Source organism: Thamnophis sirtalis, unplaced genomic scaffold (assembly GCF_051295495.1).
Source record: "Thamnophis sirtalis isolate CommonGarterSnake01/CBP01778 unplaced genomic scaffold, rThaSir2_p1.2 scaffold_4, whole genome shotgun sequence".
NCBI lineage: Eukaryota > Metazoa > Chordata > Lepidosauria > Squamata > Natricidae > Thamnophis > Thamnophis sirtalis.
Window position 1 is genome coordinate 90,804,853 of NW_028261384.1, and position 117,635 is coordinate 90,922,487.

General features: G+C 38.6%; 3 protein-coding genes and 1 long non-coding RNA gene across 9 annotated transcripts; 2 read left to right on the top strand and 2 right to left on the bottom strand.

Moving 5' to 3' along the window:
* The first annotated feature begins 2,723 nt into the window (after positions 1-2,723).
* Positions 2,724-5,688, top strand: FZD2 (frizzled class receptor 2). The gene has a single exon (XM_014076422.2). It carries the CDS (start codon positions 3,030-3,032, stop codon positions 4,695-4,697), a length of 1,668 nt encoding a protein of 555 aa, XP_013931897.1. The 5' UTR covers positions 2,724-3,029; the 3' UTR covers positions 4,698-5,688.
* A 45,063-nt stretch (positions 5,689-50,751) lies between these two features.
* Positions 50,752-78,145, bottom strand: LOC148045972 (uncharacterized). Its single transcript, XR_015696416.1, has 3 exons — positions 78,070-78,145; positions 74,858-75,002; positions 50,752-51,449 (listed from the first exon to the last, which is right to left on the bottom strand). It is a non-coding gene; the product is annotated as an uncharacterized LOC148045972 (long non-coding RNA).
* MEIOC (meiosis specific with coiled-coil domain) lies at positions 77,930-101,049 on the top strand. 6 transcript variants are annotated; one of them, XM_087713376.1, is made up of 8 exons: positions 77,930-78,071; positions 79,365-79,493; positions 83,323-83,483; positions 86,451-86,555; positions 87,037-88,879; positions 93,698-93,832; positions 95,479-95,659; positions 99,378-101,049. In XM_087713376.1, the coding sequence occupies exons 2-8, from the start codon at positions 79,452-79,454 to the stop codon at positions 99,605-99,607; spliced, it is 2,697 nt and encodes an 898-aa protein (XP_087569502.1). In that variant the 5' UTR covers positions 77,930-78,071; positions 79,365-79,451; the 3' UTR covers positions 99,608-101,049. The 6 variants fall into 6 exon arrangements, with proteins under 6 accessions (XP_087569502.1, XP_013931891.1, XP_087569503.1 ...); XM_014076416.2 differs by lacking the exon at positions 77,930-78,071 and adding an exon at positions 78,102-78,191; XM_087713377.1 differs by lacking the exon at positions 77,930-78,071 and adding an exon at positions 78,336-78,596.
* A 2,835-nt stretch (positions 101,050-103,884) lies between these two features.
* CCDC43 (coiled-coil domain containing 43) lies at positions 103,885-108,611 on the bottom strand. The gene is made up of 5 exons (XM_014076410.2): positions 108,422-108,611; positions 106,944-107,031; positions 106,407-106,542; positions 105,389-105,447; positions 103,885-104,853 (listed from the first exon to the last, which is right to left on the bottom strand). Exons 1-5 carry the CDS (start codon positions 108,584-108,586, stop codon positions 104,666-104,668), a joined length of 636 nt encoding a protein of 211 aa, XP_013931885.1. The 5' UTR covers positions 108,587-108,611; the 3' UTR covers positions 103,885-104,665.
* Positions 108,612-117,635: the final 9,024 nt, after the last annotated feature.

Consider the following 117,635-nt stretch of genomic DNA (forward strand, 5'->3'; position numbering starts at 1 on the left):
AATTTTCCCAACATTCTTCCAAAAGATACATTGGGGTTGCATGGAAAACTTTCCAGGACATACAGCTAATGATGATGGGTGCTGAAAATCATAGCTCTACATTTGGAACATTATCCATTCCGATTGAAATAAATTGGTATTGAAGAAAAATAGTCATTTCTCCTATCAAAGTATTGCAACAAGAGAATAATCTATGCTATACTGTTTTGCTTTGATCAGATAGGCCATGTCATTTATAGTCACTGCTACTTATATTCATAGATTGTGTCACTTTTCTATGCCCTTCTGGATGAGAGACTCAACTCATTTACTTCAATATATTCTGGACATAGTTCCAACACAGTTCCACTGTCCTTGAGTCCTATTTTTTTAATGACTAGGAATGGCAACAAGGATAAGGAAGTCTTGTATTTTGTAGAACATATGTTGCATATACTGCTATTTCTGTTCCAGAGAACAGCCTGGGTTTGGGCAGGCACTCATTGATCTTCTACCCTTAGTATTAACCCTGATTGTCCCCTTGATCAGTGATCACAATAGATTTAAGGTATCCTTAATTACATGAAAATAACATTCAAGTATGTGAAAAAATATTAAGCTTCACCACCAAATATTTGACTTGTAGTCCAGTGAGTAGTCCTTGATGCTCTCTGAGCTTGGTTGTTTTCTTGCAGACTTTTCATTACCCAAACTGGATAACATCATTGGTGCTAGCACCATCTGCAAGAAAGCAATCACACTCAGATAACACCCTTCATCTCAACCCTGACTTCAAAATATTCTTCTTTATTGGTATATAGTCCAGTGACCAGTAATGCGTGGGATCAGAACAGTTAACCATTTCCTCCAATCTCTGTAGTCTTCTTAAACAGCCAGAGCCAACAGCACAATTATGTTTAAATAAAGGACAATAATGCTGAGCAATCAGCCAATCACTTTGCTTATCAAATCAGAAGAGATGTAATAGAGAAAGAACATTTCATGTGGCAAAGTATAGTTTCAACTTATGGTTAGATGGCTAATCCTAGCATAGCAAAGATGCAAGTTGCTGTGCCTAACATTGCTCCTAAATACTTTCCAATTTAGCTTTCACTTTTCCTCTCTTACTCCTCTTTGCACTTCCAGTCCAAGACCTACTTACTATTCCCACCCCATTCATAGACATGGGCCCTACTACAGTTTGGCAATTAGCATCAATGATACTGGTCTGGTTAAGAGTATATTTTCTTTTTTCTTTTTTGAGTTTGAAATAATTTTTGAGATTCTACCAAGCTAGGCTGAACTTGTATTTGGCATCAGGGGCATTTGGTATTTGGAAGCTCTCTACAGTGTTGGAGCATTTGACTGACAGGTTTGTATTAAATCAAAATACTTGATTGTAGTCAGACTAATTATAATCTGTATTAACAGCAGTATTGCATTCAAATTACAGGAGGTAACTTCAATTGTAGTCTGCTTTGGTTAGACCACACCTGAAGTACTATGTCCAGTTCTGGCCATTGCATTTTAAAAGGGACACAATGAATCAGGAATCATTTTAGGGGAGAGCTGTCAAAAAAGAAAGGGAGTTGGAATGGAAAGCCATGCTCTATGAAAAGTGAAGAAAGGAATTGGACATATGTAGTTTGCAGACTAGAAGACCAAAAATAAATAGGCTAACCATGTGTCAATATCTAGAAGGCTGTTAATGGGGTGGACATGTTTTTCTTTGAAACCCAAAACAGGACAAATACAATAAAAGTTAAAAGAAAGAAGATTCAAGATGAATGCTAGGAAATTTACCTAATGGTAAGGAATGTTAACCCATGAAACAATAAGCCTAAACAGGGATGGAACAAATGTTTTCCACAGAAGCTGGATGATTACCTACATCCCCTCCCTCCTTTCTCATCACAGAGGCTAATATTATTTAATCTGAAGGAACTAATTTGGAAAACCTCAGGTTGTTATATAAGGAAATAATACAGACAGAAAGGCCTCTAAGCCTGCCACACATGTAGTTTTGTTTATTGAAGAGCAATGATAACAGAACATTCCCTCCTCTATCTCACTCATTACACTAGCCAGAAAAGATATGGGGGAGAAATAATCTTTCTACCTAGATAGTAACAACTGTTGTGAGTTGTAAACAGAGGCCTTCCCTAAACAAAATACCAGGGAGTTTAAAAAACAAAAGAAGCATAGGCAATGGGGGTGGGGAGGGGGACCTGTGAAGCACATTAGCGTGTGTTCCAAGCTCTGTGTGTGTGTGTGTGTGTGTGTGTGTGTGTGTGTGTGTGTGTGTGTGTGTGTGTGTGTTTTGGTTGGAAATTGTTTTCAGAAGGAAGGGATAGCTGACTTTATACGCTATTTATTAAAATTTGGGAAGAGGGAGGGAGTTGAGTTTGCCGCACAACGAAGGTAATGTGCCTGCTAATAATTTAATTATGACTGGAGGTGAGTAATGATAATCCAAGGTAAATTATTTCTCCTTTAAAACTGCCACAGGACACCATAGCAGGGAGAAATCTGGTTTTCGGTTCGTGATCTCGTTATTCCTCCCCCACCCCACCCCGAGGTGGCTGACCAATCCCAGGAAGGAAGGAGGGGACGAGGGTTGGTCCCTGGATTTGAATCTGATTGGGCGACAATAAATTTTGGGAAGGGGTTTAGGCATCTCTTTGATGGAGATGCAAGCGGCCGGGCGGGAGGAGGGGAGGAGGGAAGGGGCCGGCCTGGAATTGATTAAGTTGGGAGGAGAAAGAGGAGAAGGCTGGGCGAAGCTCAACTCAGCCCGGGGGCCCTCCTTTGAAACAGACTAATTGGGGAGGGAAGACACAAAGGGAAGCGAAAGGCGCTTGGAGAGACGCGCGGCGAGGAAGAGTTCCCGCTGGGTGAGTGGAGTTTTGCCTCCCTCAGCTCTCCGAGGCTGATCCCAAAAAGTTTTGCCAGAACTAGGGTCCCCGAAGCAAGTGACAGATACCAGCTCGTCCTGGGGAGGAGACAAAAGCGCTCGGGTATCCGTAAGAGCTGACGGGGAGCAAACCACCATGCGCTTTGCCGACGCGTCTTTGGCCCGTTGCCTGCTGCTGCCGTTGCTCTTGGGATCCTGCTGGGCCCAATTCCACGGAGAGAAGGGCATTTCTGTCCCCGACCATGGCTTCTGCCAGCCTATTTCCATTCCGTTGTGCACTGACATTGCATACAACCAGACGATCATGCCCAATTTGCTGGGACATACCAGCCAAGAGGACGCTGGCTTGGAGGTCCATCAGTTCTACCCTCTGGTGAAGGTCCAGTGCTCCCCGGAGCTCAAATTCTTCCTCTGCTCTATGTATGCCCCTGTGTGCACTGTCTTGGAGCAAGCCATTCCACCTTGCCGATCCATTTGTGAGAGGGCACGCCAAGGCTGCGAGGCCCTCATGAACAAATTTGGCTTCCAGTGGCCAGAACGACTGCGCTGTGAGAACTTCCCCCGCCATGGGGCAGAGCAGATCTGTGTAGGACAGAACCATTCAGAGGAAGGTGGCTCTCCAGCATTGATTACAAGTGCCACTCCAATTGCTGGACAAGGTACTGCTGGGCCACCACGTTATGCCACTCTGGACCACCCTTTCCACTGCCCACGAGTCCTTAAAGTGCCCAGCTACCTCAACTACAAGTTTCTTGGGGAGAAAGACTGTGCGGCACCATGTGAACCCACCAAGAATGATGGGCACATGTTCTTCAATCAAGAGGAGATTCACTTTGCACGTATCTGGATTCTCATCTGGTCTGTTCTGTGCTGTGCCTCTACTTTCTTTACTGTCACTACCTATCTGGTGGACATGCAGCGCTTTCGCTATCCAGAACGACCCATCATCTTTCTCTCTGGCTGTTACACCATGGTCTCTGTAGCCTATATTGCAGGATTTGTATTGGAGGAACGGGTGGTGTGCAATGAACGTTTCCAAGATGATGGTTATCGGACAGTGGTGCAGGGTACCAAAAAGGAAGGCTGCACCATACTTTTCATGATGCTGTACTTCTTCAGCATGGCCAGCTCCATCTGGTGGGTCATCTTGTCCCTCACTTGGTTTCTTGCAGCTGGCATGAAGTGGGGTCATGAAGCCATTGAAGCCAACTCGCAATACTTTCACTTGGCAGCCTGGGCTGTGCCTGCTGTCAAAACGATCACCATCCTGGCCATGGGGCAGATTGATGGTGATCTCCTCAGTGGTGTCTGTTTTGTGGGGCTTAACAACATAGACCCACTTCGGGGCTTTGTTTTAGCTCCCCTCTTTGTCTACCTCTTCATAGGCACCTCATTTCTTTTGGCAGGCTTTGTGTCTCTTTTCCGTATCCGTACCATCATGAAACATGGGGGCACCAAAACAGAGAAGCTGGAGCGTCTCATGGTGCGCATTGGGGTTTTCAGTGTCCTCTATACGGTGCCAGCCACCATTGTTATTGCTTGTTACTTTTATGAACAAGCCTTCCGTGAGCACTGGGAGCGGAGCTGGATTAGCCAAAACTGTAAGAGTTTGGCCATTCCATGTCCACTTCAATACACCCCACGCATGACCCCTGACTTCACTGTCTACATGATCAAGTATCTCATGACGCTGATTGTGGGCATCACTTCAGGTTTCTGGATCTGGTCTGGGAAAACCCTTCATTCCTGGAGGAAGTTTTATACCAGGCTAACTAACAGCAAACATGGGGAGACTACAGTTTGAGAAGAGAAATGGAGGAAGAAGATTGCCAGCTCCAGAATTTCAAGAAAACACCAGATCTGCCTGCATCTCCCTCCTTGAGCTGATTCTGTTTGTATGTATGGGGAGATGTTCTTTGGAAAACCTCCCTGCAATTTGGGAAATGGGGCTTCTTTACTACATAAAGCTGAAAACTCCTCTGACAATCGGAGAGGCAAAAAAGAAAAACAAAGGAGAAAACCCCCCCAAGTATTTAAAACTCTCTCATTTTAATTAAAACAAGTTCTAAACTTCTTTGCTTTAGGTTTTTAATTAACTATTAAAGGGTGTCTTTTTGTAATTAAAATTGTAAATAGCATTTGTAAATTTAATTATATATTTCTATTTAAAAACAAGTAAGAGAACAGCAGCAAGGACGTTATTTTTCAGAAAAAGTATGGAGGGGTCAAAGAAAGAAAAACTATTTTTTTTCATCCTCTTTTCTTTGAATTCTATTTTTTACCCTTTTTCCTTTTCTTTCTCTCTGGAGCCAGGAGTGTGTGCTGTTTGGGTTGGCCCTTAATAGGCTATTTTTGCCTAAGTTTTTCACCAGAGCCAGGTTTTGTATCACTCCCAGCACCCAACCCACCTTAAACATCTTCCATCAACTAACTCCCTTTTGCAAGCTACAGTTTTTGATAGATTTCCAGGAACACTTCTTTCCATCTCTTTTTTTCTTTTCCAGGTTGAAAGTTTGGCAAGTAATCTTCTGTCTGTGAAAAATATATTTGGGGTGGGTTGGGGGAAGATGGCTGAGCCTTCTCGCCTTTGCTGAAATTTGGGCCTTGGCTGTGCAGATTTTCTTATGTTTATTTCTGTTAGAGAATTATGACCTCCAAGAAAGTTTTTCTTGCCTTAAGCAGCAGAATTCTCTTTGTTACATTTGTATGTTTCTATTTTTTCCTAGATGTTTTGTACAAAAGGTAGCTTTTTAAAAATGACATTTCCTTTATTAAACAAACTTGTTCTTTGCAAATTCAGTTTGAGTATTTTTCAAAAGCAGCAGCGGCCGTCTCCAAAGCAATTTATTTGTGAGCTATCCACTTAGCTTTTAGAAAGTAACTAAAAACTACAATTGATATTTCACAGCGCAATATCCATTTGCTTGAAGAGAAGGATCTTAAAAAAACTTTTTTTAAAAAAGGGACATGCTTGGTGGCATTTTAGAAAGTTTAAGGGGAATTTATTTATTTCAATTGAAAAGTACTGTTTTTGAGAAGCGTAAGAAGCTTATTTTACCAGTTTTTCCCAGTATAGGAGAAAAAATTCTACATTTCTGTCTTCTACTATTTTCTTCTTTTGAAGATGTATACTTTTCCCAACTTCTATTACAGTTCTTAAGAACTTTCATATATGTTTGGGTAACTTCTATAAATGCCTCTTACAGGAAAATAACAATTTATTATTCAATAAAACAACTGTAGCAAAAAAGCAATATATTCAATGAAAAAGCATTAAATCTAAACTATTTTTTTTCTAAATCAACTGTCTCTGATTTGGAATTGATTTCTGACAACACTAAGGAACAATCTCAGTCTAAGGTTTCCATGAAAATCACTGCAGATAGATTAACTTCTTATCATGTTTTATGAAAAAAGCATTAGAAAAAACTTGGTGAAATTCTTTATTGAGTTCTTGCATATGATGACTGCACACGTATGCATTTTGCATCAGTTATGCAAACTGTGAAAAGATATGGCTGCTGTAATTCTCTTTTTACTCCCAATATATTGAGAATTTTGGCAAGCCTGTATCATTTCATTGAAATCTTAACAATTGGATCCTGAGCATTTTTTATCAGAATTAAGAATTGCTCTCAAAATTATTATAGTAGAAGAAATGTTTTCTAAAATTTAGTGTTTCCATTTGAAAAAAATGATTGATCAGTATTCTAAATAATATATTTCTAACAGTTCACTTCTTTAATTTTTCAGAATATTTGAATTGGGGTGGAATTGGAATCCGCTGGAACTATTTATAAAGAAACACAAAATGATATTTTTGAGTTAAAGTTTCTAAAAGGCTTCACTGAAGCGGCTCTAGTGCTACCTAGAAGTTAGCTAGTAAATTCCATCCATTTCTCTAGCATGATAACCACTCTTTGCAATGAGTCTAAAGATGAAATAGGATGCTAAAGAATATATGGAAGAAGTTAAAAAAAAAGGAAACCTATTGTTGCACAAATCTTTTTGAAAAGCTCCCATTAAATTTCAAAAATTTCCCCCTGTGGCAGACTCTGATGGCCTCTCCTGCCTCCTGCCCTTGGCAAATTGTCATTCTTAAGACTGCTTTTGTGTTGCTAATGGTGTTGGTTGCTTTCTTGTGTCATTTGGTGTGAAGTTTTAAAACTTTGAAAAGAAATAAATAATTTCCTCCTCCTTTTCCATCAAAAAGGAAACAATTTGGATGGGTGAGGAAACAATAATGCAAAATGGGATTTTTAATACTAGGGGTAAGCGGAGGGAGGAAGTAAGAAAGGAAGTAAGTAAGTAACCTTGCATTTTAAAAAGTGATGGAAATGGAAACCTCTATTTTTCTTCTTAACACTGCTTGCAAGTTGCGTGCACGCACACACACACAGCACACACACAGCACACACACACACACAGTCTTTCTCTTCATCAGAGAAAAGAGTGTGGTTTAAAGCCCCAAATCAAAGGGTGACTAAAGTGAACCAGATGGACCCTGGAATGCAATAAACATGTGTCCACCTAGGACAAAATAAATAAATAAAGCACATTCTATCTGGTTTTATTTCTATAAAAAAAAAACCCAGTTATTGTGTAACACAACACTGCATATGGTTTGTACTTGAGTGTTGCCTACTATGCAATGAAGCATGTCAATATCTCTGTTATTTCCAGTTACAGTGTTTTGCCTTCTACCATAATACTGGGTTTTCCCAAAAACATCTGGTGACAAGAGGTTGTAAATTAGAGGTGTTTTCCGCAGATTCCAGTAGAGCTCCTGAATTCAAGAACAACATTTTGTCCAAAGCTTTCAACTACAAATGTGTCTCCCCCCCCCACTTTTTCTTTTCTTTTGTGGGTATGAGACTGGGGCATTTTTCTCCCCCCATTAACTTATCAAGATCCAGATTTTGGGTTTTCTAGCTCATATTAAAATCCATATTAAAACTCAATTTAGATGGCATCAGTGGCTGTGCAAAAGGATAAAGCTCTAAGTTCTGTTATCATGCTTTTTTCCATTTTTTAAAATAGCCGATTATATCTACATGGTTCTCTCTTTCCCCCCACCCCACCCCCCACAGCATTTCCTATAAACCTGTCTTATGAACCCTGTAAATACATCAACAGATGGATCTCATTAGTCCCCTTTTTGGCAAAGGTCTTTCAGCTGCTTGCCCCACACAAGCAGGGACTACACCCAAACTTTTAGTAAACCCCCTCCCCCTTTCTGTGTCCTCTGGACAGAACATTGCAACGTGGACCTAGGAGAGTTGAGCTCCCTCTGCCAAGGAATGTTGGGGCCATGGGTTTATCTCCCCCCCCTTTTGTTCTTAATTTAATCCTTCTGGTTTTAGAAGCCTATGGAAAAGAAAGACCATCTCATGTCAGAATGGCTTATGTCTTTTCCACATATGTGTGCATTTTAACAAATATCTAAAATTCATTTATTTCTCTCTCCCGCCCCTCCCTTCCAGCTCCTTCATGTTTACCCTCTTTCCAGGTCAGTTTGACTTTTTCAACCCTATCCTCTTTTGGCTCCCTTGCCCCCTTTTTGTTTGCAATGCTAATTAAGAAGGGGGGGAGGGAAATAAACTTTTGTTACCTTTTCAGAAGCTAGCATGTTTTTTTTAAAAAAAATCAATTTAACTTTAAAAAAATGAATCGATCTTTGACTCCTATCCTTCCCTCCTCCCCAAAGCATGTTGCATTTTTACATTCCCACTTAAAGTTGACATACAGGCTTTGAAATGGAGATTTCTTCCCCCAGTGAAGCAGAGGCCTGCTTAACACATTAAGAATCCCAGCTGCTAGGGAATGAGAGCAAAGAGGTTTGATCTGTGCAGGGTGGATTCCTCTCCTCTTCCCACCCCCATTGAAAAGACAAGAGTGTGGGGGTTGTTCCCTGCAATAAACTGTTACAGACCTAGAGCTATTTAGAGGGGGGGGGGATAGAATATGAAATTCCTTTGCGGCAGACGGGAAGGCTGTCCAGTCGTGCAGACAAAAAAGCCTTCTTTAAATGACTCACAGTTGCAAAGAGTCAACCAGTTCTGTTAAATGAAATAGCATAAAGGAGGGGTTGGTGAACAACTGGATTCCTAACCAGGCTTCAGTTCCAATTCCTTTCAAGACAGGCTTCTTATGAGTAGAGCAGCTGCCATGCCTGACTCTTACCTCCCCAATAAAGCCTCAATTCTGCAATCCTCTGGCTTCATGAGACTTCAATATGTGTTTAAGGGGCATTGCAATATTATTTGTGTAAAGTCAGACAGGGACCCAAGAGTAGCCAGTAAGGATTTTAATTTTCAAAGTCTGGGTAAGCAGAAAATTCATCTCATCAAGCCAGCTTGGTTAACTCCTATTCAACAAAGCTGATCAGAATTTTCTGAATGAATGCAAAAATCCAGTTTTCCCTGGAATATAGGAATGCATAATGCAGGATAAAGGCAGGCATAATGTCAACTCAAGATTGTTCACCCAACTGCTGTGCTTGGCCTTGATGGAAATGACAGGTGCACATACCAGCATTTGAGCTCTGCCTGAATGTCGTTCAGTCCTCTCCTATGCTTTAGGTGGATCTTCCACCTTGTTAAGAACTTTTTAAAAGCTTTACATGAATATTGCAAGTGCTAAATAAATGTATTTTAAAATGCAAAATAAAGGATTATCATGTCTTGATAAGTGAGGCAGAATTGCGGCAATGCCGGGAAATTCCCAGCCATGTACTTGCAGCTGCCTTCTGATTAAAACTAGCAAAACTATTTTTTCTTCTCAGGGTATAGCCCTGATGATGAATTAATGGATATGACCAAATGCTTCCAGAGTAGCCTCATTACTGTACAAACATTACATCTTTCATCACTGACAGAGAAAAGTAACCTTTCATTCACTATTGAGTAGTGTTGTAACATATATGGGGTTAGGAAGAATGTCGCAAGGCATTATTACTATAGGACAGTGGTGTCAAACATGCGGGCCAGATGTGTCACGTGCTGGCTCTGCCCCGCTCAGTTTAGTGAAGGGGGGGAAAGTCCTGATACGTCATGTGACTCTGCCATGACGATGTGAGTTTAAACCCCTGTTGTAGGAGAATATGTACCTCCTCCTAATTATAGATGGCCTCTTCATGGCCCATGCTCTCCATCTGCATTAGACTGCAGGTCCCATGACCCCTAATTGGTACAACATTTAGATCCTAAAAAGCTCTTCTAAAAAAAACCCTCCCAAAACAAGAACACCCCTACCTTTGGTGTATCTGATTGGCTATAAAGCATCCATTTAGGGATCCATAATGTGGCACTAAATGGACCCTTGGTTTGGTTTAGTAGGACTGCTTAGATTCTTACATATTGCTAAACTTTCAAATGTTGGGCCTGTTTTTCACCCTCCCCAGGCTCCAGAGGCTTTCCTGAAGCCTGGGAAGGGTGAAAAACAGCCCAACGGGCAAACAGGAAGTTCATTCCTAAACTTATGGTTGGGCCATTGGGCTGTTTTTCACCCTCCCTGGGCTTCAGGAAAGCCTCTGGAGCCTAGAGATGGCGAAAACAGGCTCAATGGGTCAACTAGAAGTTCGTTTCCGAATGAACTGTGCACACGCACAGTTTTGGCACACCTTTAAAAAAAGGTTAGCCATCATTGGTGGGTGTGTGTGTGTGTGTGTGTGTGTGTGTATCCCCTAATGTACCAGTTATTAAATTATTTGAATCCCACGACTGCATGAAGACCAAGCAGGCTTTCTGCTGAAAAAACAATGTGAGGACTGTCTTAAATATTATTGAATACGTACAATATCATAATGAGAAACAGGCTGCTTTAATATTTTTAGATGCAGAGAAGGTCTTTGACAACCTAAATTGGGTTTTTATGTTTAAAGTATTGGAGGAAATGGACTTTGGAGAGAATTTTATCTAAGGAATTCAAACATACACGTCACAGAATGCAAAAATTGTCATAAATGGTGATCTAACTAACTCATGTGAAATTCAAAAGGGTACAAGACAAGGATGCCCCTCGTTCCCTCTATTGTTTATTTTGGTATTGGAAGCTCTCCCCTCCCAAGTTTTTACAAATATATCAAATCAATGTATAAATAGTGTGGCTCCTGGGTGTCATACATTCTAATACAAATAAAACTAATAAAGTTAATCATAATTATTACATTCAATCAACTTATATATTTCTAATGATGCATATTTATATTAGGTAGCAATCTGTCATTATTCAATTATTCCATTTTTTTTTCTTGTTATTCCTTTTATTTTATTATATAAATGATTTTATTATATAAAAGTGTATACACTAATATTCCCTTTCTCTTATGTCTATCACTTATTTTAGCTTTTAGTCATGTCACCCTTTATTAAAAGACTTTTCCTTTTTATCCTAGCTAACTTCTAATCATGTCACTCACCTAAAAAAAAGAAAAGAAAAAACAGAGAGAGAGAAATACAAAAGCAAATCACAACAACTAAAAAGAGAAATCATCTATCCATCATTTCTTGCTTGCTGCAATACTTTAATTGCTATGCTTTTTTTGACTTGCCTTCCAGATTTTTCTCTTGAATCTTTGTCTGCATCTGCTTCTTGGCTGTTCAATCTACCTCTGCCCTCTTCCACTGCCTAGTTTTCAAGATTTCTGCCCAGACTCCAATCTCACTTTCAAACATATCTTCCAACTCTCTTAATATATTATCCCCTGGTTTACTTAATCAATCATTGTTATTTTTATTGTTTGCTCCTTGTCTTCTTCTTCCATTTCTTCTGTTGACTCCTCCCTTTCCTGGGCGTCTTGATCTTTACTCATCATCCCTCATATGGTATTTTCCATTTTTTCCACAATCTCTTTAAATCCTTTATCCATGATGTCTTTTGTATTTGGAAAGAGTAATGCCATCTCCTTTGAAATTCCATTCATTTTTTCCTTATTAAATATTTTATTTTGTTTTAAAAAATTCAACTTTTGTCCAGGAGTCCAAGAACTATTTATTCAGTCCTTAAGTTATCTTTCAAGGACTGCACTAATCTCAGTTCTTTACGTCCCATAGGTAAACAATCAGTTCCATTTAGATAGTCCCAGAGGTTATCAAAAGCCTCTTTGTCTCCCTTTACAGGTTCAATCTTCTAGCATAACATTAGGTATCTCTTTAATTAAATAGCTTCCTCATTTTCATATTTGGGTCACCAGTAGTCATAGAGTAGCTAAAAATAATCCAATGGATGTTTTCATATATCCTTCATATAGGTATTCCCAGACTTATAATTTTTCCTTTCGTCAGCGGGTGGCACTCTCCACTTAAATTTCAGTATTGCTAGTCAAGCGATTTCAGAGCCGAGGTGGCGCAGTGGTTAAATGCAGCACTGCAGGCTACTTCAGCTGACTGCAGTTCGGCTGTTCAAATCTCACCGGCTCAGGGTTGACTCAGCCTTCCATCCTTCTGAGGTGGGTAAAATGAGGACCCGGATTGTTGTTTGGGGCGATGTGCTGACTCTGTAAACCGCTTAGAGAGGGCTTAAAGCCCTATGAAGTGGTATATAAGTCTAACTGCTATTGCTATTGCTAGTTGTAAAACATTTATAAAAACAGAATAAGTTTTGTAAGTAAATAATTCCAGCATTTTGAAATACCTTCCCAGTCCCACATCTTCCCAATTTAGGAGTCCAATTTTCAAAATCTATTATTTTTCTCTCCTGCACCTTTCATTTTTGGTCTACTATTTCCTCAGAATGCTTAGACACTGCTTTAACACATAGTTGTGAACGAATAGTTCTAAATTGTTCCTTGGGGTTAGATTTAAAGCAAAAGAAAAATCCTCTTCCCCGGTTCCAATAAAGTTTACCTACTTCACTCCAGCACCAGTCTTAGTTGTTCTTCAGTTGTCCCAGCTTTGTGGCAGCCATCTTTAGGCTGCCTCTTCTTCTTGCCATGGCTGAGTGGGAAAAAGAACCCTAGGTCAGACAGGAGAGCTGGATTCTCCATGACTTTACAGGGTGCCCCTCTTTGCTTCACTGCCCCTACAGGGTGGCTTTTGCTCCTCTCAGAACTCACACACAGGGAGAAGTCAGCACAGGGAACAGAGCCCCGTTTCCTGTGTTTGATATTGCTGTGACATCAACTGGAAGTCAGAATTGGAAGTTCTGAATAGAGGTATCAGACAAGATTATAAAATGAGGGGCATAACCATTAAGAAATAAGTTTATAAATTGAGGGCATTTGACGATTATCGGGTTATATTTTTACAAGATCCAAAAAACAATATAGAATATTTGATGAGGAAATTGAATAAATTTGGGGTCCTGGCAAGCTTCAGAATAAATATAACAGAAAACAACAATACTGATCAAGATTATGTCTTCTCAGGATAGTGATATATTAAACAAAAAGTTCAAGGGTTGAGAAAAAGGTGAAATACTTAGGGGTTATTTTGACAAATATAAAATTGTTTCAAAACTATTATTTCTTTGGAGGGATATTAATTATATCTTTCTTTGGAGGGATATTAATTATATCTCTCTTTAGAGGGATATTACAAAGATGGGATAAACTGCACTTATCATTATTGGGTAGAATCTCTGTAATCAAGATGAATATTTTATCAAAGATGCTTTTTTAAATTTCAGATGTTACCAATACTTGCAACTGACAATCCATTTAAACAATGTCAAAAGGATATTTCTAAGTTTATATGGCAAGGGAAAAAAGAATTAAATAAAAGCTACTGCAGGATGCTAAGGAAAGAGGAGGTTTGGGTCTACCAGACTTGAAACTGTATTCTGATGCATGCTATCTGCCCTGGTTAAAAGAATGGGTGAACTTCCAGAACAAGAGGCTACTTGAACTAGAGGGCCATAAGTTAAGGTTTGGATGGCACAGCTATCTACAGTATGATAACATTAAAGTTAATGTTGATTTTAATATTCACTTTGTTAGATGTGCCACATGAAGAGTTTGGAATAAATATAAAACAAGGCTCTCTACGAAGCTGCCTCTTTGGATGTCACCCCAGGAAGCTTTTTTAAAGAAAAGAAATGGTGGCAAATCCAGACTGGTTTATCTTTCAACTCTGGTGACCCAAAACTAAAGCCGAGGGAAGAACTTGAATCAGAAGGTTATGTTTTCCATTGGTTTACTTGTCAACAACTGAAAAAAAGATTTAAATTGGATAAAAAGAGTTATGGGCTTGACTTTGTTAAAAAGGAAATGGAAATCTTACTATGTGGAAATGATGAATATATTATTGCTAAGATTTATAAACTGTTATTGAATTTGAAAAATGAACATGTGAAACATTGCATGATTCAGTGGGCAAGGATTTTTAGATATGTGATGCTTGAAGAATTGGGAAATATGTGGACAGAGAGTTTAAAATTTACATTAAATGGTAATATAAAAGAAAATTTCTATGACATGATGTATCCTTGATATTAACACTAGGTAAGTTATCTAAGATGTGTAAAGGTATGTGAAATGAATGTTGGAAGTGTAAAAGTAAAGAAAATACTTTTTACCATTTATGGTGGACATGTGATAAAGCAAAACAATTTTTGAATATGATTCATATTTTAATATAGAAAAATTTGAAGATGGAGATAAAGATGAAACCAGAACTTTTCCTTTGGGATCTAATGGAAAAAGACCTGCAGAAAAAAATTGGAACTTTATTACTATATATGTTGACAGCAGCAAGACCATTGTATGCATAAAAATGAAAGGACAGTTTGATTCCTAACATGGACAAATGGGTGCAGAAGTTGATGGAGTTGGCTGAAATGGCAAAATTGACTCTTTGGATTAAAGAAAAGAACATAAGTACTTTTGTTTCCACGTGGAAACCGCTTCTGAACTTTGTGCTTGAAGTGGAAAAGAATAAAACTTTGATTTTGGGTATTACTGATTAGACTGATAGATCTTTATAGAAATAACTTGTTCATATTATTATGAAAAAATAAAAAGTTGTGATTTGATGTTAATGCCTTGTTTTACTGCAACAGAGAGAATCAGAAGTCAGTGTTTCTTTTTCTTTTTTTCTCTTATTCTCCCTCACTTTCCTTCCCCCTCTCCCTCTCCACTGTTTTTCTATTTACTTTCGTATTTTGTATCTTATTTTATCTTATAACCCAATGAAAATGTTAAATTCAATTTTAAAGGCATGCATCATTATGCAGCCACCTCATTCTACTGTTGATCTCACTCCATTCCTAAGAGGTCAGTAGAGGTGTGCATAAGCTCACCAGCGTGCCTAACATTCCTGTCTTACTGTCCCCATTTATTTGTACCCATTTCCTGTGATCTTATTCATGTTTATTCTTATTCCTATTGTACATGAGTGGCAATTTGTAAGGTATTTTATTGTTTTTCTTCCTTAAATATTTAAGTTTGTTTTCAATTGAATTAAACAGCTTATATATTATATTAAAAGTGGAAGAAATTCTGAAGTAATTTTTCATGGTCTGATTTTTTTTACATCTCAAAAAATCTGGCATTTCAACAGGGATGTGTAGATTTTTTAAATATTCAATGTAGAATGCACCCATATATTTTCAATCCAGTTATGGTAGATCTATCTCAAAAGTCTTCTCATTTTGAGCCCTAAAAAGCCCACGGATGGTAAATCTCAACTAAATAATATAATTAGGTTGGAGCAAGAGGCCCAACAATGTCCAGGAACTGAGGATTTGATGAACATACATGCATACTGCCTTTGATTGCAAATTCCAAACAATCCTTTTTGCTGCCATCTAGTCTCATTAGGAGTTTGGCATCCTAGACATGGATGGAATGGCTAGCCTAGGTCCAGTTAGACCAGTTCCCAGCTCTATAAGTAGCCCTCAACTTACAATCATTCAATGACCATTGAAATTACAACAGCACTGAAAAATGTGACTTAAAATGAGTCATCTCTCTTACCGCCATCATAGCATCCTCGGGTCATTTGATCAAAATTTGGGCATTTTGGCATCTGGCATATTTAGAACAGTTTGAAGAGTTCTGGGATCATATGATCTCCATTTGTGATCTCTTCAGCTAACTTCTGGCAAGCCAAGTCAATGTTGAATGTTTATTCAATTTGTATGCCGCCCTATTCCCGAGAGACTCAGGGCAGCTAAAAAGCAGAGGGGAAGGGGAATACAAACAGGAAAACAAAAGGACAAGCAAGTTAAAATGGGGGAAAGTAGATTCACTTAAAAACCATGTCATTTACTTATCAGCTGCAGTGATTCATATAATAACCATGGCAAATAATGTTATAAAATCAGGTGCGACTTACTTTTCAACCAACTTGCTTGGTAATATTTCAACTGAAGTAATAAGTCAAGGGCTACATATATTATGTTTTTCCTAGTTTATTTACATATCCTGCCTGTATTATTTTTACAAATGACTTAAGGTGGCGAACATATCAAATACACCTTCCTTGTCTTATTTTTCCCACAACAACCCTATAAGGTGAATTGGGCTGAGAGAGAAAGTAGCGGGCCCAAACATACTCAGCTAAGGAAGGATTAGAACTCTAGCTTTCTTACCTGGAGCCTTAACCATTAGACCAAATTGGCAAATGTATATAGTCTATATACTTGACCTATACTCCAAGATGCCAAGAGTAACAATATCCTACTTATTTGTTTTGACAATGAACCAGGGGAAGGGGAGTGGGGGAGACCCCTTGAGAGCAGGATTTTGATGGCTGGAGTCGAAGGAAGAAGTATTCTATTTTATTTAAAAAACTGCCTTCCTGCTATTTGCCAGACAGAGGAATTAGGTAAAGTGTCTCTGCTTTGATGTGGATTAATTACCTCGGCTATGTTTTTCCAGATGGCTCAGTTTGGCTCAGTTAGGGAAAAGTCAATCAAAGTGCTAGAATCTAAGTGTTCCTCCCACCCCCATTATATTCTTTACTTCTATCACTCTAAATCCAGTTGTTTCTTAACACTAATAAAGCAGCTGAAATTGTCCATTTCTGTTCCTATTTGGGCCCTTAGGCACTGTTTACTTAACAATATTTGTATACTATTCCCAAAATAAACTTCACTATGTGACAATGAAAAATACTAAAACAACAAACTTAAACCTTTTGAAAACATAATAAATAGGGCCATACAAAATAAAACCTATTTCAGCCATAATATTTAAACGTCGATTTTTTAAATGGTCATACTGCAGAAATTAATTTAAAGTCCTGTGTGAACAAAAAGGTTTTTAATGTCCCAAAGCCACAAAAATGTCCTTCCTAGGAAAGACAATTACAAGTGATTACTTATTTTATAACTTAATGGTTACTTATCTTACTGAGTGGATGGACCACCTTACTTTCAGGAGGTTATTTATCTTACTCCAAGCAAAGTACAGTATGTAAAAATCTGGTTAGGTCTCTATGGGTGAGAAAATGGTTCTTTCCTAACCATATAAGGTTTTAAAGATTAACCCACATTTTAAAGTAGGTCTGCAAACTGGTCATCTCCTGAATCAATATTGTTGAAATAGAAGCAACTTCTTCTCCTGGTTAAAGATGCTGATCTTGTCAGCTGGAAAGCTAACAGCCCGGGGGAGGGGGGGGGTTCGAGATCCAAGCCCTGTGCAATGGGATAAGCTTTTTTTCTTGCCCCACCTAGCTTTTTGAAAGCATGCAAATGTGAGTAGATAAATTCCATGCACTTTAGTGTGTAGCTATGTCACATGATCACAGAAATGTCTTCAGACAACACTGGCTCCCTTGGCTAAGAAACAGAGATGAGCACCTCCCTCTAGAGTCGGAAATGACCGGACAGGGGAAATATTTACGTTTATCTTACTTCTCGGTAACAGGAGAAGGGGAATGTGTTATGCAGGTACTGTGGGAAATACCTAAAGCAGATAAAAAGTACTTCAAATAGCAACAAAATTGATTCATTAGAGTACAGTGATCTGCAATAACTCCATTCAGCCCCCATCTGTTTTCTCTATAGCTGAGGAGCCCCAAGGAATTCTACCCATGTTTTTTCCACTCCACAGCTGGATGGTAGGGAACAAGTTACTGTTTCAGCAAACTTAATCAAGATCATTTGGATGAAGATGTTAAAACCTCCTTCTGTCCTAGGAAACCTGAGCAAAATAGTTGCAACAGCAGTAAGAAACAATGATGTTTCTCTTGTCATGATCCTTGAGAGAGATTAAAACCAAGAATTCTTTATTCAGAAATCTAGGAATAGCTGTGCACTGCTGATGCACTGAACATGAGCTAGCCTGCCAGTTAAGAACCCATCTTATATAGTTAGATGTGGTGTGTTATGAAAATCTTGTAAACTAGTAAAACAGAATAAATCATGGTTCAGTTTTCCATGGGTATGGGCAGGCAACATTCCAAATGCCTATAAGATAGATCTATCTACTCACAAATTTCAAAGAATTTTTCCTGGGCAAATGTAAGGTTGCCTGTCCATTTTTTCTTTATATTAACTCCATTTGAAAGAGGCTAAACATCACTCAGTAGTGACCCATCCTATCTGGATTACATCTTTTTGCTTGCTTTTTCCAATCCATTCCCATGTTATAGTATTGGTTGGAAGGAGGAGGAGGAGGAGGAGGTACCTCAAACCAAATCTCTAGTTGAATCTCCCAACAGTTTTTAAAATTTATATGAAATAGAAGAAGATACAGAATATTAATACCCGATTCCTATGAGCTTAAATAACCTCTTGAGGTCTCCCAGCATCCTTTTCTAAAACTGGAATTTAAGCAGCTGAGAAGCTATTGTCAAGATTCTTATACTCAACTTAGATAGCTTATCCAGAAAGAAACCATGGTAGATGGTACAAAAAAACCAGAGAGAAGACTATGATAATTAACATTATTTTGTCTTTGGAAAAGGTCATTGCAAAGGGAAATGTGCACTTCTACTGTGTTGAATTACAGCTCCCATAATCCCCAATTAACATGCCAGTCTGGAAAACACCCTAAATCTTGGTTAAAATAAGTAGGCAAGAAGTAAAATCCATCTGGCTTTAACCTATTTTGTTAATTTATGCTAATTGCAACCTTTGAGGGATAATTGTGGAAGAAGGGTATAATGGAGATATTCAGCTGATTGCTCCTCAACCCCCCCCCCCCTTTCTTGAATATGAACTCCACTATTTCATCCATTCTTTGTTGTGGACAAGAGTGGATTATTGGTTTCTCTTGAAGAAAAGAACTCTTTGCATTTAAACAGACAGATTGATAGCATAATTCTTGGGTATATCACTATAATTCAAAGTCAGGGAAGGACTGGCTGCTAAGGCTTTATTTCTTCCCACCCCAGCTGCTCAATCTGCACAGAACAATTCTGGAGAGGGGGAAGCATCTAGGTGCATCACCAATAAAGGGACACTGTTCAGTACAATTTTTAAATGGGAGGAATATGTATAGCCCAAGTGTAAATCACATGTGGTACAGTACAGAAACCTCTAGAGGAATGGATACTACTTGCCAACATTATTATTATTTTTTGTATACTTTCCTGCACCTTTCTATTACACTGAAAACTTGGCAATTTTCTTTAAAAAATATAGTTTTCATTAAACATTTTTACCTTTAAAAACAAAAAGAAAAACACAACAACAAGAAAGAAAAAACAAGACAAACATAACAGTATAAGTAGCTTTACAGCCTTCTGTATCGGCATTCATGTTTAGCCCTTGTAGTTCTTCATTCTCCATTGCTTTCCTATCAATTTTAACTTCTCTAATAATGTAATAACAATAGTACTAACACTTGTAATAATATTAATTGTTCATATCACCATTATATTTACACTGTAGTCAATACTTTTAAGTTTGATAGTAATTAGTAACTTTGGTTAATTTTTATTCAATATTAGTTTATAACAAACAACAAAGACTTCTATTTCCTGTTTTGGCTTCTGTTTTCTAGCCACTTATAAATTCTATTTCATATTTTATAGAAATCTGATTCTTCTCTTTCTCTTAATTCCATGGTCATTTTGTCCATCTCTGCACATTCAAGTACAGTACCTTTCTAATTATTGTTTCATCTGTGGGTGATTGCGAAAGCAATCCCAGCTGCAGTGAGTATGTGTAGTATTATGTATTGAAATTGTTTGTCCGCTTTTGGATCTAATACTCCAATGTAGTATTAGATTAAGCCACTTACTTGCGAAGCAAAATACCACTGAAAAAAATTCTCCTTTTGCGATGAGCTATTTTATGTCATCTGGCTTTAGAGGGCCACACATTGAATACCAATTAGCCAGGTCAATTTTAGCTTTATGTGTTGAGTAAACACAGCCTATGTGGACATTTATGATTTAATGTGTCATACAATGCCAGAAAAATAAAAGTCTTAATGAGGTAAAATGCATGACTAATAACATATAGACCTATTGTACAAATAAGTATTTTGTAGTCTTAATATATTGAACTACCTTGCCGGTGTTTTTGTATGGATCACAGCAAAAAAATTCTATAAATGACTTTGTAGATTTATAAATAATTGCATTTTTCTTCATTTGAAATGTGTATTAATGTTTATGGTATAACAATAGATTTTATAACTTTAGTAGTAGATTTTTTTAGAAGAAAGTAGCTCAATACTTTTTGGGAAAATGAGCTCTGCCATGATTCATACCTAGTGGTAATACATGCCATGTATTGCCACTAGGCAGGCTATGATATAAATTATGAAAGCAATTAGGTTTAGAAAAGATTAAAAGGAATCAAAATCATGAAAAATCTATGGAACAATCCGAAACTTGGTCAATGAATTTTGCTCTGCACAAACCTTAAAATATTTTAAGCAATATTTTTTTTAAAAAAAAATAGGAATGTTATTTAGAAAATCTTAATGAATATGAGAATGACCATAAACCAGACAGCATAGAAGACAGAGAAAGGAAATTAACTTAAAACCAATACTAAGAATGGACAAACTCAGCAAACCAGATGTGAGAATGTGTCACATTTTACATCTGTTCTGTACACTTGTTCTGTACATTTGAGCGTAAGGGAGATGTAGACAAAAACCAGCAAGCATATTGAGAATTAACTGTTCAGATCTGATCAGCTTGCATTTAAGTGTCATCATTTATTCTACAGTTTTGTTCATGATGCTATCTCTCACTGTTATATCCTGCTTTCTTCCTTTATGAATCTCAGGAATGCTTTCATGGATTCTAGGAAGTGCCACCTGCATATATGATTCGAGATTATCAGGTTAAAAAACCCATGTAATGTAGATTCATTTTACTGCATTGCAAAAAACACATATGCTCACAAAAAAGGCAATAGTTAAACTAAAAGTAGATAGAATGCAAAAGAGAAATTCCAGAGCCACCCATTTTTATGAAAATCTTGTCATTGTTGATTGTCACTTCTGGATGTCAGTTCTGGAAAGTAGTTCTGTCCTAAGTGTTACTAGTGTTTGTTCCAAATTGTGGACCCTTCCAGCCAATTTACACATTTTCAAGCCTATATTATTCAGATATTTTGCTTTTTTGGCTGCATCTTTAAAATAGGGCAGGTTAAGGAAGTAGCAGGATGGTGTTTTGTTTTGTTCTTTACTCTATAGAGTGGAAATACATTTTGATGGCCAGCATAAATACTTAGAGTAACCTTAGAGGAAAAGGTCATGACTGGTAACAAAAAGGCAAGAGGACAGTTCTACCCTTTATCCAGCTCTTGTGGACAAAAAGAGACACAGAAACAAGCCCACCAATCCATTATCTGGAAGTAATCTGGCTACATGTTGCTATGTCAACAAATGATCAAACCTTTCTTAGACTGTGTAATAAAGAATGAAACAGACTGGGCCCTGCAATCTGCTTTCCTACAAAGTCTGAAGTAACTTTTCCAGCTTTGGAGGATGAGAGATTTAATTAACAGACCAACTAACAGACCAACTGGCTCCAGTTAAAGAGATACTTGGTTCACCGAGGAACTCCGGGAGATGAAGCGCCAAAAGAGACGCCTAGAGCGCCGCTGGAGGGCTAGTAACTCTGAATCTGACCGAGCACTGATGAGAGCCTATATCAGGACCTATCTCGTGGCAATACGGGCGGCGAAATGTGCGCATTTTTTCGCTCTTATTGCATCTGCTGAATCGCGCCCAGCTGCCTTGTTTAGAATAGCCCGCTCCCTCTTGAAAGGAAGGGATGCGGACGACCCTTTACAGGGTAGAGCTGAGGAATTTGTTCAGTTTCTAACGGATAAAGTCGCTCAGATTTCGACGGATCTGGACTCCAATTGCACGGTACCAGCCGAGGTACCGGGGGAAGGTCTTGAGCGGATCTTATGGAGCGAATTTCAACTTGTCGCTCCTGAGGAAGTGGACAAGGCCATGGGAGCGGTGAGTGCCTCCACCTGTATACTGGCCCTCAATTATGGGGTGCCGCAGGGTTCGGTCCTGTCCCCCCTCCTATTTAACATCTACATGAAGCCGCTGGGTGAGATCATTCGCCAGCACGGGACTAAATACCACCAATATGCGGACGATACCCAATTGTATCTGTCCGCCCCGTGCCAACTCAGCGAAGCGGTAGAAGTGATGTGCCAGTGCCTGGAGGCTGTCAGGGTCTGGATGGGAACGAACAAGCTTGCACTCAATCCCGACAAGACTGAGTGGCTATTGATGCTCCCTCCCAAGGATGGTCCAGCTATTCCATCTCTCAGCCTGGGGGTTGAAATTATACACCCCCTCAGAGAGGGTTCGCAATTTGGGAGTCCTCCTGGATCCGCAGCTGATGCTAGAACATCACTTGTCGGCTGTGACCAGGGGGGCCTTTGCCCAGGTTCCCCTGGTGCACCAATTGCGACCCTATCTGGACCGGGAGGCCCTTCGGATGGTCACTCACGCCCTCGTCACCTCAAGATTGGATTACTGTAACATGCTCTACATGGGGCTGCCCCTGAAGAGTGTTTGAAGACTTCAGTTAGTCCAGAATGCAGCCGCGCGAGCGATAGTGGTTGTACGTAGGTACACCCACGTTACACCTATCCTCCGCGAGCTGTACTGGCTTCCCATTGGTCTCCGGACTCGCTTCAAGGTGCTAGTCGTTACTTTTAAAGCCCTACATGGTATCGTACCTGGCTATCTGAGAGACCGCCTCCTGCCAGTTACCTCCCAGAGACCTATAAGATCGCACAGACTAGGCCTCCTCCGGATTCCAACTGCCGGTCAATGTCGGCTGGCAACTTCCTGGGGGAGGGCCTTCTCTGTAGCTGCTCTGGCCCTATGGAACGATTTCCCGTTGAGATCCTTACTACCCTTCCAGCCTTCCGCAAAACGACTAAGACCTGGCTGTTCCGGTAGGCCTGGGGCTGTTGATTTATCCAGCCCCATCCTAAGTTATGAATGTTGTGGAATTTTTAATGTTGTTTTTTTATTTTTTGTATGTCCCCCCTTCCTTTTTTTACCTGTAAGCCGCCCTGAGTCTCTTGGGAGTGGGCGGCATATAAACCAATTAAATAAACAAAATAAATAAATAAATAAATAAATACTGTAACAGCCTTGACTCAAAGAACTCGTTCCTCCAGTTCTAGTTGACCTGCAAATTGCTTATGTTTTTGCTTACACTGTGATCAAGTGTCTAAATGTTGATCTGATGCATAGGATGAGGTTTTAGATTTTGACAAAAACAGCAGACCCAGGGCATTATTTCAGGTTGATTCTGGGCTCCATCACAATGTCCCAAAAGTAGTATATAAATTCTAGGCAAGGAAATCATAAATTTAGATAAGACCTTCAGCTAGATTACTTTAGCCTCTGTTGTAGAAGACAGAGATAATATTTGGAGATGAGAAAACCAATGAGACAAAATATTTATACAAATAACCTGGTCTTCAAACAAGAGCAACTTGTAAATATTTACCTCGCAACTTTTCAATACTCCAAGTCCAGGCACCAACAGCACTTTCCATCCTGGGAATTGAGAGTCCATATTGCAGTACAATATATCAATCATTGTAAATGTGTCATATGCCTACAGTATTCCCCATCCCCAACCCTACTTGTAGAAACAGGCTGCTTTATTAAAACAATTCTTTTTAGACACCCTAGTTGATATAAACTGATCAACTCTCTCCATGCTGAGTGATTGGAATAGATGGAATCCAGGTTTTGTTTTCCCCCAAAATGCCTTTCTATGTAAGTCCACTTATACAAAGGTATAATTGGTGAAAACTAAACTATGCCTTAGCAAAGGATTTTAGGAAGGTGAGTTTAGATAATTAGATAATGTCTTATTGTGAACTTCTTTCAGGGTATCGTATGTGGAGCATTACCCTTAATTGGGCAAAGGAACAATCAATATTTTCAAAGAGCCTGGCTTTCACTTATCCCCTATAGTCTACGAAATGGGAATGTGCAGGAAAAAAGAGAATGGAAGAAAAGAAGAAGGATTGTTAGGAAGGCCTGCTTATAAAGTATCCAAGGCCCAGATGACCTCTCTCCAATCAGCCCCACTGTAAGACTAACAGGTCGCATAGCTATTTCTTGGTTTTCAGGATTAAGTTCTATATTTCTAGGCTTTTAGGAAGATGAAAAGAACCTGCCTTTCCCTTTTCCTAGAGATGGACTATTATGTGAAAACGTTAGAGTAAAAGGGTAAGAACCTAGCTGGACGTATTGGAGGGGATCAGAAGATTCAGCCTGACTGGAGACAGCATGTTTCAACCTTTGACTAAGGAACCCTTGGAAGGAGGACTCTGACAAGGGCTTAGATTATTTCCTCCTATCAAATACATCTTCTCAAAAACACTGGCCAAGCAAGCCTTGCCTTAGTTTGAAAAGTAATTTGCCAAAAAGTAACTCAGATATTCCAATTAACTTGGAAAAAAGAAAAAAAAAACAGACTGAAAGAGAAAAAAAAGATGCTTCAGTGTGCTTCACTCACTTTGGACACATTATTTTAATTGATCTAATGAACTATTACTATCCATAGGAAAAAATGTTCATTACTATGCTAAAGGATGGGATCTTCTCCTCATTCAGTTCATGCAGGGTCTAAACATTTGCACAGTATATGTAGCTATGTGGTCAGAACACCACCGTCTATGGAGCTTCTCAATCATCTAGGTCATGATTCAGTTTCCCCCAGGTTTTCTAACTTATTCAGTAAAAACTGAAGAAGCTTACTGGATGAGAAGCAAAACATTTTAAAGGGAAAAAAAACTCAAGAAATTCCAGTTGCCTTTTAGAAAAACAGTTTTGGAACATCATCAACAGGAATTCATTGCATATAGTCTCCCTCATCTTTTGCAAACTCAGCTAAATCAATTATGCAAATGAAGTAGAACATGTCATGTGCCACTCTATTTTTGGTCCTGTCATTACCCAAGACATAAGAGGATTAGTTTATTTACAACTCCATAGTTGCGTCTCTCCTTGTAGAATTGGTTCTGTTGTTGATACTATTATAGCTGGTCTTTTACTTTATCATGGTACTGGTGGGTTTGCAAATAGAACTTAGCAAAATGGCATCCCTTCTTCCCAGGTGTCTGGTCAATGATAGAGAACAGTACCAAAGACCATGTTTTCCTAGGACATATTCAGCAGTTCCTCTACTCTCTCCCACTCTGACTCTGGAGCATCTGAAGGCACAGATATCTTAGAATACATATGAAATGGTTATTTCTGCCATGTTGAAAGAATCAATCCCTTGGCAGAGAAAAGGGAAGAATGAATGCTCTGAGTCAGTTACTAACAAGATCAAACTGTAAGGCAAGGGGTATGTAAAGAGCCAATTTAAGAAATGGACACATCACTCTAAGTCATGGTTGTTCAATATTTTGGCTTACCTGAGCCACATTGAGTGAAGAAGAATTGTCTTGGACAGCATATAAATATACATAATGTAGTTCAAGTGTATTTTCTCTCCCTCCCCCACTCCCTCCCTCCCCCCCTCTCTCTGTCTCTGTTTCTCTCTCTCTTTTTTAATATTATTATTATATCTTATGGAGCTGCATTCCAAGTGCCTATGGACCCTGGGTTGGACATGCCTGGTCTAAGTTATAATGTGGTTTGATATATAGTTGGGCTTGTTATAGGGAATGAATTCAATCATTATGGCTTGTAAATCATTGTTACTAGCTAAGTATATTACGTGAATAGTCTTTTGATAAATTGTCATCAGAATATCAGCCGTATCTTATTGATGGATAAGCAAACTGTGACCTATTGTGATGGGTGAAATCAGTGAAACTCTGTGGTGTTCATTGTGATTAACTCAGGCTCTACTTCTCTTGCCTGAAGAGGATGACATTTATCTTGAGATTTCCCTCAGGCAAAATCTGAGTATTTGTCCATTAACAAGTTCCAGCTCTTAATGTAACCAACATGGTCCTTACATAGATTATTGGGTCTTTAGGCCAGCAGCTGGGGAGTGAACAGATGTCCATAATAATTCTAAGTGTAAGCGCTGGCTTTTGAGTATAGTGGGCAGGTGTAAATGAATGGAACACTCTTTCCCTTCTCCTTTAAAATGATTGTTGCTGGCAAAAATAGCAAAACGTCAGCAGCCTCTGGTTGCTTCTAATGTTTGCTATGGGGCTTCAAGTTACCCTTTCTGATGCGTCTACATTAGCCCTGATCAAAAGTGTTTTACAAGTAGTCTCATTCCTTTGGTCACAGAGTGTTAGGCTCCTCCATTGTTGGTTTTCCTAGTTCCCCCATTCCCTAGCTACTCAACAACGGCTCAATGATTCTAAGCTCTAAGGATAGTTAGCAAGCACCTTACGGGTGGTGTGCTGTTTAGTGTACAACAAAAGAATAAATGAGCAGTCAGTATGCAGGTTTAGAAATATACAGAGGATCCTAGTTCTTGCTGTCTGCAACCAGGTGGTTTATGCACTGGAGGGCACTGTGGCTTCATTGTGCTTAGCCAGTTGTGTTTGCATGGGCAAATCTAGGGTGATTTTATGTGGACGTCTTCTCGCTGCCATAGGTGGATTAGGTCTTTCTTTGTTTGGCTGAGGCAAGGTGACTGTTGCCATGTTATACTATGATTGGAAGAATTAACAAAGTTGTTTGGGATGCTGGGCATGTGTCTATAATGGGTCCAAGTTATGGTTTTAAGGATGACTCCTCCCCCTCAACTTTTAATTCTGGAATGTAAGTAGGGGCAGAGTATATGTGACCTAAGAAGCTTGCTGGTGGTGCAAGGCCTTAGGATGAATTGGCTCAAGTAGTACTGAAAGCACATATATTGAATATGGGTAAATGTTCTCTTTTTTAAAAAAATCCTGTTTCTCACATCCAAATCAGGAATCTTTAATTCTTCCAGTTCCGATCAGTGGATTAGCTGCTGGTCTAGGTGGCCCAGGAATTTGATCCGAGAGATCACTCTTGCCCATTAAAAAATTCAGGAAAACCTGAAAATGCACATCTTATTTTCTGCCTTTAAATTGGCCTAGCGAGAAGAAAGACTTAAAGATCAGTTTTGGAATTTTAATATAGGCTATTGAGGTGGGGAAGGGAGTTATAAGGTAACATCCCACTCCTTTCTTTGGGTTCTTATCTTAGCCCCAAACATTATTTACTTCCACCTAGCAAGCATCAGCCTCTCCACCAATTACTTTCCCCACTTTCTGTTGTACCTCTCAGTGCCAAGCCTACTATGACAAGAACAACAGAGGAAAAGAGAAAGAGGGAGGGGGGGGAGCATAGAGAACAAAGCCCATGTGGATGGAGGGGATTTATTTCCTCTCTTCAAACAACTCCAGATGCTGAGACATGCACTGAGCCAACAGCTGAGGCCTCAAGATGGACAGAAGGGGGTGTTTGCATGTGATTGGCGGGGGGACTATATACAGGAAAATAGCACAAAATAAATGATGGGAAATAGGACTGAGAAAAGTTTAAACAGGCAAGAAAGCAGAAAGAAAAAAAAAGGGAGCAAGAAAATCAGAGAAGAATGTTCAAGAATAAAAGTTAAGAACCAACAAAAAAGTGTAAAGGGGTGGGTGGGGAATGACCTAAGCAGCATTAAGGGAGGGGTGATGGGGAAGGAAGCAGGGAAGGGAATTATGTTCTATGTATAGAAAGGAGTGATTGATGAGTGCCCAGAATTGGAATATGTCTCTACATTCCACAACATTTTCCCTAAGGCTAGGAGAAGTCCTAGGAAAGAAGGAAGAGGCTGTGGTGTAGCTCTCTGGGAAAAAAAAAATTAAATCATGAAAGACTCGGCATGTTGTACTAAGGTGACACTAACTCATGCAGACCCAACTGCAGCATCATGCAAAATGCGGTGGAGATCTCTGGAAGTACCAGGCAAATGTTGAAACCAAGCAGCATAGGAAGATTATATATGCATGCCCCTGTAAATTAAACAGTATTGTTCATATCTTATCCTGGTGCCTGGAGGTTGTGAGAATCTAGATGGGGAAGTGCAAGCTTCAACTGAACATTATCAACAATGAGTGGAACTGGGTTTGTGACCCTGTTAGTTCTGGGACTATGCCATCTTTGGCACTGATGAGGTTGCACTTCCCCAAACAGACCTGGTGTGCAACTTAGCAGTCTTCCTAGGCCCATGATGGTGAACCTATGGCACGTGTGCCACAGGCGGCATGTGGAGGGCATGCGAAGTGTTGCCCTAGGTCAGTTCCAGCATGCATGTGTGTGCTGGCCAACTGATTTTTGGCTTTGCAGAGGGTGGGGGAGGGTGTTTTTTGCCCTCTTTAGGCTTCAGGAAAGCCTCGGAAGCCTGAGAATGGCAAAAAATGGGCCCAATGGGTCGACCCAAAGTTGGTTTCTGAATTTCTGGTAGGCCTGTTGGGCCGTTTTTTGCCCTCCCCAGACTTCAGGAGGCTTTCCTGAAGCCTGTGGAGGGAGAAAAAAGGCCCAATGGGCCTATTGGTAGTTAGTTTCCAAATTTCCGGTAGGCCTGTTGGGCCTATTTTTCACCATCCACAGGCTCCAGAGGCTTTCCTGAAGCCTGGGGAGGGCAAAAAACAGCCCAACGGGCCTACCGGAAATCCGGATGCTTCAGTGATACTTGCATGCACGCACAGGGGGAGCGCAGGGCGGTTGAGTGTGCATGCATGGCGGGGAGGGCATTGCATAAGGGGTGTGGGCATGCACACACATGCTATTGCACATGTGCACACCCTTTTGGCACTTGAGCAGAAAAATGTTCACCATCACTGTTCTAGATTTACAACTCCTGCTTAAAGAGCAGATAGCAATCATGGTTAGGAGGCCTTTGCATAGCTTCATGTTATGCATCAGTTGCAACTGTTCCTGCAACTGGAGGTTCTGCTCATAGTCATTCATCGCCAGCTTGGCTACTATAACGCAATATTCTTCAAGCTGTCCTTGAAGAATATCTAGACGTTTCAGCTGGTACAAATGCAATGGTGCAAGTGGTTATATGTATCCCTACAACAACAAACATTACACCTTTGCTGCACATTGACTGCCAGTTTCCTACTGGGTTTACTTGAGGATGCTGGTTTTGACCTCTAAAACTTTTCAGGTCATGAGCCTGGATTGTTTGAAAGACTTCCTCTTCTCAATTACATCTGCCTCTCCCATCAGGTCTGACAGAAGAGGTATGTTGTAGGTCACATCTGCCAAACAATTGCAGCTGACAGAACTCAGGAGACAGGCCTTTTCTGCTATGGGCACCTGAACTGTGGATCATCACTCCCCCAAAGGTGAGGTTGTCCCCATCCCTATCAACCTTTCAAAAGTGTCTCAAAATTCTGCTTGTATCAATAGGCCTGGAAGATAGAAGGGAACAGTGATCTGATGAGGTAGTCTGGTGGCATTACTTGGTACAGTGCAATAGAATCAAGTCCATAAATCTGATTTCCCATGCCATCAAGCATGGTCTTCGTTCCACAATGGCACCTGTATTTCCAAATTCTATTCTTTGAAGCTCCAACAATATCTCATAATTTCGAAACGGAAAACAACATTAAAAACATAGTGTAACTCCTAAAATAGGTTTAAAATAGAAAAAAATAGCCCTATTCACTTTGCCTCATTGAGTACAGGAATGGACCTCAATTTTCCCCCAAAATGTTTAAGTGTAGCTTCTATCATCAAAATGTTACCCAGACAATTTTCTGATATTCTCAGCTTGCTGTATGTGGCATTCTGTATGGAGTTTTAGTGGAATCAGACTGATGGACCAGCATTGGGTTACCATACAAATCATTTGCTCCCTAGCTGAATTACTCACATTAAATGGACTGAGGGAGCCAATAGCTAACAACTCAAGCAGTGAGCACTTGACTCAGGCACTGAATTTATTCCCAGATCTTCAACATTTTCGCACCTCTCCATGATTGTCTTTAGTCATCACTGTCACTTTCACTCACTTCTTGTTCCCTTTATCAGACTATCCCCTTGGGGTTGCTATTCACTCATTGTTCATTAATATCAAATTTGCATATCTAATTTATTTAGAACTGACAATTTGGAAAGATTAATTATAATTTAAATAGATATAAATCTCACTACAGTGAGGAACATGAGAATGTTGTGACTTGTCTACATGTTGATAATAAATATCTTCAATGCTGCTGTATTTCACATCATAAAATGCTTACTCTTTAAACTAGTCTTAGATTGGACAGTCATTCAGACAGGTCAAATGGCCATCTCACATCCATTTCAGAGCACCTCACTTTTTCTCTTGTGCACAGCAACTTTGAACAAAATCCCAAGCTATGAATTCACTAAAGAATTTTTCTTTAAATAATGTTCTGGCAGATATGTAAGTTTCCACTAACTTTTACTTTTTAAAATCCTAATATCAGGAGGCAGGAAGAGGAGATCAGAATTCTTAAGAAGTTACATCAACTAAGAAAAAAAATGCTTAGGCTACTTCGTGACATCTTCCAGAGGCATTAGGGTAAGCTACAAACTAAACCTGATGAATGATGGATGATTGAGTTATAATACAGCATACCTAGAGGTATGATAGCTTAAAGAAAACCGTGGTAAAGAGTTGTGAATGTGATCATTATTGTATTCTTCTACACTGTAGTTACCATAGCTATGACTTGGTGCAATCTCATCACTGAAGTTTAATGATCAGTTTCTCATTGGTGTATGTCTTATGAATGAGTGAGAGTGTTTCACATAATGCATCTTAGTAACAATGACATCATCCCCAGAGGCCCAACTGTTCTCACTTTACTGACTTTATACAAACTTTTTAAAAACAAACTTAAAAGCTTGATTGCTCTCCTAGATTTTGGGGTTGAAGGTGATAAAGTCTCCTTGGGTTTTGGCATTTTTTCTGTTTTTTTTTCTTCGTTTTTTTTTCTTTTCATTTTTTCTGGGTTATATTCCTTTTCACTGTTATATGTCTTGAGTCATTGTGGAGTTAGTTGGCCCCAAAACTAAATAAAAACGAATAAACAATGTTAAAGTTGACAATCTTTACTTCTGCTAACTTAAAACATTGAGAATAGGCAAAGAATATTATGAGCATCTCCTGGTTTCAGTGTTTTTCAACTCCAGCAACTTTATTTTCCTTTATTTTTAATTTATTAGAGTTGTTTGCTTTAGTGTGCTTGGACTTCCGTGTCTCAGTGTTCTCCAGTCAGCATGGTGAAATCAGGACATCCTTAACGTTTCTGAAGTTGAGAAACACTGATCCTAAAGGACCAACGTCAATTATTTCATCAGCAGCCTCCCTCCTGACTTATGACAATTCCCAGAATAGCAAAAGTCCCCTTGCCCCTGCTTCAGGCAGAAATAGGGAGAAATATTTTCCCCATGTTTTTAGTGTATGCTATAATCCGTCTGTCAATTAAAATGCATTGGCATGAGAGAAAAACTGTCTAGCATACACATTATTTACTGCTCTGATCATGGTATAATACTGCAGTTTTGCAGTCATGTGCTTTTCCCAATATTTGCTACCATAGTTATAGCTTTCAGGATTCAGTCTATATGAGCACACCGACACAACATTAAAACAAGAAGCCCAAATGCTTTTTCAGCTGTTTCCAAGTCTTCCTGCCACAATATTCTTCTCACACCATAACTAAGGACACTTAGTTCTGTATTTGTCTGATTTCAAATTAGTGCCATTTTCCATCTTTCCCCTTAGCATCATCACATATGTACTTCAGCAACAACTTCAGGAATGATCAGGCATAGACTTGCATCTGCCCACTCCTAATGGCTTCTTTTCAGCTGCATTCAGCAGGGATTCGTCTCCCTTTCCAGGGATTTCCCTTCATGTTTTTTTTGGTTTGGACAGCAAGAGTGATCAGACATTAAACATTTATCCAAATGATGCCTCACCAGCACTTTGCAAAGTCACCAGTAGGGCATTACATGGTCTCCTTAACTCTACACGTCTAGCATTCTCACACAAGATTGATAAACACTTTCAGAGAGAGAGAAAATGTTCTGAGAGAGTTCGTGTGATGGAACTGAAGTGGGAAATCCACTTGCCATAATCTGTCAACGGCCCTCATGAGTTGCTTTTAGTTGGAGTGAGAGAGACAACTAAAACATGAAAGCATGTGAGTAGGCAAGTGAGATGGTGAGAGAACATGGGAATCAAGAGCATGCACAAGTGAGCAACAAAGAGTACACGAGACAGAGAAAAAAGTGAGAGAGATGAGCAAGCGAGAGTAAATACAGCAAGCATTAGAATAAGTATGAGGAACAATCAAGACAAACAAGGCGAACAAATAAATACAGTGAAGGATAAAGCTAGAGAGGATGCAGGAGATAGTGTGACCAAGTAAGGGAAAGATGCAGAGGTCAGTGTGAGCAAGTAAGATCCATGGATCATTTGTGGAGAGTTCTGCCAACTTATCCAGAGGATCTGAGTTTGACAGAAAGTTACCACCATGGCCTGTTGAGGAATTCTGGCAGTTTAAGTCTGCAAATCTTAAAGTTGCCATGTTTGGAGACCCTTGGGTCTAGTCAACTGTTAAAGATCACCTTCTTTCCAAGTCCCATCTCACATTAAAATGATTGGTAATTGTCAGAAGGAAATTGACCAAGTGATGCACCTTAACTTGCTTTCATTAAACTGTCAAGACAATGACAGTTGCTGGCCTTTTCATCTAGCTGACAAAATTTGGACTGGCAAAATTAGGCTGGCAGCTTTTAGCACCTCACAGGCTTGGGAAAAGTGCATTAACCCGTTAATTTGGCTTCAGTGAGTGGAGGCAGTGATGACTCACTGGTGCTGGGAAGCTGGTGGAGGCAAATTCTTGATGCATGTTGTTGATATCAACAGCAGAAACCAGGCTAGGTCATTTTTAAAATGGGATTTATGAAACTGACTGAAAAGACTATGATTCATTTCTCAGAGGAGGTGGCCTGTGAAATCTCCTTGAGAGCTTTGGGAAGTGCAATGAGGCCCAACAGGAAAAAAAGGCTTACCCCCAATCCCCCACCAGGATCCAGGCTGCAAACAGCAATGCTTCTTATCATTTGAGCTGCACAACAACCAAGCAAGAAGAAAATCAGTTTGGCTATCCAAGTAGGACCAGATGATAGGTGCATGACATTGATGTGGGAATAGTATCAGAGCCTTGTGCAGAAATGTGCAAGGAATGCTAAATGACCCTAGCACAGATTTGTTAACAGTAGAGGTTGAGTGGAGTCTGTGTAGCCAGCCCTGTCCTATCCCATTAGATTAAGTGTTCTTAGCTAGTAAACGTGAGCCCATTTATTAGGCAGAAAAAGCATTTACCTTGTGAATAATGTTAATTAGCTCATGTTCAGATGTAACTGGGTGGTTGTTGTTGTTTGCAACTACAATCTTCAGATGACTGGTCGGCTTGCCACTTTTCTCACATAGGAGGAAGAGGATGTTATAAGTAGATGGTCATCTCCACCTGGCTTCTATTTGGATCAGCTATAGATGAAGTGGTTGCTAACTATGAAAGCTGGTGCCTAAAGCAGTTGCATTGTTTCATGATGCAAAAAGGATTTATTAAACCAGTGTTTTTCAACCACTGTGCCGCGGCACACTAGTGTGCCGTGACATAGTGTAAGGTGTGCCGTGGGAAAAACACCCGCTATATAGTCAGTATAGGCACAGAGTTAATTTTTTTTAACATTTTCTAACGGTGGTGTGCCTCGTGATTTTTTTCATGAAAAAAGTGTGCCTTTGCACAAAAAAGGTTGAAAAACACTGTATTAAACTATTAGAGCAGACCAGGGCATTTTATGCTTCCTATGTCACATCTGGCCCTTTGGCTGTCCCTTCCGGCCCATGTGAAGTCAATTGGAAATTAAGAATCAAATGTAAATAATTGCAATGTCCAATTATTTGAGCATTGCAATTGGGGAGGGGAGAAGAAGCTGAGTCGTGTTGGGCTCTGTGCAATTGTCTTGTGCTCCTTTATTTGGCTGGAAGTCACAGGAGGGCAAGGAGAGAGAACAGCCTGAGGTGGCGGCGGCAGACAGTGTATGATGGAACCTGGGCTTAGTCGCCCACCACCACTTGGTTGAAGTGTGACCTTGCAAGCAAGTGGACGGATGAGTGGAAAGTAGGCAGGAACTGTTGGTTTGGTCCTCCACATCAATCCCAGTTTCTCACGTGGCCCCTTGGGAAAATTGCTTTCCCCTGTGTTAGAGGATCCTCTCTTAGGGCAAAAAACACGACAAACTAGATGTCACACTCTTTCTGTTGCTGAAATATTTTTCAACACCAGGCATTGGGGAAGGGTAACTGCCTGAAGTGCCAGTGAGAAGTGAGAAGGTATTCAACTTTTTCTATTAGATTCTTGACAAAGGTAACCTTTCCAAAGCTGCAATGTTCATTGCGGAGGAAAATTCCTACTGAAATCAATGCGGGCCTTTGGGGCTGAAGGATTTAAATGAAGGTGACAAGGCTAACAGCCATCTTTCTCTTCCTTAGTTGACAGAAGGATTTAAATCTCATCCGCAATTATCTATCTTTGATTATTTAATGGATCAACTCAATTTAGCTCAGAGTTGCTCTAGAAATAATGACAAAATATGTTTGTAATCTTGCAGATTGCTATGCAACTAATGAGTCAAAGGAGTAAGCAGCATCCCTCTGTAATATACCATTTCCTATTATGCTTAAACCTTAGCTTAGTTTGTACTCTTCTGCTAATATTCAGTTCTCTTCATGTATTATGATACACTTGGTTGACACTGGATAATTTGTGGCCTTACTTTCCATTCCAGACTTGTCACCCAGGCAGAGATTTTTTTTTTTGTCCTTCAGGAGAGACAGGGCTCCTGTGCCACATGCTATACATTGCCCAGCATCCTGGTCATGCTGACACTAGTAACCTCAATTTCTGCCTTTATCCCAGTAGAAGAGGCCAGAACTGGAACAGCACAAATACTTGGGATGCTGCTTGTCCTGTCTGGTTGGGGACTTCATACAAACTTCCTTGCTTGCAAACGGGAACATTCCTAGAGACCTGAAAGAGTAGCTTTGCTTCCTTTCCAAGCATTCCTCTAAGACAAGGTAGCCGCACAGACAGTGGTTTGGTGAGCATCAGCCCCAGATTAACTTTCCCAACATGCAGTTCTTCCTCCCAAGGGCTCTCACCTTCAGCAAAACAATGCCCTAATGGAAAGCGAACCTCCCCAGACTTCCAGACTTTGGGGAGATAAGTTCCGGAACAGCTGTCCCTGAGTTTGCAGGAGGAGGAGGATGGAATTAGCCTTGGTCTGAGAGTTGTGAAGGGAGGAGGCTGTCAGCAATGGGGATGGCTATGAATGCTGGGAATGTTTATGCAGCTGCAGTCTATTAAAGAGGGGGGATCCTTTCCTTTTATTAATCCCAGCCTTAAAGCTCAAAAGGAGCTGGAGTTTCCTACAGGCAGGCGTGTGCACACTCGCTTGCTCACCCATGTGTGGAAATAGGTGCATTGTGACTTCAGGGCTATCTATGGGGCTTTCAGTTTAATTCTTCATATTTCCAGTTTGATCTGCAGCTGGCCGATACTTTGTGTTAGATGCATCCTGGCTGGGTCAACCATAAATATTGGATAAGGGAGAGAAAGCACACTAGATGTTCTCAGATATTTGTTATTATTTTATGTATCAACATGGGTTGATTAAAAGATTCTCTTGAATCAAATTTGAATTGAGCTACAAACAAAGTTGTGACACCATTAATTGATCAGAATTAGCCAAATGATCTGGGTAAGCAACAACATTTCTGAAACCCAGGGTCTCTTGTCATAGCCATAATCATTTCCCAACACACTTACAAAATAGTTTCAGCTATGTGGAGTTTTATATAGGTCAAACTCTCTAGAAGCAGTGCATGCAGAATTAATAAAGACATGCCTACTACCATATCAAAGTAGAATCCATCTTGATTTGTGTTCGGCCAGGATGCCTTGTTCCCGGACCCTCTGGCAGGAACTGAAGCTTGCTTGTGGTTGGCTTTATTTAAAAAAAAAATGACTTTCTAGATAGTAATCAATTGCTAAACAAAACCAGTCTCTTTCTCCATCTAATCCTTGTTGATCCTAGTGTGATTTAGGAAGCAGCTGGATTACTTCATTTAAAGAATTCTTCTAACTAGTTGTCCTTAATGCTGATCAAATCTGGGGTGGGGGGTGGGGGGATGTTAGTTTTAAATTGCTTTCTGAGGGATTGAGGAGTAGAAATGATAGTAGGTGAAAACCCCTTAGTATTGATCAATCCATGCTGACTCAAAAGTTATTCTTACAATGTTCAGTGAGGCTGCATAGTTCCTGTGCAATCAATATTTTCTTTGAGAATGAAGATTTAAGATTTGTTATTTTTATCTCAGTGATAACTATAATTTAGGCTGCAATCTTAAATATACTTATATGGAATTGTCCCATTTAATTCTAGATAAATATTTTATGTAAGTTTTTAAAATCCCTATGAAAAATTTAAATTTAGCATATTCAGTGGGATTTTCTCTTGGATAATGTTAAGTTCCACTTCAGTGAACTGAACTAAATTCCATATGTGTGCTTGGGACTGCAGCCTAAAATATCACAACTGATTTCAATAGGTCCCAAGAAATGTCTCCAAGTATTTGACAAACAGCAGTACGTAGATGCTGTGGCACAAAAGGAGGAATGTAAAATGATTTTGGAAAAGGACCACATTTGGTTTTAAGGGCCTCACTGGAGCTACTCTCCAAATAGGTGAAATGATTTTAAAAAAGGGGCGGCGGTGGACTGAGTCACTGTGAAAATTAAATTCAATTAATATTTGGATTGAATTAATTGTACGTATCTCTTTTTCTTGTCACATTACACTTTACAATTTGGTGACAAGTTTTGATAGGGATGGCTTTGTTCAAAATTTTGGAGGAATACATGTAACCCTAAGACTCAAAATGTGGCAGTTCTAAGTGAAGAAATATATTGGAATATATTGGAAATATATTGAACTGCATTGAATTTCATCTAATTTAGTACTCAATGCATTTTGACAAGAAAATTTTGTCCTTTGACATTTGTTTGGTATTCAATATGCAAAGTAGAACTTGTTGATATCAGTTGCTTCTGCCTCATTAAGCTTTGCAGCTGAAACAAAAGATGACACATTAGTGACTTCGTAGTCCTCTTGCAGTCTTATCTCAGCTCCGTAGTCATTACATGTATTTTTGCACCTTTTTCCTCATCAATACAGGTAAGCTAAAAAATTAATTTTATTTAATTTAAGTATTTATATTAATTTTTAGGTTTATTTCTCATGTAAGATAATGATTCCCAACCATATCTTTTTACACATTGCCTTAAGTATGTACATTGTCTTTGCTTTGAGAATGCATTAAATTTATTTACATTATTCCTTATGGGAAAAATTTGTTAGGGACTCATCATTTTTGGCACTCATCCTGCCTCCCGGAACCAATTAGCAACAAGTAAGGAGTACCATTGTATCTCTTTCAGTTTCAATCTGACAGTCCTTTAAGCCTATCCTTTCAGATTATTTGATTAGTGGGCATTCCTTAAATTAAGAAAGGGAGGTCACTTTTCATATTCACATTTAAAGCAAAGTTCTTGCTCTCTTCCCTTGCAGTTTTAAGTGGTCAATCAGAACAAAGAGAAATCAACAGTGTTTGGGTTTTTTTCAATAAGCTTTTGGGGAATCAAGATAAACCTGCAAACAAAAAGAGAGACATACAAATTCATATAATATAGAAATTCAGTAACTGCAGAAAGGACATACTTCTGCCATCTAGAAAGCAAGATGTAAAGCAGAAGACGTCAAGAGTGTGCAGAGGTATTCAACCATGTAACCTCCCCTCTGCAGTCAAAAGCAAATCTCTACAACTTTAAATTGATTTGAATGAAGACCTCTTAATGAACAGGCATTTTGCTTTAGGCAAATATAATATCCAGTCTACATGGCACTGCTTTCTCTCTCTCTAGCAGACATGCACAAGTACACAGATTAACAGACTAACACAATACAAAAGAGAACATCATACAGAATTTGACAGTTGAAAACAATATGACATGCCCATTGCACAACAACATAATGCTCTAGGCAGCCATTGGGATGCGATGTGCCAGGATATAACATCACCTGCAGCAACAGAAATTGTGATGAGATGCAGCCCAAAAACCACACATAGCAACAGGACTAATGGCACAGCAGGACAAGGACATAAGAAGAACCCTGCACACTCAGCTTTATGCCAATGGCTTCTTCCATTTGTCCTTGTTTTCTTTCTACATCTATCCCAATCTTGTGCCACGTCTGTTCTAGCTTCAGTAGAAAATTGCATAATTGCATCTTTGAATATGCCTTTCTCTGAAGCCTTTCTCACAGCAAGTTTTGCTCTCTGAGTATCTAAAAGAAACTGAGTTTAGCTCAGAAACCTTGGCTTCTTCATAAGGGTTATATAACTCAGGGAGCATATGCTGTGGCAAACCCCCAGTTTTACTAAGATACAATAATATCCTCTAAAATATCTGTTAAGCTGGGTCTATATTGAATGGCTAGCATACATGGAATTTAGAAGACAAAAGTCTTCTTCTTCTTCTTGTGCCATATCCATCATTGGATTGAATTGAATTGAATTGAATTTATTGCATTTATATGCTGCCCTTTTCCCCCGAAGGGGACTCAGGGCGGCTCACAATCCAAGTCAGGGAAGGGGATACAGATAAGGGATAAAAAAGACGAACAAAACAATACACAATTTAAAAGCACACAACAACCATACCATTCGAAAGAGGGGGCAAAAGCTCTTTAGCCTGTTGGAATAGCCAGGTTTTAAGGGCTTTGCGGAAGGCCTGGAGGGTGGTGAGGGTTCGAATCTCCACGGGGAGCTCGTTCCAGAGGGTCGGAGCAGCCACAGAGAAGGCTCTCCTCCGGGTAGTCATCAACCGGCATTGGCCGGCAGAAGGAGGCCTAATCTGTGGGATCTAATCGGTCTATTGGAGGTAATTGGCAATCATGTTGGCAATCTTATTTTTTAGTAACAGCCACACAAAAAAGTACTGCTGAGTTTTGTCCAAACTAGTCCCTTAGATTTTGAAGATATAATATTCTTCCGCCTGGACCTCATTTGCCTTCAATCTTTCCTTAGAGGATTAAGTGAAGAATGTTGTATTTTTCCAGGCATTGCATCACATGTCCGAAATATTCAAACTTTAGTTTTTTAATGGTTTTGATGATTTGCCTTGGCTTTCCCAGGCATCTTATCATCTCCTCATTTCAGATTTTGTCAACCCATCTTATACATAACAGCCACCTGTAAATCCACATTTCAAATGCTTCTAGGCTCTTCAAGTGGCTTTCAGTTAGAAACTAACTCTCTACTCCAAAGAGCAGAATAAAACAGAGGTAACATCTAACAAGCCTGATTTTCAGTCTTAGGCTTATGTCATGACTGCGGGAGACCTTTTTCATTTTGAAGAATGCTGTTCGAGCTTTCTCTATCCTTGTTTTTACTTCAATGGTCATGTTCCAACATTCATGTAAATTAGAACCGAGGTACATGACCCTTTCAACTTTTTCTAGTGGTATTCCTTCCGAAGTTATCAGTGGTAAATTAATGGGTTGTTTGCTGAGGACCATGATATTGGTTTTTGGGATGTTAAACTTCAAGCCATATTTTTCAGATATTTCTGTGACTGTTGATGAGGAACTAAAGATCTTCATGCTTAATGGCAAACAAAAGTATGAAACTATATTTTTAATCCAAAGATATAACTCTAAAAACTAGTCAGTGCTTTTATGAAGGCTGTTAGGAAAGTAAGCTCAGCTCACTGTTATTTTATCTGGAGCACTCAGTCTACCAAACAAACTGGTTTCCTGATATATTTTTTTCATTCAACCAATTTTATTTTCAGGCCTATGGCCCAAAGGCAAGTTACAATATCAAAACCAGAGGTGGTATTCAGCAGGTTCTGACCAGTTCTGGAGAATCAGTAGTGGAAATTTTGTGTAGTTCGGAGAACCGGTAAAAACCACCTCTGACTGGCCCCACTCCCATCTATTCTCTGCCTCCCGAGTCCCAGGGACAATGGGGATTTTGCAGTAACCTCCCCCTGGAGTGGGGAGAGAATGGAGATTTTATAGTATCCTTCTCCTACCAAACCCACCAAGCCACGCCATCAAGCCATGCCATGCCCACAAATCACGCCAACAGAACCGCTAGTAAATTTTTAAAAATCCCATCACTGATCCAAACCTGGAGATTTTATTTCCCATGGGTCACATCCATCCCTTCAACTGTTGTGGTCAGGCCCACTGCAAGCAGCCATAGGGGGGACAGTGGTGGCAGGGGATGGTGGGTAGCAGTGGTGCAGAATGGGTAGCATGGGGGCAGCAGCAGCCCCGTACCAGTCCCAGTTTCTCATATGGCCCCTTGGGAAAATTAATTAACCATCTCTAATATAATCTAAATTTGACATTGAATAAAATAGTTTAATAAAGTACATAATAAATTTGAAATCATAGCTGACTAATTTGTTATTAAAAGTATTATTTTTATAGCCATAGTTAAAATCTGGCTGCTGCAACTGTAGCCTTAGGATTTTCATCCGCAAATACAATTTTTACATACTCAGAAGTTTTCTTATTTAGATTATAAAATAGGTCAGATAGCTTCCTCTTAAAGATTTACAAAATTCACAGTACAATAAAATGACTCACCAGTTCAGAATCAGTACTATTACTGGGATAAAATCTTTAAGAGATGGGAATTTTTAAAAATCTCTTATACAGCAGAATTAACTAAGATAGTGCTAAAGAGAAAAGAACAGCTAAGCAGAAAGGAAAGATGACCATTTTGCAACTGGCTTGTCTGGAATGAGCTCTGAATGTGAGAGCAAGTATAGTAGGAATTCTTCTACGTGCTACTTTCAATGTGTTGGAAGAAAAATCCATCTGGTTCAATTCCAAGCTGGGAGAAAGGTACTGGAAACAACATGGAGGCTGATAGGAAAGAGAGGCTTATTGATAAAGCAGAATCACCAATCACATGTGATTCTGGGCAGCTGGCAGAATGGAGTTCAGTGGGTGGGTTTTATACCTCCTTTGGCCTTTGTGTTTGGACTTCCTGTTCCTGTGCAAGAGCAAGTCGTTTAATATTCTACTGGCTGTTGTCAGATTCCTATGGGGTCATGTAGGGGTTATGTAGGGGCGTGACTCGACAAATGTGTGCCCAACAACAGCGTGCTGACAAAACCGTGGTGATAAAACCGTGACATCGACAGCGCGCCCAAAAAGGCGTGCCGACAAAAGAGCGCCGACAGAAGCGCGATTAGGGTTAAGATAAAGGTTAGGGTAAGGTTTAGGGTTAGGGTTCTTACATTGTTTTCGTGTTGTCTGTTGATGGCGCGTTTCTGTCGGCGCTCTTTTGTCGGCGCGCCTATGTGGGCGCGATTTCAACATCACGGTTTTCTCGCCATGCTTTTGTTGGCGTGGTTTTGTCGTGCGCGCATTTTTAGGTGAATCATGTAGGGGTCATAGCTGGCTATAATTGACTTTATAGGCAAAAGAGGACATGCAAATCCTACTAGCTGTTTGTCTGAACTAATCTGACTTATTGTTTATCTGAGCTCCCAGGTTTCTGTGAAGTTTGGACTGCTCTGAGGGGATGGTGCAGTGAAAGGGCTGGTGTTCTGAAAGGACATTGGGCAATTCCTATTGTGGCTAATGACTTTCGTCCTGTGTTGGATCTTGGGTGAGGGGCTGGTTTCTAATCCTACCATTCTGCCAAGGAGTTTCGAAATATCCTCTCTTGAATGGATTTCTGCCTGCAGTATTTGCTTTGTTTATGAATGGAGCCATCTATATAGTATTCCTGTTTCAATAAGCTCTTTCTCTCTTAAGCGCTGACATCTGCTGTGGGCTATTAAGAAAGAGTTGGGGGCTGCTTTCTATCTTTAAGAGCATGTTTCTCCATTAGGGAAATATAATATTATGCCTTTTTAATATTTCCCAAAATATTTCATTCTTCTAGGAGGGAGGGGGCTTCCCACAATTGGGAGCCTATCCATTGTTATAATTACTGATATGATCAAAGTAAATAATCAGAACCCATATGGTGCGGACATCACCAGGTCATAAACCCAGATGGATATGATGAGTCATCCAATCCATCAGGAAATGCTGCTAGTTGACCCTAAAGTTAATGATTAACATAACCCTCCATTTGACTGCATTGACCTCCGTCTCCCTAAAGCTTGATTGTACTGAAAATCTATATTTTGAAGGAAGGCGTATTTTGACTGTTTTTGAAGTAAACAAAGCCCTAATAAAGTTCTGTTTCTGGTTTTAAAGCCAACAATTTAAATAAAGGGAAAAGGAGCTTTAAAAATACAGCCCACTTCTTTGTCTTCTCTGAAACCTTGCAAACGTATATGCATATAAGTTTGCAAAGATGAACTGAAAACACATGTCTATACAACACACTGTCCTTTCTTTGGCAAGCGATGAAAAAAATAAACACAACAAGCATAGCATATTTTGAGCCTTTCTGGAGAAAATAAAAGCTAGTAAAAACTTCTAAACTTTTATGAATAAAATCTAGCTGCAGATCTGCAACTGAACAGAGAAATATTCTCACAATGGCTGCTGAGGTGTGCAGAGTATCATGCAAGAGGAGGTAATTTACATGCCTAGGATGCCCATAGTAACTTTTAAACATTTGCAGCAGATATTGTGCAACTGTAACTGTCACTTAGTAAAGGGGGTGTTGGCTACAAATCCTGGCACATCTGGGCAGATGCATGGGCATTTTTTAAAGTCAGATTGAAACTGATTTGTTTTAAGTGAAATTAACTTTTTAAGCTTCGAAGCAAAGGGTAGGTGAGTTTACATTCTTCAATCCCGCAGTCTTTTTTGGAGGAGAATGTGTAAATTGGAGTTTTACTATCTTGTTATTGTAGGCTCTGCAACATAGCAAATGATTAAGTACAAAGAGTTAACAAAAATAATACTACAAGTTAGTTCTAGCCCTACATCCTAATTTAATTTTTGTGTTATTTTTAGAAATAGTGAGGTCCCAGGATATTAGCATGACTCAGATTCCAAAAGCCTGTATCAATAAGGGGGAAAAAAACCCCACCATTGTTGTCTGAAGGCTTGTCTATTTGACTAACATGAAGAAACAATTAATTAAAACCTTTTGCTGTAGGTTCACAGAGCTTATTCTTTTCAGTTTCATTCTGTGGATAGGCAGTACCTAGAAGCAATCTGCAGGATTGTTGTTGGTGCTTGCTTTCCAGATAGCTGATAGTGCAGAGCACTTGAGCAGTCTTGTCTTTAGCATGTACGTGGTTAACTCTGCTAAGCTTTCTTCTGCTAATCTGGTTTAGGTCATATTGCTGAATCATTTCAAAATGCAGTTATCTATGGTCTTTTAAAAATCATTTCAAAGTATGATAAAGACAAATCTGGAGAGGTTCTTCAATTGTGTGTGTGTGTGTGTGTGTGTGCGCCTGCCTGCCGGTTTGCCTGTCTCGTTATGAAGTTTCATCATGTTAATTTACCAACACATTGTCAAACACCACCCCATCAAATCGGTTCCACCACAAAACCGCGGACGACAAAATCGCGCTCGACGAAAGCGCGTACGTGACGTCATCACAGCACGACGAAAACATTGCGCTGTGATCAATAAATGTAAAAATAAAGTGAAAACCTTACCCTAACCCCCCCCAAACCTAACCCTAAACCTAATCCTAAACCTAACCCTAAATCTAACCCTTAACCTAACGCTAAACCTAACGCTAACCCTTAACCTAACGCTAAACGTAACCCTAACGCTCTAAACCTAACCCTAACCCTTAACCTAACCCTAACCCTAACCCTAACCCTTACCTTTATGTGAATCGGCTTGCTTTAATGTTATTTTTATTTCAATTTTTAATTTTTTTCGTCGCGCTGCGATGACGTCAAATGCGCGCTTTCGTCGAGCGTGCTTTTGTGGACCGCGGTTTTGACGGGTCACGATCAAATCCATGTGTTTTAACATATTCATTGCTTGGTTTACCATAGCTTATGCATGATTGGAATTGGACACTTTCCTGGGATGTGTTAGGTGAGAGTTCATCATATCATGATTCAGATATCTTTGCCAGCAAGGAAGCAGCATGGACACCAAGTAACAGTAGAGAGTTGGAAAGGACCTTGGAGGTTGCCTAGTTCAACCCCCTGCTCTCACAGGAGACCTGTACTATTTCTGATAAATGGCTGCCAGTCTCTTCTTAAAAACCTCCAGTGATAGGACACCCACAACTTCCAAAAGCAATTTGTTCCATAGGTTAATTGTTTGTATTTTTCTCCTTAGTACTAGGTTGCTTATCTCCTTGGTTATTTCCACCCGTTGTTTCTAGTCCTGCCTACAGGTGCTTTGGTAAATACGTTGGCCTCCCTTTCCTTGTGGCAGACCTTCAATTCTTGGAAGACTGCTATCAAGTCATGCCTGATCCTTTTTTCCACTAGACCAGGTATACTCAGTTCCTGCAATCATTTGTCGTATGTTCTAAGCACCTTATCATTTTTCTTGTTCTTCTCTGAACTCTTTTCAAAGTATCAGAATCTATTTTTGTATTGGGGTGACCAAAACTGGATGCAGTATTCCATGTTTGGTCTTACCAAGGCTTTGTAGAGGGGTACTAGTACTTCATGTGATCTTAATTCTATCCCTCTTAATGCAAGCTGGGATTTGCCCACAGTTGGCTCATATTTAGATGATTGTCCACTAGGACTCCAGGAACCTTCTTGTAGTTACTAGTGTTGATCCAGGTTTCACCTAGTCTATACCTGTGCTTTCGAGTTCTCTTTCCTTGGTATAAGATCTTGATTTTCTCTATGTTAAATTTCATTTTGTTGGATAGGACTCAGTATAACAAAATATATCTGGAACATGAGCCCATCTTCTGAGATGTTAGCTATTCCTGCCAGCTTGGTATAATTTGCAAATTTAATGAATGAGACTCCTAGTGAAACAACCACCTCACCAGCAGTTTTCGGAACAAAATGGAGTCCTGGAAGACTCTGGTTCCCTATCAAAGTATGGACACCTCTTGTAGGGATTCTCCTGCCTAGCAGTTTTCAGACCAAAAGGGGGTCTGGGAGGACTCCACTGCTTCCCACAGTGAATACGGACAACTCCTCTTACCGACTTTTTCCTCACTCAGTTTTCGGACTCAGGAGAATCCGGAAGGACCTCTGTTTGATTCCAGAGGTAAAGGCCCTTTCCTCTCACAGGGCTTTTGCTCACTGACTTCCCACAGGCTGTCCAAGTTTAACTCACTCATTCACTTTTCCATTCCATTTTCATACACTCTCTCTCCTTTCCCTAACAGAAGGTCCTGTGCTCTGGCAATCCACCCCCCCACCCCCAATGCTCTCCAGACTCTCTTGGCAGACCAGAGCCTTTCTGCAGTTAGAAAATGCACAGAGGAAGCAAGATCCAGCTGTGATTGGGAGAAGGACCCCCTCACTCACCCACACACTGGAGTACACATATTTCCCTCACTTTACTGAGTTTTAAAAGTTAAAATTTAGAAGTACTCCCCTTCTTTCCAAGCAGCCTTTGAGCTCAAAACTCAAAACCCCTTTAAAACTCTTGTTCCAAATGGCCAAGGCCTGGGAAAAATCCACCCACAGTCTATATGGGGTCTATGCCGGCAAGGGAGGCTTACCCAGGCCAGGTCCATTGCTCAGGTTAGCTTGGAGTCCCATCTTGGTGTGTCAAATTGTTGGAAGAACTATACATCTGGGTTCAGTTCAAAGTGGGAAGAAAGACTGGAAACATGGCGGCTGCTTGGAAGGCTGATTTAATGGTACCAAGCACTTGTGATTCTGGGTAGAATACCACATGGAGGAGAGAGTGATATATATTTATACCCTCTCTTGGGCCCCACTTTAGAGCTTCCTGTTCCTGTGTAAGGGCAGGTATTCCATTGGTTGCTGTAGGGGTCATATGAAAATCCTAGGAATTTGTCTGAGATAAGTCTGGTTGAACTGTGGGTTGATGTAATGTCCCTAGGTGATTTTGCAATGCAGTGAGCCCTGCTGTTAGATGGTCAGAGAGCTAATCCTATCAGGTCCCTAGGGCCATGTCTTAATCCCATCACCCTGGAGCTGAGGTGGGGGGAGGGCAGGGAGCTGGAAGGAGCTGCTTTGTCTTTAAAAACATATTTCTCCCTTTCTCATCCAGGAAAATATAATATTCTGCCTTTTTAATATTTCCTAGGATATTTCATTTTTCTAAGAGGGTTGGGTGCTAACTTTCTTCACTTCAATCCCCTTTATCACTTCCTCTCTGTTAGTATGATTTAAGTCCAATATAGCTTTTCCTCTAATTGCTTCCTCTACCTTTTGGATTACAAAGATGTCAGAAACCTGTTTGATCTCCCATTTGAGTTTCTTTCCCAGTTGATTTCAGGGTAGTAAAATACACAATTACTACTGTGATGCATTTCCTATATATATATTTGTTAACTGGTTAGCAAAAAGTTTGTCTGTTTGATTGGATGGCCTGTAGTATATACCTATAGCAGTGATGACAAACCTATGGCACATGTGCCAGAAGTAGCACGCGTGCTGGAAGTGGCACGCAGAGCCAACTGCCTGGGCACACCAGCCATCACCCATTGCTCTTCTGGGTTTCTGCACGCACATGCACGTTGGCCAGCTGGTCTTTGCACACACAAGCCAGAAACTTTCAGAGCAGCTTCCTGGCATGCTTGTGTGTGCCAGGGACCTGCTCTTCTGGTTCCGGGTGCACCCTCATGAGCACACACACTTTTCCATTTCGGCATTAGGTACTGAAAAGGTTCGCCAATACTGACCTGTCACTCTTTTTTCCTATTGACCCATGTACATTTGGGCAATGTTCATCTTTGGTATTGTGTATTTCTATAGATGTATAGTGCAAGTCCCTCTCCTTTTTTTTGGTAGATCTGTTTCTTTTGAACAATTTGTATCCTTTCCTCAGTAGATTCCAATCATGAGTTTCATCCCACCAAGTTTCTGTAATGCACATATATTTGTATACTAGTGCTTCTAGTTCACTAGTTTGTTCCCCAAACATTGTGCATTTGTATAAAAGCACTTGATCTTCCACAGGCATATTTCCTACATCTCCTGCTTGGTGCTTAAGTTTTCTTTTTTCCCCATCACTCCCTACCTCATTGTTTGTTTTCTTGCGTTTTATGATTGTTTTTGTGTTCTAAAGATCCTAAGATTAGTCACCCTCCCTCCTCATATTTAGTTTAAAGCCCTTCTGATGAATTAAGATTTAACCATGGGAAACTGATCATCCTAAATCAAGCCAAGTCCAAAAACACTAGGGAATTTCTGGTGAGCCTGGTACTCTCAATGGACGAATAGATATAAACAATACCTATATACTATGCCAAAGAGACAATCAACAAGCCAAAAAGAGAACAACCCCCCCCACCTTCCCACCAGCAATTAGCACTGAGATGATAATAGATTAACTTCAAGATTAACATCAGACCAACAATCAAGTAAACAATACCCCAATCAAGGAATGGCCAAACAAGCCAACACTAAACAGCTTAACTAAAGAATCTCTAAAACTACCCTCACCAACATGGATAAGGCCCACTAGGATATAAACCGAGAACAAACCCCACTCCTTTCTAGCACTGATTGTGTTACCTATTTTAGATAATGAAACACTTGCAAGTAAACAACCAAGCTCCCCTCATTTTAACTCTGAGCTACAAATATTATAGTTTAGTCTTCACTGAATGGGGAAAATGGTGCAGAATATGAAAGGGCTTATAATGAAAAGTACACATTAACCTACTTAATAAAATTAACTATCAGAGCCTGAAAGCTTTGACGGATGTCTGAGAAGGAGAAGGAAAACAGCAATGTGGCAGCATAGCATGGTTAGAGATAAGAAATAGTGGATGCTAGAAAGAGGGGCATTTCAAAAAATTCTAAAGGTGATGTCCAATAAAGGGGCTGTGAAGAGGAAATACTGCTGTATGCTACTTTAAGTTTATAAAACATAATGGAAAAGTGTAAAGTTTGTACATCCTTTCTCTTATACTATATAAGCAGGCTGTCAAGTTCTGGAAAATTATTCTTTTAACAAACAGAACTTGGTGATACTGTGTTGTCTCAAATGCTTCAAAATGCTGCATGGTTTTATACTTGCTTGCAATGTTTGTATGAAGTATTGTTTAGAACATAAATAATAAATTTATGGAGGGTCTTTCACCATCTTTTGAAGACAATAGTAATTTCCACAAAGTAGGGTACATGACTGCATACTCTGTGTCCATAATCAAATGGAAAAGGTCTTTGTATAGAACATATGTCACAGAAACCTGAGTATTATTCTCATTTTTCAAAATCTCTTTTTCCAAGATAAGAAAATGAATATAATCATTCCAGATTCCAAATATTTGATTGCACCCATGACCAGATGTAAATGGTTACTTGGAAAGGCAAATATACTCCAGTGGTTCCCAACCATGGCCCATACTGATCTGTTGCAGTGACGTGCAGTGAAGTTTATGGCTGGTGAGGCACTGACACATTGGTGGGTTTCAAATTTTTTTAGATTTGTGGACTTCAATTCCCAGAATTCCATAGCCAGGCATGCTCAGTTCCGATTTAAAGCGACAGCATTTGTTTTTCTCCTTTGCAAAAAAGTTTCCTTCATTCTTTTTCTTCTCTCTCCCCCTCCTTCCTCCCTCTCCCGCCCGCCCTGTGTCCCCCTGGGAATAGGGCGGCATACAAGTCTAATAAACTAACTAACTAATTAACTCCCCCCTCTCTCAAACAGACACATGCACACAGAGAAGTTGGATTGGACTATCTCTCCTACCCTCTTCCCTCTCTCACTCACTCTCTCTCAAACAAACACAAACACAGAAGTTGGATTGGAGCTGATCCGAGCCTTTGATTGCAGGTGAAGCCACATTGCCTTTTCAAACTTGTAATCAGGCTTATATAGTTTCATTCAGATGTGTGTGTGTGTGTGTGTGTGTTTGAAAAGGCAACGTGGCTATGCCTGCGATCAAATTACACTTGGGGAGGGATCTACACTTGAGGATGAAGTTTGAATTCGTCCCCCCCCTCTCCTTCCGAACCGCACGTAACTTTTCCAGCTGTTTCAGAGAGGATTTCAACTCTGCTCTTGCCTGTCATCATGAAAAGAAAAAAAATGTAAAAGGAAAAAGGCAAGAGCCTACGTCAGGAATTTTTAAGCTTTTAACCCTTGCTTAACTCTGCTCGAGTGATCACAAAATGCCTAAAGTCAGACTAGATGAGGCACGTCGTTCTCCTGCCTCCTCCCGTAGAGGGCGCTTTTTAGAGGCTTTTTTAAACAGTTAAGCAGAGTCATCCACGGTGACTCTGGCAACTAGCTCAGCCTGACCTCAGCTCTTGCCTTTTTCCTTTTACATTTTTTTTCTTTTCATGATGACAGTGGTGAGGCTCTGCCTCCCCTGCCTGCACGTCCCTGATCTGTTGAGAACTGGAATTTGCAAGTGGATGATGAGCCTGTGAAGTTCCATTTGGGGAAGCAACAGATGTGCATGCAAAACCACCACCTCTCCTCCTTCTGCCACCACTGCTGCCAGTCCCTAGAGGTGGAAAGATTGGGGACCCCTGCTTTACATAAAGCTTTGCTGGGGATCTAGAGGGTTTGTTCTATGATGACCGTTGAAGACTACATTGTCGGGAAACCTGATCAATACCTGCTTATACAACTGCCCAAGAAAAAGATGTTCCTGATTGCACATAAGACTGCCTACCAGAATACTGTAAATCTTCATGTCCATTTGATCAAAAAGATGTCTATTAACAAGGCTTTTGCATAGCCCAAATGCATCCCAGGCATCACTTTTATAAGCTTTACAAAGAGAGAGACTGCCAGGAATTGCACTTTTAATTCTCATTGGTATCCTGCATCAAGTTTGAGTCTGGTTTCCATATTAACACTATTAATTAGCATTTTGTCTTGGGAACAAAAAACAGCACATTTTATTGATGATTCAAGGCTGTGTATTTTGCAGGAGACCTGAAGTTGGTATTTCCTTCAGACAGCAACAAGGTATTCTGCATAAGTTATTTCTGAAATGCTCCAGTTGTAAACTGAGTCCCCAATGCATCACTACCAAAATTTAGCCCAGTAAGAATACGAATAGTGTCACTGTGTGATGAAATAGTCTCCCACTGTAACATCTGGTAGCTGGTTAAACAGTGAAATTCTGGACTACTGATCGGGGCTACATATACACCATTTTCAATATCTGTACCAGTAATCTTTACAATGTTGCACCAAAGGGGTTTTTTTTGTCAAGTTTTAATTTTTTATATTCTTTATACATATCAATGCATGAATGGTATGATACCTGAGTATCATACATTTCAATACAAATAGCCATAGTATTATTACTCATAATTATTACATTTCATTTTCATTATTTCATACTATTTACCCTTTTACTACTGCCCTTCAGTTCTAAACTTCCTTCATACATACATAAATTATATTTCCCCTCTTATTTCTACCTGTATTTTAATTCCCCTCCCCCTCCTATCACTATTATATTCAAAGATGTGATAATAACATTTCTTTTCTGTTTAATGTGTTGTAATGTGTAATGTTTGTCAGTCAGGGGGGGGGGAATCCAGGGGCATTCCTAGGGGAGGGTGGATAAAGGAGGGATTTCAAGATACATACCATTTTCAGATCTGGTTTGTGTGAATGTCACTTGAAAAAGATCCAGCTCAGATTAAGCACATTTTTTAGAGACCTCATGGATAAAGGTCATTTTGAATTAGAATGTGTCCTGCTTGTCACAGTGCTTCCTCTTCCATCAACATCTCCTCTTTGCATAGTACAGTTATTTCATGATGTTCTTTTTAACTTGATGCATAACTCTTCCAGATTATAGCCATATCCAATCTTCTCAACAAAATGAGCTCATCCACATCTCTAACAATATTTCTGGCTGCAGAGTACATGTGCTGTTTAATAATGTTAAGCTTTACCTCAGAAAAGTCCATGGAACAATCATTCTAATCTTGGCCAATATATGATGAGAGTTCCTCAGAAGCTTGCAAGATCTCCAATAGCTTGTGCTCTGTAGTAAGCAGTTGAGGACTTCCACGATCCTTGATCAAAACTGTGCTTCACATTTCTGCAGCCTAAAATAAAGTTTAACAATCATTTCCCCATGATTAAAAAATGATTATTAGTTCTGTTTTGGCCAGTTTTAATTTCTGCAGTAAGTATATTGTTATAAAGTTTGCTCCCTGCTTCTCATAATTTATCATGATAAAAACACTATACAAGATACATACACAATAATAAGACATAGAGGTCACAATGTCTGCATAAACATATATAGATAATTCTTGATTAAAGACCATTTGAACTTACAACTAATCTCTCTAGAGCTAGTTATCACCTTTTTTTCTGGTAATTTTTTTTTTCATTCTCATAACATATAATTGCTTGTTGGGAGAAATTTCCTTCTGGGTTCGGCTCCAAGTGGGGAAAAAGACACTGGAGGCATGGTGGCTGCTTAGAAAGACGGTTTAATGTTTTAATGGTGGACAGGACCACACGGCTTGAGGTCCTGGGGAAAAAGGTGATCACATGCTTCCAGGTGTTGAGTGAAGAAGAAGAAGAGGTCGAGGGAGGGGCTTGCAGGGCTTTTTATAATCTGTTCGGCCCCACCTATCTGTTTCCTGTTCCTGTGTAAGAAATGTATTCTGATTGGTTGTCAGACTCACATGGGGCCATGCAGGGGCAACTCTCTAGGCTGAGTTTTGAATCCAGGTTTGGTTGAGTTCTCAGATGCCATGTGGTCAGTTGGGTAAAAGGCTTATAATAGCATGCCTTGATTCCATCCCCCTGGAGCTGAAGGGGAGAACTCTTTTATTATGTAAAGGGACTGGCTTGGCCTTCTTAATGGCCCATTGACAAAAAGGGGGAAGGCAGGAAACTTCAGGGAGAGTCACTTTGTCTTTTTGAAACATGTTTCTTCCTTTTCACATTCAGAGAAACATAATGTTCTGCCTTTTCAATATTTCCTAGGATATTTCATTTTTCTGGGAGGGCTGGGTGATAACTTCCTACAATATACTATTACATAGCCTGCATCATTTTGTATTATGAAATGTTTACATTGATTCAATTTACCATCAACTCCCAAAACACAATTATTAGCTCTCTGCTCCTCATACACTATATTTGTCCTTATCTCTCACTTTCTTCTCCCTCTCTCTCCTCTCCCTCTCTTCTTCCTTTCTTTCCTTTGTCATCCTTCCCTACTCTACTTCCCCTTCCTCTCTCCTTCTCCTCTCCCCTTTCCACTTCTCATTTCTCTCCTCCTCCTCCCCCCTCCTTTCCCTCTCTCCTATTCCTCTCTTCTTCCCTTACCTCTCTCCTTTTCTTCCCACTCTTCATCTCATTTACTTGGTGTATTTCAGCTGCTGAGCAAACTCCATTTTATGTTGATGGTATTTATAGTTCCTTTTCAATATACATATTTAATTTTAATGTATATTCTCCTTTCTTAAAAGAAAAAAATAGGACAAAAAGTATACATATATAGTCATTGTACTTTTAAAAACATATACACTATATTGCCAAAGCTATTCGCTCACCTGCCTTTACTCGCATATGAACTTACTGTAAGTGACATCCCATTCCTAATCCTTAGGGTTCAATATGATGCCGATGCACCCTTTGCAGCTATAATAGCTTCAACTTCTGGGAAGGCAGTCCACAAGGTTCAGGAGTGTCTTTATGGGAATTTTTGACCATTCTTCCAGCAGCACATTTGTGAAGTCACACACTGATGTTGCACGAGTTTACGTGGCCTATCACTTTGTGGCTGAGTTGCTATTGTTCCCAAACACTTACACGTTCTTATAATACAGCCGACAATTGACTTTGGAATATTTAGGAGTGAGGAAATTTCACGATTGGATTTGTTGCACAGGTGGCATCCTATCACAGTTGCACGCTGGAATTCACTGAGCTCCTGAGAGCCACCCATTCTTTCACAAATGTTTATAAAAATAGTCTGCATGCCTAGGTACTTGATTTTATACACCTGTGGCCATGGAAGTGATTGGAACACCTGATTCTGATTATTTGGATGGGTGAGCGAATACTTTTGGCAATATAGTGTAATTCCCTTTAAAATTATTTTTTGGACCAATAGATAATTCTGGGATGTCATTTTAGGGCCATTCTTGGCATCTAATATAAAACTGTTCATATATTCCAGCAGAGCTCTGATACTGGCCTGCTTGTACCTGCTTCTTGAATAAAAATTCTATCTCAGAAGCAATTTCAAAATATGTACTTGAGTATAATGTGATCTACCTGTGTGGTATCATATCACCGTTACTTCTATTTCCCATGATCTAGGGGGTCCTAACTGAATAGTAAAATTTGATTTTTTGTTGCTGTGGAAATCACTACTGGATGTCAAAGATGCTGTAACCAGTGGTGGCATTCCTTTATAACTTGTCTGCATAAGGCTCTTTTACTCTACGTCCTATTTCTTTGATAATGCATATTTCATCTGTCTAAGTTTATTAATAGCTTTTTCCTGATTATCTTTTCAGTTTGGATACTCTGATGTGATGCCTCATCTATTTATTTCCTTTTGCCTACAAAATTTTATTTGTACAGTCATTCATTAGCTAGGTTTACAATGTCAGAAGCAGCCCAGATTTTATGGTGGTAAGTGATATTGTAGTATTGAAGAAATTAATTAAAATGTCCATGAACTGGTGGGTTATTCTAGCTGTAAAATAACTCCATAGTTTACTTTTAAAGGTGCAATGAAGTGCCTTCATTAATAGTTACTTTAATTTCACTCTGAATGACTAAGTGATAAACACTGCAATATTTCTAAAAGTTTCTTCAGAGGGTTGTTTAAGAATTCTTTACATGCATCTGTTTTTAGAGTGCATGCTCTATTTGGAAGATGTTCTGAAAGGCAACAACTAACCTATTCCTTATCAAATAAAAAAATTAGCTTAGGCATATTTAAAATAGTACATATGTTGATGACAAGACAAACTTTTTCCGTGATTTCTTTGGAAAATTTTGAAATATCTTGACTCTTGCAGGTTTTATGAAGATGCCTTTTGCCCCGAAGAGAATTCACACCCCGTAAGTCTGTACATGACTAAGCATATAATAAATGCACCACTTTTTTCATATTGAAACATTTTGAAGAATCTGGAGAAATGATTGCAGGTCAACTTAAAATCATATTTTTATAGATAACTTAAATATACAGAGTACAGAGATATACTTTTCTGGCTGGTCTATGAATGAAATGAATGAATGCTGCATCCACAATTAGGCTAATTTTTGTTTGAATGACAACACTCTAGGCTGGTCTTTCTTCTAAAATGGGATCACAATCATTCACCAATCAGGAAAATCAGGAAAACCTTCAGAAAATGTGCCATAGCAGCAATCACCATAATCATATAAACAGGGTCTTAATCTGATATTGATTCAGAAAGTGTAAAATATAAATCAAATCCTTTAAGATGATGTCCAGCAGCTTGTACTTACATAACAAGAAATTTTAAAGCAATTATGTAAAAGGTGGGATGTTACCCAATAGGTATTACATGATATTACCCAAATTTTGCTCTGCTTAGTTTAATCGGAATTGCAGCACTGCTAATGATAACTAAAGAACATGAATCTGAAGAACCAATTTTCTTCATTAAATCATACATCCTGGACACAAACTGTTTCAACTCCTCCCTTTGGGATGACCCTATAGGGCATTGCATGCCAAAACAACCAGGCACAATAACAATTTTTCCCCTCATGCCATCATTCTGCTGAAGACCTAATTCCCCCAGTACTGTCTTAAGTCTAACTATAATTACTCTTACAGTATGGCTGTATTACTATTAATCTTCTCATATTTTCTACAACCTACTCTTATTGGTATCATTACTATGATTTATATTATTCTGTTGTTTTGCATGTGCATATGAATACTGAGAAACATGATCTTAAGTTGCTCTAGGTGCTGGAGATTATTGCCAATGATGTACAAAGATATGTAGGGTCTTTTTGGCAAAGAGTAGAGTAGAATCGAATAGAATCTTGGAGGTCTTCTAGTCCAACCCTCTTCTCAAATAGGAGATCCTGTACTATTTCAGACAAGTGGTTGTACAGTTTTTTTTTAAAAAAAAAAATCAGTGATGAAGCATCCACAATTTCTGAAGGCAAACTGCTCTGCTGATTAATTGTACTCACTGTTAGGAAGTTTCTCCATACTTCCAGGTTGCGTCTCTCCTTGATTAGTTTCCATCTATTGCTTCTTGCCTTGCCTTCTGGTGCTTTGGAAAATAAATTGACCCCATCTTCTTTGTGGCAACCTCTCAAATACTGCAATAGTGCTATCATGTCACCCCTAGTCCTTCTTTAGATTAGACATACCCAATTCCTGCAATCCTACTTTATATGTTTTAGCCTACAGCCCCCTAATCATCTTTGTTACTTTTTTCTGCACTCTTTCCAGAGGATCAACATCTTTTTATAATATGGTGACCAAAACTGGATGCAGTATACTAAAATTAATCACTCCAAATTAAATGAAAATACCTTACAGAAAGAAAGAGAGAGAGAGAAAGAGAAAGAAAGAAAGAGAAAGAAAGAAAGAAAGAAAGAAAGAAAGAAAGAAAGAAAGAAAGAAAAGAGCTTGAGAAAAAATACAAGGGTGAAAGTGTATTTTAAGGACCTGCTGCTGGTCATTTCTATTCTCTACTCTCTCAAAAGTAGATTGAGGATCCATACCCTCTTAACTTCCACTAACGTAAGAAGGCTAACGAGAAGGAAGAATGTGTCATTCAATTGCTGCCCTAATCAACTATTGCAGGTCCAGGAGCTACAAAAAATTTCCCTCCCTCCATTCCTTTAACACAAAAGAGTCAATTTCACCTGTGCGTGCTTGTTTTGCCTGGGTTACTGAAAGGAAGCCATGAAGCTGGCAAATCAGCATTCTCTTTCGGGATTTGCAGCAGGTCATGAGCAACAAATTCCAGTAAGGCACAAATCCTCCATGGCCACAAACACAGGAAGAAATATAAAGAGAGAACTAAAAGTAAACTGTCTCAGCTCTCCAACAATCAACTAAAAAATAAAATAAAAAGACAAAAAAAGTTGTCATAAAAAGACAGAGTAAGAATACAAATTAAAATAGGAAAGAAAATGGAAAGAGAATGCCGGACCATTCTAGAAGAGTTCAAATCACCAGGACTTGATGGATTACATCCCAGAGTTCTGAAGGAACTGGCAGACATAATCTATGAATGACCAAACCATATTTTTCAAAGAACTTGGAGTACTTGGTAATTACCTGAGAACTGGAAAAGAACTGATGTGGTTCCCATCTTCAAAAAAGGAAGAAAAAAAGACACACAAAAGAAATTATAGACCAATCAGCCTGATATCAATACCTGGGAAGATCCTGGAGAAGATGACCAAGCCACAGATCTGCATATATAATCTGTAGATGTATATATAGTCTCATATATAAAGTGTGAAATGTGTGCACAATTCTGATCACCATATTTCTAAAGAGCTATTGGAGAGCTGGGAAGTGACAAGCAGCCAATTCAAGCAGTCAAATGAATGGAGCAATAGTAAATGGTTTTTTTTTTTAGTGGCAACGTAGAAATGGTTTGTCTTCTACCTTCCTCTAGATTTTTCTTTTTAAATTTCCTATCTTAATTTATAATCTTAGCGTTCCTTAGGTGAATCCCAATTCTGTTTAATTTTGGGGCACAAAACTGGCTAAATGCTGCCACCTGCTGAGACTTTAGTTTTTGGCACATTATAACAATCCTTCTTCCCCATCAGTAACACAATGCTGCCCCCAGAAAACTTTTTTCCAATTTTCATTTCAATTTCTAGCTCTCCCCATTCCACCACATTTGTATTTGTATTTATTAGTTTGTCAAACATGTACAAAATAGCAGGTATAAATATAAACATGGATGTAAACAAAAGATATGAATACAAATAGATGGGGACAGTAGGACAGGTATGTTAGGCATACTGGTGCACTTATGCACGTCCCTTTATGGACCTCTTAGGAATCGGGTAAAGCCCCAGTAGACAATTTAAGGTTGAAGCTGTGAGGCTTAGAGGGTGTAACAATAGAGTCAGGTAAAGCATTTCAAGTCTAGGGCATAGGGAATTATATTGTGAGTAGAGGAGTGGAGTACTCTTGTGAAGTACCTCTGGACCTGCTCAATCGTATTAATGTCTAATATACAGTGTGGATTCCAGCAGGTTGGGTTCTGGCTGCTGCTATTGCTGGTTCGCTCAGGGATGCGCGCATGCATAGTACTAAAAAAATGCTTCTGCGCATGTGCAGAAACAAAAAACAAGATGACAAGAGAACCAGTTCGGGGGTGTCGCAGGCTGAGTTATTACCTACTTTGCCAAACCAGTCCAAACCAATAGGAACCCACCTTTGGATTCCAGGTAGATGAGCTGGCATTTGCGCTGTGTACTTCTCAATTGCAAACATCTCTTGACTGAACCATTGCAGCTAGCAGCTGGTTATGCCACTTCTATGCATAAATACCAGAAGTGAAACTACAGGAACAATTTTGATGAAGGATCATAATGATTTTTTGGGATATGTCCAGGTATCCCAAAAGTCAATACCAAATATTTCATAAATATAAGTGACTGAGACTATCTCTGTGTCACACCTAATGATGTTCAAATTAACCAAGCCTTAGATACAAGTATTAATAATACTTGTATCTAATTTTTTTTTTCTCTTTTTCTTCTGTTTACTCCCATTTTCCTTTGCAATAATTTTCTCTAGTACTATCTGCCACTCCACAGTCAGGTACACTACAAGATGACAGAATAAACTGGAAAGAAAACACATGTCCATAGTGATATGTGCAGGCCTGCACAATTACTCAATTCTAAGGTAGATCATGAATATACAGTATTCAGGTTTACAATCAGGACAAATGTATAGGCCAGTGTTGGCGAACCTTTTAAACACCAAGTGCCAAAATGGGAATGCATGCGCCCACGTGCGCCCACCTGCATGCCAGAAACTGGAAGGGCAGCCATCCGGCTCAAATGCATGTGCCGAGAAGATGATCTTCCGGTTTCCAGAGCCACCTGGTCTTCCGGTTACTGGTGCACATGTGCATGAGAAGACCTGCTGGCCGGTGTGCTGGAATCCAGAAGAGCAATGGGCGACGGCTTGCATGCCGTGTGTGCCATAGTTTCGCCATCATGAGTATAGACCAGGAGTGGGTTCCTGCCAGTTCTAACCTCTTCTATAGAAGAGGTTCCACAAATCTACTGTGCCGTTTAGAACCGGTTCCAGCTCCCTCTCCCCGTCCATCTGCACATCATCAAGATGAAGAGCGAGAGGAGGAATTCTGGGAGTTGAAGTCCACAAGTCTTAAAGCTGTCAAGTTTGAACACCCCTGTTTTTTTTTAAAGGGTTAGGAGTGCAAGGGTCTTGTAACTTGACAGCTTTAAGACTTGCGTGCTTCAAATGCCAGAGTTCCTGAGCCAACATTTTGGTTGCTAAGCAAGAGCATTAAGTGAGTTTCACCACATTTTACAAGTTGGCCATGCCCACCCTGTCACATGGCTGGCAAGCCACTCCCACATGGTCACATGGCCAGCAAGCCACTCCCACAAAGCAGGCCACACCTACAGAAGAGGTTCTAAAAAATTTTGAAACCCACCACTGGTATAGGCCAATTAAAACTATAATGCTGGAAAGGACTCTCTGGAAGAACTAAAGGAGCAAATTGCTTTTAAGTACCAAGTGCCAAAACAGAAATGCATGCTTCCACATGCGCACACCTGCATGCCAGAAACTGGAAGAACAGCCACCCGGAGCACTGGAAGAATTAAAGGAGCAAATTGCTTCAATGGAGGAATTCAAAAGACAATCCTATTATTCTTATTTAGATGCTTTTTAGGAAGAGCAACTCTATTTGAATTAAAAAATCAGTGGTGGATAAATCAACTTTCTTGGGTGTTTCAAACAACTTTTGAGCAGGAGGATCTCAACCTTTAAAAATATATATATATGTGTGTAAACTGAAATACTAACTGAAAAAAAGTATAAGTGTTCCTTCATTTCTAAAATATATAGCGTCAAGCTCACTAATTGTATTATATTATATAGAATTTCTCACTATTGTGCATCCAAGATTAGCCTTGGCTGAAATTGATTGGTGTACACATTGTGCTAAACTGGAACCAAGCAAATTATGTTATGATTCAGGGTAGTACAGGTAGTTCCTCAACTTACAGTAGTTCATTTAGTGACTGTTCAAAGTTGCAATGGCACTGAAAAAAGTGACTCATGACCATTTTTCATACTTATGAGCGTTGCTTCATTCCCATGGCCACGTCATCAAATTTCAGATACTTGGCGACTGACCCATATTTATGATGGTTGCAGTGTCCAGTGTTCACCTTTTGTGACCTTCTGACAAACAAATAGGGAAGATTCACTTAATAACTGTTGCTTACTCATACTCATTAATGTCATGTGGTTTAAAAATGAGTTGTGCAATGTTTTAATTGCATAACCTTGGGCTAAGTACTGTTTGGAATACAGGTTGAAGGGAGTTGACCATGTTCTGCTAGATGGGACCAAAGGTCTTCCTGCATTTGATCTCCAACAGTTGATAGCATTCACAGCACTAAACCATAGTTCAATTAAATAATTCTACAATATTAGCCGCAAATTATTAGTATCATAGATCAAATTAAACAGTAACCATGGTTTATAAAGCATTATAGCAAAGCTCATGTATCCTATTAAGTGATGTCTTGCTATATGTTTCTGTCTATTGGTGTAATTTGAATGCCTCTGGAAATCTCAAAAGGATAACAAGAATGAATGCATCAGCCTTCACTTGTTTTTGTTCCCTGTATCTGCTCCTAAAATCATTTTGCGCCTTAACATGAAGACTCCATTAAGGAACAGATAGACTCCAAATCTCAAAAACCAGTTCTAATGTTGTCATTGGTGAGGCCTGAAAAATATTTGTGGTCTGTTTTGCAAGATTAATTAAGTTAGGTTGGAAGGGCTAGACTGATATCTATAATAACCTTTACTAGCATATTATGTCCTATAAAAAAATCAAAATAATTTATATTTGCTTCCACTTTCCCACATATTTGTGAGGTCTAGCAGCAATTAAGAAAAAGATTTTAAGGAAAATATTTATCAATGCAAACCTTTCCAGCTTGAAAGCAAGGGTGCACATGTTTTAGAACAAACAAATAAAGCAAGCCAGTAATTTTGGCAGAAAGTTAAAAGAAAAAGAAAAAAGAAAACAGACATCATAACCTAGCAGTGCTTGCTAGACATTAATCAAGCAAGCTCTGTTTACTTTCTTGATAAGAAGGGCATCCCCTTTCCCCTTTGCCTTCCTGACTTAAGAATTTCTCAGAAACTGAGATGTCAAAAGAAGCCTTTTAAAGGCACACCAGAAGGATTTTCTTTCATCTGCTTGTCTCAAGGGCCCTGCCCTTACTTCCCAGTCCACAGCATGAACTGAGAGTCTTTCTTTGTTCTACCAATAGCTCTTCATAATGTCTTCTTTCTTAGCTCCTCCTTTTTCCTTTATTGGGAGATGGAGGTGAGGGCATTATTTTAAATTTTCTTCAGGCTCGCACTCTGGGGATATCAAACTCACAGTGTAAGTTCACAACTGATGTAAACGATCACTTCGCAAATGCAGAGGTCAATAGCAATGGACAAAAGGCAGAGGTACAGCTAAACTGGCAGCCTGAACTTAGCTACAAGAAAGTACACATAATAGAGTTTACTGGCCCATTGCTTCCACATATAATTTCTATCCTAGAAGACCTTTTGCTGGATACTCCTATTTGGTAGCTGAGAATATTGTTGAGCATTAAACAGGTTTTTGATGCTATCATTCAATCCCTGCATATGGGGATTAATAGTAAGGTAAAGGTAAAGGTTCCCCTCACACATATGTGCTAGTAGTTCCCGACTCTAGGGGGTGGTGCTTATCTCCGTTTCAAAGACGAATAGCAATATAGCAAAATCTGCTACGAAGAGCCAGCACTGTCCGAAGACATCTCCATAGTCATGTGGCTGGCTTGACTAAATGTCAAAGACACACGGAACACTGTTACCTTCCCACCAAAGGTGGTTCCTATTTTTCTACTTGCATTTTTACCTGCTTTCCTACATTGGCAGAAGCTGGGAGAAGTAACGGGAGCTCACTCTTTTATGCGGCGCAAGGGATTCAAACCACCAAACTGCCAACCTTTCTGATCGACAAGCTCAGCATCTTAGCCACTGAGCCACCACATTCCCTTAATTATAATTATAATTATACACATAATACAGTTTGCTGGCCCATTGCTTCCACATATAATTTCTGTCCTAGAAGACCTTTTGCTAGATACTCCTATTTGAGAATACTATTTAGAATTAAAGAGGTTTTTGATGCCATCAATCATGCTATCATTCAATCCCTGCATATGGGGATTAATAGTAGATGGTACTATATTGTGATGGTTCTCCCTTTTCAGTGGTCAGATGGAGTTATTGTTGGCAGAAGGATAGAGATCAAGCCAAAGACTCTTGACATGGGGAGTACTTCAGGATGTGACCCACTCACCCTTCCTATTTAACAATTAAGTGAGACTTGGGTGATATCAACTATTGATTTGAGGTCAGATACCAGCATTATGCTGATGATCTCCTGTGGTACATCTCAACCCTGAGTGACTAGAAGATGATGTCAGGCATTGTCTTGATATCTGGAAACTATGCAAGACCAGGTGGGGAGGAACAGACTCAAACTCAACCTTGACAAGACAAAGTGGTTATAAGTATTTCAACGACCTGGATTTGAAAATATTCCACTTTTAGAACGGAATGAGTTTGCTCTTCTCTCTCTGGGACTGGGGGATCTTCCTGCACTTAACAGTTCCTGCTCAAAGAGTAGGTAGCAGTTGTGACCAGAAATGCCTTTGCCCAAATTCATATAGTATGCCTGACCTATACCTGAACCATATGATAATCAGTCATTCTATTTTATCCTCATATATGGACTATTATAATGTACTCTTTATGTGTTGAAATCCACTTGGAACCTGTATCCAGCATCCCAAAAGCATGGGTAGTGAAGGGCATACCATAATATGCTGCATAATGCTATTGCTTCATGAGCTACAATGGTTACCAATCACCGTCTGGATGCAATCATATATGAAGCAACATTCTTTGGATCCCATTGATTAGACAGTTTCACCGCATGGGCAGAAAAGTAATTCTTTTCTGCTACAACACCTGTACATGCCGGAATGATATCTTCGCAAAGAGTCCTATGGTGTTCATCCTGATGCTGTTTAAATGTGTCCTTAAAACCTGACTTTTTCTCCAGACCTTGGGTTAGAGTAGTTGGCAAGCTTCTTCTAAGATGTTTGCTTTGGTGGTTTGGATGGTTTTTATTTTAATATTTGTTTTGTATGATCTCTGTAATATCCAATCTGGGTCTCTTTAATATTCTATTTAATTTGTCTCATGATGTACACTGCCCAGAGTTGGAATGAAATCCAGTAGCTGTTTTAATAAAAACAGATAAACCCCTCTCCTCATCCTGAATACACCTACTATCCAGGCCAGCCTAAGACATTGAAATGTTTGCGGCCAAACTAGCTTTATTCTGCTTTGTGGGAAGACTGTTCTTGAAAGTACAACATTAGTTTATGTTGTGCTTTCAAAATCTGTCTTCCCACTAGGAAGAATGAAACTACTTCTGAATATAAAATCTGAACAAGAACGTTTAGAGCTTATCCTCAAACAGAACAGATCTTCTATGCTAAGATTTATTCCTACTGTTAAGGAAAAATTAAGCAGCTTCATCTCCCATGACTCCTAGCTACGAAAAACATATTCAAGGGTAATATGTTGTGGAAGTATAGGTGTCATGAAGGACATCTGGCCAGTAACTGTTCGAGCTCCATTCAATTGCCCCAAATCCATCTTGATGCAAGGGATTACAGGGTTGTTAAAGAAACAAAAAATGTTGTGGAAGTATGATAAACCTCCACCAAGAGTCTTATTAATTAAAATACCACACAAATGTGAAGGAACCAAGTCCATGCAGATAGAGAAGATGTAATTTAAAACATAATTATTTAATGTATGAACAATCAGGTAAATTAGTTTGAATTTGATATTCATTCTGATCTACATGCTTCTGTAATTCTGGATTGACAGGAGCTAATGGTTAAGTGGCCTAGCACAATGCAGCTTGATTAACATACCCAGTTCCAGCTTCTGCAGTTGCCTTGCTTCTCTATAACAAATGTGGAGTAGAGAGATTCTGCTCAATCTTCATAGTCCTACCCAAAAATGGTGATTTTTCAAATGCAGTATTTTTCAATCTCTGCAATGTTAAATATGTGGGTTTTAATCCCCAGAATTCCCCAGCCAGCCTCATAAAGTTACTGAAGCTGAGAAACACTGCACTACAAATATGAGCTGTAATTTATTATTTTACACTTAGCCAAGTATTGCATCTTCTGACCTGACTTCCAGTTTTGTTACAATATTGTTTACATGCATTGCGGTAACAGTGTTATTTTCAGTGGTGCATGAATAGTATAATTTATTGACACACGTGATGTCTAGGTTTGGGACACTAATAGCCACTGGAAGGAGCAGAAAATTATATGTAGAACATTTGTTATGGAGAAAAAGGACAGAAAGCAATATGTTGCAGGGTTTTTTTTAAGACCTGGATCAGAAAAGTGGTTAGATAAAATGATGAGATAACTTTTTGTTACAGTGGACTGCATTTGTGACAGAAAGGGAAAGCAGTAAACTTCCAGCTTCTTATCCTTTCTAGAAACTGAAATACAGTATATAAAGAATGTCAGCCACTACTTGTTTTGTAAGAAAGGCCTATACATTTTTGTCTTTCTGTGCTTCTCACACATTAATACTGGCATGAGAAAAAAAACTTTGCACCAGAATTACAATCATATGTTCCACTGCACACCACCCGTGCCCTAGAATATTTATTGCAGATGCCCATATTTAAGATAGGGGTTAATTAGAACACCCTACTGGAATACATTTTTAAAAGCAATGCTCAGCCTTAATAGAATAACAGGATAACTAAGTTGAAAGGAAACTTTGAGGTCTTTTAGTCCAATCCCCTGCTCAAGCAGGAGACCCTATACCAGTGATGGCAAACCTTTTTTGGCTCGCATGTCAAAAGCAAGGGGAACACAGGGTGTGTGTGTGCTGGCATGCCCCACACATAATACTATGCACACGACCCAGTGTGCATGCATGTCCTCCCCGTCTGCGCGCATCCACGTGCAACCAGCCCCCCCCCCAAAAAAATTTGGCTCACTTTTTTCACCCTCCCCAGGCTCCATAGGCTTGGAGCCTGGGGAGGGCGAAAACAGCCTTCCCCACCCTCCTTGGAGGCCCTCCGGAGGCTTCAGGAGCTTCCCTGAAGCCTCCAGAGTGTGGGCAAACCCTATGGGTAAATCAGAAGTTCAGGAATGGACTTAGACCAAGACTTCAATCAAACTAAGGCAGAATATCAGCAAATAGCCCGAGCATGTAAAGATGAAGTGAGGAAAGCTAAGGCTCACAACGAAGAAAGGCTTGCCACAAAAGGAAAAAATAACAAAGAAAGCTTCTTCCAACATGTTAAGAACAAGAAAAAAGTTAAGGAAACAATTGGTTCATTGCTGGGAGAAAGTGGCAAGAAGGTGACAAGCAACAGGGAGAAAGTAGAACTATTTAACTCATGTTTTGCATCTGTCTTTACACAAAGGGATAAAACAGTCCAACCTATCAAAAACAACACCACAAAAATCAGATTAGGAATACAAATTGAAATAGGGAAGAAAATGGTAAGTGAGCACCTGTCTACCCTAGACGAGTTCAAATCACCAGGACCAGATGGATTACACCCCAGGGTTCTGAAGGAACTGGCAGACGAGATCTCAGAACCATTGAACTATATCTTTCAGAGATCCTGGAGCACCGGGGAACTACCAGAGGACTGGAAAAGAGCTGATGTGGTTCCCATCTTCAAAAAAGGGGAAAAAACAGATCCAGGAAACCACAGACCTATCAGCCTGACCTCAATACCAGGGAAGATTCTGGAAAAGATAATCAAGCAATGAATTAGTGAACACCTAGAAACAAACAAAGTAATAGCCAAAAGCCAACAGGGGTTTGTCAAAAACAGATCATGCCAGACTAAACATTGCATTCTTTGATAATGTGACAAAATTAGTGGACCAGAGGAATGCCGTCGATATAATTTACTTGGACTTCAGTAAGGCATTTGATAAGGTAGGCCATAACCTACTACTAGATAAAGTAGAAGAATGTGGGTTGGACAGCATCACCACCAGATGGATTTGTAACTGGCTGACCAACCACACTCAAAGTGTAGTCCTCAATAGAACTGCATCTTCATGGAGGGAAATAGGCAGTGGAGTACCCCAAGGCTCTGTTTTGGGCCCAGTACTCTTCAATATCTTCATCAATGATTTGGATGAGGGAATAAATGGAGAACTCATCAAATTTACAGATGAGACACCAAGCTGGCAGGAATAACCAACACTCCAGAAGATAGGCTAAAGATACAGAAGGATCTTGACAAACTTGAACATTGGGCACTATCTAATAAAATGAAATTCAATAGTGAAAAGAGTAAGGTTCCATATTTAGGCAACAAAAATGAAATGAACAGGTACAGGTGGTACCTTGCTCAACAGTAGTAACTGTGAAAAGGATCTTGGAGTCCTAGTGGACAATCATTTAAATATGAGCCAACAGTGTGCAGCAGCTGCCAAAAAAGCCAACACAGTTCTAGGCTGCATAAACAGAGGGATAGAATCAAGATAACGTGATCAAGTGTTAATACCACTTTATAATGCCTTGGTAAGGCCACACTTGGAATACTGCATTCAGTTTTGGTCACCACAATGTAGAAAAGATGTGGCGACTCTAGAAAGAGTGAAGAGAAGAGCAACAAAGATGATTAGGGGACTGGAGACTAAAACATATGAAGAACGGTTGCAGGAATTGGATATGTCTAGTTCAATAGAAAGAAGGACTAGGGGAGACATGATAGCAGTGTTCCAATATCTCAGGGGTTGTCACAAAGAAGAGGGAGTCAAAATATTATCCAAAGAAAGAACCTGAGGGTAGAACAGGAAGTAATGGGTGGAAACTAATCAAGGAAAGAAACAACTTAGAACTGAGGAGAAATTTCCTGACAGTTAGAACAATTAATCAGTGGAACACTTTGCCTCCGGAAGTTGTGAATGCCCCAACACTGGAAGTCTTTAAGAAAATGTTGGATAGCCATTTGTCTGAAATGGTATAGGGTTTCCTGCCTAGGCAGGGGGTTGGACTAGAAGATCTCCAAGGTCTCTTCCAACTCTGCTATTGTATTATTGTATTATTTATTCAAAGTAATTATGGGACTACACTGAAGCATTGTGAGTCAGTAGCCTGGGAAATCATATGCTTGAACTTTTGTCCAATATTTACTCCTACTTTTCCATAGACATGTCACCCATGTCTATATGTATTCTGAGTTAGAGTGAATGGAGCAGTGTGCCTTCTCATGGGAGACACACAAGATGCATGCCGATAAAAGAAAATACGGCGTTTTTACAAGCTACTTGCTCCAATACTACAAAGAATGCACATTCTTGCATATGCTCTTACCACTTGAAGCATAAATAATTAGAAGGATTAAACAAACAGAGAACAGGATGCTCAGAGTAGTACATAAACATATTAAAATAGATATTTAAAAGTTGAGTTCTTTGGGCCTTTATCATGATGCTTTGGATAAAGCTACCATTAGGCAGCATTCCAAAATACAGTCATTCTAGCATGTGATTCATTACCTGTCCAAAACCTACTGAAAATTGGATTGCACAATATTGTGTTTTAAATACAACTTTTTCTAGATCATCACACAATAAGCCATACAATATGTATATACCCTCTTATTATTAATTTTTATGGACCTTCTTTTGCAGCTAAGTATCTTTTTCCTATTTCTTCTGGCCTATTCAAATCCTTGTAGTTTCCCAAGATTACATCAACACTAAGAGGGGGAAAAAGACCAGACCAATATAAAACTCAAAGGAATAGGAGTCAATTGATAAAAAGAGAAATAGACAGCCTAGTATGGTCTGGACACAGCAGGTTTTCTAGAGATTTCCAAGAATTCCATTAAAAAAAAAAAGCATTTCACACATCAAGTGCAAATCTCTTCTCTTGATATAGGCAAAGGGAATTAAAGAGGAATTAAATAGCCATGGATTAGCTATTGGGGGAAACAAAAACTACAGGTTCTCCTGTCCTCCTTCTTTACTTCCACTTTGCCACCTCCTTCTGCATGTCACAGAAGACCCTTTGTTGTTACTTGCTATATGCTTACCATAAATTGGATCGCTGAAGCAGCAATTTTATTCCAAGGTTTTAAATTAATTAAGCATTGCATAGCATTGCTTCCATTTCAAGGAAGCAGACTAATTATATTAAGGCCAGAACTCCCAAAGAAACTTCCTTATTGGTCATTAGGTCCTTTTTAGGTGGAAGTTGGAACTCATCTGTGTAAGTGATCTGTTACTGAGATTATTTCATAATGCTAAAGTATCGTTTTCCTCATTATTACTACATTGGTTTCTTTAAAGATTAGTCTAACAATCTTTGGAAGAGCACTCAGTCTATATTTTTAAAAAGATCTGGTCAACGTCCACATATGCAAGAAGTATGAAGTATGATGGAGTTCTTCTAAAAACTATCCTCATTCAAAAACCCTCCATTGTGCATATGATCTGCTGGGCATAGGATAAATTGGGAGAGATTAATCAATAAATACTGCAAAATATTGGCAGTGTTGGCAGTTAAATTATTTCTGGGCTTAGCAATGCTAGACATCTTTTGTTCAGTCTCTAATCTTTGGAAAGATTGTTGAAAAGATAGTACACCTACAACTTCAAAGAGGAAGCAGATTATTTGGACCTGTTAAATTTTAGGCCAGGATATAACACCAAGATAGTATTGATTACACTGTAGATTACCTCTGCCGGGCCTGGGATGGGACTAGTGTACACATTCTGGCCTTAACTTGGTTCTCCTTATTTCAATTTATTTCAATCCATCAGCATATCGACAAAAATCTGCTGTATATCTCTGCACAGAGTACTCAAACAATGCCCTTGAGTTGTTTTCCAACCCATGCAATGCCTCCAGTAACTGGAAGTTGTATCAGTTGGGACAGGTAAAAAATCAATTTGTCTCAAACTGACAAGAACAAGTAGCTGTGGGTTTAGGGTTCCCCAATGACATGTCCCCCAATCAAAGCTGATGTGTAGTCTGGATATTATTCTAGATTTTCAGCTCCTGCTTGAAAAGAAGGTAGCATCCATGTCCAAAGGGACAAAAGATGCATTTGTGCAGTTGCACCATTTCCTGAATGGGAGGCACTGCTCATACTCCAGTCACTTCCTAGTTGGGCTATTGCAATGCATTCTACCTGGGGCTGCTTTTGAAGAGCACTCAGAAGCTGCAGCAGGTGTAGTGTACAATACCATGGGCTTCAGTGGGTGCACCCTTGGGTACCCATGTACTATAACCCCATTGCTAAATGAAATACAAGTAGGTTTCCAAGTGCAATTCAAGATGCTAGTTATCCTTAAATGGCATAGAATTAGGTTACCTGTGAGATCACTCCTCCTAGATACTTTCTGCACATCCTATTAGATCCAGAAAGGTGAGCATTTTCTGTGTTTCTTCAACTAAGTAATGTTTCGAGGTAGGGCCCCAGAAGTGTACCTTTTCTGTCACGGCACCTGTTTTATAGAACAACTTCCTCCCATACATATGGCAGTCTTCAAGAAAGCACACAGGTTTTTTTTTCTGAGACAATGGGGCCAGGATATTGATACAGCTAACATGGGGTGGTTCAATATGAGTTTTATTGGGGTCTCAACACCGCTTATTTTTCTATTTTTTCTTTTACAATATTAGGTTTATATTTTGTTCATCACACAGAGTTCTGGTACTTAGATGGGTAGTTATCTAAGAAAGGAAAGAAGGAAGGAAAGAAGGATGAATGATATAATGTAGAAATACCCGATAAAGTGGGCAAAATGGTATTTCCCAAAACAATAAAACTTGCAGCTGCAAGAAATCAGTTGTAACACATTCATTTGGGACAGAACCAGCAAGATATGAAATTGCCAGTACTTTTTCCCCCCAGGAAGGTTTGATACTCTTTCAAAAGAAAGTTTTTTTTTAAAGTCCAATACTGTATAAGAAATCCATATGGTGGTTTTTCAAAGCAGCAAATATGGAATAGGCAGGCAGATGCCTTTGCAGAAACCAGATGCTGGTCTTTCTGGCAATCAAGGGCTATATGGCCCAGAAGGAGAGTCCAGGATGAGAAGCAGACTATAGCAGCCTCGAATAATCATTTGGAATTGGGCAGATCTTATTAGCACCAATGTCATCAGTGAGGCACTGTAGTTCATTCATATAACAATTGTGTTGGGAGGCCGGGTGGGGGGGAACTATTGGAGCAGCTAAAGACAAACTTACATTGCTTCCACAGTGGGTCAGAAATTAGACAAAAGCAACATCATGTGAACATATCCTTTAAAAGAGGTTAGAGAGGCATTTTTGTGCTGTCAGAAAAATATGACAACAAAACATAAGATAGAATTGTGATTATAAGAAAAAAAATAATAATTTGCAAACCACCAGATGTTGCTGAGGCATAGTTCCCAATAACATCAACCCATAAGGCCTAAGATGAGAGAGTTGCAGCTTAATAACAATGGAAAGCCCAAAATTTCCCATTTTCATTTAAATCAACATAGCAAGTTCTTTTTTTTTGACACGGGCAAAATGACTATGGCTATAATTCTAAGAGACTAGGACCAACCTTCTCAGTTAATGTATAATATTAACTTATATAAAATAAAATAAAAATATATGAACCATTTGTGTTACCTTGACCTTCATGAGAGTAAAGCAACGTGTAAGTAAATAATGTTGAAGTGGTGTTAGCACGACGTACAACAGCACTGAAAAAACTGACTTATGACCATTTTTAATAAGCGTTGCAGCATCCTCATTGTCATGTGATTTACACTGAAATGCTTGACAACTGGTTCATATTTATGAAGGTTGCAGTGTCGTGGGCTCATGTCATCTTTTGCGAGTTTCTGACAAGCTAAGTCAATGGGGGAGCCAGAATCATTTAGCAATCACGTTACAAAATTAACAACTGCATTGATTCATTTAACAACTTTGGCAAGAAAAGTTGTAAAATTGGACAAATTAATTTAACATAAATTCTGGGCTCAATTGTAGTCATAAGTTTAGGACTACCTGTACCACAACTTCTATTAATCAAAAGCTCTATGATCTAATATTGTATACTATATGAATGGATAATTTCAGAGTCCTTTATGTTCCCAGCATAAGTCTTAAGATTTCCAATTAAATTATGCTATAGGCAATTGGAGAGCTCTTTGGTTTATTTTCCTTTTTACCCTCTTTATCTTCTAGCTTTTAATTATATGTGTCATAGATAAAGTTTCTTTTTAAAAAACTATATAATTGTTTTACATAATAGTAATGTAGTCACATTGTTATAACTACTAATTAGATTTAAAAGGCTGCCCAACTTGTAGGAGCAATTTTAAGAGACTTTTAATTGAAAAAAAACATGAAAACAAGTACATAAACTATCAAATAATAAAGTAAATAAGAAGAGAGCAACTGAATAACAGAAATCAGCAATAATAGGAACAGCCATGCCAGCAACACAAACTTCAAGCGTCTTATATTTTGGGGAAGAGCCTGGTCTTTAAGGCACTTATGGAAGGTCAGAAGGATGCTGATTATTTTAGCCTTAGAGGAAATGATGCGTAGGACAAATGTTGCCTCATAGAAGGCATGACCTCTGGGTCTAAGTGACATTGTTTTGTGGAAAAGACCCCAATTGTAGTCTTGTGCATTTGAATGCCCCTCTGTGTGTGCCTATAGACTGAGTCTCTGCAGTGGCATTGTCTATTGGTAACTGTTGGTATGCCTGGGCTAGGTCCAGTTTGGCAAATACTTTCCCGCTTCCCAGGGAATGGAGCAGATGCTGCGCCACTGGCACTGGATATGCACTCTGCTGGAGGGCTTTGTTTAGTGTGCATTTGTAATCAGCGCAGAGGCAGACAGAGCAATTCGGCTTTACTGGGGTGACTATCGGGGTCTCCCAGGTGGCATGGTTAATTGGCACCAGGATCCTTTGAACAATGAGTTTCTCCAGTTGCTCATCTACCCTGGGCTGTAGAGCAAAAGTGACCCTTTGGGGTTTGAGCCTGATGGGGGTTACACTGGGGTCTAGATTGAATATGATGGGCTTCCCCGTATATTTACCTAGGCCCCCGTCGAACATGTTCCTGAATTACATCAGCAGCTGGTCCAGTTCGGTTCTGGAGATATGGTTGAGTCCCGTGATGCCAAGTCCTAGAATTTTAAAACCACTCTATGCCCAACAAGGATGGCCGGTCGTTCGCTACGATGATGAGGGGTAGCTGGCCATGGAATTCCTTGAAGCTCACCCTTACTTCCAGTCTGCCAGCATCTGGATGCTATTTCCTTGAAAATTCTTCAGGCAGACATTTTGCGGCTTGAGCAGCTTTTTAGTGGTGGATGGGTTTAGGCGCTTGAGGGTCGGCCAGGATATGGTAAAGAATGGCCCTGTGTCCAGCTCCATCTGGCATGGCTTCCCTCGATTGTCACAGTGGTGTGGTATTTCTCCCCCTCGTATGTGTCTGAGTGGTCCATGGTAGTGTGGTTAATGTCTCTGGATACAGGGTATTGGTCATCTTGGTGCTTGTACCTTTGCTGGTCAGGTCTTGGGTGTGCTGGTCTACTTTGGTTCCCTGTGGGTTTGAGCTGGAATGGTGTGGGCTGTTTGGCTTTGCAGGCTTTGGCAATGTGGCCCTTCCATTGGCACTGTTGGCTGATGGCCTCTTTAAAATGGCAGGCTGATCTGGTGTGAAGCCCCATGCAGCCTGAACAGTGTGGCTGCTTAGTTTCATAGTCTCTGGGGTTTGCTTGCCGCTCCGGGTAGATGCAGTGGATTGTGTTCTTGTCTTCCCACTCTCCCTCGTTCTCTGGAACATCTGTGGCCCAGTCAGGTTCCCTTTGTGTGAGATGGACCCCACTTGCCTTCCTGATATCCAGCGCAGAATTGTTTGAGGACTTTGCAGCTCTCGCCTCCTCTACCACATCTTTGAATGTGACCCCTCTTCCGGACCAAGAGCTTCTTTTGTAGAGATAGATCCCTCATTCCAAGGATAATTCGGTCCCTCATCATCCCTTCCAGATTAATGAATTCACATTTTTTGGTGATCTCTTTGAAAACGGCCACAAAATCGTTGACTGCCTCCCTGTCCCATTGGCGCCGGTGATAGAATTCATTTTGATTTACCATGGAAGTGGCAGGCGGAGCATAGTGGTCTTCCAAGGCATTTTTCAGGGTTGTCCTAGAGATGGATTCCACTTTAGCAGGGGTGATGAGCATCTGTGCCATCTTGTAGGTCTTCATGCCACAGTAGGTGAGGAATAGGGCATGCTTGTGACTGTCTGGAAAGTCCTGGAAATTGTTTGCTTTCAGGAACATCCAAATCTCCCCATGTATGTGTGCCAGTCCTCTGTGTGTGGATCGAAAATTGCCGGTGCGAGGGATGTGTGCTATGCCATCCTGATCCTGGTTGATGCAGGGTGTCCTTGCGATAAGATGGCCACGGATGCCACAAAGTGGATGGTGAAATTCCTTTGTCCTTCGTTGTCAGTGTTAGATGCAGTTAGAGGACTGCAGGCTCGAAAAACATTCAGCACTTTATTTCCCTGTTTGCCACAATATGATCTGCCAACATACTGCCAGAGCTCTCCATTTATTCAGCTCTGGCAAGCCTGTCAACCAATGATAGCAGTTTAAATATCTCACGGCTTGGCGAACCAATCCATGGGGATACGCAAATTCTGGCTATGTCCATCTGTAGGTGACACCAATAAGTGTATTAGAAGCAAACAAAGATGGAACTTCTCATTAATTGATCATTCCTTCCGTCATAGTCTACAACCTTCCTCTGTATCTTTTAGCTGTATTGAACCAGGCTAATGGTGTCTGTAACTATGGACTACCATTTCAGACCAAAGTATTAAGAGCAGATAGAACAGAAAAGAAAAAGTAGTAGTAGTAGGGGAAACCTGCTTTTTACTCTTCCCTTGTAATTGAGAGACTTTTTGATTACAATAGTATAATGAACAAACATTAGAAAAGCAGCAAGAACAGAAGAGAAGGTTGTTGGAAGAACCTACAGAAACCAGAATATCACTAGCCTTTGCTTCAGAAAATGTGTGAATTTGTAGGTTGTCTAAATCATTTAATACTAAATTGACAGCTTTTGAAAAAAGAATAGATGAAAAACTTGTAAAGAAGAAAGAGGGGATGAAAGAAGAAGTGAAGAAGATGGAAAACTGCAAAACAACTGACAGGAGTTATAAAACAAATTAATAGCAAAGTGAAAATTCTGGAGAGTAAAAAGTTAGGGAAAAGAGAATTAAACCATCTATCATTACTGAAATTAAGAAAGAAGAAATTTTGTTTGAGATTCAGAGCATTTTTTTTTGTTTTGTTTCCTATCTCAGTAACAGTAGATCTTAATTTTTTCAAGATCAACTGGATCAGTTAAGTATTGCCACCTACTGTGACTGTTCAATTATATATCAAATTCTCCAAGATTACCTGGACAAGTCCCTGCTGTTTACTTGGCAAGGTTTTTCAGGAGAGGTTTGCCACTGCTTCCTTCCTAAACCTCAAAGACTCACCCCTGGCTTCCCAGCTGGCTTTCTGCTCAAGGTGGGACTAGACAAGAGGGTTATGGAGCAGGTTATGACCAGTTATGGAGAACTAGTAACAGAAATTTTGAGTAGTCCAGAGAACCGGTAAATACCATTTCTAACTGTCCCCGCCCCATCTATTCTCTAACTCCGGAGGCCCAGCCGATTGGGAGAGAATGGGGAATTTGTAGTAACCTTCCCCTATAGTGGGAAGAGAATGGAGATTTTACAGCATCCTTCCCCTGGAATGAGATGGGAATGGAGATTTTACAGTATCCTTCTCCTGCCACGACCACCAAGCCACGCCCACAGAACTGGTAGTAAAAAAAATGAATCCCACCACTGGAGTAGACTCACAGTCACCAGGTTTCTAGTCTGCTGTTTTAACCACTATACCAAACTGGCTCTCTTTATCTTTTTATTTGACAGTAAAATGCCCAGACAGAAATTTCAGTGGCATAATGAACTCTATAAACAGCTTTGGACCTGCCATCCCACCCCGCTTCACTCACCTTGTGACACCCATTTTCTTTTAAAATGATGAATCATTGATATTATACATGTTTTCAATATATGTAATTTACTTACAAACTCATCCTTATATACAGTTGATCCGAAACAATCCCAGCTTGATCCAGTAAAATATTTTCTTCCACATCCTAGGTTTTAAATCTGTTGCTTTCTAGCAATCCCTTATTTTGCAGAGCAAGTTGGTACTCTGTGGACAAAATTGCTGGGAAAACAAAAATTAGAAAATCATTCCATGTAACAGACTTTGGGTGAGGGGGAAGTAAGATTGGGAAAAGATACAAACTGTTCTTTTGTGGCCCTAGTCCCAAGGGAGGGGGCGGCATACAAATCAAAGTTAAAGTTTAACAAAAATACCTCTCTGGAAAGTTCAACTGTATTCTTAGGAATTATTGCTGATCTCCTATTTTTAAAATATTATTTTAATTTATGTTTTATTTCATTTTTGAATTTAGATTTTAACAAATTCTTTTGTTGTAAAGTCATTTTGCTGTTACAAGACTATGCAGTATACGTTAGTGTAATTGTTCATTCTTATGCAAAATATTCTGCAATATTATGTGAAGAAGAAAAGATTTGGAGCCATTCTGTACATAACATTGAGTCTCATTTAAAATCCATCTTTAGAACTGCACAACGTTTTTTATACAATGGCAAAAACAGATGTAATTAGCCAGCCCTTAATGAAAGGCTAGAACTACTCTTTGAGAAAAATGGACAAAAAATGAAAAGAAAAGCCTAAGGATATGTTTTTCCTTCTAGCACCATCTATGGTCCATCTGGATTCACAATGTAAATTTACGAGTTTTAAAAATGAGTTCTCCAAATCAGGAGAAAACACCTAGCTAACATGGGGAAGGTCTCAAATGCTAAGCAGAGCCATATATATAGCCATTTTGATGTTCATACTTTTCAAACTTTTTTAAAAAAAGTATTTTGTCTGAAATCCTGGAATATATGAATATTTAAACAATATTACTTCAGAGTAAAGTGAAAAATCCTGTATTTTAACTTTTCATCAATGACTTCCCTTTATTGCTACTTTTTATATTGCAGATATGACTTCTGAGTCTCAATTTTTGAGTAAAAATTTCACTCTGTATGGATCTTTTACCTTTATTCTGCACATGTATTGGAAACTTCACAATATACCATGTTTCCCCGAAAATAAGACAGGGACATTTTCTTTTGACCCCTAAAATAAGGGCTTGGCCTTATTTTTGGGGAGGTCTTATTATTTTTGAAGTGCAGGAGGTGGTGAGCGTGGTCACCTCATGGCTGCTGCTGTGTTTCAATATTTTCAGGAAGGGCTTATTTCAGCGCATGCACTCAAAAGCCCGATTGGGCTTATTATCCGGGGAAGTCTTATTTTGATGGAAACAGGGTACTTGGGGAAGGGAATGTTACAATTTATAGTTGCTCCCACATTCAGCCCTACTGCCCATCAACTTAAGCTCTTGTGTTTTAAATTACTGTACACAGTTAAAGAATGTAAATGCATTCAAATGATTAGTGGATGGTACTAACATACAAACTTGCCACTTCCCAACATATTTCCAGCACATATTTTAATAGCATTCAGTTATGGTTTGACAAAGCTGCAAGGTCTGGGTTCACACAGCATATGAAGCCATATACCATGACTACAAATCACAGTTGCCGAAGTTCAAAGAACAAAATACATAAAAAAACCAATGTTTTACTTAATGTAGGAACCTTCATCTTTCATTTTCCAGTTATAGCTTCTTTTCACAACATACCAAACAGTACAAATGTGTTTGGTTTCCACTTAGTCTGTTTTAGTAACCCAGTCATTGAGTGTACAGAGACTATGTGTGAACGTAGCCAAATGTTAATAAATTTCAGTTAAGCAAACCATAATGGAATGTTTGAACCCAAAGGTGCTTTTTCAAGAGGCAACTGGACTTTCTAGTTTTTATTTGAAGACATTTCACTCCTCATTCAAGAAGCTTCTTCAGCTCTGACTGGATGGTGGGGAATGGAAGGATTTATACTCCTTGCAACAGCTGGTCATTTGCATTCTTTTAGAAAGTCATTAAGGTCACCTGCCATTTTATTTATGGCATCAGGGTCACCTGAGTGGTGCAAATGGTTGCAAATGGGCCCTTTTTGCAACTGTTAAAAGGACTGTTGTAGATTGGAGATAAGGTAAAGGTTCCCCTCGCACATATGCTGGTTGTTCCCCACTCTAGGGGGCAGCGCTCATCTCCATTTCAAAGCTGAAGAGCCAGCACTGTCCAAAGATGTCTCCGTGGTCATGTGGCCAGCATGACTAAATGCCAAAGGTGCACGAATGCTATTACCTTCCCACCAAAGGTGGTCCCTATTTTTCTACTTGCATTTTTACATGCTTTTGAACTGCTAGGTTGGCAGAAGCTGGGACAAGTATGCGGCACTTGGGATTCGAACTGCAGAACTGCCAACCTTTCTGATCAACAAGCTCAGGTCTTAGCTTAGCTTAGCTGTTGACAGAGGGCTGTTCAATTTTGACATAAACAGCCTCTTTAATCCCTCTTTCCAACCAGTGATCCTCTCTGTCCAAAATATGGACTTTTCTGTCTTCAAGAGTGGCCTGTGTCTTTTAAATGCAAGTGGACTGCTGAATGTAGCCCTGATCGGTTTACTCTATGTTTATTTTCCATACCATGACCCGGATGACTGAGAAGCTGACGTTTGAATCTGATCTTTGTACTTAAATTGTGACATTTTGCGACTCACTGGGACCCCACCATACCCTTATGATTTGTTTTCCATGGTTCATAATTAGTATCAGCTGAGACCAGCTGAAACTACAATACCTCCCTCTATAAATAGCCTTCCTTCTCAGGGAAATAGAGAAATTAAACATTCCTGGAGTGAGGGGACTCCCTCCTCCTTAGTTTTAAACGCAAGACATTAATATCTGATTTTTATTCCTTTCTAGCCCTCGCATTTTGTTTTGTTTTGCTTTAGCTTGAGTTTATATTTGCGTGACAGGAAAAAAAGTTAAAACTTATTTCAACTGCCTTGGCTTATCTCCGGGTAATTAATATCATTTACCGGCTTCTCATTGGGTAGGAGGAAGCTCATCCAACTGCGTGCCAGAAGTTCCCGCCCACTAAGATTAGTGGGCGGGGAGAAAGTACAGGAATACCACTACCATTAACTACAGCGCAGTTATCTGGGGGGCCAAATTTGGGCAAAGACGGTGCCGCGTTCGGCTATTAGATTGGTTCTCTGGAGGAGCACTGACGATAACCGCGTCCACTTACAGGCATGAGCTCAGCTGAAGGAAGAATAAAAACTTAGAGGGGCCTCCAATGACATCCCCGAATTTCCTATCCCCGTGGGTCTCCGCCGAGGAAGATGCGGGGGAAGGAAGGATATGGAGGGGGTGGGGAATGCAGCTTCTTATTGGTCGTCTTTTTTTTCTGCGGCATCCAATTATGGGGAGGACTGAGCTGTGTTTGTGCGTGTGTGTGTGTGTGTGTGTGTGTGTGTGTTGGGGGGGGAGGGGATGAACCCTTGGGAAGTCGCTTCCTTCTCTCCCCCGCCCCCTCCCTCCCCCAGCCTGTCAGGTGTGGTAACGGTTGTTCTCCTTCCCCCGGCTGCTGTGAGAGGCGCTCTCAGCTTCCCTTGGGAATGGCGGGGATTCCACGACGTCTCTCTTTGTCCCAAGGTTTCCCTGAAGGAAGGGAGTGAGAGGCGTTCTTAAAGCTGTGTAGGGAAAGGGATGGAGGTGAGGGGGTGGGGGAACGGGTGTGAGGAAGAATGCTAAACAATAGAATGGCACGCTGAGGTATGAAGCAGAAGCGGAGGGGTCAGGCAAAGGACAGGTGGGAGAGGGGGCAAGTGGCATGGGGCACCTGGAATCGAAAGGGGCAGTATAATGAGGGCTTGCTGAAGGGCAAGAGAAAAAAATAAAGAATGGGTACAAACTTCGTAGAGGATTTAGAAGAGTGGAGGCCAGCAGTTATTTAAGATACTGGAAATGTAACTAAGGAAAATAAATGGGATGTACAAACACTAGAAAGCAAGGGGAAGCACAGGAACTTGAGGAATTGAAGTCAGAGGTTGTAAAACCTAATAACCAAGCACCTCTATTAATCATTAATTATACAGCAATAATAATTGTGCATTTAGCAAAAGGAATCAAGTAGTTTTCCAGTCATGTTTTTCCCACTAGCCCAACTTTTCTCAATGGAGGAATCCAATTTTTTTTCTTTGGTTTGGCTCATTTATATTTACGCTTATGTGTGGGCATTTGAATAAAAATCTCGACTTTAGCTATTCATTTTGCTAACTAATCAAACATTTGAGATTTAAAACTCAGAAATCTTGGCTCAGAATTCATCCAAGTTGGAGATGTAGATACTATTGTATAATTCTTTCCAAATCTTTTTTCTACATAATTCTTTAATGTAAAAAAATGGAGAGCAATATTTTTATTAACCTCATTCCTGGAAAGTCAGAATATAGAAATGTACTTACCCAATGTTTTAAAAATTTAAAGCAAACAATTTAGATGTGAATTAATTGTCTTTTTACCTTCATTGTTTTATACCAGCCTAAAGTAGCTTTCAGAGGTAGCAGCCGCTATTTGAATAGTACAGAATCCAGTGGAAGACTGACGGATGTGTTCAATAACGTTATCATGACAGGTTGCAGTTCCTTCTATGATTGCTACAAATTGCAGGTTCAATCAGTTTTTTTAAAGATAATTTTACTTCAAAAACATTTTAGGAAGTAACCACATTGAAGCATTGTAGGATCAGTATATAGTCCTATTATATTGACTTTAAAATAAACTTTATATTTAAAATGCATTATGACATAGTTCATGAGTGAGTTCAGTATTGGGGTGATAACAGAATAATCTCCAACTGTATGGGCAGCTCGTCAATCATATATAACTCTGGCACCCTGTTTTTGTAGGTTTTTTTATAGCAGAAAAATGCCATTTTTTCAGGGAGAAATAAAAAAAGGCAAGATTTTGTTAGCTTTAACATACAAATATTTTTAAAAATTCTATCCCAAAACCTTAAGCGGAGGTAACCATTTGAATATTCTGCTGTTTCTAAAGATTCATTTCAATGTTCTATGATTCTTGGTCAATGAAAATAGATGTGCAGCCCATGCCCCAAAACAAATGATATTTTAGTATGGTTTATGCATTGTTTACTCAGCTATCCAAGCCATGTTTCTGTATCACAAAAAAGGATTGTCTATATAGTTTTTTGTGAAATTCAGAAGATACAGGGAAGAATGAGTCAAATGACATATCTTTTCTTTAATTTGCTTTTTTAATTTTTTGTTTTGCTCTTCTGTGTGCTTTTTCTACTTCTATGAAAAATAAATGAGAATTCAGTTTGATATACTTGATAAGTTATTAATAAAAATGAGTAAAAAAGGCCTCCAAATTTTCACTACTTGAACAAGTATGCCAGTATATTTGTTTCTGCATTTGAATAGAAAATACCTTTGCATTATTTGTCCCAGGAATTTGGAGCATAGTGTTGGGACTTATAAAATGATTGCTCATCTAGGTCTAATTGACCTAATTGTTTCAAACCAGTATGGTATTTATACAGAAATTAATAAACATTTTAAATAATACTTTATTCTGTCATCTTCATAATTCAGAAATATACTACTTTCCAATACAATGCTATAATAGCAAAAATGTATTAATGTATTAAGAACGCATTATTGTCTGTGGTAGTTTAGCATGATGAAGAAATCACAGGATCTAGTGGTCCCATGAAAGATGTTACTCGAAACAGATGATTTTGTGTAATCTTGTTGCATTTTTTGGTTGTATTTTATGTTTCAGGTCTTTGGCCATATAATACAATGAATTTACTGTATTATAGGTTGTCCTCATTCAGGACCACAATGAGTCCAACATTTCTATTGCTAAGCAAGACAGTTTTTAAGTGAATCCTGCAGTTAAGTTAGTAACACGGTTGTTAAGTAAATCTGGCTTTTCCATGGACTTTGCTTGTCAGAAGGTTGCAAATAGTAATCACATGATCCTAGCACACTGCAGCTATTACAAATGCATGCACGTTGCCAGGCATCCGAATTTTGATCATGAGACAATGAGCATGCTGCAACAATTGTAAATGTGAAAAATGGTCGTAAGTTGTTTTTTTAGTACTGTTATAACTTTGAACCGTCACTAAATTAATTATGTACAGTAAGTCTAAACAATTTAGGCTGTAGGACCATAGCCAACTCGCTATGGGACAACTCGCCGCGGAAGAAGAGTTACACTAATATCAAAGAAATGGTGGAATATAATTATTAAAGAAAGGATGCCAAGGGAGGGACAAAATAAAAACTGAATGACAAACATTAAATTAAAAAAAAAAATTAAAATAATTAAATTGAATGTTGAATTGTCCCTGGTGAGTTGGCTGTGGTGATTAGGCCCTTCCGGTCGAGGACTACCTAAAGTGATCTATCTGTGAATGAGTATCAGTTGATCAAGAGCAAGGCAACAGTGCCAACTTGCTATTGTGAACCCAGATACTTTTGAACTTCAACTTTTGAACTTACAAAGTGTCATGCTAATTAAGGCTGCTGAAAATTCTAATTCATTTGGAGGACCATTTATCCTATACATCTATTGATTTCATGCCCAGGTTTGAATTTTCCAAAAGCAACTGACTAGAGATTCATTTAGATCATTTACCAGGGGCTAACCAAATATTACTTCCAGCCCTCACTACTGACTATGATGATAATGTCCTCTTAATGTTGACTATTGATGACCAGCTCTTTACTTTTAACAATTTTCTCTCTGATCTGTTCTCAACCTGGTCATTTGATTTTCTTGTGGTACACGTATCACTGTTTAATTGAATCCACCCATCTTGCTCTTGGTCACCCTCTTTTCTTTTATTCTATTTTTCCCAGTATTCTCCAGAAAGCTAGATCATCATTTAATGTAATAATTTGAACCTTATTTATGCCTCAAATGAAAACTTTGGATAGATTGTTTGACATTTAAATTCAATAGCAATCAGTACCCTTATTAGCTTGCTTTTTCAAATACCAGTTTTCAGTTCCATTCATCTCAGGGAAAACCATTGCCAGTATCATTTTTATTTATTTTATTTATTTAGAAAATTTATATTGCCTCATATTTCCACATGGTGATTCAAGGCGGCTTACAGGAATATAAAAACATATATAAAAATAAAACTAATAGAAGAAAATAAAATAATAAAATAATAGCCCACCCACCTCAGCGGCAACATTTCACACAAGCCATTTAATGGGCTCCATCCTGCTCTCCTGCTTTTCCTAGGCCCACTGGCAGAACCAGGCCTTTAGTGCCTTCTGGGAGTGTTAGAGTGGGGGACATTCTAATATCTGGGGGAATGATGTTTCAGAGAGAGGGAGCCACTATGGAGAATGCCCTTCTGGGTCTCACCAGTATATCTCTAGGGGTTGGGACCCACAACATTCCTTGCTTCCCCGCTCTAGTGGGTTGGGTACATGTGACTGGCAAGGGACAGTCCCTCATATACCCTGACCCCAGGGTGTATGAAGGACTTTAAAAATGACAACCAGCATCTTGAATTGCACCCAGAAGCCAATCAGCAACCAATTCAGTTCCCGCAAGAGAGGTGATACATGTGCACACTTAGGTCTGCACAAAACCGTACAGGTTGCTGCATTTTGCACCAATTGGAGCTTCCTAATGTTCTTCAAGGATAGCCCCATGTAGAGCGTGTTGCAATAGTCAAGACGGGAAATGATTAGGGCATGAGTGACTGAGTAGGAATTTTTGTAAGTATAACTCTAAGTCAACTCTCTCTATATAAAAGAAAGCGTTCCTTTTTAACTAGCATTAGTGCTGTACATATTCCATTGTTTTATATATGTATTACTCCTATATTAAGACACTTTGGACATCCAGTTTACAACTTTTTGTTTGAGGATGGATTTACATTGTGTGATTATATAGAAATCATTTTTAGTTATGAGGGAATAAATTATAAAGAATGAATTATATTTTCACTGTTTTATTGACAAGGGAAATCCAAATAAACTGCATTTTAAAATTTTTATATGCTCTGGAAGTTATACTTCACTTTCTCTTTCTTGCTTACATTATTTAATATAATACAAGAACAATTCTGATAATTTTTTCTACCAATGCGTGGATTAATTTGAAAACAAGCTAATTTGATGTTATGTCATTTTTTAAAAAAATATAAAATTATAAAATGTAAATAGTTGAATATCTATGAAATGTGAACAGTTATTATGGCTTGGTAAGATCATGAAACAATTTTGCCTTGAAATTAGTTAATAAATTGAATTGAGTAACAATGTCTAGCTTCATACATTTGCATTAATCTAACTTCCTAGTATTAGGCAAACAAGCCAGATGGTTCTTTTCCTCTTCATAACCTGCTTAACCTCAATACTGGAAATTAACTATAAAATTTATGTTGTAAGTTAAGAAAAGTACTGCTTTGTATATTATCTTTTTTTTTCTTTAAAAACAGAATGAAGAGAATGTAGACTTACGGCAAACTTACAGTACTTCACTTTCTACAACCTCTGAATGTTTAAACCACAATGATTCTTCTCTTTTCTACGTCCCATGGTCCACTTATGCAGATGATAATAAACAACCTCCAAATTCTCAAATTAATGTAAAGAGCAGGTATATAATTTAAGAATCAAATGAACTTTGAAATTTCTTTGCTTTCTGGCATAAGACATACCTAATATGTTGGGGATTTTCTAAATTGTTCTAACGTGCAGCAATCTTTCTGCACAGAGCATTTTATAAAATGAATAAAATTTCATATACCAAAAGACTCAAAATAATGTTATATCATCCTATTCCTGTGATGGTGAACCTATGGCAAGCGTGCCACAGGTGGCACATGGAGCCATTTTTAAGGGCATGCAAGGCATTGCCCTGTTAGCTGGCCAGTGCGCATGCGCGCGCAGGCAACTGACTCTGGCTTTCTTTTGAGGCTGTTTTTCGCCCTCCGGAGGCTTCCTCCAGAGCAAAAAGAAATGGCCCTACGGGCAAACCAGAAATTCAGGAATGGACTTCTGGTTTGCTCATAAGACCATTTTTCACCCTCCGGAGCCTTCAGGGAAGTCGAAAATCGAAAATGGTGACCAGAAGTCACCATTCCCAAACTTCTGGTTCCCCATAGATCCATTTTTCGCCCTCTGGAGCCTTCAGGGGCCTTCAGGAGGCTTCCCTGTAGGTTCCGGAGGACAAAAAAACGTCCCTATGAGCAAAGTGACTTCCGGTTTGTCCGTAGATCTGTTTTTCGCCCCCTAGAGACTTCAAGGGCCTTCAAGAGGCTCCCCTAAAGGCTCCAGAGGGCAAAAACTGGCTCTACGAGCAAACCGGGACTTTCGGTCCCCCCCTAGGTTTTTTGCCCTTCAGTGCCTTCAGGGAAGCTTCCTGAAGGCTCCGGAGGACAAAAATTGGTCCTATGGACAAACCAGAAGACACCCTACCCGAACTTCCAGTTTCCCTGTAGGTCTGTTTTTTGCCCTCTGGAGCCTTCAGGGAAGCCTCCTAAAGGTCCCTGAAGGCTCCAGAGGTTGAAAATGGGGCTTAAGGACAAACTGGAAGTCAACATTCTCCAGTGCACTGCTCGGAGAGTCCAATGCCGGGTTAACACAGCCTATCTGCCTTTGGACTGAGTGATGTTTTTAGTTGACCACGCCTCCCTTTGCCTCTGCATGCTCAGTTCGAAAACTCAGTCCGCCCGTTAGGACTGTTTTGGGAGCGCTCCAGTCCAAGTTCAGATAGGCTGGAAAGTTTCCCACTTTGGACCATGTTTGGATTCTCATATTAGAGAAAATTATATCTGTTGCAAGAACTGTCAAAGATTTGAGGTTTGTGTAGCTTTAAGAGGGCACCAGTTTCCCTGTTGCTCCGTTTTTCGCCCTCCAGAGGGTGGGAGGGGGAGTCTGTTTTTGCCCTAGAAAGCCTCTGGAGCCTGGGAAGGACAAAAAAACCTCGTCAAAAGCGGGGGGCCCCCACTGGTCATGTGCAGATGCGCGTGCGGGGGTGTTGCGCACATAGCATCATGAGTGGCATGCCCGCACATAACCCCGTCCCCCCCGCTTTTGGCACAGGAGTCAAAAAAGATTCGCCATCACTGTCCTATTCCATTCTGTAAACATATTTGCCGTTTTATTCTTTAAAAAAAAATAGAAATACAATGATAGAAGATGTAAAAATAAAAGCCTTCAAATGTCTCTCTTCTTCTAATAGCAAGACAATAATTTAAGAATTACAACTATATTTTTCACCATATCCTCTTATGTTGTACTGTATTGTACTCTGGCTGATAATTTTATTATTCTAAATGACAGAAAGGCATATAAATGACAGATAAGACAACAAGAGAAAATGAGTCTCTTGCATATTTTATCTTTACAAAAGAAGTTGGTGTGAATCTTTAGGGAATGATGGCAGCAAATATTTTAAGGAATGCTTTTGATGGTCTGGGTTTTATAAAATTTTATAATTATAAATTATAAAATCACCTTGAGCCTGAATTTTTGAATTTTTCTTGGGAAAATTCTGGAATTACTAACTATTTATAAAAAAGATGTTGTTTTGGCTTTTCCAAACCATAAAATATTGGAGTTTTTAAAAAAACTCTTGACACTTGTTTTTGCTTTTGAAAATTTTATCAGTTTTATATTTTTAATGTGAGTGTATTTGCTCTGAATAAGTAATAACATAAGTACAGCAATAAAACATGGTGAAACAGTGTTTCTGTAATTTCACAAGTTGCACTGCTGAACAGCTGTCCTCTTACCAGATTACTACAAAATAAATATATTTCAACAATACAAAGTTTACATATTATCAGATGACTACAAGGCTAACAAATTGTTAAATCATTTGAGATTTTCTCCAACAATAGCAGTTTGGATATATTTGAATTATGGAAGTTCTTAATTGTATGATATTAAAATATTAATTTTAATATTGATTTAAAATTATGTGTGGTTTGGTTGGTGATGATTTGGTTGGGAAATACATTTTTATCAGCTGTTATCTGGTGGGAAGATAGCACAATTCTCTACCAGACAGAAATACAGAGAAAATTTCGTTATGCTATGTAAGAAGGAACTTGGTGAAATAGGTTGTAGTTCTGAATAATTCATTATATCATAAGTACAGACTATACCAGTGATGGTAAACCTTTTCAGCACCGAGTGCCCAAACTGGAACGCGCATGCTGGGTGCAGGAAACTTGAAGACCAGCTGGTTGGTGCACATTTGCCAGCTAGTTGGTCTTCGGGTTTCTGGCACATGTATGTGCCCTGCCCAGCTGGTTTTCGTGCGCACCGGAGCACTGAAAACCCAAAGGCCAGTTGGTCAGCGCTCACATGTGCAACGACAGCTGGTCTTCGGGTTTGTTGCTTCAGAAATATCGCACTCTGGCGCACACAAAGACCAGCTGGCCAGCAGATACGCGTACGCAAGAAACCAGAAGAGCAGCTGGTGATGGTGTGCATGCCCACAGAGAGGGCCATGCGTGCCATAGGTTCGTTATTATGGGACTATACAATTAAAAAGACCAAACAAAATAGAATTGGGATGATAAGCAACAATTCACTATACTTTATTTGTCCTCAGGATTCAAACAGAAAGAAATGACTATGGCAGTGAAACAGATCTATATGGACTTGTGTCTAACATCTTGGAAGAACAAGATAAATCACAGCCCTATTTTACTGAAGGGTTAGTACTGTATTTAGAAGAGAACAACATTTTCTCATGCTCGCTGTTATAAGCAGCATTCATCATATATAGCCACTTTTAACTTATTTCCAATAGTAAAAGGTTGCAATTTCTGTCCCTATTTTAGCAGTCTTGATGCATACATATTTTAAAATTAAAATTTCTAAGTATTTTTTCAGCTATTTCAGCTGTTTAGTAATTGTCTTAAACAGTATATTGATTCTATTTCAAAATACTATCATCTTGAATGTATCTATTAAATAAGATATATGCCAGTTACTTGCAACCTCTTCATATTATCAGCATACTATCTTTTAAATATTTATTTTTACTTTAATATATATGTTGTTCTAAAACTATAATTGTAATAGCTTTTAATAGCTCTCTGGATATATTAATTGTAGGACACATCAAAACTAAAAGCATAAAGTATAAAACTTAGTAAGGAATTGCCACAACTATTTATGTTTCATTCTTCTAGAGCATGTGCCTCCAGTTTAAAATCTGTATGGCCTGTGAGCACTACTCGATTTACAGACCACCCTGATTTGTTGTCTGAAACAAAAAGAGCAATAGATGGAGTCATTCCTCAGCAAGCTTTTTATGGTGGAGAATCTTTACCAGTTTCTGAAAAACAGTATCTGCACACTGGTAATGTAACTTTGCAGCAGAAGGTGGATGACCTTTACCATGAGCTTACTAATATAGATCTTGATGAGCAATGGCTGTTTCCTTCCAGGAATGATAATCTCAGCTGTTACAATGTTCAGTCCAATGAGAATGCAAAGGCATCACAATTTCAAGACTATTCATATGCGAAAACATGTTTTACCCCACAAACCAATCTTTTAGAAGCAATAAAAGAATCAGGAGCAGATCCCTACACTTACGGAAGAGAAAAAACGGGGCCTAAGGGACATGATTCACAACATCAAAAGAAAGCTGAAATGTTTCTTTCACAATTTAATAGGTATGGTGAAAGTGCTGATTACTATAGATACCTGGATTATTCTCATCTTAATAAAGTAAAGCAAAATAAAAACATAAATTATGGTGTTCAAGAGAGTAAAAAATTACCAAGTGGAACACCTGAGTTACCAATGTTAGATACAGATAATTATAGTAAAATTTTTCAAAACAAACAAGTAGTCCCAAAGAAAATGGAAGATGTATCTTCAGAACAGCAGAGTTTTACATTTCAAAAGACTGCAGGACTCATATCAGAGAAACAGTTTGTGAATGAAAATTCATTTACCCCTGATTTTGGCTTAAAGTCGGATTTTACCCTGAAGTCTCATATAGCTGTTCCAGGAAGTGGTGATTTTGCAAATGTTACAGAAAATTCAGATTATTTCAAATCACTGAATATTTTAGCAACAAACCCAGTGACTACTTCACCAAACACAAATCTGAGGCCAACATGGATAAATATACAAGCTAAAAACAGTTCCTCTGTCCCTATTCGGAATCAAAGCACCTTGATAAAATTGAGTAATTTATCTACAGGTTCAAAAGGTTCCAATCATTCTTATGATTTTTCTCAGCTATCATCAGCCAATGTAACTTTAAATAATAATTTATTGCTTCAGAAATATCGCCAAGAAGCACCTACAGTATTTTCTAGTTTTGATTTCAAAGACGGTGGTGCTGCAGACAGAGTTTCTTCTTCCAGTCATACAGAAGGATTAAGTAAAGTAGAAGAAAGCCTTTTTGAGTCCATTATTGACAAAAAAATTAAACCACCAAATGGTTTTTGTGATAACTATTCACAGCAATATGGGATCATTGAAAATGTGAACAAGCACAATTTTCAAGTTAAACCACAGACTGGACATTATGAAGTTGAGGAAGGCCAAAAACATTTAGATGGATTGTCTCAAAATTCTTACCAAGATATACTGGAGTCTCAAGGCCACTTAAATAGTCATAGACAAGGAGGTGGAGATAGTAATATTGTCAGTAACCGTGTAAATCGCAACCAGGTTTCTTGTTTCTCAAATAATTTTATGATGGGTGATTTGAGACATAGCCCAAATGCCCAACAGCTAAGTTCAAATAGATTTCCTTTGAAATCCAACCATGCTTTTGGACCGTCAGTTATTCCTTTGATGGATTCCTATGATTTGTTTTCCTATGAGGATTTAAGCCATTTGTACCCATATTTTAATGATATGATGTATGGAGACAGTTCTTTCACCGGCTTCATGCCAACATTTGGATTTCAAAGACCAGTGAAAACTCGAAGTGGATCAGCCAGTGAGCTTCATATTAGATTGGAAGAATGTTATGAACAGTGGAGAGCTCTAGAAAAAGAAAGGAAAAAGGTAAGAAACCTATGCAGAGTTATTACAAATGATATATGTCTTATTCTTAAATGTCTTCTTAAATTACTTCTGTTAATAAAGTTTCAAATATCTACATTCTACTATACTAAATAAAACAGAATCTAAGATATAAAATAATGGAAAAATTAATTATTAATAGGTATAGTAATAGAAGACAAGGAGCAGCAGTCATGTATAAGTTTTCTCTAGATTTAACCCAAACGAATTCAATCAGCTTATTTTTGGATAGTCACATGTAAGTCTTCCCAACAGTGGTAATCTAAAATTTACCTCTTTTCCTCGTAAAATGAAAGCTTATTATTTTTGTATGGAATAAAGTATTACTCTTGAGAACACAAGTACTGTCTTCAACCAAATATTGAATACAGGTAGTTTTTGACTTGGGATCTTAATTGAGCCCAAAATTTCTGTTGCTAAATAAGACATTAGTTAAATGAATTTTGCCCTGGTTTAAAACTTTCTTGCCAGCGTTATTAAATGAATCACTGCAGTTGTTAAGTTAGTAATACAATAGTTAAGTGAATCTGGCTTCTCCATTGACCTTGCTTGTCAGAAGATTGCAAAAGGTGATCACATCACCCCGGAACACTGCAAGTGTCATAACAGTGAGTCAGTTGCCAAGCATCTGAATTTTAATCACAACACCATGGGGATGCTGGAAAAGTCGTAAGTGTCAAAAGCTGTGGTAAGTCACTTTTTTCAGTGCCGTTGTAACTATGAATGGTCACTAAATGAACTGTTGTAAGTTGAGTACCTGTAGTCAGGCCATCACTAAAGGAATCCCATAGAGGGGAACAAAAAATACAGATAGTTCTCAACTTACGACAGTTGAGCCTAACATTTCTGTTGCTAAGTTAAGCAGTTATTAAGTGAGTTTTGCCCCATGTTATGATCTTTCTTGTTGCAGTTGTTAAGGGAATCACTGCAGTTGTTAAGTTAATAACATTGTTAAGTGAATCTGGCTTCCCCATTGACTTTGCTTGTTAGAAAGTTGCAAAAGGTGATCACATGGCTTTGGGACACTGCAACTGTCAAATACATGCAAGTTGCCAAGCATCCAAATAATGGGATCATGGGGCTGCTGCAATGGTTGTAAATGTGAAAAATGGTCTTAAGTCACTTTTTTCAGTGCTACTATAACTTTGAATGGTCACTAAATAAATTGTTTTCCATTGAGGATTACCTATAGATGACAAATATGTACTATCAATTTACCCTTCTTGTACAAGTACTCTTTGACTTGCAATTCATTTAGTTACTGAAATTATAATGGCACTTGTTCGCTGTACGGTGATTTTGCTGAAAACCAAAAGTATATGCTGACAAAAACATAAATCACGATTTATGTGGGATGCTGCAAATAGTGATAAATGTGGGCCAGTTGCTGAGCACCTGAAATGTGATCATGTGATTGGGAAGATGACAACTATTGGAACTGCAGAACCAGATTGTCAGGGTTCCGACCGATACCCTAATTAAATCATGAGCCTCAAGCCAAGCTTCAGAAGAAATCCAGTTATTTATTAGGAGCTCTATGTCAGCACAATCCAACTGAAGCCTCTGTGAAGTTCTTCACGATCCAAGTGAAGTTCTTCACGATCCAAGTGAAGAACTCTGACCTCACTTAATTCGTGCCTTGGCTCTGACTCTCTTTCCTCCTTCCCCCAAGGCGTGTCATCAGTCACATCCCCCAAAGCAATTTTGCGGGTTGTAGAAGTTACTCCCTCCACTCACTGTGGGTCCCCCTGGAGATGACCTTGACGTTGCTGCTGAAATGTGCTTTATTTTGATTGAAATGCAGTTGTGAGGCTCGGTTTTCCCATCCCTCTGCCTAGGGCAACTTGAGAGCAGGTCAGGAATGCTTCAGAGTTGACACAGATCATAAGTATATTTTGGGAAGTCGATGTACAACTTCCCAAAAGTTGTACAATTTCTGTGAACAATTTCTAAGTCACAGGATATGAGAACTATTTGTACAATGGATGCAGCACCCTGCGGTCATGTTGTAATGATTTATGACCTTCCCAGCCAACGTCCAACAAGTAAAATCAATAGGTGAAACCGGATTCGTATAATGACCATGCGATTCATGTAATGGACTTGATTTGCTTAACAGTCATGGTGATTTGATTAACAATCATGGTAAAAAAAATGTAAAATTGGGTTCAGCTACATGATGATTGAATTGCTTAATGATTGTATTGCCTAATGGCCCCAATTCTGGTCCCAATTGTTGTCATAAATCAAATACTATATATATTGTATTACATAAGTGCATCTAGCAGATGCTGCTATAACTCTTCTTTTCAAACATTAAATTACAAAAAATCCATAAACCAGAAGTTTTGGCATCATTAACATTCTCTTCTAGATTGCTTTCTTGTGGATAGAACACAAATTATGAAGATCAAGATAAAACTAAACTCCATAATATGCTTATTTCTGTTGCAGCTTATGTCATCATAGATGCTCACATTGGCCTTGGTACCTGATATCAGTATATATCTCTATGTTATGTTATGTGGACTCCAATCCTTCTCTTTCAAGAAACTTAATTTGCCAGTTGAATTTTAAGATACTCAATATTTCCAGAGTCTCTGATCTTTGTTAACCTCCAAAGGGAGGAGTCCATTCTGGATGTAAAATACATGAATGAGTTTACTATTGCAGCTTCAGGTCATAAACCCTCCAATATTATTTGACTTTAACTGGGGACTTCATGTCTTTGATTTGTCAGAGATTTAAGATACTTTCCCATAGTAATGGCACAAACATTTCTCTGATTTTCTTATCAAAACAATTTTGCCTTTTTTTATTTTCCCGGGGCCCTAAGGGTGTTTTGTATATTTTATTTATGTATCTTTGTTTAAACAATTTGCATAGCTATCCATTTCAAACAATGGGTATCATACAAAGTTTTAAAAATATCACAAGAGTGCAAACTCATAATGTCCCAGTTAAACAATAATCCCCAAAACAAAACCACATCACCAACATCAATGTTCCTCATCTAGCTATCTTGCTCCAAGCCTGAAAAAAGAGCTAGGTTTTCAGATATTTACAAAATCTTAATTGGATCTGGGCCATATGGATCTCTCAGAGGAGATCCCAGATTGAGATACGTATAACCCATAATAACTAAGTCTAAAAACCACAACTCATACGTGGAGAATCCATTAATCATTCTTAGTTCAAGCATGTTTGAACTAAAGTTAAATATTTCAATGAATGTTGTATATGGTCTCTATTATGCTACCAGTTCTGACTGGTTTACTAGAACTGGTAGCAAAAAATTCTAAGGTTCACCCAAACCGGTAGTTAAAAAAAGCTTTAAAAAGTGAAAATTCCATTACACTCAGCTGTGCCACATGATCATTGGAACCTTTTTTCCCCACTATTAAAGCATTTTTTTACCATTGGTTCGAGTGAATAGGTAGTAAAATGCTTTAAAAAGTGGGGGGAAAGGTTCTGATGATTGTGTGGCTCACAGCTGATCCAGGCAATCATCGGAACCATTTTTTCCCCACTTTTAAAAGCATTTTTTCCTACCTATTTGCTTGAACTGGCATGAAAAAAATGCTTTAAAAAGTGGGGGAAAGTTGGCCACGCCCACCCATTCACATGCCCCTCAAGCCACGCCCACTGAACTGGTGGTAAAAAATTAGATTTCACCACTGCTCCTTATTGGTAATAGGCATGGCAATTTTCTGAATATATTTTAATTAAATATTATTTAAAAGGATCTTTTAATAGATGCAGTTTGCCATAGATCCATTCTTATTTACATATCAATTTGTGATGTCACATTTATTCTGAAGTTTCCTTCTGCAGAGTGATAAAGGAGCTATCTAAAGTTAACCACTGTTGAAACTTCAACTAAATTTATAATTACTAATGATAATATCTTTTTTTCTTCTTAATGCTACCCTCATATATGGCATTTTTCAGAGTGTAAGATGCACCCCCCCAAAAAGAGTGTGGAAATGTTGATGCGTCTTATACAACAAATACAGCTATTTTTGGCCTCCCGAAGCCTCATCCCTGAATCCTATTCTTGCGAAAAACAAAGTGTTTTTCGCAAAAAAAAAAAAAAAAAAAAAAAAAAGACGTTTTTGCCTTTCTCCACCCCCCAGAAGCACTCTTCAGGCTTCAACAGGACTGGGGGAAGGGAAAAATGCCCCCTTTGGTGAAAAACGGGCCATTTTTCACCAAAGCAGGGGAATTTTTCTATTCCCCCAGCCCTGCTGCAGCTTGCAGAGTGATCCTAGGGGCCGGGGAGGACAAAAACCTTTTTTTCTTACTTACGTCTTCAAAATCTTGGTGCGTCTTATACACCAGTGTGTCTTATAGTCCGAAAAATATGGTAAATTCCTAATTTAAGTTTAGCTATAGAAAACTAGAAGATACAGCAATAGCTATAGCATTTAGACTTATATACCACTCCAAAGTGCTTTACAACACTCTCTTGGTTTACATATTGCCCCCAACAATCTGGGTCCTCATTTTACCGACCTCAGAAGGATGGATGGTTGACTCAACCTATGTGATTATGTAATTGCAAGTTACATAATTTTGTGCTTTGATTTCTTTCATGCCAGAAACAAACTTTACATCAGTATCCAATATCTTCTTTTCCTCAATATCAAATTTTCAGTGTTTTCTAGTGGTCACTATTCTAGTGAATAATTGGAATCCTGCAAATATGCTTGGAGCTGATATCACTGTTTGCAGTATAATGTAGAAAATATTTCTTATCATAACTAATTTTAATGTGACATTAGTTATTCTGCTTTTCAGACTGAATCTGCCCTTGCCAAGAATTACCCTGGGAAGAAGGTATCTAGCACTAATAACACTCCTATCCCAAGACTGACATCAAATCCATCCAGAGTTGACCGCTTAATTGTGGATCAGTTACGAGAGCAAGCCAGAGTGAGTTATTTACATTTCGAATCTCATATTTTATCAGCTTTGTTACTTTTCCCAAATGGGTGCAAACCTTTTGCCAAACAGAAAGATTGACCATTACATGCAGTGAAATCAAAATGTCACTCCTAATAGACATGGCTGCACAAAACAATTTTATAGAATTCATTTGATGTTTAACACAGTTTGTTCCATCTTCATTCCTGTCAGTTTTAAGAAAGGAGGACTGGATGCAATTTTTATCAACTTTGATGGCATTCCTGCTCCCTCTTGCAGGTTTTCCTGCTTATGATATTGGGTGAGTGATGAAAATAGAAGCAGGGATGTGTTTGGAAGGGAAGCATCATCATGTAAAAAGATGTAACACCTTCAAAAACAGGAAAAAGTACTTGCTTGCACATTTTAATTCAACAAATATCTTCATATCCAGAATCTGAAGTTTATTAAGATTAGAACAATTCAAGGAAATAAATAAGTGAAACAAGTTACACTATATTTCTCATAGTCTAAAATATCACTTGTCTTGGTGGATGACATAGAATAAAAAAATACTTTTAGAACATTCATGAGATAATCTAAAGACCTGACAACCATAACTAGATACAATAGCAATAAAAACATTAAGGAAAACCCACAACAATACTATAAAAATAGATAATAAAAAAGAAAAAAATGGCAACATCAAATTGGGCAAAGGTTCTGAATCAGCTTGGTTTTCACTATTTTTCTTTTTTAAAAAATCAAAGAAAGGGTAATTAACCACTGTGCTGCCATAGAAAAGTGACATCTCGCTTCAGTCTGTTCCACCCCCAAATCTCACAGAAGTGAAGAATTTGTAACAATTATGCCTAATAGGTTTAACTGGTTGGGCCAATACTGGCTGAAGTAAGTGATCCTGCAGTTATAAATAACTTTATCATGATTTAATTATTGTATTTATCAGTATAAAAATCCTGAAATATTGTTCTATCGATATAATTTTGAAAAACACAAAATGTTTTGAAACTCTTAAATTCAGAATCTTGTGAAATGGCATGGGGATAATTGGCAAATACAAATAGGAGAGTTGGAGCCACATAAATATGGTTCCACCACAAAACCGTGCTCGACTAAACCGCGTCGCTGACGTCATCAAAAGGGCGACAACAGCGCAGAGACAGAAGCACACCGTAAACCCTAAACCTAAAATTAACCCCTAAACCTAACCCCCCTAAACCGAATCCTAAACCTAACCCTAAACCTAACCCTAAACCTAACCCTTAACCTAACCCTAACCCTAAACCTAACCCTTAACCTAACCCTAACCCTAACCCTTAACCTAACCCTAACCCTAACCCTAACCCTAAAGCTAACCCTTACCTTAAGTTGAATCGGCTTGCTTTCAAAGCGCTATTTAAAGCGCCCTTCTTTCTCCGCGCTGGCTGTTGTCGCCCTGTTGATGACATCAGCAAAGCGGTTTAATCGGGCGCGGCTTAGTCGAGCGCGGTTTTGACGGGTCACGCATAAATATAGTTCTTTAAAAAGCAATTTCATATTGTAGTTTTTTTAGTGAGGCCTTCAGAGTCATTTTTCTTTCAATACTTTTTAGAAAGAGCTTCTTGACAGAAGTCAATTAGGATGGAATTTAAACTGCTATCTATTAATATCCATAGGTTGTGACTCTGCTGGGAAAGATGGAACGTCTTCGAAGTTCTCCCCTTCATGCTAATATCTGTACTGCTCTTGATAAGCACTTGGAAGCAATACATGTTGTACAATCCCGCAGAAAGGATGAAATTGTCAATGCTTCACATCGGCAAAGACAAGGAGGCCCCCGGTGTCAAGATGACAGAGGTAATACAGAATAACAGAGTTGGAAGGGACCTTTGAGGCCTTCTAGTTCAACCCCCTGCTCAAATAGAAGGCCCTACGCCATTTTGGAGAAGTGGCTGGCCAATCCCTTCTTTAAAACTTCCAGGGATAGAACCCTACAACTTCTGAAGGCAAGCTATTGCACTGGATAATTGTTGTAACTCTCAGGAAATTTCTCACTATTTTCTGGGTTGAATCTCTCTTTGATATGCTTTAGATTGTTACTTGTTGTCTTGCCCTCAAGTGCTTAAAGGATAGGATGTCTCCTTCTTTGTGACAGCCCCTCAAATATTGGAAGACTGCTATGATGTCAACCCTATCCTTCTGTTTGTTAAAATAGACATGCCGAGTTCCCTCAACTGTACCTTATCTTCTAAGGTGGTGTCTGCAAATTTTATGAGTTCTTCTATTCCCTCATCTAAATTATCTATGAAGATGTTGAAGAGCACTAGGCCTAGGACAGAATCTTGGGGTACCCAAGGGGTACCACTGCATATTTCCCTCTGTGTAGATCTGGTTCCATTAAGCGCTACATGTTGAATATAGTTTGTCAGCCAGTTACATATCCATCTGGTAGTGATGCTGTCAGTCTACCTTACCAAGATGTAGATTGTGGTCCATCTTACTGAAGTCCAAGTAGACTATGTCCATAGCATTTCGCTGGTCAACTAATTTAGTTAGTTTGTCTAAGAATGGAATAAAATTTGGGCATGACCTGTTTTTAACAAAGCCATATTTGCTTCTAGTAACAGTTTGCTAGCTTCTAGATGTTCACAGATCTGTGGTTTGATGATCTTTTCCAGGATCTTCCCAGATATTGATGTCAGGCTCATAGGCGTGTAGTTTCCTGGATTTGTTTTTTCTCTCCTTTTCCAAAGATGGGAACCACAACAGTTTTTCCCCCCAGTCCTCTGATAGTTCCCCTGTGCGCCAGACTTTTTAAAATATAAGGTTCAGTGGTTCCATGATTACATCTACCAGTAACCTCAGAATTCTGGGATGTAATCCATCTGGTCCTGGTGATTTAATCTCATCTAGGATGGGCAAGAATTGTCTTACCATTTTCTTATCTATTTTGACTTACATTCTTAGTCTGTGTCTATAGAGATTTTCAGTCATCCAGCTTCAGAGCTAAAGAAGCTTCTTGGATGAGAAGCGAAACATCTTCAAAGAAAAACAAAAAAAAATCCAGTTGCCTCTTGAAAAAGCAACTTTGGGATTCCTAGACTTAGTCTTTTATGGTTCTGCTTTTGGTAGAATAGATTATATTTTCTTTTATGTGCAGACAGATGAAAAAAATGAATTAAGCAATTCCATTTTTTTCTGCTGTGATCATTTTCTCCTTATACCACTGGGGGACTGATTGTTTCCTTGCCTTTTTAGTTACTTTTTGCATGTTGAAATATTTTGTTTTTAATTTTTGACATTTGTTGTGGTTTCATTTATTCTGAGCCTTAGCTTTTCTGACTTTACCTTTGCAGATTCAGGCTATAAACTGGTTATAGGGTTATATCTGGCAATAACTGCAGGCTATATCTGCCTTAGTTATGAGTCCCTCTTTCCATTTTTTTTAATACTTGTCCCTTTTGTCTTTCAGTTTAACAGAGAATTTTCTTTGTTCACCCATGCTGGTTTTTACTTGAATATGTTATTTTTCTTTTTCAGTGGTCTTATGCTGGACTGGATATTTATCATTTTCCTGAGTTTCTCAAGCTTCTTGAGTTGTTTTCTCCTTTAAGATTTTTATCCAATTGTTCCAAAATTCGAAGTTTGTTGAAATCAGCTTTATTAAAGTCTAAGACATTGCTTTGCTTTGCTTTGTTCTATTTCTTGTGTCTGTATTATACTGAATTCCAAAATGACAGTCACTCTCCAAAGTTCCCGCATCCTGAACCTCTTCTATCATTTCAATTCTGTCAATGAGTAGTAAGTCCAGTGTAGCTGATCTCTTGTTCCTTTCTCTAGTTTTTGGGAGACGAAGTTGCCTACTAGGTTTGTCTGAAATTTATTTGATCTCTCAGTACGGACAGTATTTGCCTTCCAATTGATATTAGGATAGTTAAAGTCCCCCATTATTGTATAGGTGCTTCCTATACATCTTAATTAATTGAGCAAAGAAAGGTATACTTCTTAAAGTATTCTATATCTGCATCTTTTATAACAACAATTTGTTAGCTCTTAATATTTGGTACTTTAGGGATCCTCACTGAAAGGAAAAAATGTGTCTAAATACACTATATTGCCAAAAGTATTCGCTCACCCATCCAAATAATCAGAATCAGATGTTCCAAACACTTCCATGGCAGACTGCTTTTTCAAACATTTGTGAAAGAATGGGTCGCTCTCAGGAGCTCAGTGAATTCCAGCGTGCAACTGTGATAGGATGCCACCTGTACAACAAATCCAGTCGTGAAATTTCCTCCTAAATGTTCCACAGTCAACTGTCAGCTGTATTATAAGAACGTGGAAGTGTTTGGTGGTAACAGCAACTCAGCCACGAAGTGGTAGGCCATGTAAACTTGTCCAACATCAGTGTGTGACCTCACAAATGCGCTTCTGGAAGAATGGTCAAAAATTCCCATAAACACACTCCTGAACCTTGTGGACAGCCTTCCCAGAAGAGTTGAAGCTGTTATAGCTGCAAAGGGTGGACTGACGTCATATTGAACCCTATGGATTAGGAATGGGATGTCACTTACAGTAGGTTCATATGCGAGTAAAGGCAGGTGCGCAAATACTTTTGGCAATATAGTGTATGTTTAATTCGTTTAATAATAATTTGCAACTTTCCATTTAGCACAAAATAAGTTATTTATTTAATATTTCCAAAAACATCGACGTTGCTGTTGATGCATCCTTACATGAAACTAAGCTCAGGTCATACTCTATAGGATTTATAAAAATGTTTTACAAGGATCAAAATTAATGTGCAAGTACACTTACCGTAATAATAAAGTGAGATATTACATTATGTACCTTTTCAAAAATAAAATTGTAATTTTTGTACTTTCTTATCCTTCCTCTGAAACCATGGTTATTGGGATGTATATTAGCTAATAAAATGGAAGATAATTATTAAATGAATGAAAGCGAATATACATCTCCAAGGATAATGTTGCAGGATCCAATATGGGTCATTTGCTGAGACCAGAGGATTGATCTTCTGAGCTTTCAGATTTGTACGGGAGCCCATCTTCAGGGAACCTCTCCATAGCCTGCATAATTATTAAACTCAGAAATGAGTATATGCAGTATTGGATTGAAAGCAGACAAGGGTATTTCATATCTGGCATGGGCATGCTCTCTGTACCTTTTGAGGCCAACAGATATAAATAGATTGCCTATATCAGATTCAAAGCACTCTTGCCCACCTCAGATTAGTTACTGCACACTTTCGTTACAAATATACTCCATTAAAAGATGGGGAAACTATATAGGTAATTTTTGCTATTGTTTATTACAATAATTTAAGCCCTAGCAATATCAGGATTTCTTAAATGGGAATTCCTTTCATGTTCTTTTTGGATAGGAATAGGTAATTATTACCTATTTAGATTTAGATATATTTTCCTCTCACAATAGTATAAAAATAATGCAGTATTGCTAAAATCAGTAGCAGCTATTGTGTCGGTTTGTTTCTTAATAATGATATTGAGCAATTGATAAGAATTTATATTTTCTATATTTTCTTATTTTGTAGATGTTTTTGCTCTTGCATTGGCTATTAAAGAGATGTGCATAGCAACGCGTAAAGCTCGTACTACACTGTGGTGTGCTCTTCAGATGACATTGCCTAAAACAACCTATACATCTGTACCAGCTGAAATGGAAAAGGTTTTACAAGAGCTAGTAACATCTCAAGATAAATTGTATGATCAGATGAATAGTGGCAATCCTATGATTCAAAGGGGAGATACAAAAAAGCACTGAAATGCAAAGGCAAAACACAAATACATATATATTTGTGTGTATATATACACACACACACATATATAGCAGTACATTAAAAATGGTAAATATATGTTTAAACATTCTGTCCAAATTAAAAGTAAATACATGAAAGTGAAGTTGGCTTATGTGAATCCAGCAGCTAATTTATAAGTATCAGTTAACATAAGCCAAGATGTCTATGTTAACTGTTGTTGGAATCAGTATATTAATGAGGCTGAACTACTGTATTAGGTTAAATAAATCAGTACATTTTAAACTTCTAAATCCATTCTATAGTGTAAGTATACACAATGAGAGTTTGGTTGTATAATAAAAATTCTTTTAGATTACATAATTACTTTCAAATAATGAACTGAATTACTGTCACATCGTGTGCACAGTCTAGTAAGACAAGCTTTGATTGTGAAAAGAAAAAAGATTTTATTTAGACAATGAATACCTGGAAACTGAAAGAAAACAAAGCTAAACACACCCAGTATGAAAATTTTTAAAAATGAAAATATTTAAAGGAAGACATATTTATAATTTTGAAATCTTATTCTAAGTTTAAGTACAAAATTAACCTGATTTTCTCAAATTAGTGATGCTATCATAAAGTTATTATCCAACCATGCACGTTAGGGAACATAAAAAGAAACTGAAATCATTTGTACCTATTATTTTAAATAATATCAATAAAAATTGCCTGTTTCAAAGTATTTAAATGTAAACAAAAATTACATTTATGTAATCTGCGTCCTTACAGTTGTGCTGCAACTAAAATAATGAGTATTTTTAATACCCTTGGTTTACTTTAAGAAGGGTATCAAGAAGTTCTGAAATGCACTTTCTTTACAGTTAACCAGTTTGGTTTGAAATTGTTTAATTTTGTTTCCTTGGTTTGCTTCTGTGTACTTTAGCACTGTTGAACGATTCCTTTTGTCTTAATATCTTTTAATATCTTTTTATTGAATGTGAGTAACTTATTAAATTAGCATGTTATTATGTGGCTCAGGAGATCTTGGGTTTTAACAATATAGCATGAACATAAACTGTATAATGTCTGGATAAAATTTATTAATCTGCCCTTTGCTAGGTACATAAATACTTTAAGTATTTGTGTTCTTCCAGCGTTTAGAAATCCTGGTGTGCTAAAAAGTATAATCAAACCACATAAATTGCCTTTAGATGATGAGAGGAATTGATTGAGATTGCAAGAGAAAATATAGGGAACAATTTTGATCATTGATATGACATTCCATGCTGTCAAAATAAACTGCAGATGGCAGCAAATTCAGATGGCAGCAAATTCATACCACTATGCTATAGTAGCCACTCAAAAGATGGGTTGAGTTTTGACATTGAAATGTTTCATGTTATGAAAACAAATATTGTACTGACTTTAGTCTCTCAATTAATAAACTGGATTTTGTTGCAGTAAATTGTGTTTTTCCTATGTCTATGCCTTGACTTTCAGAGACAAGATATTGGCAAATAGGGCTTAAAAATTAAATTAAAAACTTCAGGCTCCCTTGTTTCACTTTTCCAGCATTTTTACAAGCTTTTAGCTGTACTTTCTAATAGGATCAGAGAACTAGGAATGTATACCTATTCAATTTAGGTGAGAGCAGTGTTTTGGGCCGAGCCTACTAGTGTGCTTGTTGTATTGATCATTGGCTTCTTTGACAAACTATGACTGTTCTGAAACTGCAAGCCCAGGAAAAGGAATGACAGGTACCTTGAGCACATAAATATCAGATCCAATGCACTTTTCCCAGTTTGCACACTTGTATGGAGAACTGTAGAATTACCTGTTCAGTTGACATAACAAAATTTGATCTGGACAATATTTGGAAATAGTATATAAATTTCCAGTTCTTATTGGATAGGTCAATACAGCATTTAAAGGAGATTATTTTCTATTTACTGAATTGTGTGATCTACTTTTCCTAGAAAATAGATGTTTTGTTCATTTATATTCCACCTTTATTATTTTTATAAACTCAAGGTGGTGAACATAACCAATAATTCCCCCTATTTTTCCCATAGCAAAAACTCTGAGAAGTGAGTTGGGCTGAGAAAGAATGATTGGCTAATGTTAACAGTATTTTTATATGCTGTGATCACTTCAAAGTCACCTCTGTAATGGAACTACTGTTGTTCTTGTTTGATGTTGCCTGGAAATAAACAAATGGTTCAGTGGTGGGTTCTGGTATGCTGCAATGGGGCCAGGTGTCCACCAGATGCATAAGTGCAGTATGCCGCAGTATGCGCATGCATACTTACCACCCGCAATGCTCCAGCTGCTCGGCGGAGCGTTGCACAGGCGCCTTATGCTCCGTGCGCGAAAGCCCTGATAGGCTCAAATATAGGTAAGGAAGGCGGGCGGGTGGACCCTCTAGAGCACTGTACTGAACCCACCACTGAAATGGTTGAATATTTTCAATATCATATAGAACTGATCCTCACTACACAAACTTCAGCAGAGTTCGCATCTTTATCCTGTCTCTTGACCACTGCAACTCTTTCTTACTTGAAAGATCAACTGCCCCCATCTTCACCTGCATTTTTAATAAATCATTAAAGATGTATTATATTCCTTCTTGCTTCAAACACTCTACTATCATTCCTGGGGCCCAAGAAACCATCAAGGAGCTGTGTGACTACATACTGGTTTCTCTGACATCTGTATTTAAGAAAGCCTTTGAAAGATTAGTGCTGATCCACCTCAAAATCATCACAGACCCACTGCTAGACTTCCTTGCAGTTTGCCTACGGAGCAAATAAATCAGCAGATGATGCTCTTAAGATGTAAGATATAGTGGCACTACATCTTACAACATCCTAAATCCCCAAGGTTTTTTGTAGACCTATGCAAAGTCCTTTTTGTAGACTTCAGCTCAGCATTCAATATCACCATCCTAGAAATTCACTCTAAACTGACTCAGCTAGTTATACCTGTCCACTTATAAATGAATTATAAGCTTTCCAACATAGAAAGCAGGTGGAGCCAGTAAAATCACCTTTTAATACCTGTTCAGTTAGCACAAATGCTCCCCAGGGCTTTGTGCTCTCTCCATATCAATGACTAATGGCATCGGGACTATATTACTTAGTTGTTTGTATGTACACAGAACTGTTGCACTGGAGATAAATTCCTTATGTGTCCAATCACACTTAACCAATAAAGTACCAACTCTTTACATTTCTATTCTATTCCATTCCCATCAGGTGCTAGTATGTTTTAATCAGGAACCTCTGAATCTAATAGTTGCAAAATCTCTTCCTGTCTTGCTTCCTCAGAGCAGTGAAATACTACATAAAACTCCAAGTTGATATTTGGAAAAGTTATGTGAAAGTTAATATAGGTAAGTTTAGTACACCAATGGCACAAATAACAAGCTGGATTAATTATGAGAGGTTATGTATAAAGAACAACTAATAATGCCCTATGAGCATTGATACATATAGCAAGGAAATATAACTTTAGTACTGCAAATGTAAAGAGAGCATGATTTGACAGTAATGCCAACAGTATGTCACAATAGCTGTACCCTTAATAAATCTCAAACATGGAACTATTGAAATAACAGTATTACAATCAAGTAAGAGACCAAGTAGTCAGATCTTCCAACAAAATGTTAGAAATATGTTCTTATTTGTGATCAGATAGTTACTGGAAGTATGTCTTTGCTGCTATTCAGCTAATTCCCTTATTTAAGAAGCAAAATGATAAAAGGTTGTAAATTATACTAAGACCTATTATAATAAATAAAAAATGGGGAAAGATTTAATGTAGCCTTCCTTTACTTGATGTCTGTTCTTGGCCTTCAATTTTCAATAATTCATCAGTTAGTGTATCAGCAAGGAAAAAGTGATAATCAGGATGGTACAGCAATTACCGCTTAGAGAAGGCTGTAAAGTGGTTTATAAATTTAAGTGCTATTGCTATTGCTTTGGTACAGCAATTACTCTAAAACATTTAAGAGAGTGACTGCCTCAAACAAGGATAATATTTATTGTATCAAGTTTGGAATCAAGTAGCCAGAATCCTGGGTACTGAAATGTTGATGCTGTACTAACACTATAAAACAATAGGATAAATAGCAGGATAAAAGAAGATTTGGGAGCATCTATTAGAATAAAGAGGAAAGTAAAGGCAGTAACTTAGGTCCCATGTAATTAAGGTGACTATGCTTCTGCATTACAGCAAAACCTAAGCCGGGACTTCAGTACTACAAACACAACTCTTCCTATAAAAGGAAACATTTTTTTGTTCCAAATTACTTTCCCTCTAAAATGCAAGAGTTATCTGATATTTGCTAAAAATTATCATTATCTTATAAATATTAAGGATCTTTGCAGAGAGTGATAGAAATCATCTTGAATTTAGTAGTCTTTGCGATAAATATGGTAGATTATAAAGAATGTATGGAGCAAGAAGTGAACCATGTAACGTGCCAATTAAATTCATAGCGCTTTACCTAAGGTAGCAACAGTACAGCTTTGCTCAAGTCTCACACACACATTTATTAGGCCAATCCTGAACAAATGAAATATGTTGTCTCATATTGATGTCAGATGTTTATAGCATTGTGCTAAATCCAACCTTATACACTCATCATGGCTTGTTATCTCTTCTTGACAAATACATGTAGCAAACTGGATTTTTCCTCAACAATTCTACTACCTTTGGGTAGACTGAATATTACAGAAGTTCCTTAACTTTACAGTTTTCAAGAAAATATTTAATAAGAGCAGAAAATAACAAGAAAAACAAAAAGTCACCAATTCTTTGGTTATAGATCTTGGCTATGGCAATTCAGCCAAATTCTTGGACAGCAAAATTGTATACACAAAAATTTAAATCAAAGTTTTTATCATGAGAGAGAAAACATCCCCTCTCCATGCAAATCTTGCCAAGTACATGCTGCTGCTTTGGAAAAACAAAGAAAAATGTTCAAAAAGCTTCTCTCTGCTTGATCATTCTGGCTAAATGTGCATGCTGTGCCATGTTTCAGATAATGGAGGGGAAGAAAGTCCAGCAGCTGTTCTTGGCTACCGTTTCCTCTCGCCTTTTTGTGTTCTCTTCTTCTCTTTCTCCTTGCGTTCTTGCTTAGTCAGCTTGTCTTTCTCCCGCTGAAGTTTGTCCCGCTCTTTCTTTTGCTGGGATTCATCACGTAGATGTTCTCTCTCCAGCTTACGAGCATTCATAACATCTTCCAGGTTTGTATTTTTGAACAAGGCTAACAAGCACAGAGTTGAGGAAACAAATGTTTTGAGCAATATAGTTCTGACTTTGTCTAAACATACTTGCAACAGAGCCTTAAGCCATAGAGTATAAAAGAAAAACCAATTCCACATGGCACTATGGAAAATGAGATTTAGCATTCAAATCTCAATTCAGACTTGCATTTCTCAGTGAGGAAAATGTAACTATTCCTTAATTTACTAAGTTTATTCTCAAGAGAAATAAAAAGAAAAAACATTTAACAAAGTAGAAGATGCAACAGACATTATCAAGAAAATAGCTGCAGCAGCATGATCTGTACCTAGTCAATTAACCCATCAGGAAGACATTGAAGAAAGCTTGAATATCTTACTTACAAGAAAATCTTTCTTATAATTGAAATAAAAGGAAATTCCATTCTTCTTTACCCAAGATTCTCCTCTATACTCTCAACATTCTTTACAATTTTATACCATTAACACAATATACTTCTCTATTATTATTCCAAGAATGATCAAATGTAGCTTCAAGGACCATTCTACAAAGGATACATTTGTTAGAAGCAATAGGCATTGCTGCTGCTCCCAAATCTTCATGTACATTTACTTCAGTGTACTGAGTTAAGGATAATAAAATATTGGGAATATGGACAAATGTACTAAATGCCTATGTAAGATACTTCATGACCATTGGCCACCATGAAAAAAATAATTAAGAGACCAGAAATAATCTTCCATTCCCCTAATGAAATAATCAGAAATATTTGCCTGTAGTTTTTCTTCCATTAAGGATGGCAATATAGCTATCTTCAACCTCCACTCGTTCTTGGTATCTATTAACCAGAGATTTTTTATTATTATAAATATTTTTTATTTCCATTTTCATAACACACACTCACATGTATACTATACATAGCCCGTATCATATAGTATTAAATAATAATTACATCAGTTCCTCTTGTCAACAATGCCCAGAAAAATAGAAACCCATTATAGCTCTTCTGCTCTCCATACACCTCTCCATGTTGAATTTTTTTTTTTTAGCCATGTGAGCTTGGGATATAGTTTTCTGAACTCATAAAAAAATCTCTGGTGGAGAACCAGAGATTTTTTATGAGTTCAGAAAACTATATCCCAAGCTACCATGGCTAAAAAAAGAAATTTTCAACATGAGTGTGTTTAGTCCATGCTAAAGTCATTTAAATTATTTTGAAGTAGTTTTCTACTTACTTCATCCTTCAATAATATTATGGGTGATGAGTATATAAATCCCTTATTATTTCTGGCATAATCATAAAGATAGCATCTGTTAAATAGATGGTAAAATAATGAGATTCTTCTTTTCTAATTAAACCACAGTTGGTTATTAGTTATCCCTGTCCAATCATTAGGGTGTATCTTTGCTCTGACCTACATTTAAAGTTCTTGCATACATTCTACTCTAAATTTATAACACAGATCAGGTTATAACAAAAAAACTAGCTAACCAAAGAATACCATTCACCCCGAGTCACTGGATCAGCCAGTTAAAGAATAGACTCTTTCAGAACTTGCAGCAGAGAAAGGATATTCCTCATCATCTGTTACTTCAGCATATTGTGCCAGGAGAGCAGCTTTCTGAAGTGTATCCTCCTTCAAGACCTCTTTAGGTTTCACAACAATTTGTGCCTGCTTTTCAATTATGTTTGTGATGGCTTGGATATCATCTGGGAAAGAAAGCAAGAAAAAGTAATTATTAAGTCCACCAAGAAGTCTTTGTTTTTCTTGCATGTGAACATGATGCTTTCCAGAAGTCATTATTTCCTCCAATTTGAATGCAATGTTTAAAAGTCAAAATTATAACAATAACTTTATTTACAGCCTCAGATGAAATAAATTAAAAATTCCAGCAAAATAAAACTATTAATAAAAACAAAAACAATGTAAAATAAAATGAAATAGAGTAAATGTAAAATAAGAGACTGCACAGTTGAGTACCTATGTCATGAAATCAGAACTGGAAAAAAAAATACAAAGGGGATAAAAAGTATTTTTTGCAGTGAAAATCATACAAAAGTATCCAAATCCACACAGCATCTTGAATACCACAAAGAGTGCCATTTAATACCTTCTTTCTTCTCGCTGATTTCAATATCTTGGGCCTCTGACCATTTTTTAATTATTTCTTTACAAACTTCTTGTAATACATCTTCATCCTGATCAGGAACAGAGAAATTATTCAGTTGAATCCAGAAAATCTTATCTAAAATAAATATAAAATATATAATATATTCTATACGCTCTGAAATCCACTAAAGATGTAAATTTATGCAGTTTTTATGTGTATAATTTATACATTACCAATGGTTGAAAGTTTGGCTTAATTGGGAAGCTCTTAATGATAGTTGATGCCAAAGTTATCACAGATGCTGATCATTTAGTGAAGGAATCCGTTAAAAAACTATTATATTTTAGACAATGGCCCAATTTAACTTGTTTCCTAATAAAAATGGAATCATTTGAATTATAGAAGGAGAACAATAGAACAAATACATATAGGATTACCAGAACAAGAGAATTACTTAGAATTTTGTGAGTCACAATAAAGTATTTGTAACAGTTACATAAAAGCAGACGGTAAACTACGAATACAGGTCCCACTTATTCAATGGAAATACATTGATGCAGGATTGTAGCATTGCCAAAAATAAGCTGGCTTTTTTTTTTAGTGGAAAGCAAAAGAAAACATTCTTAAATTGTAGTTCTGAGACATAAGAGACTCAAAAAGTTTGAGGCAACCAAAAAGACTAACCGGTTCTTAAAGTGAGTTGGTTAATTTCTAAATTTGATTGATAAATAAATAACATTTATACAGTTCCAATCTCAAAAAATTGAACTATTTTCTTGCAGATATGTTTCCAAGATAGCAGCCAAGTTTCTATTTTTGTTCTCTTATCCCTTAAACATAAAAAGAAATGCAGTCTTGGCTTAATTTTCTGTACCCTTTTTAAAGCTAATAATTTTTATTACTGTTGCAATCTTACTATTTAACTGCTACTGTAGTTTATGGCACATTATAAGGTATAACTTGTGGTTGCAACAATAAACGTAGTTACATGAAGGCTTTTCAAAACACTTAATACAATCTTGACGAACTTGATGCCAACTTTATCACAGAGCCTGGTTGTTTAGTGTTCAGAAGAGAAGAACATATTTGTAATGTAAGGAATGAGGATGTTTGATAAGAAACAGACTGTTGCTTAAACCCATTCAGAAAACACGAGGAATAAACAGAATTTGAACCCAGATTTGAAAACATAACTTGTCAACTCGGGATACTTTACGTGAATAATGAATAAAGATAAAAAATAAAACTACACTCGGTGCAATACACCTAAATACCTAGCTGTTCCTGGAATTCTTCATGCACACTTTGGGTATATTTTATACATACGAATAAATATATATTCCCAAAAGCCAAGAAAGATACGAAATCCATTTAGATAGTGTCATACGAGGGGAAGGAAAAGAGGGAGAGAGGGAGGGGAGGAAGGGGGAAAAAATAGCTACGGAAGCCTGTCAGGTCTAATTGGCCGTCATTCTCACCGGTTCCCCCGCAGCCAAGGCCCCTGCTAGACCTTCCAGCCGCTCTGCATCGCACTCCGCTTCCCTTAATACGCCTCGTATATATCCACCGTATACATCTCCATCTAATCCAAGGGCCTCGAGACGACTCTCAAGCCAAGGCTCAAAAGCGCAGGGCGCCGCCATCTTGGGTCATAACCCGTTCGAAATAGCAGCCGCGAATTAATATACATGCGCAGTGCTCCGGCGGCGGAAGTTCGAACGAAGTGTACGGATTGGAGGTGTAAGCTTCGGGGAAGAAAATTAGCTTTGTGAGCTGGGATAACTCTCAATAGAAAATAGTATGAGTATAACCATTTAATTTAGCGGTAATCGGGTATCAAAAAGACTTGTCTCCAAGGAAGTAGCGACAAGTAGTAGGATTAACAGATTGAGTTGGAAGGGATCTTGTAGGTCATCTAGTCCACCCCACCTCGCCCAAACAGGAGATTTGTGACAGATGGCAATCCAGTCTCGTCTTGAAAGCTTCCAGTGATGAAGCTGCCGGAATTTCTGAAGGCAAGCTGTCCCATTGGTTGATAGCTCTCACTCTCAGAAAATTTGTCCTTACTTCCAGGTCGAAAATCCTTGGCTCAGTTTCCATCCATTATACACTTAGGAAGTTTCTCTTTAATTCCAGGTTGCTTCTCTCCTTCATTAGTTTCCATCCATTGCTTTTTGTTTTGCCTTCTGGTGGTTTGGAAAATAAGTTGCCCCCTCCCATTCTTTATGACAGCTCCTCAAATACTGGAACACTGCTGTTATGTAACCCCTAGTTCTTTGCTCTAGACTAGCCATATCCAATTCCTGCAATCGTTCTTCATATGTTTCAGTCTCCAAGCACTTAATCATCTTAGTTGCTTTTCTCTGCACTTTTTTCCAAAGTCTCAACCTCTTTTTTGTAATGTGACCAAATCTGGATGCAGTATTCCAGGTGTGGTCTTACTAAGGTTTTATAAAGTACCAATACATGATCTTGACTCTATGCCTCTGTTTATGTAACCAGGGATTGCATTAACTTTTTTTGTTGCTGTTGCAATTGCTGGCTCATATTTAAATGATCGTCCCTGTTTTTCAGCAAGGTTTCCCCTAATTTGTACTTGTACCTTTGGTTTTCCTTTCCTAAGTGTAAAATCTTGCTTTCTTTTACATTAAATTTCATTTTGTTGGATAGGGCCCATTGTTCAAATCTGCTTTTATATTTTCTAAAACGCTTAAACCTAGTTCTTCTTATAACTGGTGCATCTGTACAAGTACAGTACTAGCAAGTACTAAACAAATTAGCCTGCTTATATTTTTTATATAATCTAAGGCTGAATAGGAATTGCCATCTAATGGAAATCTAGATTATGTAGATATTGAAAAGCACAATAGAATTACAGGCTCATTCAAGTCAGAGGAATATAAGATATATACTGGTATATACCTTACTGGTAGTATATACTGGTAGTTCACCTCAGAATTTAAACTAGAAAGAGATCTGGGATGCAATGATTAAATGTCTTTTTCCAAATGTGAATATCATGTGAGATCTACATCTAGTCCATCTAGAAGTGCTTAAGTACTGAACTGCTTTCAGATCTCAGCTGCAAAAGTCTGGATCATTAGATAGCCAAACATATTATATCTTGTTGCCATCTAGTGTTCATCTGGATTTTTGCAACCCAGAATAAGTGGCTATATTTTCAGCCCCATGGGAAGCAGAACCACAAAATATCCAATACATTTAGCCTACCATATTGTATAAATTTAGAAACAAAAACATGTGAAGAACAGTTGCAGGATTTGGGTTTGGCTAGTCTAGATAAAAGAAGGACTGGGTGGAGGGGGAATGATAGCAGTATTCCAGTATTTGAGAGGCTGCCACAAAAAGGGCAGGTGGTCAATTTATTTTCCAAACCACCAGAGGACAGGACTAGAAATAATGGATGGAAAATAATCAAGGAGAGAAGCAAACTGGAATTAAGGAGAAACTTCCTAACACTAAGGGCAATTAACCAGTGGAACAGCTTGCTTTCAGATGTTACAGGTGCTTCATCATTGGAGGTTTTTAAAAAGCGAAGGATAGACACTTGTTTGAAATGGTATAGGATCTCCTGCTTGAGTTGTGGACTGGAGTAGAAGACCTCCAAGGTTTCTTCTAGCTGTATTTTGATTTGTGTGTTGGCTTATACCAATGGTATTCAAACAATACCCCAGGATTTAATGAGAATCATCCAGGAGTTCCACATGTCACTTTCTCTTTATATTGTAGGAAATGTATTATTACTTTGTAACAATTTGTACAAATGAAATGTATTACATGAAAGATATTAAATGGATTGCAAAGTGATTTTTTACAATAAGAGGGGTTCTATGGATATGTGAAGATTGAAGACCATTGGCTCATATGAAAGACTCTGATGAAAGAAATATCCTTCTGGGTTCAGCTCCAAGTGTGGAAAAAGACACTGGAGACATGGAGGCTGCTTGGAAAGATGGTTTATTAGACAGGACCACATGGCTTGAGCCCTGAACAGAAAAGGTGATCACATGCTTCAATGTTGGTGGAGAAGAAGAGAAGGGCTGAAGGAGGGGCTTGCTAGGCTTTTTATAACCTGTTTAGTCCCACCTCTCTGTTTCCTGTTCCTGTGTAAGAAATGTATTCTGATTGGTTGTCAGACTCCCAGGGGGCCATGCAGGGGCTACTCTCTAGGCTGAGTTTTGAATCCAGGTATGGATGAGTTCTCAGATGCCATGTGGTCAGTTGAGTAAAGGGCCAATATTATCATGCTTTCTTGTAGCTGCTGGTGAAGTTTTTATTATGTAAAGTGGACTAGCTTGGCTGTCTTAATGGCCCATTATCAGTGGAGATGGGCAGGAAGCTGCAGGCAACTATTCTGTCTTTTAAAACATGTTTCTTTCTTTTCACATCCAGAGAAATATTCTGCCTTTTCAATATTTCCTAGAATATTTCATTTTTCTGGGAGAGGGCTGGATGATAACTTCCCACAACTCTGTCACAAGACTCTGTCACATTGGCTATCACAGACCATTATAGTTATTTTATAAATTTAGATTACAGTGGTACCTCTGTACTCATCGTCAGTTGGTTCCACGAGATGCAGTGAGTACTAAATATAAGTACCAAATATTTTTTTCTCATAAGGAATAATGTAAATAAATTTAATGCATTCCCAAACCAAAGACAATGCACATTTTTAAGGCAATATATAAAAAGAGAAATAAACTTAAAAATGAACAAATACTTAAATAAAGTAAAAACTTCACTTTACCTATAGTGCTGAGGGACAAAAAGCACAAAAATACACAAAATAACCATAGAAGCTAAGATAAGACTGCAAGGGGATGTGCATAGGACAAGAGCTAATGTCTCTTGTCCTATGACTAACACATCACCTTTTCTTTTGGCTGGAAAGAATAGTGAATCATGACACTGACAGCTTGCATGTTGAGTACCAAACTAATGACAAGTACAGGGATTTTCTTGTCAAAATGAATTGAGTACCAAATTCGATTAGTTTTAAAACAGTTGAGGTAGAACTGCAGCAGTAATTCTTTAGGGTTTCACACAAGGAACTTCACCTTACAACCCAATACTCTTTTTAAATTGATACTTGCAAATTTAGTACATGTTATTTCTCTTCTAAATAAAATTTGGTTTCTAAATTGAGTAGTTGATTCTCAAGCCAATATCAATGAACCATGTGCTCTTCATCATAATCCTCAAATAGGTAAACTATAATTCTGCATATAAAATAATCGCAAATCAATGCAAAATGGGTGCAATATTTATTTTATTTTATTTCTCCTTTATTATTTTTACAAAGAATCAGGCAGCAAATTTATCCAACACACCTTCTTACTCCTATTTTCCCCACCACAATATTTATGTGAGGCAGGTTGAACTGAGAAAGAGAAAGAGACTGCCTTCAGAAGTTGTGGGTGCTTCAACACTAGAAGCTTTTAAGAAAAGACTGGACAACCACTTGTCTGGAATGGTACAGGGTTTCCCGCTTGAGCAAGGGGCTGGACTAGAAGACCTCTTAAGATCTCTTCCAACACAGTTATTTTGTCACTCAGCTACGATTTTCAATTGAATTTATTCCAATCACTTTATTAAAAACACAGGTGTTTCAGGGAGAGGGAATAAAAACAATACATTTAAGGATGAGTTTTCTCTAGCGAAGTCATTCCATGCTTTTAATTCTCTGTCCCTCCCCCTCCCTCTCCTCCCCCTTTCCCCCTTTCGTGCTGCCAAGCGAGCTTCCTATTCCGCGGCGATTCCCTTGTGTCTTTGCAATATTCCATGCCTCGCCTACTTCCATACCAACTATTTTGGACCTTCCCGACCACCGTAGTTCCCAAAACTTACTACAGATTATAGAGGCAGAAATTTTAAATTTGATTCATTGGCTGTTTCAGGCAAATTCAAATTAGGTATGAAGTTTACCGAGAAAGATAAATTTTAAATGTAAGTAGGACTCTTATTTGTAAATATCGTAAAATTAACTGCTACTTCTAAATATAGGATATTCTCGGTTCAAAGCTTTCACTTTTCAGTAACATAAAAATAATTTCCCCCTTTATGTTCGTTTACAAGTTAAGTCTAATTGGGTTGCTGCTAGTAATCACTGTGGCTTAACTTGTGTTCTGATGAAGTTGTTAAACGCGTCAGTGGTTTCTTATTACCACGCGTTTTCCTTTTCCTTTTTTAATTAAATTGTTTTCAAGTTGAGAGACAAGCACGTTTTGCCATTTCAGTTTAGAACTATCGTAAACTCCTTGAAATATTGGTGTCCTCCGCCCCACTCCGTGAATTACCGCCTAATTACACCTTCCAATAACTTGTTTGCTTCTAATTGCCCGACTGTACTTACAGATTGAATGAGTGTATAATCCATCAGTGATTGTTTTTTTTTAGACTTTATGCTGTAAATGGAAGGTTTTTAACATCGTGATATCAGCAACTTTATATTCTGATCTTTCCTCTCTCTAGGATTTGTCATGTCTAAAATAGATATATTTTTAGGATGCTACAAGATTCCTGATTTGTAGGTATGTTTGCATTTCTCCAGGCAGTGGGCTGAAGCTGTTTTGCATACTCATAACAACAAAAAGCCTTCTTGCCTAGTATCTTATTTCCACTGAAGCAGTATAATGATGAACAAAAATCAACAAATGTAACAAAGGACAATGGCATTCTCCTTTTGTAGATATTAAAATCTTATTCTAGTTCTCCCATTTAACCAACTAAACCCTTTTTGTTACTATTTTAGTAATTTCTGAGGATTAATCTGATTTTGTAAATCATATTAAGCCAGAATATTTTGTTGTATTTTTTAAAATTCTGGTTGTTAATTTGTGGTTTGCAGGTAATGCTAAGCTATAGTAGATAAATACATTATGCTAGACCAAGAATGAAGTTGTGCAATGTATGAAAATCCACTGTGACATTTGTTCAAGGCAGACAAAGTCTATTTCAATTGCCAAAGTCATCACATATAAAGAGTGGTAAGGACAGCCAAGAAGATTATAGGAAACTCACTTCCTGTTATTCTGGATACTGCTTATAAGCACTATGTGCTTAGAGCTCAATACATAGGTAGAGATCCCACAGACCCCATAGTTAGAGACCCCATACACGGACTTTATGGTCTGTTTCTGTTGCTCCCCTCTGGGAGAAGATTTTAAAGTATTTCTAGCAGGATTACCAGATTCTGTAACAGCTTTGTTCCCTATGCCATCCATCTGGTAAATTCACAAGATTCATTTTTCTCGCCATATACATCTATACATCTGAACTAGATTGTATTGTTTCTCTGTGTCATATAATATATGTGGGTATTTGTGTGTGTGTGTGTGTGTATGTATGTATGTATGTATATTTATTTATATTTTTGTAGTATTGTAGTTTATATTAGAGGTAATGACTTTTTGAGAGCTGTGTGCAATGAAATTTCATTTTAATGTATCCTGATTAATGTACATTTAAAGTGACAATAAAGTTATTCTAAGTCTAAGTCATGATACGTAAAGAATAATATTCTATTCAATTTTTAGCTTCATTGGATGGCACAACAACTATATCAATTGCACAAGGAAATATGATGAAGTTATAAGTACAGTCAAATGACTTGGAGGAGTGAGTATGATGGATCTATTTCTTAATTGAATTTTTTCGGAATAGAAAATTGCCATCATAATGTAACTAGGCCTAAGGAGAACAATTTCTACGACTTTTGTCTGAATTGGAGCTAATTCTGCAGAAAGTTTTATAACACTGCTGCAAGGGTAGGTTTCGGAATAGAATAGAATTCTTTATTGGCCAAGTATGATTGGACAAACATGGAATTTTTCTTTGGTGCATAAACTCTCAGTGTACATAAAAGATATAAATGATAAATCATGATCATAGTAATCATAAATACATTCATTATGAATCATAAAATACAACACTTAATGGTAATCATAGGATACTAAATAAGCAATCAACATAAATCATACTAGGAAACTAAATAAACAATATAATTCATAAAGATACAAGCAACAAAGTTATAGTTAAAATAAATAAAAAAGGAAATAGGTAATAGGGAAGTAACAGTCTTAGTAAATAGTTTGTTGTTGGAATTAGTTATTTAGCAGAGTGATGGCATGCGGGGGGGGGGAACTGTCCTTGTGTTAGTTGTTCTGGTGTGCAATGCCCTTGTTTTGAGGGTAGAAGTTGAAACAATTTATGTCCAGAATGTGAGGGGTGTGTAGATATTTTCACAGCCCTTTTTTGATTACACAGGTCCCCAATGGAAGGCGGGTTGGTAGCAATTGTTTTTTCTGCAGTTCTAATTATCTGTTGAAGTCTGTGTCTGTCTTGCTTTGTTGCAGATTGAAATTAGACAGTTATAAAGGTGGAGATGACAGACTCAATAATTCCTCTGTAGAACTGAATCTGCAGCTTCTTGGACAGTCTGAGCCTTCTGAGTTGGTGCAGAAAGAACATTATTTATGCTTTTTTAGTTCAGTTTACTTTACTTTACTTTATAGTTTATTTAATTGTCATTGCACCCAATGTTCCCTCTAATTATTTTTCAGTGTGAGCAGAAAAGTATAGTGTTTGAGTGGCACATTTTCATGCCTGAGCACCTGAATTTTTTTCACAGATGTCACCTAAGACAACAACGAAATCAGTATTATTTGAAACTCAAAGTTATGTTTATTCAAGGTACCCACTTAATTAAAAGTGTTATATAATATCAGTATCACTTAACAATGCTCCTGCTTAGCAACCAAAATGTTGGCTCAGAAAGTCTGGCATTTGAAGCACGCAAGTCTTAAAGCTGTTACAAGATCCTTGCACCCCTAACCCTTTAGGAAAAAAAAAACCAGGGGTCTTCAAACCTGACAGCTTTAAGACTTGTGGACTTCAACTCCCAGAATTCCTCCTCCAGTCATGTTGGCTCAGAAACTCTGGCAGTGAAGCATGCAAGTCTTAAAGCTGTCAAGTTACAAGATCCTTGCACCCATAACCCTTTAGGAAAAAAAAAAACCAGGGATCTTCAAACCTGACAGCTTTAAGATTTGTGGACTTCATCTCCCAGAATTCCTCCTCCAGTCATGTTGCGGCGATGTCATCTGCGTGGATCTGCTCCATCTTCGGTTTTTTTCACGGGGGGCAAGGCTGCTGCTGAAGATGCCAACGAGCCCCCGCCGCCACTAGAATAACTGCTGCTGCTGCCTCCTCCTCCTCCAACAGCACCACCACATTTGCTGCCCAGCGCTAAAGCTGAGGTGAAGCCGCCAAAGCTCCTGCTGGTGCCCCCGCTCATGGCAGCGGCGGCGGTGCCTCCCCCTCTGCTCAGAGCACCTGAGCTGGGTTCCGCGTTACCCCTGCCGCCGCCTCCACCTCTGCAGTGCTTTTGAGAAGCCATGAGGCCTTTTTTTCCTGCTCCCGCTCTCTCTGCTGCCTTCCTACTGGCTCCCACAGCCTCATGGTTCTTCAAAAGCACGGTAGAGAAGGAAGGGGGAGGGAGAATGCGGGGGCCAGCTCAGGTGCTCTGTGTGGAGTGGGAGGCACCACTGCCATGGGCTGGGGTGCCGGCGGGAGCTTTGGCAGCTTCACCTCAGCTGGAGCATTGGGTGGTAAATCCGGCAGTGCTGTTGGAGGAGGAGGAGGTGGCAGCAGATATTCTGGTGACGGTGGGGGCTTTGAGGGTTCATTTAAGCCACAGCGCCGGACGCAAGCAGCTAGGATTGGCCACCCACAAAGGACCTCCCTGGGCTTGCTTTGCTGAACACGGGGCGACTGATGCTAGTTTGAGCAGCTGCGGCCGGCGCAAACTACCGTCAGTCGCTCCGTGCTCATCAAAACAAATCTGGGGAGGTCCTTTGTGGGTGGCCAGTTCTAGCCACCTGCAAAGGACTTCTCGCATTTGCTTTGCTGAACACGGGGCGACTGACGGTAATGAGCGGCGCAGCTGGCCCCTAGGAGGTCCTAGGAGACCGGCTGTGCCATGTAAGCTCCTGCCGCCGTCCCTGCGCCCGTGCTAACCCTAGATTTTCTGAGGCCCCTCAGCTTCCGGAGCCTGTGACAGAAATCACTGCACGGCAGTTAGAAACTGCTGCACAGTGTTTTCTTGCCACATACATGGCCGCGCAGCTGCGCACCTTAGAGGGAACAGTGATTGCACATCGTACAACGAAATTAAATGCCATTTTCAGTGTACATTATAACTATAAAAATAAAACAAACACACATCCTTCACATTGTATGCAATTGAATTAAAAACCCTTTATTGCATTAGTATTGCACTATATAGTAGAATAGAATATTGTCACTGCCCTGGTATAGAAGCTATTTTTCAACCTATTTGTCCTTGTTTTTATTATCCTGTACCGTCTGCCAGATGGTAAAAGTTCAAAAAAAGGCTGTCCAGATCTTTAAGAATATTTTGAACTTTCTTAAAGCAGTGGGAGTTATAAAGCTCTTCCAAATCGGGGAGAGGGCAACCAACGATCCTCTGGACAATGACGTTAACCCTCTGGAGTTCTATCTGCCACTGTGCAATTGGCAAAACATACACAGATGTAGTAAGTTAAAATACTCTCTATGGTTCAGAGGTAGAAGGTCACCAGCAGTTTTTCATTCAGTTATTGTTTCCTGAGAATATAACCTTCCAGGTAATATAATTTCTGTTGAGCC

Excerpts from the sequence above, each read along its gene's own strand:
- CCDC43 (XM_014076410.2), bottom strand. The coding sequence starts at position 108,586 with ATGGCGGCGCCCTGCGCTTTTGAGCCTTGGCTTGAGAGTCGTCTCGAG. Across the intron at positions 106,543-106,943 it reads AATCAGCGAGAAGAAAGAAG|ATGATATCCAAGCCATCACA; the intron begins GTATTAAATGGC and ends TTTCTTTCCCAG. Across the intron at positions 105,448-106,406 it reads GAAGTAACAGATGATGAGGA|TGAAGTAAATGTACATGAAG; the intron begins ATATCCTTTCTC and ends AACTCAGTACAC.
- FZD2 (XM_014076422.2), top strand. The coding sequence starts at position 3,030 with ATGCGCTTTGCCGACGCGTCTTTGGCCCGTTGCCTGCTGCTGCCGTTG.
- MEIOC (XM_014076416.2), top strand. Across the intron at positions 88,880-93,697 it reads TAGAAAAAGAAAGGAAAAAG|ACTGAATCTGCCCTTGCCAA; the intron begins GTAAGAAACCTA and ends TCTGCTTTTCAG. Across the intron at positions 95,660-99,377 it reads CCGGTGTCAAGATGACAGAG|ATGTTTTTGCTCTTGCATTG; the intron begins GTAATACAGAAT and ends CTTATTTTGTAG.